The 144,179-nt window shown below is 36.8% G+C and overlaps 1 protein-coding gene across 4 annotated transcripts; it reads right to left on the reverse strand.

The window, feature by feature from the left end:
- Positions 1-25,453: 25,453 nt before the first annotated feature.
- TRAPPC8 (trafficking protein particle complex subunit 8) lies at positions 25,454-113,101 on the reverse strand. Of its 4 annotated transcripts, none has more exons than XM_087439108.1 (29): positions 112,597-113,101; positions 106,919-107,113; positions 98,076-98,165; positions 97,077-97,251; positions 94,833-94,986; positions 92,626-92,719; positions 91,134-91,390; positions 90,667-90,782; positions 89,825-89,975; positions 84,599-84,699; positions 81,234-81,339; positions 74,454-74,585; positions 69,291-69,515; positions 68,232-68,340; positions 65,815-66,009; positions 64,825-64,955; positions 62,551-62,625; positions 61,922-62,048; positions 59,717-59,895; positions 49,309-49,751; positions 47,531-47,678; positions 45,741-45,837; positions 44,183-44,251; positions 44,034-44,092; positions 41,966-42,139; positions 38,812-38,913; positions 35,002-35,147; positions 27,466-27,555; positions 25,454-26,499 (listed from the first exon to the last, which is right to left on the reverse strand). In XM_087439108.1, the coding sequence occupies exons 1-29, from the start codon at positions 112,751-112,753 to the stop codon at positions 26,265-26,267; spliced, it is 4,332 nt and encodes a 1,443-aa protein (XP_087295234.1). In that variant the 5' UTR covers positions 112,754-113,101; the 3' UTR covers positions 25,454-26,264. The 4 variants fall into 4 exon arrangements, with proteins under 4 accessions (XP_087295234.1, XP_014636800.2, XP_087295233.1 ...); XM_014781314.2 differs by having other exon boundaries at positions 59,717-59,871; positions 91,134-91,393; XM_087439107.1 differs by having other exon boundaries at positions 91,134-91,393.
- Between the last annotated feature and the right edge of the window lie 31,078 nt (positions 113,102-144,179).

Genomic DNA, 144,179 nt, shown 5'->3' on the forward strand with positions numbered 1-144,179 from the left:
ATTCCAAACTTGGTTGGCCACCAACAATTGTGTGACCTTGGGCACTCAGCTCTAGGGATCATTTCATAATAATAAGAGAATAATGAACAATAGCTACCAGATATTAAGAGCTTAATATGTGCCAGGGCCTATATTAAATACTTCACATATTTTAATTTAAAAATATATGTAAAATAATAAGGCATATGAAATAAAATTAATTAAATAATTCTCATAACAACCCCAATGAAGTAGGGTTGTTAGTGCTCCATAAATGCCACCTAAAGGTCAAAGCCGTGTGAATTAATATACCAAATGGCTATCATCTAATACATCGATTTTCATTCTGATAGCATTGTGTTTCTTAGAACAAATGAATAGATTTAGCTCTACCTGATCTATAAAATTACTTGGACCAGCTTAAAATCTTGAAGTATTTCATTTTAGGCAATAGAATGCAAAACTTGGTTAATGCCATTATTGGGAAATTCTCAGAATAGCAAAGATTTCCTCACATAAGTCAATGGTTCACTTAATAATACAGATAAACTCTAGTAAATATAACAAGAGAATAGCACCTTGATGAGTTGGAATAGGGTTTGATCTATCATAAAATATAGTTCAGGTTTATTTCATTATTAAAAAGATCAATTTGAAAACTTAGGGGAACAATCAGAAGTGTAGCAAACTTGGATCAAGGGAAAGCAGAACATTGTCTCTGAAACTGTGATTTTTTTCATTTTGTCAGCAAATCGATGTTGTCATCGATCTAGGGTTTTCCGGAACTGGGAAATAAGGTTAACCTTTGAAATAAAACTATTAAAATCCACTACAATGTATGAGTCAACCTGCTGAAAAAAAATAACTAATCGGGCCGGCCCAGTGGCGCAAGGGGTTAAGTGTGTGCACTCCGCTGCGGTGGCCCGGGGTTTGCTGGTTCGGATCCCGGGCATGCACCGACGCACCGCTTGGCAAGCCATGCTGTGGCGGTGTCCCATATAAAGTGGAGGAAGATGGGCACAGATGTTAACCCAGAGCCAGTCTTCCTCAGCAAAAAAAGAGGAGGACTGGCAGATGTTAGCACGGGGCTGATCTTCCTCACAAAAAATAAAAAATAACTAATCTACAGAAAGTTTTAAAACAAATAGTGGTTGAAGACATGTGGCAAATCCTATCTATCCAGAGGATCAAGGCATATTTTCTGGAAAATATAATTTTACCAATATATTTGGAAATTTAACACAAGCATGCTGTAGTATGATTAACTATAAGAAATTAATTCAGCTAAGTTAACAATAAAAATTTAAGTATATTAAAGTAGTGATATAATCAGTTAAATATTGTTTTATATATATATATACGTATATATACGTATATATATATATATATACGTATATATATATATATCTTATACCAGAACATAAGAAGGATGGTATCTGAATAAGTAGACAAATGTCTTCAGCACAAATTGGACCTGGGTTCATGAAGTTACTTTCTTCTGAAGTAGGGGAATTCATTTGACTTAGACCAAAACCTAAGTAAAACTAATCCTTTGTAATAAGGATGGCAGACTGGGTTCGACATGTATATTTAACCCTGATTATTGGTAATGGCTATGTGAAACCCTGCATTATGAAGAATTCTGAAGTTATGTCTGGATTAGCATAACATTCACTATGGGCACAGATGGTGTAGTGGTGGCACATATGTCATGTTTATCTTTTAGATGGAAAATTTTTACTTTATCTGTAAAAGTTATAAAAATGTATTTCATTTGTTAAAGTCATAAAAATTAAGCACTCTTCTGACTAATAATTCAGGTGCCCTTTGTGATGGTTTTTAAATTCTTTCACCACCATATTGTAAGGAAGCCCAAGCCACATGAAGAGGTCACATGTAGATGTTCCAGCCAACAGCCCAGCTAAGGTCTCCAACAAACCTAGGCTCAACCACCAGACATATGAGAGAACGGTCCTTCAGTGAATCCAGCCCCCACCGTCAATCTTCCAGCTGAGGTACCAGCCATCGTGAAACAGAGATGAGCCATCCCCTCTGCATTATCTGAAGTCCTGACCCACAGAAACTGTGAGAGATAACTCATTATTGTTGTTTTAAGCCACAAAAATTTGGGGTAATTTGTAACTGCATGGTGGTCTTGAATATTATTAACACTAGAAAAGAATATCCCTCACTGAAAATTAATAAATTAGTATTCTAATTAACAGATTGGTTTTTGTGAATTTGAATAACATAAGTCATTTCCACTAGAAAACAAATATCTCTGGGACATTCATAATCAAGTTGCTAATCTATAAAGCTGAAAACCAACCCCAGATGGTGGTGATCCTCTGGAGAGCCTGAAAAAACCAGCCTGAGCTGGATTTTAAAGTGTCATCTCTTATCACACTGTAACAACAGTTTCTTTAAAAAACCAAATGGAGAAATTGGGTCTATAATATTAAATTTATAGTTCGATTTAATTTTTTTAAAAGTCCCTTTAAGTGGTTTTGTATGGATTTATAATTCTCTTTATGAAATCTCATCCACAGGTGTGTGCGTGTGTGCTATGCTTCACTAATTACTTGAAAAAGAAACTGAGGCACAGAAATGTTGCAGGCTGCCGATTGCAGATCACTCAGAAATAAAAACTAATCACCTTTGAAATTTTTGCACAATGAATTAACAAATATTATCTCATTTAAATGGAAACATCTCTTAGATAAAGCAAGATGAGTCTATAGCACCAAATCGCATTATATTATTTATGACCATTTAAAAAAATTTTTTTCCAAAATGTTTTTATGTCCTTATCGAAATTGTGGGGAAATTGGGGGGTCAAGAAAGATCTCAGAATTACTCAGAAATATTCCAGACTTTGGACCTCCACTCTGCAGGTCTGGAATCTCAATGTTCTGTTCATCCTGGGGTGACTAGGCCCGGGGAAAATCGGGTCACAACATTCAGGCTCAAATAGGACTAATAGGATACAGAGAGCCAATTTCAACATTAACAGTTAGAAATCTCTCTTCTCACTGGAAAACCTACTTGGAAAATGGAATTGAGATTTTTAAGGATACATGGAATCAGAACTCAAGTGTGTGTGTAAAAGCACATTCTAATCTCAGCTCATCTGGACACCCTCTCCCCACCTCCCACACTCATGCCAGTGTCAGAAAATGTGTCCAATTTCTGTCAGCCTCTTTCAGTATTTAAACTTGCTATTTCTATTTCTCTGATCCTAATTGTTTCACAATACTAGTGCTTCAGGCAGTACTAATTGTCCTCCTGTCTCCAAACAAGAACACGAGGACTGCTGTCCCCACGCTGGGGGCCAGGCAGGTTAATATTAATAAAAACTTCCAGGTTCTAGTTATCATGTTTCTTAAAGCCCAGATCCTGTTGCCAGTGTTTTCTTCTTTCAGTTCCTCTCCAACCATCTTCTCACAAAAGGCACTGAAGTCCCAAAAGTCTTTCCAGGTTAAACGCACTTCTCCCTATAAGGCTTGGGGGAGGGAAGTGATTTGAAAGAGAGACAGTTAATTCCTGATCTGAAGACCCCAGAGAAAAGTGAAGAGGAAGGGAATCCACCACCTGCTATCTCAAGTTTGACATTCAGGGAAAGAGATGAAGGGATGACAGTGGAGGCAACAAAAGTCCCCTCATCCCACCCTCACTGGCCAATTCTCTCTTACTTCTCTCTTTTCCCCACCTGTTCCCCTTGGTCACCCTCATTCCCTTTATTAAATTTCTCTTTGCAGCTCTCTCTCCTTGAGAGGACTTCATTCTACTCTAAGCTAAGCAATTCTTTAAAATCTCTGTTCCTCCCTGAAGAAGTCATCACTGAACACTCAGCACAGTAAGATGGACTAATAGTCGCTTATAACTACCACCACCACCATCACCACCACCAACAACAAGGAAGCACCTCTGCCATGGCCTGTGGAACAGAGACCACCCTATGGGGAGCTTCCACCGCTACCCTCGTCATGTAATAACGTGCTGCTTGGTGCTGACATCAGAGCACCCCAGCTTTCTTCCCCTCCGTGTCACCACATTTCTTTTTTCCTCCCTTCTTTATTTCTAGATGTCCTTTTTAGCCTTCCCTCCACAACCTCCCCCTCACCTCCACCTTCCTTCTTCTGAGAATCATTCCCCACTCCCAGCCCTTGGCCATAGTCCACTGCCCAGGAGTGTAGACCTGAGTCAAGTAAGTGCAATGAGGCCCATTCCTGGGATTTGAGGTTTTGGTACCAAGAGAGAATCAGGTCTGTCTCTTTCTAATGGTTGAAACTAAAAGGCAAGGGATTTGGAGCGTTGGTAGCCATGTTGCCAATAATCCCGGATTAGTCTTGGTTTGTCTTTCTCACTTGCAACCAAAAGGATACAAATAAATACATGCCTCATGCCAGCACCTAAACACAACTTCAATAAATACCAGTCAAGTCATGTTTTCCCTCAAGGCTCCATCAGCCAATAAACATAGAGCAGACAACAACTTCTCACTTCCTGGCACATGGTCATTTTCTATGTAACAGGCCTATGCTAACTAATATGTTTGGTCAGTTAACACATTATTTGCAATCACAATCTTCTACGTGGAGGTAATAGATGTTTCATATTTTCACTCCTTAGTCTAAGTAGATCATACAGCAAAGAAAATGCCACCTTGAGAGTGTACATAATCATTTTATCTTTTAAGAGAATCTCAGCAAGTTGTTGGTAAATATATTATATTCAAATTTTTTAACTAACATGGTTAATTTTGTTAACTTCCATGCCTTAATTTCCCATGAGCATATATTGTAGGTCTTATTTCTGTGAGCATCTAAGGGAGCTTGCTCTGGATTTAAAATTTGTAGACATGTAGGCTACCACCAGATAGAAGACTCAAAGAATAGGAGATGAGTTCCAGAGAATATGGCTCATTTATCAAAGTGTCAGAAGCACATTTTTTTTTTTTTTTTTTTTTTTTTTTTGTGAGGAGATCAGCCCTGTGCTAACATCCGCCAATCCTCCTCTTTTTTCGCTGAGGAAGACGGCCCTGGGCTAACATCTGTGCCCATCTTCCTCGACTTTATATGGGACGCCGCCACAGCATGGCTTGCCAAGCAGTGCGTCGGTGCGCGCCAGGGATCCGAACCAGCGAACCCCGGGCCGCCGCAGCGGAGCGCGCGCACTTAACCGCTTGCGCCACCGGGCTGGCCCCAAGAAGCACAATTAAAGTAAAATTTCACGCTCCATGAAATTCAACTTTAATTGAATTCAGAAATTCATCTCCTACAATGGGCCTTTATCTGCTTCTAATGTACCAGCTATTTCTGACACGGCACTCAGCAAGATAAAGCTTCAAAGAGAATGCCAGTTCCACTGCCCTCTTCTTGGAAGGGCAGCTAAATGAGGTTCCCTCATTCTTTGGGTAAGTTGACCCTGCAATCCTAAACACAACTGATTAGACCAGAAATGTATGCCTAACACAAAGATAGCCATCTAAAGCAGTACTTCAGAATCATCTAGAGAATTTCTAATAAACAAGTCTCGTGAGAACCCAGTCAGATCCAGTGAATCGAATTCCCTGAGGAGAAAGCATGGTTTCTGTATTTTTAAAACACCCACTGGGGATTGCAGTGCTTAACCAAATTTGGAAACCACTGACCCACGATCAGAAGATGAGAGGACCAACACACGAGGTGGCCTGGACTGAGACTTCTTCCCAACAGGGCAACGAGAAATAGACCCAATCAGATCTTCCCCTCGGGACATCTGAAGGTAACACACAGAAAGAAGGGAGTCCTCAGTCCTCCACATCAAAACCTGAGACCTCCAGAGAGACCAATGTAAACTTGTAAGTAGAGGCCATGAGAAGGGCAGAGAGGAGTTTAAGCAAGGGTAGAAGCAGCTGGCGTCATGAGAGGTACTGGAAGCAGAGAACTGAGCAGTAAAACGGAAGCATCGTCAGAGCAGGAGCAGTGGGTGTGGCCACAGTCGTACTCCGAATGCAGTGATGGCCTAGGTCTCCATGGAGCTGGCTGCTCAGAAACTGGGATGGTTTCCTCCACTTCTTGACTTTCCTGTGTTTCCAACAATAAACCCCATCACCTGAGACACCCTGAAAAGACCTAATTCACTCACTGGTTTTATTTCTTTAAAAAGAGAAAGAAAAAAAGTATTTTTAGAGGAAAATGTCCTCGCAACAGCCAGTGCGAAAGCTTCTGAAGATGATTTCAGTCAACACGCTCTCCTAATACCATTGGAGCCTGAACATCTTTTATGCTTCTTCATAATAAACTTCTTACAATTACCTTCAAAACAAATTCAACCTTTACAATACCTCTGTTTAAATGTATTTAAACATGCTATGCCGTCCTGGTCATAATTATTTTAATAGCATAGCTAAATCTCCCAGTCATTTGCTTTTTCTCTAAAAATATGTGTTTTAGTCCATTAGGGCAGCTATAACAAAATTCCATAGACTGGGTGGCTTATAAACAATAGAAATTTATTTGTCACAGTTCTGGAAGCTGGGAAGTCCAAGATCAAGGTGCTGGCAGATTCAGTGTCTGGTGAGAACCCTTTTCCTGATTCATAGATGGTGTCTTTTCACTGTATCCTCATATGGCAGAAGCGGCTAGGGAGCTCTCTGTGGTCTCTCTTATAAGAGCACTAATTCCATTCATGCGAGTCCCAAAGGCCCCACCTTCTAATTCCGTCACACTGGGCATTAGGATTCAACATGTGAATTTGGGGAAGGCACAAACATTCAGACCATAGCACTTAGTGTGAGGCTATTTGCATTTTCTAATGAGGAAAATTCAGAAGGGTCTGAACTTCACATCAAGGTCAATGACTGGCGGGATAGAGGCAGGACACAGGGCACAGAGTCTGGAGGCTCATGTGGCCTAAAGTCTGCACACGGGGCACCCTCTCTCCTAAACGTGCTTGGATGGGTGCTGCCAAGCTCTGGTTCTTTGGGAACAAGTTTTATAGGTTTCAGATTGACCAATCCCCTTGTGTTCACTGTGGCTTTCTCCAGACAAGGTTTCACATAATTTGGTTTTCCCCTTACGAAATTACAATCACTTTCCAGTCCTTTGTTCCAGAGTAATCTAGATTGGAGGATTGGATATTTGTAAACTTTTCAGACACATCATTTATCTACAGTTTCAAATTTTCTGAGATACATCTTCATGGAGATTGATATAAGTCAGAGCCATTAATGATTCAAACCAAAATATTCCCTTGGCTCTGACTCTACACTCATCAGACCTCATTTGGATTATAACTTGGCTTCCTTTGTAGCTTGCCTGCAAGAAGCCAAAGGACGGATCTGACAGTGCTATTGCTTTTCGTAAATTAATAAATGAGTATACATCATACATTCACTTCAGTTTATGTGTGTGTGTGCATGCCTCAATCTATACAGGTAATGAATCTCTTCCTAGGTTTCTGTCAAAGCCAGATTTCTGAGAATTCAAAGCTTTGGACACGTCCATTGAAAGCGGTGAACTGGCTGAGGCAAATACCACCTTGCGAAAGTTGGGAATGGCAGCCAGTCTTGGCCTGGCGACAGACACCCTCCTGCAACACCTGGGTTTAAATCTTCACATTCAAAATGGCAACAGTATGAGCTCATGTTCTTTAAGAAAATTTGACAGGTGAAAATTTAAACTTAATTTAAGTCAACAAATTAAAGAACTCCCTTTGTATAAAACCTCATCATCAGTTCCAACCAAATAGGGACATTGTTTTGATGATTACAAATAATTCTAATTTTCAAAATAGCATTTCTATGAATCACTAAATAAATATACACACACATGTATTTTAATGTTACAAACCAGGAGGTGTATATATCACACACACATAGGGGACGTGACATTTTCTAATTCATAAATTGGAGGACACAGAATTTTAATTCCCAAAGCCACAATCACTTGAAAGTTGACATACAGTTCAGAGTTTAGTTTATTCAGTTAGGGTCAGCTTATCTTTCTTTCTTTTTAAAATTATATCTTTCCTATTGTTACTGCCCAAAAAGGAGGTTCATCTGCCCGCTGCGAGACATGCCAATAGTCAAGAGGCAAGGTGGTAGGAGAAAAAGGACTTATTTTATTACAGCTTGCCAGCAAGAGGGAAGATGGCTGACTAACGTCCAAGAGAACTATCTTAAAAGGGCACAAAATTTTACAACAGTTATATGGGCCGGTGGGTTATAGGGGAGGAGGTTAGGAATGGTGACATTCTAGTGTTACAGACTGAGAGTTGCCACACCAGATCTGTTGGTTTTCATTGATGATGGCTATTAGCATAGATTCTCTGTTGGGGGTCATCACGTTCCTCAGGAACTCAAAAGAACAAAGTTATCATCTTATCGCAGCTGGGAGGTATATGCACAGGCAGGGGTTGTAAAATCCACATAGCAGTTAGATCTCCTGGAGGGTGCATATCCAGCTGGGTTAGTTTGTCAGAGGTCATTCAAAGTTACAATAGGGTTTCTCTTCTACAACATGGCTTCCCTTATGTCAACCTTGTCTTGAGCCGGTATCGCCATCATATTATCCCATCCCAGAAAAAATGAAAGGATCAAAGATACTACAAAACATGAGAGTTGTGATATTTCCGTCATAAGTAAGGAACTAAAGGTAAAGCTACTTCACCTGGCAAGAGTTAAAAATCTCCTATAATATCACACCATTTCCTATGGGGGAAGAGCAACACTAAATATAGAACATTTGACTGCACGCAAAGCCAAAATGGGGAAGAAGAAGGAGGAAGAGCAAGCTGTGGGCCAGCTGTCAGCCTCCCCAAACAGAGAAGTCTGCGTGAACATTGGGAACCCTGGAATTGCGTTACCAGTCATTTGAGGACATACAGACTCCAGAACAATTGTCTTTATCTGCAAAGGATTTCTGATTATCATCAGACAATTAAGTCATAATACCAAGAAATAAATGTCTAGCACAGACTTTCTGCTTATGATCTAACACTAGAGGGCATAGATATGGTTTCTAAGGCTATTCATATTCCTTGGTTCTTGGCTGGCAATCCTAACAATTTCTTGATATATCACTTCCTTTCTCCTTTAAGATCATATGCTATGAATAATTTTCCAGGTGGAGTGCATTCCAAAAGTGTTTAGCTATTCTTAACACTATTCAAGAAAGCTTCTTACATGTTAAGGTACCCTCGAGGGACATAGTGGCTTCCTTCTGTTGGGAGACAATTCTCCACGGTCCTTGCATTTCTGCATGTCTTGTGAACACTAACTGGCCTTTTGTTTCAGACCACCTTCTCCAGAATGTTCGTATAGTGAACAGCCTTGGAAGCTAGTAGTGTCCAGGATAACAAAACTAATGTCCCCCTCTGCAGCAAAGCTCAGTTGGGTTTGCTTTCAACCCATTATAAAAGATATCTTATAAATATTTTATAAAAAGCACTTTGAATCTATGTTGCACAATCAAGCAGTGAAAGTCCCTGAGACAAATGGATCAATGAAGACTGGACTTTAAACTTTTGTTTAAATCAGGAAATTTGGCCATTTGGGCAATTTCACTCTGTTTTGAAAACAGACTCTAGTTTGTGTTCTTGTTAACAGCAAGTCTTCAGTTAATTCTTGTTTCAACGATACAGCTTATCATCGGCTGTGCTTTGGGGCCTTAAGGAAGGGCCTGGGTTGGCCACGCTTGGGGCTAAGCATCACGGAAGAAGCTGAGGCTGAAGGGAAGCCTGTTGCCTGCCCATTGGCCAGAAGTGGCTCCAGAAGCCAGAGCAGCAGCTGTCCAGACAAGCACAGCCAGGATGGACGTACAGTAGGGTAAGTATCCTTGGGGATAGTGAATAGAACCTGGTCAAAGACTAGACTTTAAAAAGATAAGTGTGGGAGATGGAGAATTTGAGGCATAATTGGACTATAACAGCAATGCTAAACTCAACCAAATTAACTGCTGTATTAAAAACTAGGTATAAATAATCAAACATGGTACGCCAAACTCGCCTGCCTCCATAATATGTCAGGTTGATCCACTCATTGAACAAATATTTTTGAGCATATGGCTATGGCCAGCACTGTGCTAAGATCCAGAAATGTAATGGTGACAAGACATTTGCCCTCAAGCATCTTAATACTTAGAGGTAACAACACATCTTACTGGCAATGGCTACACAGTCCTAGGCTACTATGTAGACATTAGAACCATGGGCATCTACTAATTTGTTGCTCCATTATCAACACATGGCTTCCACCTTGTGGCTGAAGATGGCTACTCCAGCTCCAGCCATCTGATTCTGCCCATCTTGGCCTTCAGCAAGAATAAAAAGAGAGAAGGAAGGCACACTCACTCCCTTTAAGGACACTTCCCAGAAGTCACATATAACACTTCCAATTGTATGCCATAGGCTGGAATTTAGAAACATGGCCACAACTACTCACTAGAGAGTTCCTTATTCTGACAAGCCATGTGCAAGCCAAATATGTGGGTTTCTACTATGTGAAAGAAGGGGACGATGGATATTGTGGGATGACCTGCAGTCTCCACCATGGTATATATTATACAACACAGTAGGCAATGCATTGGGAGCTATGGGAGCTACTTCTGGGGATTTAGGGAGACTTCAGGGAAGAGATCTAACTGGAATCCTGAAGGACAACTAGAATTGCCCTAAAGGCGTGTGTGGGAGGGTACATTCCAGGTAGAAGGAAGAGTTCATATAAAGACCCAGAAGTGAGAGAAAGCACGATCCTTTGGAGAAACAGAAAGTCATTTTGAAAAACAGCATAAAGTACAAGGTTGAGGTGTGGTGAAAGATGAGTCTAAAATAAGCCTGCTGGGAGTTTAGATATTCTTGTAAGGAAAAGAAATGTCAAGCAAGAAAATAACTTGATCAGATTTGCACTTTAGAAGGAAACTCTGGCTGTAATTCGGAAACTGGATTGGAGGTGAGGTAGCATGAGGGTTAGACCCATTAGGTAACTTTTGTAATAAACCAGACTAATCATCACAAAAGCCTGGAGTCTGGAAGTAACAATGGATAAGGAGAAAAGTAGACAAATTCACGTGGTAGGAGATAGTATCAACGGGACATGGCAGTTCATTGGATGTAGAGAATGAGGGAGAGGAAGAAGTGAGGGACTAGTCTCCATGCCCTGGCTTTGGTGTGTGGCTAAACAGTAGTGCCACATACAAGATAAGGGAGTTGGTAGGAGCATAAGGGTTGGGGAGGGCAGGGTAGCTCAGAACGTGCTGAGTTCAAATGCCTGTAGGACATATAAGTGGTGATGTCCGGGGCTAAAGCTCAGAGAGAAATTTTGGTTGGAGACATAAATTTATGATTGACCATCATGTTCAAAATGGTGGATCTAAGCTTATATTTAAAAATAATTATAACTGGCAAATGTGTGTTTGTGAAAAGTATCCAGTTCCAAATTCCTACATGGTAGACCTAAAGTTACATTTCAAAATAGTTATAACAGGTAGATGAGTGTTTCTGTAAAGTAGCCACTTCCAAGTTCCTATATATAAGAACATAAGAATTATTACATTAACTGTGTTAATTATTATATTAGCAATCATTTGTTTTATAAATCATACCTGAGTTGCAGTTATCCATTTTCTGATTGATTCAATACATTAATGTGAAATATGCCGCATAAAAAATTTAACTGCCAGGCAGCTTCAATTTTCTAAAATTAAACTTAACAAGGAGTTTTGAATCTCCCCAAACCACAATTCATTTTAGACTAACAGACATTTCGTAGATTTTAACTAACTTTCCTGAAGTCTACAACTCTGTTTTTTATAACAGAGGAATAGCTTTCTAAAGAATAGCATTAGGTGTAGCTGTCATTTATTATAGAAGAATGTTTTAAAAATTCATTTTATCTCATTACTCTGGAATGTTTTTTCTATTATAAAGCTATTTCTTTGTTTTCTTTATTAATTCATCTAGTCCTTGAGCACAGTTAGTTTTTAAATGCTTAATTATGCACCCTAAAAATTCAGGAGAAAAGGCACTTTCCCTCTGACTTTCTGTGGTTATTAACCCAAGATTGCATGGAAGCATGGAAATAAAAATATGAGCAAAATCAAGCCCCCTTTTTAATGGAAACCTCACAGTGTGCCAAAATCAGCCCACCTTTAACAAACAATTAGACCTAACTGAAGGTAGTGGAATACAGAAAAAGGAGTTTAGAAAGAAGACTCAAAAGGAGCATGAGAGGTGTTGGAAGAAAACCAGAAGGGTGTTCTGTCATGAAAAGCCAAGGTGAGAGTCTCTCTTGTTTGAGTTTGAATCTGAAGAAAAACAGAGAAGGCAGAACTGAGCAAGAAATTGTATTAAGGAGCCATTTTTGTAAGAAAAAATCTTGCACTGAGGCAGAGGGGAGGCAAAATATTCAGCAGCAACTTCCACAGCTATTAATCTTGCTTGGCTAAATAACAGCAAAGGCTAATGTTACTCATATAACCCTCAATCATAGGGAAAATTACTGGAACACAACATTATCAAACACACACAACCCTCTCTCCCATGAACCTCTTATAAATAATTTGTCAAGGAACTCGTTTCTTTTAAAGACGTGTTTAGAAACCAGAATTTCTTTTAAAGATGACTTGAGAAGCCAGAAATAAGTAAATTTCTTATTACTACAAGAAAAAAGGAAGAACAAGAAAAATTATTTGAATGATGTAACCATAGAACAGAGTATGTGACCCAAGATATACCCATCAAATTTAAAAGCAAACACTTAATGAAGCAATTCCCTCTATATAACAAAAGCACAGGCAGAGATACAAGATCACAGGGACAGAATGATAAGAGTGACATGAAAAAAGTGGAAAAGAAAAATATAAGCAGGGCACAAATGAAATCTATATGGGAAGGAGCATAAACAAAAGACATTGCTGAAAATACGGGAATACTGACAACAGGGTTGAGAAAATAGAGAAAAATGAAATGGAAATGAAGAGAGTAGCATTCCTCAAGAAGAGAACAACATCAAAAGCTTTGATAGGTCAGTTTGGTTGCATTACCTTTTGGAAAAGGCCAATATGCAATAACAAAGACACAAAGAAATTTTAATTGTTCTATATAATAAATGAAATAAGTTAAAATGGAACTCTTTCTGTTTTCATTTTCACAGATGTCTCAGAATTAAAATTTTAAGAATAAAAGAAAAGGTGGAAGGTATTCTCATATTCCAGGTATTAAACGGGTTCACAGAGTTCACAAAGGAGACAGTCAACACCCAGGTGACTCAACATCCACAAAGGGTTAAGTCCAGAGTTCTAGAGAGGGCTTCAGTGGAACTTCTCAGACAGTTTGACCTGGGTCTCTTGGAGACTGTAAGGTACAGAGGTGAGTGCCATGCCCATGGCTGGAAAAGCCTAAAGTCAAGAACCTGTGTTTGGCTAGTTCCTCTGATAGAAGAGCAAGGCATGGTGGTGACAATGGGAATAGTGTGCCTTTACAGTTTGTTGGGACTAAGTACCAGATATGGGCTGTATACAAGAGAGGGCCATCCTGCTGCTGGATTTAAAAAGGGTTCACCAGAGGGAACTGGGAACCCTAGAGAGACAGCCATAAACAGCCACCCGAGGAGGTATTGCTTACATTTGGGGAACTTTAGATGAGAGATCCCCGATGATGGGAGGTCTCCCGAGAACCCACAAAGCATTCCTTGCTGGAGAGTCAACTTTAACCAACTACCAAGACCAGAGGGCCAAGAGGACATCAATGCCCCATCACCACAGTACCAGTGAGCTAGGATCTTTCTTAACCCTTGCTTCTCCTACTTAGTGCTCTCACGGAATTCTGGAAGATTCGGAGGCAGCCAGGTATACGGAGACGGAAGGGGAAATGCACACAATAGGAAAAGGGAGAAGTTGGCCACCTTCTTCTCTAATTTAAGCTTCCCAGTAGAGAAGCAAAGCTTTAACTTTATATAAATTGAGAATGCTAGTTATTAAAGTGCTTGGGAAATTTAATGATTGAAATTGAGGTTGTTCTTGAGATTTAAAGTGATTGCAGGGCACTGGCCAAAAGAGCTGTGATACTCAACATTATATTCACTGGGCCTGAGTGGTTTGGGAGTGCATATTGGGGACGGGGAGGGAAAAGAATAGAATTGTTTTCTGCTGCATCCTACAGAGTCCTGCTCTTTCCAAGTAACAGCTACATAAGACAAGAATATTGCATTTCAGGAGACAATCCAAAAGGGAGAGAGTGAGGTTTGGGAGCCAGATGATGAGATGGAAACTGGGAAAGTAGGTCAGTGGTAAATGATGCCCAGGGATAAGGGTCATCAAAGAACTTCTATCTGGACGTCCGGCATCCAGTTTCCTGTTGCTGTTGTGCTGTGTGCACTTCAGTATAACAACCATCCTTTGCCACAAATCTTCAAGCTTCTGCTAAACATAGAGTTTGGGTCATTCGTACTTCAGAGAGTGAAACAATTGGGCATTGTATAAGGAAATGGGATGCGTTTTGCCCATGAGTTTTATATGAGTGATGTAAAATAATTCCTGAGACTCTCTGTGAGAATACACGCTTCCTCATTATCAAGGGGAATGGATCCAAAAATGTCACTTAGAGGCAAAAACTAGATTATCGTTAATCTAGTTAATGTGAAAACTACAGTAATTACCAGCAACAAATGGTAAATGTTGATCCTATGCATTCATTCAGGAGACAATTCTAAATTCTATCATTGCATTCATCAAAATGCCAAATTCCTGAGGAAACCTAAAAAGTCAACATTTTTATTGTTAAATATGTAAATTGATGATTCCCTACTCAGATCTGCTTAACTAGAATATCTAGGGTAGGGGTTAGAAATTAGCTTTTAAGTTATTTGTTTTTAATTTAATTTTACAAATAAAGATATTTGCATGGTTTGATATGTAAATGGTGACAGAGTATAGAGTAAAAAGGAAGTTTCCCTCCCACTCCTATCCCACAATCATCAACTTTCCAGTCCAGGGGCAACCACCAATATCAGGTTCTCCTGTAACCTTCTGGAAACATAGTCTAAAAAGCATGCATTTTCCGAAATATGTATTTAAATAGCAGTCACAATCAACTCATGTTGGTGTGAGTTATAATCCATTCAAATTTTAGAAAGCATATCATAACCTAATTTTTTTTTAATTAGTAGTAACATTTGCAATGCTTCGAGGAAACTTTTTTTTTGAACAAGATAAGGTTGTTAGATTGTTTACTGGATTTAAGATAAAATACTATATTTCAATGCAAGAAACTAAGAAATAAGAAAGCAGCATCAAACTGAGGCATGATGGCAGAATTATGTCACATGCTCCTTGACATATTACAGGGCTTAAGCCTTTAATGAAAACAAAATGATTTTCCTTATAAGCAAAAACATGCAAAGAGAGCCCTCAAATGTCGAGAGATATCTGGATTTACACATGTAACAATTACAGGATGAACAGTGGGTACCCGACACATTAACAAAAAAATTTTTAATGGAACTCCTATTAGAGAAATTTTAATTAAAACCACTAAGAATTACCACTACACACCTATTAGAATAGCTAAAATCCAAAAAACTGACAATACTAATTTCTGGCAAGGATGCAGAGCAACAAGAACTTTCACTCATTGCTGGTGAGAATGCAAACTGGCACAACTACTTTAGAAAACAATTTGGGAGTTTCTTATCAAGTTAAACATATGCTACTGATGCAGTAATCCTACTCCTAAGAATTCACCAAAAAGAAATCAACACTATGTTCACATAAAAATGTGAATGTGAATGTTTAAAGCAAGTTTATTTATGATCTCCAAAAAGTGGTAATAACTCAAATGTCCTACAACTGGTAAATGGATAAACAAACTTGGTACATCCATTCAATGGAATACTCCTCAGCAATAAAAAGAAACTACTGATACATGCAGTAATGTGTATGAATCTCAAATACAGTATGCTGAGTGAAAGAAGCCAGTGGCTGCCAGGGGCTGAGGGTTGGGGGAATGGGTGACTACTGTTACGGGTTGAATTGTATCCCTCCAAAATTCGTATGTTGAAGTCCTAACCCCTCAGTACCTCAGAATGTGACTTTATTTGGAAATAGGGTCATTGCAGCTGTAATTAGTTAAGATGAGGTCATACTGGAGTAGGGCGGGCCCCTAATCCAAAGTGACTAGTGTCCTTATAGAAGGGGGAAATTGGGACACAGACATGCACACAGAGAGAACACCACGTGAAGATGAAGGCAGAGATAGGATGATGCTTCCACATGTCAAAGAACATCAAAGATTGCCAGCAAACCATCAGAAGCTAGGGCAGAGGCATAGAACAGATTCTCTCTCACAGCCCTCGGAAGGAACTAACTCTGCCAACACTTTGATCTTGGCCTCCAAAACTGTGACAATAAATTTCTGCTATGAAATCCAGCCAGTCCGTGCTACTTTGTTATGGCAGCCCTAGCAAACTAATTTTGGGGGGAACTTTAGGGGGTGATGGAATTATTCTGTATCTGGATCATGACAGTAGTCACATGACTATATGTGTTTGTCAAAACTCAAAAGTGTATACCAAAAGGAATGAATTTTACAGTATGTAAATACAGTGAACAAAAAATTTTAAAAGTAATAACTAGAAAAATGTAAACAAAAGATTTCATTGCTTGGTCTAGTAAGTTCACACAGCAAAACATTTTCCGGTATCTTACAAATATGAAATTCCTATTCTTCACAAACACAGTGTTCATATAGTTTTCTGAAGGTTGCTACACCTGTTAAACTAAAAATTAATCTTTAATTTAACATTAGACATCAATGCAGCGAAGGCTCAGGATAGTATTTCTAGCACCTAGAACAGTGCCAGAGCAAGACCCTATTAATATTTGTTGAATGAATGACTCATTAGACTTCTATACTTGAAATCACTTTTAATGAAAATGGCAAAAAAGCACAATACCGAAGCAAATCCAGTGTTTTCACCTACCTAAAACTCCTAAAATTTTTTGTCATGGATAAAGGCTCAGTTGTTCTTACTGTTTTTCCCATTCTTTTAACAGGAAAATGAATTCCTATGCATGCAAGTATGTGAATTTAGTTTTAAAACCTCATTTTTACTAAACTTAATGCCAGGATTATGAATATTTGTCATTTATAAAGCATTACACGTTATATTAAAGCCATTGAAGAGCTGTTGTACATTAGCACTGCTAATCACAAAATTGATTTAGCTTGTAATAGACAAAGGTAATTTACTCAATTCAATTCTTCTATTCAACCCAACAGGAGTTTCTAGTGTGTGTCCTGCACTGCTCTAAGTATTAAGGGATGATATGAAGGAAGCAAATCTCATGGTTGATGTGCCTGAGGCCCAAGCCTGCAATCAAAATAAAGCCTATAATCTTGAACAAAATTGGAAACTTAAAATAATGCAATGGTTGCTATAGATAGAGTTGATTATAGGTTTATGGTTCATACAGCTATTTGAAACTGCATTTTTAGAGGGCCTTACAAAGGGCATTCTCAAATGGAATTTATGTAAATCATGTTTAAAAATAATAGATTTTTTGTGTGTGTGTGAGGAAGATCAGCCCTGAACTAACATCCATGCTAATCTTCCTCTTTTTGCTGAGGAAGACCAGCTCTGAGCTAACATCTGTTGCCAATCCTCCTCTTTTTTTCCCCCCAAAGCCCCAGTAGATAGATGTATGTCATAGTTGCACATCCTTCTAGTTGCTGTACGTGGGACGCGGCCTCAGCACGGCCGGACAAGCGGTGCGTCGGTGTGCGCCCGGCATCCGAACCCAAGCCGCCAGTAGCGGAGTGTGCGCACTTAACCGCTAAGCCATGGGGCCAGCCCAAAAATAATAGATTTATTGACTATTTACTACCTGTCAGTCACTGAACTAAGACATTTATGGAATTAAGTCACTTGATCCTCACAAGAACCCCCTGAGATGGGAACTACTGTGACCACACTATACAGATGAGAAAACTGAGGTGTGTAGTTTTGTTACTTTTACTTTCTCAAGGTCTCATATTTGGTAGGGGGTAAAGCCGTGGATTTAAACCCAGGTAGTCTGATTTAGGAGCCACTCATAATAGATCTTCCAGGGTAGTCTTGTTCCCAGAGATGATGGTCTATTATCCACAAGTAGACTCATACACCCCAAATTATAGACCCTTACTTTATTGCTTAGAAAATGTTACAATCTCCTTTTCAATACCTAAGGTATTTAAGTATTACACTTGATATCTAAGTCCTGGGATTGATTTTGAAATCAATGTTTTAGTTTATAATACTATAACTTCTGTTTTAAAGTTTGAAAGATTATTTATGCCAACTTTTTCTAAACAGTCCCAGATTTTGACTTTGGGTAACTGTGAGATACTTTAGAAGCTGCCCAAATGACTGCATCAAATTGGTAAGGTTTCCTGTTCTCCACAAGAGCCTGCAGTCCTCCTGGTTTCAGTTGTCTTGCCCTATAATGTCATATCCCACTAGGAGGGATTCTTGGGTACAACGAAACCCCAACAAGTAGCTCACCAACACATGATTTAGCTAGTATGTATTGGATACCAACTATGTTCCAAGCACTTTAAAACCCATTATCTCACTTAGATAGACCATAAAAGGATTTTGTGTTATAAGGAAACAAAGAGGTTAAGAGGTTTGCCCACAGCCGACAAGTGGGGGTGGAGGCATTCTTACCCACATCTTTTCTTTTTCTTTTTTTTTGGTAAGGAAGGTTAGCCCTGAGCTAACAACCATTGCCAATCCTCCTCTTTTTTCTGAGGAAGATTGGCCCTGAACTAACATCTGTGCCCATCTTCCTCTGTTTTATATGTGGGACGCCTCCCACAGCACGGCTTGATAAGCAGTGTGTAGGTCCGTGCCCAGGGTACTGAACCTGTGAACTCCAGGCCACTGAAGTGGAGCACATGAACTTAACCACTCTGCCACCAGGCCAGCCCCATTACCCACATTTTTTATCAGGAGTTTTATTGATTTAACAATTTTCCATTTTAACCTCCATTTTAGATTGCACTATGACAAATTAAATGACTTCTGGATCAATAAAACTTTACAGTATCTTAAAATATTAAAAGTTTCAAGAAAACCCATCCATCTTGATTCTCTGGATGTGGTAAAGACTCCTAAAAAGTCAGCAAGTTTTAATTATGAAGTATTTCCTGGATTAATACTGTAAATACTTTAGGTTGGTAAATTATCATTAACTTGCCCAATTCTAATTCTCTGTAGCAGAAGAAAAAAATGTTTAATGCAAACCCCAACTCCACTAAGTGCTATCTCCCAAAAGGCTAATTTCAACATTTTAAAAGCAAATGGTAAGAATGGCACTGATGCAAAATTGCACTCCTGGTGCCCTCTAGTGGATATAGTTGGTTTCAGACTCACTTGCTAGGTTTTAGTGAAACCTGCCTTAGAAAGGAAAGAGGCATCCCTTCACCCTATGCTGTCCCCTCTCCTTTCTCCTCCTTTATTCTCTAGTCTTGTCCAGGTTCCCAAGATATACTGACAGTGTCACTCAGTGTTAAAGCTAATAAAATTTTATTTACAGAAACAGGTGTTATGTACAAATATAGCCACACCACTGTTGATTTACATAGCGTGTTAGGCAGCTTTTGTGCTAGAGCGGAAGAACTGAATAGTTGCAACAGAGCCTGTATGACCCGTAAGGCCTAAAGGACTTACTCTCTGCTCCTTTACATAAAAAGTCTGTCCATCTCTAGTCTCTGAGCATATGACTGGCTCTGAAAAATGCTTTGGCTATAGGACGGGCTGGTCCCTGTCACATATAACTGGGAAACTGCCCATGAATGCACATGAGCAATAGAGAAACCTCTTAAATTTTGTTTAATTCCACAGGGAACTCTTTTTTCACCTAATACATATTAACATCCTATTCAGTGGAACACATTTTGGGAAATACTATTTTATAATATTGTACTTAAAGACTTAAGTCTTATCACAGTTCTCATCAATCTAAGAGGAAATATTCTCTTTTGGAACATCTATACTCATCTACTTACTTTGTGATCAAATGTTATATTGAGTATAATTTACTTTAAAATATTTCACCAAATATATATACAATGGAATACTACTCAGCCATAAAAAAAGACAAAATCGTCCCATTTGCAACAACATGGATGGACCTGGAAGGTATTATGTTAAGTGAAATAAGCCAGAAAGAGAAAGACAAACACTGTATGATCTCATTCATATGTGGAATATAAACCAACACATGGACAGAGAAAACTGTATTGTGGTTACCAGGGGCAATGGGGGTGGGGGGTGGGCACAGGGGTGAAGGGAGACATGTATATGGTGATCGACAAACAAAAATGTACAACCCAAAATTTCACAATGTTATAAACTATTAAGACATCAATTAAAAAAAAATATTTCACCAAAGACAGTGTGATATATACGTAAGTTAGTTTTAACCACATAGGAGTAGTTAAACATTTGAAGTACCTAACCCAGGGGTGGTTATTTAGCCTTTGAAAAACTCTGGTCAGTCCATAACCCAGAAGTGGCTACCAAAAGTCTTTCAAATATCAGCCGTCTCAATTAGCACTAGTTTAACTAGTTTGTTACTCAACATAAAGGAGATATAAGTGGTGTTCAAGATATGTGTGTTGGCTAGAAATATTGTACAAGCTCCTCCACGCTTGCATGAAGAGGGTTTAAGAATCTTGTTAGGCCAGTCAGCCTATACCCTTTGCAGCGGCATTCTTAGCCCAAGGCTCAGATCCAGTCCTGGTTCCAGCCACTAAATTAAAATCCTAAGATTTAAAAACAACAAACAAAAACAAGATTCTATACCCAAACCACACCAACTGGAGGCAGACCAAATTGCTGGGGAGGCAGCCTCTGGAATTACATTTGTAGTAGCTGCTCCAAAGACCATGCCCTGACATTTTGAGAACCACTGTCCTACAGAGTCTAAAGGCCTGAAGATTCCATAAAACACCTTAGCTCTTGCCTAACTGCGATGTGGATGTCAGAACACTAACTTTTTCATGGTCTATGTCCACACCCAGAGGTGTGCTGATAAGTGTTTTATCAAATTACTCCCCAGGAAAAAAAGTTTTATATAAAAAGTTTATATAAAGTCTATGTAGCACACAATTTATGAATAATAATAAACTACACAATACTTTTTACTGTAAATTCTATATAGCCCATTGATTCTCACAGAGGGCTTTTGTTGACTTTTGCCAAGTTCTTACATAACCAACCTATGCTGCAATTAACAAACGAGAATAATCCCAGCATGAATGTTGGCTGATACTTTTGTTTACATTAAGGAGGAAGAGGAGAGTGAGAAGACACATGGCAGAGCCTCACTGTTCATCAACGACATGAGCAACTTCTTCGCTGAGCTGGATAACAGTTTCCGGATACTGGAGGAATATTTCCTCAACTATTTGTGCTATTCATAATGTAATAGCTACAGGCATGCTACACTTTTAAGTTTAATCTGAATTATTAACATTTTTCTCCATGACTTTCTTAGGTCTAGAGTAAACAGCAAAAATCAATAACTCTAACCCTGATGTGTAGCATTTGCTGATTTCCCTGGGGCAAATATTTCCACTATGGCCAATTTCAAGCTACCAAAGCAAGACGTCATTGAATGCGGAGCTGGGAAGAGATGAGCAGTAGCGCACCATTATGGTCAACCTTCAGTATTCACAGGGGATTGGTTCCAGGAACCGCTGTGGACACCAAAACTCCATGGATGCTCAAGTCCTTTATCTAAAATGGCGTAGTACAATCAACACAGTCAGCCCTCCCTATCTGCAGTTCCGAATCCATAGATTGAACCAACTCCAGAGGGAAAGGCCTACAACGGTTGTGTCTGTACTAAACATGTACAGACTTTTTTTGTCATTATTCCCTAAACAATACAGTAAAACAACTATTTACATGGCATTCATATTGTATTAGGTATTGTAAGTAATCTAGAGACGACAAAGTATACGAGAGGATGTGCATAGGTTATACCCAAAGACTACAGCCATTTTATATAAGGGGCTTGAACATCCTCGGATTTTGGTATCCACGGGGGTCCTGGAACCAATGCCCAGTGGATGTCAAGGGATGACTGTATAGTCCACCATACACATACAATAGACATAAATAATCTGGGAAATATAGGCAATAGTAAAATATTTAGGAAGTGATGAATTTTGAGTATTACCTTTATTTTTAATATGATGTATTCATTCAGTTGTAGGTTTATATAAGTTTTCATTAATGGCTGTGTTTACCACTGGTTCACAGAAATACTGAAAATTCAATAGTTGGCTCTGGTGAGTGGTGTGAACATGCTCCAGGACACCATTAGGACTACGCCTCCCTCTTACCCTCATATTTTCTCTTCTCAGACTTTTTTCCAAACCCATAGCCCTAAATTCCAAGAAAGAAATGTGTCCCTAGATGTGACCTTCCTTTCCACCTTGCCCCACACACACTAAAACGCAGTGCAGGAGGAAGAAGACCAGAGACCGACATAAGATTCAGAAGCACAGAGTGCATTCCAGCAGCCCAGCTCTCACCAAGCGTTGCTCTGCGTCCAGGTTTTCTGCAGAATCTTTTTGAACCTGGAGAACAGGGTCTTCTGATCTCTCCTCACTTTTGTGCAGATCCACCCTGGAGGGACGCTGGTACTCAGACTGGAAGAAACAGTGGCAGCTGCCAAAGGCACAGGGGTTGGGGCTCCGCCTAGTCCAGACTTGGCTGAGCCTGGCTCCCAAAGAGCCTCCTGCCCACATGACAGCCCGTCCTCTTCCTTCAATTACAGAGGCCTCCTTCCAAATACCCTCCTCCCCTTCCCTCACCTGCATCAGGGCTTTGCGTTGACATTCCAGAGAGTTCCAATGCCCCTTCTCTGGTTAAAAAGTTATTTTGAAACCAGACTTTCTAACCAACAGATACTAACATTCTTCAAAAGATTTCTGATTTTTTTGTGTGTGTGTGACGAAGACCAGCCCTGAGCTAACATCAGATGCCAATCTTCCTCTATTTTTTTTTTGCTGAGGAAGACTGGCCCTGGGCTAACATCCGTGCCCATCTTCCTCTACTTTATATGGGACGCTGCCACAGCATGGCTTAACAAGCGGTGCGTCGGTGCACACCCAGGATCCAAACCGGCAAACCCCGGACCACCACAGTGGAGCGCGTGCGCTCAACTGCTTGTGCCACCGGGCCAGCCCCGCCAATTTTTTAATATACTACATCCTGATGGAATGTTTACTAAACTAAGATATACCATTCAAATACAAAAAAGAAACTCATTTTTGCCTTTCACAAAAACATCCAATTCTCCAATGCGTCCCTTCCTGCCACCAAGTACAGCATAATTAATTCAAGTAGATAAGGAACTGAGAAATGTTGAAGTTAGTAAAGCTGACTACCATCACACCTTAAATGGGGAAGAGGGGCACCATGACATGCAAACTTCTCCTGAGATGAAAAACTATAGCCCAATGATTCTGGGCACAAGCAAGGGAATATCATCAAACAGGGGTGACCCCAAGCAAAACTACGAAATGAGCCAAGATTTTCTTTAGCATTCCTATCACTTCAGACCCCTGTTCCCTCTCCTGCTCCTCCCACCAGCACTTCCCACGTCTCTTCTGGGCACTACTCTGGTGTCCCGTTCCACGTAAAGCCTTGCCCTTACAAGCTACCCGACAAATCTTACATTTTAAAGATCAATTAGGGTACGCTGTTAGGGTACCTACAAGCATTTGCATTTTAACAGAGTTTTCTGGAAATCAATCCTAAGGGTATGAATCTTGAGTGGAAGAATTTCCGTTGACATTGAAAACTATTTGGGCTGCACAAGACTCAAAATACTCAATACCCTTCTAAGCAGCCAATTCATAAGGTAATCCCTGTTAGAAGGTATTTCCTTAGCGGCGTGATGCATGGACCCTCTTCCTTGCAGCTCCTACAAGGCCCCACTACAAAGCCTCAAGTACCTTGCCTATCATCAGACCTATGACCTACCAGATCTCTCGTTGAGGACTTTTATAGTTAGGGTAGACTTTCTCTTTTAGAGTGACTTCAGCTCACCCTCAGCCCTCTGCTCTTTTACCACCTTTCCACACTGTCTTTCTGGATTCCTGTCTTCTTCATCTCCACTCTCTTACAAAGGCTTGCAGTAGATGCTTGAGATAGCTTGTTGGAATTTAGTGCTAAATTTTCCATTTACAGATAATTTGAATTTAGCAGTATTCTCTGTCTGGTTATGCTAAAAGGATGAATGAGGTGTGGTTTCATTAGCTCTTCTTGTTGATTTGTATACTTATTTGGAGAATGAATGGAAAGATTTAGATTTAGGAAGACACCAACTGTCCTAAGGGCCATCAGGAAGTGAACTCTGGTTTTATTTGTCTGAAAATACCTTTGTTTCATTTCCATTCTTGAAAAGTATTCTTGCTGAGTTTAGAATTCTGGCTTAGGAGTTAGTTTCTTCCAGCCCTTTGAAGATACTCCACTATCTTCTGGCTTCCATTCTTTTTGTTGAGAAGTCTGCTATCAGTTGAATTATTGCTACTGTTCCAGTAAGTTTTGTCTTCTGCATTCAAGATCGCTTCCTCCTTCATCTTTAATTTCTAGCAGTCTCACTATGATGCATCTGGATATAGGTTTCTTTTTATTTATGTTGTTTGGGATTTACTGAACTACTTGAATCTGTAACTTGATTTCCATCTTAGAAAATTCTCAGCGATTCTCTTCAAATACTGCTTCTGCCCTATCCTCTCTCTCGGACTCCAAATAATCATATTTTCTCACTGAATCCAGCAGGTCTCAACTTTTTTGCCTCTTTTCCACTCTTTTTCTCCCCTTGTGTTAAGTTTAGATTATTTCTCCTGACCTATACTTCTTGTCTCAAAGCCTGTCAAATGTAAGGCTCTGCCTCTCAGCTGCTTCTTCCTAAGTGGACAAGCCTCCCAAGGCAAAGTAGTCCCAAACGATGGTCTCATCTCCCTGGACTCTCTTCTCCTGGATTTTGGCCCACTAATAACTAATAATATTGGTAAGAGTTTGGTTTTACTAAGATGTTTTCTTCTATTTTGTTCAGACTTTTTACCTTTCTTCAGCAGGAAGGCTCAATTACCTAGTCTGCTATAACCAGCATCAGAGTCTGTAATGTGCTTATTTACAATAGGTTCAACAAGCATTTATCTTCCTTTCTTCCAGGATATAAAAGGATTATCCAAATTTGTAACTGGGCATCAGACATGGCACATTTAAAGGTAAAATTCACTTGCTCATGTATAACAAGGCCACCAACGGCTGCAGGACAAAGACTGTACTTCACTTTGCGAAACAAAGATGATGAAGCTTTCTCAGGAAATTAATCTAGTACCTGCTATAATAATATGATTAGCATTCATTTTAAATAAAGACTATATTAAGTCCTCAAAATTTAAAGAAAGGCATCCAATAAAGCTGTACAGTGAATAGCATGTCTTTATTCTATTTACAGTACATTTGTTATAAATATAATACATTTTTGAAAAGCTTATTTTTAATTAACTTGAGTAGATTTATATTTTAAATGGATCAACTCAATTGTTAAAGTTACATAATAAAGAATATGATAATTTAAATGACAAAAATCTCATATTGTGAAATAGTGCATTCTATGTTGAGATGAATGAAGGGGAAAAAAGGTCAAACTCCTTTCAAAACTATATTCAAAGCATCAGAAAAAAATTTTTTTCTTTTTACAGTTATGTATGAGTCATGGGACATCAGATACTGAAGTACGAAGACTCTATAACCGAAGTTCAAAACTGATTTCAGAGAACTGTGTGAAGCAAGACAGAAAAATTTGTATTTAACACTCCAGAGAACTTCACAGTAAAGCTGGAATTTATAGACTAATGGCTTAACAGGAGTATTGCCTATAAGGCCTTTCCTTCCTCAAATTATCTCCTAACTTTCATATACCATCAATAAGTTGTAACAGCAGACTTAGACATTGGTTTTTAAGATGGGGCTTAATAAGGTGCGTGGATATGCTGAAATTCTGTATTATGACATGTAAATTATTACCAGGGTTTAAAGAAATACAAAAAAAGAATATAAGTATTCTCAGTCCAACATGCTTTGCATCATCAACAAATTGACAAGTCAAAAATATTTTGCAGTGATCCGACACCAACCTCCATAACAAGTTAGGTATTTCAAATACTGCTGTAAAACTCATTCAGTAAAATAAAACTGATTCTTGTGGATTTCAGTACAAATGTGCAAGTTGTCACACATTATTGATGATGATCAGGGCAGGCATGGAGTTCTGCTGACTTGCTTCAAATACTGTAACTTGGTCCGATAACTTGGCAAATACCCTAGGAGTTCCAAGGTTATAAACACCTGCATGGACAAAGCATGCTTTCAGCTGCAAACTGTGAATCTCCTGGCTTTTAAGCTGAAGTTTATATTGTGTTTGTCCAAGCCACGTAAATGATCCATGGACTTCCAATGCTTCCGGACTAAGGGAGAAGGAAAATGGTAAGTTGGAGGGTTTTTTCTTCATAATTTTTTTCCCAAGGTCCCTTAATAACACATCCCTTTAACCTATCAATTCTATTTCTAGAAATTATTTTATCAAACCCACTGTTTATTAATAATAACAATAATGGCAATAGCTTTTATTACTATTGCTATAACAGCTAACATTTATTAACAGTTACTATGTTCTAGGCACAATGCTGTGAGTAAATTATCTCCTTTAATGCTCACAACAGCAGCTAGTAAATGATGGAAACTGATTTCAAATCTGAGCTTTTAACCACTTGGTTACCCATACATAAATATAGTTGGGGATACAAGGATGCTTATAACATTGAAACTGTTTATAATATTGAGAAATGGAAAGCAACCCAGTACCTACCAGTAAGGCATTAGTTAGTTAACTTATGATACATATATCAAACAGAATGTGCATGGATTTCAGAGAGCTGCCCCAGATTCTGTTCGAGGTGTTATACAATAATAATCAGTATATGCTTCACATTACTTTTCTAAAAATCCCCCAAATTTCTGAATTCCAAAAAGCATCTGGCTTTTGCAGTATCAGATATAGGAGTAGGGACCTGCAATATTTTTGTAAAGTATTATTTTATAATCAGGAAAAAAACCTAAAAAAAAATACTTCTATCACAAACTTGCTGATTTTCAATTTTAGAGTTCTTTATCACCCAACAAACTTGCATAAAACTTTTTGTCTCCTAACAAAATAATTTGGAAACTGCTTTCCATTTTGTCACTATTGTAATGCTAAGACAATCCTTCGTAACTCTTCTATAATAGTTCTATAATACCAAACAAAAAATCAGGCATGCCTAAGTAAACTTCCTCTATCCATGTTTGGTAATTATTTGCATAATTTCAAAATATTAATTGCTCTCAAATCAATCTTAAACTATGACATAATCTTGCACTAAATAAATCTTTACCTTGTTGTTTTATGCCGAAGATCAACTATTACATCGACATCAGCCTTAGAACAATTGGAAAGTAAAAGAGTGACTGGTACTAGACAAAGGCTATGGAAGAAAAATAAAAAAGATTAGCTGTGTATTAAAAAAAAAATTCTTGAAAATAACACTTAAGAATACCTAACAGTACATAAGCTCTTTAAAAACAATTAAATTCTAGGGGCCGGCCCGGTGGCACAAGTAGCTAAGTGTGCGCACTCCACTGTGGCGGCCCGGGTTTTGCCGGTTCAGATCCTCAGTGCACACCGACACAGCCCTTGTTAAGCCATGCTGTGGCGGCATCCCATATAAAGTAGAGGAAGATGGGCACGGATGTTAGCCCAGGGCCAGTCTTCCTCAGCAAAAAAGAGGAGGATTGGCATTGGATGTTAGCTCAGGGCTGGTCCTCCTCACACAAAAAAATATAAAATAAAATTAAATTAAAATTAAATTAAAATTAAATAAAATTAAAATACAATAAAATAAAAACAATTAGATTTGAGTAAGGAAAAAACTGAGTTCCAAAATCACTCAAGACAAAATTATTTGTGTAAATAAGAAGTAAAACATATTAATACAATGCCTGAATACTAGAACATATACATCCACAAAGCCATTTTATTTCCATTTATTATAGCTAATCTTAAAAAATAACTGAAGTGTTTCCAGGTGGTTACTTCAAAAAATGAAACAAAAGTAAATAATCTCAACTAAGAAAGATCAATAGAGAAAAATCGTGACATTTTTAACAACTAATCCTGTTCTCTGTATGTCTCTTGAAAACTGTTTAATTTTGAGAACTTGGCCTAGATTGACATTTGCTTTTCTATCAAATCTGCATAAAAGCCATCATGTTTTGGAGAATGTGAGAATTATTTCCATACAACAAGTTATGAGGAAAGCCCTTTCGAGTGGACACATTTGCTCAGGTAACCTAGTTTCTGATATCACTTTATAATTAATAAATTACTAAAGCATAGGAGAAAGGACAGGCAATGACAGAAGAGGACATAGGAACAGACTGGTGCATATTTCAAATCAAGAACATAATAAATGAACATAACCTATGCACAAATGAAGCCTCGTTACACACTATTATTTATATTTTGCTCTATAAACCACAAAGAACAAAGAGAGAGTAAAAAAAAAGAAAAATAATAACCTAATAAGCTCACACAAAATAACTTTAAAATTCTGCTCAGATAATATATTTTATGCTTTCAGAAATTTTATATACTCTTACTGAGAAATACTTTCTAAACAGTACTGCAAATAACAGATTTCCCTACACAAAAACTAAGATAATTTCAAAAACAAAACCTTAGCTTGTGCCGGTGTAAAGCCCTTACCTCCCCACTTAGTTCTCACAAGGAAAGGAGGGCAACAAAGACTACTGAGCAGGTTTCCAGTCTGAAGCACCTCATTAAGTTAAATTCCAACTGCGTAATTTGTAACCCAAAGCAAAACCTCAGGAACTTCTGCTATTCTGTTCCCATTTGATCCTCAAATGTCCAATTCTCCATACCTTATCTAAATGCTTCTAGTAAAAGAAGAAATGTGAACATCTGAATGTTTCCTAGCCCCAAACCAAACTCATGATCTTCATTCCTTCTCTTCTTCCACTCATTGTTTCAGTGAATGGCACCCCCATCTACCCTAGCAAACCTTAGGCATCATACTAAGTGTTTTTTAATTGGGAATGGGGGCTACTGCCTCACTAGCCCCCATTCCCAATTCTGTTATTCTTCACCAACTCCTGTCAATTCTTGCTCCCATACATCGCTGGAACCTGGTTACTTCACTCAATCTTCATTTTCCTTATAAGTTCAAGTCATCATGTCTCTTGGTTTTACTAAAATAGCCTCTGAATTTGCGCCCTGATGCAATCCATTCCTTATACTGGGTGTTTCTCAGATCTGATCTGTGTTTCTCACACTTGAGCATGCACCAGAATCACCCGGAGGGCTTGTTTAAAAAGACTGCTGGGCCCCACTCCCAGAGGTTCTGTTTCAGTACATCTGGGGTGTGGCCCAAGAATGTGTATTTCTAACAAGTTCCCAGATGATGCTGATGCTTCTGGTCTGGGACCACATTTTGAAAACCATTGCTTTATACAATAGTCTTTCCAAAATGCTAATCTGATGAGCCACGAACAATGCCTAGAGACCAAACTGCTGACAACTCTTCCCTCATGACCAAAATTTGGCATTATTAAAGGCATAGGTTCTACAGTCAGATTGCTAGAGTTCAAATATCAGCTTAACAACTCTGTACCAAGTCTTCTCAACGGTAAACAAGGAACAATAACTGTACCCACCTCTCAGGTTTGTTGTAGTGATTAGGTAAAGTCAAATATGCTAAGAGCTGAGAGTAACACCCAGCACATGTTCAAAAGCCCCATAAACATTATCCAATATGACTTCTTACTTTGAAAAGCTATGGCAGGGGGCCGGCCACGTGGCTTAGCGGTTAAGTGTGTGCGCTCCACTACTGGCGGCCCGGGTTCGGATCCCAGGTGTGCACCGACGCACTGCTTGTCCGGCCATGCTGAGGCTGCGTCCCACATACAGCAACTAGAAGGATATGCAGCTATGACATATAACTATCTACTGGGGCTTTGGGGAGAAGAAGGGAAAAAAAGGAGGAAGATTGGCAATAGATGTTAGCTCAGAGACGGTCTTCCTCAGCAAAAAGAGGAGGATTGGCATAGATGTTAGCTCAGGGCTGATCTTCCTCACAAAAAAAAAAAAAACAAAGAAAAGCTATGGCAGCTAAACCCCATCTGTTTCACATGTTTGTCATCTCTGGTCACATATTCTTTCTCATATTCTCATTCTTCTACTGCTCTGTGTTCCACTGCCATGACCAAACCTCCTACTGTCCCATTCATTTCCACATTACATTAAGAACACTCCTCTAGATCCTCAATCTCTTTTTATGTTTCTACATCTTACTTTTTTTTTTTTTTGTGAGGAAGATCAGCCCTGAGCTAACATCGGTGCTAATGCTCCTCTTTTTGCTGAGGAGGACTGGCCCTGAGCTAACATCTATTGCCAATCCTCCTCCTTTTGTTTTTTCCCCAAAGCCCCAGTAGATAGTTGTATGTCATAGTTGCACATCCTTCTAGTTGCTGCATGTGGGATGCGGCCTCAGCATGGCTGGAGAAGCGGTGCGTCGGTGCGCAGCCGGGATCTAAACCTGGGCCACCAGTAGCGGAGCGCGCGCACTTAACCGCTAAGCCACGGGGCCGGCCCTCTACATCTTACTTTAACTGAAATTTGGCTGAGTACACAGCCTCCTCTAGAGCCCTCTCAACAACAGATGCTGTTTTTCTTCCCACATCTTCCACATCTCGGGGCAGAATGTACCATTAATATAGTTCTCAGTGCCACTTCTTGATGATTTGTTCCTCTTATCTCTTCTGTAAAAACACCCATTTTTGTCATAAACTACTTCAAAGTTTTTAATCTTTTTTTCTGTCCCCACACGGACAAACTAAAAACCAGTGACAATAACTCAGTACAGCAGAGATTCTTTGAGGGAGAGGGAAGGGATGGGCATTTTGAAATATCTGAAGTAAAGATTAAGGGAAACATCTGCTTCACCTCTCACCCCCCCATTCATCTAACACATCTGTCAAGCAGAGGCATACCAGCTAGATGAGAAACACTAGGCTTCTCTTCCACATCATCTATCAGCTTCATTTATTAAAAGCTTCAGCATGAGTTTGCTTTCTTCCTTTCTTCCCGAGTCTTCTCATCATTTTGAACAACTTCACTGTCTAGGCAGACGATTCATGAAACACCTCCCTCAAATCCTTGACCTGTCCCCTCCATAACCACCAGTACTATTCAAAACTCAGCCATCTAACTTCTGGGATCATACTGTCAATTGTTTTTAGTTACCTAAAATAACTGCCTCTGTAATAATACTCAAGTCACTCCATTCTCTGACCACTATCTCCCATGTCTCCAGCTCTTTCATTCAATTAAGCTTCTGTTCTTTAGTTTCACAAGGATGCCCAATCACTCGACCCTCTATTTCAGTGATTCTCAATCTTGGTTACTGTGGTCATTGTAATTATTGTTTAGCAGTTATTCACTCCCTTCACCTTCCTATTGCTGGGTTATGGATCATCCTTGTTGACTGTGAGGATGAAGCTATTTGGCCAAGGGAATATTAATATCTTCAATGCAAACAAACCTTTAAATGTACTACTGCAATAAGGCTCACTTTTCGTACTCCAGAGACAGGCCTTGAGAGAACATATCCCAAGTAGCTGTTGCCCATTTGGACTGAGCCCAAACTGTATGTGGTACAGACATGAACCCAACCAACCCACGGCCTGAAGCAGAGCTTTAGCCAAATCGTAGGTGACCTACAGATCCATGAGCGTGGGATTAAATGCCTTGTAAGCTACTGAATTCTGGAGTGGTTTGTCATGAAGCATTATTGTGGCAACAAGGACTGATACAGATGCACTCTAGTCCTCACATGCACATCTGAGGACATTTAAAAAATAGAGATGCTTGGGTCCTACTCCCAGAGATTCTGATTTAATTGGCCTGAGCATCAGCCTGAGCAATTTTCAAAAATTTCCCAGATGATCACAACGTGCAGCCACAGTTGGAAAAAACTGCCACATTTTATCCTTATCTAACCTGCTTGTTTTCACATACTTCCACGCACAGTTTTGATTCTGTGATGCTTTATTTTAACCCACTGCTCAACTTTAGTTTGATCAAACCTGTCCTGCTTCACATACGTCCCTGAACTGCCTAGGTTCTGTGATGCTTTTTAACCCCAAGAGAATCATGTGGAGAACTCCTAAATATCCTAGCCTCTAAAGTAGAGCCAACATTTTAACCCCTAAGGTTAAAAAGAAGCACCATGGAATCTAAGATATTCAAGAAGTACACGAAGCAGGACAGGTCTGATAAACAGAGACAAAGTAGAACTGTGAGTTAAAATGAAGCACCATGGAATCAAAACTGTCCGTAAAGTATGTGAAGTCAAGACAGGTTCAGTAGGGATAAAACAAATTTTTTTCCTCTCAACTTTGGCTGCACATTAGAATCACCTGGAGAACTTTAGGAACTCTGGATGTCCATGGCACCACCTCTCCTGCCGTCCTCCCCCTCCAACCCTGGCCAATCAAATCAAAATCTCTGGGAGTAGGACTAAAGTATTTGCATTTCTTCAATTTCCCCAAGTGATGCCCCTGTGCATCCTGATATCAGTCAAAGGCACACAGAATGAGTACTAAGCAACATTAAGACCTAGGCAAAGAATTAAGAACAAAAGCATTTTAAAATTAACTTAAATGGCTAAAAAAAATCTGAAAACATGAAGTGTTGGTGAAGGTATAGAGCACAGGGAACTCCCATATACTGCTAGTGGGATGCACAAATTGGCAAAACTACTTCGGAAAAATTCCTAGATAAATATGCCAAAAAAAAAAAAAAAAAAAAGGCAAACACATGCACCAGGAGATATATACAAGAATATTCACAGTAGAATTCAGAATAGTTCAAATATGAAAGTAATCAAAAAGTCCAACCACAGTAGAGTAGATAAAATAATTCTGGTGTGTTCAAACATATTCCTATGACAATGGAAATTAATTCTACAGCTTCATGAAATGGTTGATGATTACTAACATAATATTAAATGAAAGAAGTTGGACATAAGAATATACTCCTTATAATTTCACCTATATAAAAAAGTTCAAAAAAACACATGAAAATCAAAATACAGAGATGTATACTTAGTTGGAAAAATTATAAAGAGAGGCACAGAGGTGACCACCAATATTGGGGTTAGACAGGATAGTGACTGGGGGGGAGTAAATAGGGGGCTTCTGAGATGCTAGCAATATTCTATTTCTTGAATAGAGGTGATTATTTGGGTATTAGCTTTGTGAAAAAAATCACTGTGGCCATACATTTTTGTTTTTGGGCATTTTGTGTTATATTTCACAATGGAAGAGTTTAAAAATGGTTAGCTCCATTTTAAGTTATTTTTTAAATATTTCTGATGCTAAGTCTCTGTGAAGGTCTTAATTTTGCCCAGCACTCTTTCTGTGTTCTTAGCCAGCTTCTTCTCACTCCTCTCAGTAGTTACCCTCAAGTTTCACTTTTAAAAAATTCTCTACCCTTTATTCTCTTACCTCCTAGATTACTTGGATGAGCCATAGGTTAGCTCCTATAAAACTCCCGAAAATGGAGGCACTCCACTTTAACATGTAAACTTGTTAAAATTTCTCCCTACTTTCTTCTCTCCCTGTTTCAATAGTAAGGAGGTCCCTTCTTCAGTTCAAAGCTAATCCTGTCATTCTTTGGTGTATGTATCTTTCCATCCATTAAGGATTCTGTTCCTCTCCCTTTATCTCATCATTTCCTTCAAGATCATAAACATATCCATATCTTACCTACTAAGAAAATAATATCAAAAGGATATTCCCTGATCCTCATTCACAGCCCAGCTTGCTGAAACGGTGATCTACCCTAGTATCCTTACTTACTTGCTTCCCTTTCTTCGACCTACTATGTTATGCTTCCACCTCCACTATGTAGTAACATTCTTCTCAAAATCACAGACAGCCTCTTTATTGTCAGATCCAATGAATGACTTTTTGGTCCATTTACTATTTGACCTTTCTGCAGCATTTTAAACTGCTAACCATCTCCCTCTCCTTAAACCGTTCTCACTCAACCTTTGAGATACCATTTTCTCCTCACTGGTCTCTTCTTCCTAATTCTTTGATTGCTACTTCTCAACCAGTCTTCTTTATGGACTCCTTCTTCCACAGCTCATCTCTCAGACACCACTGTATTGCAGGTCATCATTCTCTTTTTGTTCTATCCCACCCTGCCCCCACCTCTATTCAGGATGCCTTAACCAAAATTTATACCTTCAATTATCACTTACAGACTAGCTCTAATAGACTTCTCTCCATCTTTTCTTATATTTGCAACCAGCAACTGTTTGAAGTGTCATCTGATTTAAGACATTTTACTTTCAGAACCATACGTTTATATAATCAAGCTATTTACCAAAATTATAAATACATCATTTCCCAGGAAGTTTAGCACTTAGTAAATCTTAAGTAAATGACGCTGTCTAAATTTGAACTGTTTGATGAGTCTATGTTGCAGTCATGGCTTAGGTTTAATTTCTACATCTAAAACAAAAACAAAATGATACAATATTTTTTCCTTGTTTGTGACAATGATAAACCCGCTCATCATAAGGAAATTTTTAGCAACTGAGGTGGCTGAGGCAATATCCCTCTCTTGGACCACAGCAGCAACACATAGTAATCGTAGTAAAGGGTAAATTACTTAAGAGCAATTTCTATAGACTCAGTATTATTCTAAATTTCTTCTTCAATATATGGGTTAATGCCATTGTCAAAATAAATAAATACATAAGTCTGTATGTGTGTGTGTGTGCCTGTGCCCACACATGTGTGTCTGTTCTGCAGAAAAATTTTAACAAAAATAAACCTCAAACCTTTTTTGATGAAATGGATGATTAAATGATTCTGGATAGTGAAAACTTGTTTTAATGAGATTAGAAAGCTGCTCTACTGATGGTCTTGAGGAAACTGTAGTGTTTTCCGGCCTGAAAAATTTTAATAGTTCCATTTCTGGTGGCTCCTAAGAAAAGAAAAGAAAAAATATATGACAATAAAAACATTGCCTTGCTAAAATAAAGTATAGCATATACAAACAAAAGAAGTTAAAACCAATAGAGATAAAGTAAAGCATGAACAATACGTTTTCTGCTCTTATTTTAAACTAACAGTTGGAATCATATGCAATATAATCTAGGATAAAGAAACTAGGATCTGGAATCATTTATGCATTCCCTATTTATTATGTGCTGAGGTTGGACTTGAATTCCAGCAACTTTACATATTAGCTCTGTGATCTTGCATAAGTTGTTTAACACTTAATTGAAGACTTACTTTCTTCTTTTGTAAAAGGGGTTCTTAACAATAATTCCAAAAGTTGTTGTGGTTCTCACCTGGTAAAACTGCTTAGTACTTAGGCTACAGACATTCAATTGTAGAGCATCTGTTTTAATAGGTGAAGAACTAAAATTGCCTTAAAACTTCATTTTGAAATTAGATTGCTGAGTTTTATAGATTACAGTGCTTCAACTATATTAACTGAAGGTTAACATGCCCATAAAAGTCTTAATATAGCTTAGTGTCAGGCACACTGTAAACAGTTCAATAAGTATCATTATCATCTAAATAAAAATAAAGAATAATGTCCCATTTCTACTATTATTATTTTCTTTCATGGTTATCTTTTCTCCATTTTCCTTCACCTTCCAGGAAAATTTTGGTTTTTAATTTCCTGCTAGCCTCATTGGATTCTGATCTATACCAAGAACTGGCAAACTACAGCCCATGGGCCAAATCCAGCCTGCTTCCTGTTTTTGCAAAGAAAGTTTTACTGAAACACAGCCACATCCACTTGTTTACATACTGTCTATGGGTGCTTTTGGACTCCAACAACAGAGATGAGTAATTATGACATAGACCTTCTGGCCAGCAAAGCCTAAAACATTTACTACCTGGCTTTTCTCAGAAAAAGTTTGTTGACTCTTGATTTATATAGCTGCAAAAGCAAAAACCAAATTTTTAGCTTTTGACTTATAAATCAGAGAAAAGTGACTAGAGGTTTACCCTGGAGGAAGGAAGACTTGTGACTGGAAGAGAACTTCTGGGGTGCTTATTATGTTCTATTTCTTGATCTGGGTCCTGGTTATATTGGAGTGTTTTTCAATTTGTAAAACTCAATGAACTATTCACTATTCTGTATTTATGTTACACTTAATAAAAAGTTCAAAAAATGTGTAATGTTTAATATAGTCATGCGCCACATAACGATGTTTCAGCCAATGACAGACCTCATATATGATGGTGGTCCCATAAGATTAGTACCACGTAGCCGAGGTATGTAGTAGGCTATACCATCTAGGTTTGTGTAAGTATACTCCTGATGTTTGCACAATGACAAAGTCACCTAAAGACGCATTTCTCAGAACGTATCCCTGTCATTAAGCGATGCAAGACTGTATATTCTAATTATAGAATATAGAAAACAAGCTATTGTTTGAGACTTTTAAATTATACTGAACAAATTTCTATATACCATCTATCAGGAGGAAAAAACGTGGACGATGGCCATAAAAGGATATCAAAAATCTGAAGCTAATTTACTGAGAGAATATTTAGAAGAGATTCCCTCTCTCTCTGCTTAAGAGTAGCAACAAGTATTTTCACCATCAGTGCTGGACAACTTGTACAGTAGCTTCACAATAAGGATTTGATTTATCTTATGCCAGTTCTACCACAAGAGAGGTGGAAAAACTGTGAAGTACTATTATCTTGTGAAGTACTATTATCCTTGTTTTATAAGTGAATAGTAAGGTAAGTTCATCCAATTATGCAAGTAATTTGCACTAGGTCATCAATTTGAAAGTCTTTGGGCTCCAAATATATTATTTACAGTATGATTAAACTGCCCTATCTCCCAAGCTCAGTTAATCATATAAAGAGAACATAAAATATTTCAAAGGTGAAGACAGAGAAATAAAAATGATATGCCATACACACTATGTAGAATGGGAATGTAACAAGAGTAAATTTTATAGAAATTACTTTGTTTCATTTCCTAAATGCTAATCTTGCCATTGTTTGATATGTTTCAAATGATTAAAAGTTTATGACATTTACAACTAAAACTTGGAATTTTTGTATTAAAGGGAGAAAAATGATTTTCTTAAAATAAGAAACAGATTTGGGGTTAAGTTTGATATTTTCATTAAACCTAACAAAAAATTACCATTAGTAACCATCAAAGTAAAAATTTATTCAAGTTATAGAATCACCAATGGATGCTAAAACTTTGGACCTAATATTGAGAAATCAGACATTTACATAGTTTCCAATTATCTCTCCACAAATTACTTATTATTATAAAAAGAAAAATAGTAACTCTACTATGGAGAAACATGGCAGACACCACCTTAACCAAATAACCCATCATTGATGATGGGACAAAGTATCATCATGTGCCTTCTGATGTAATACACTGGCAAGGACATAACATCACTTACGTAGTATTTCTGCCAAAAATGTATAATCTTAATTTAATCATGAGGAAACACGAGAAAACTCCAAAGAGGCATTATTTTACATTAAAATAACTGGTCCATTATCTTTAAAATGTCAGTGTCATAATCAACAAATAAAGACTCAGAAACTATTCCAGATTAAAGGAAACTAAAGAAACATGACAAGTAAATGCAATGCATGATCCTGGACTGGATCTTGGATAGGAAAAAACACAGTTGTGAGGATATAATACAGACCTTTGATGATACTTGAATATGGACTGCATGTAAGAGTATTGTATCAATGTTAAAATTCCTGAATTTAATAATGGTTTTTGTGATTATTTAAGAGATTGTCTTTATTCTTAGGAATACTAAATGAAGTATTCAGGGGTAGAGGGCAGGAATGTCTGCAATTTACTTGGGAGTAATTACTTGAGAATGATTAAGAAAAAAATCACTATTGACGTAAATAGAGAAAGAATGATACGGCAAATAAGGTAAAATGTTAATCACTGGTGAACCTGAGTGAGAGGTATAAGAGAGTCCTTTATACTATTCTTGCAGCTTTTCTGTAAGGTTGAAAATTATTTCAAAGTAAAAGTTGTCAAAAATAATGGGGAGAAAAGCTTGAAAATCAGGATCCATTATTTTAAACACAATACAAGATCACTAAATTACTGGACTAAATATGCTTAAATTTTGCTCATATACACTATGAGAACTTTTTGGTAAGATTAAATAGTATTTTAGGAAAAATAAGAAAACATATTAAAACAGTATTACCAGGTGCTGCACAACTCCAGAGGCCATCCTTTACATTTTATGATATGCCCCCTGGAGTTCTGCTATGGTGTGGGTCTATTACAATAAGAAAATATAGAGCGTACGGTTCCCTTCCTCTCAAGCAAATCAATTCTCTTTGTAACTATGAATTTTAGATTCAATATAGAATGTATTCTGGGAAACCCCAAGATCACAAATGTATCTTAATACTCTTTTAAGGTGCTAATGAATTTTAAAATCAATTTATGTTCATTTCTAATTTTAATCAGTCTTCTGCCACCAACCCCCGACTCAAATCCCAATATAAAAGCCTGCACAAACCAGACCCCTTCAAAAACACGAAAACCAACCAAACAAAAAACCCCACAGCTCACAGGGAAGCCCCAAAGCAAACTCTGTCATTACCTGTTTCTGAGGATATGAAAAGGCTTCTTTTCCTACAGTGCGAAGAATAACATGATGCTGACCTTCCAAAATAAGCTGCTTACTGTCTTCCACCACGTATGCCTAAGAAATACAAAGCACAAAAATGTTACCCTGCTTGGCAGTAACCTCAAAAGTAACCAATGCAGTATCTGATGGAAAGTATAAATATTATGGCTAATATCTATAAATCATTAGCACTCATGGGTGTGTCAGCACTTCTACTTTTTATTTGTTCATTCAAAGTATCTGCCAAAATCTGTTTTGCCTCAATATAACACAGTTGGCCTGAATATTTCAGAGACACATCTTGAAATCTTTTCCAGTTTTCTCTAGAGCTCTTAAGAAACTAGTCCAAAAGAACAGTACCATAATACAAGCTTGTTCCTTTATTGGACTGCCAATATACAGGAAAAGGCTTTTTTCTTATATTCTTGCTTCTGAAATGCCCCAGGATTTATCATATAGTAGAGCAAAATCAGTGAGTACAATCATAAATCCTATAAGTGGAAATGTCATGTCCTTGAAGATCTTAAATATAAGTACATATGCTTTTTTTTTCCCTTGCTGAGGAAGATTTGCCAATCCGTTGCCAATCCTCCTTTTTTTTTTCGCTTCAGGAAGATTAGCACTGAGCTAACATCTGTGCCAATCCTCCTCTATTTTTTTGTATGTGGGACAGAACCACAGCATGGCAGGTGAGTGGAGTAGGTCCACGCCCAGGATCCGAACCCGTGAACCCCGGGCCGCCGAAGTGGAGCTCGCAGAACTTGAACCACTCAGCCATGGGGCCGGGCCCATATGCTTTTAAAAAAAAAACTTTTTTCTTCCTATATAGTGAATTGATTTCATCTGTATCAAAACACTTATTCCAGCATATAACTGTTCTCCCTCTTGAACTGCTTCCATCCTGAAGAAAATATAATCTGTAAATGGATCTCATATACTATTATTGTCACATCATGCAAATACAAAGGCTTAAACTTTTTTTTGACAAGCCAAATTATTTTACTATTAGATTCAACAAACACAAAATTACTCAGTCAAAATGTTATCAAAGTTTCTAAATGTTTATTTTCAATTTCTATACGTATCATGACTAGTGACAGTTTGTCATTCACAGATCACACTTGGAGTAGTGCTGCACTAAGACATAGGACAGCCCAGGACCCACTCACCACCCAGAAATGCAGGAGTTAAACACCTGATGGGGTGACCTTTTAATCAAGAGAGGATGATAGTCGACAGATAAGGTCGTGAGACATGTCATAGGTCTTTTCCAATGGTCTCAAGGGATTGAGTAAAAGCCATAGCCATACATAATTTTATAATCATTCTCCTCCCTGCATATATGCTTAACTTTTTACAACAAACCTTTATTTTTGGTTAAGATTGGTTAGGAGTTGTACTATGCTCCTTTTTCAACTATTTTTTCACCAAAATGTTAGTTTTTGTGAATGTTAGCTCTTAGTTTTCTCTGGAATCATATTTTATTAGATTCCTATGCTTCCTGTGCATCCCACTTGACAACATAAATTACTTTTCAAGTTTTCTTTCATTCAATGGGTTCTTTTTGCATTTTCTAGAGCCCTCACTAAAGAAAATCTACCAGTCACTTTCTCAAGTGAGTAAATGATAAACTTATCATAGATATTAGCCACTACCAAGCTTAATATAAGGAGCAATGCTGCTGAGTCTGAAAATAGGATCCTCTTAATTCTAAGCTTCAAGAACATTTGATTTCAAGCCAATAATGTGTAACTGATCTTTTTAATATTAAACACCTTCCAGAACCAACAAAAGTGTCAGCTTAAGTAGTTTTATTGGAACTCAGGCAAAGCCAGCTTGGTTTCAAAAAAATTTATTAAAAAAATATATGGTTTAGTAAAAGAACACTCTAGAACATCTGAATCAATTTCAAATATATGTACTGATCCTCTACTATGGGCATGTCTCTATGTTAGCTCTTACATAAGATAACACAAAATCAAACCTTTTCACATAGTTCAGCTGAACATCCTTGGACAAGATTCTAAATTCCACTGTAGAATCATTTTTTAAAAAAATAAATGATACATGCATAAAATATAAAAGGGTGTACTGTGAAAAATAAGTCTCCTCTGTATTATAGTGCAGTCAACGTTGGGGAAGATTAAACAATCTCATTCTGGTCTGCCATGTGTGGATCTTATTTGGATCTGACTATAAAAAAAAAAATTAAAATATTTTCAAATAGTCTGGAAAAGCTGAACAGAGACCAACAATTAGATAATTATTAAGAATTACTGTTGTGTGGGGGCCGGCCCTGTGGTGTAGTGGCTAAGTTCACATGCTACATTTCGGCAGCCTGGGTTTGCAGGTTCAGATCCTGGGCGTGGACCTACACAATGTTTATCAAGCCATGCTGTGGCAGGCGTCCCACATATAAAGTAGAGGAAGATGGGCATGGCTGTCAGCCCAGGGCCAATCTTCCTCAGTGAAAAAAAAGACGAGGACTGGCAACAGATGTTAGCTCAGGGCTAATCTTCCTCACAAAAAAAAAAAAAAAAAGAACTATTGTTAATTTGATTGGATGAGATAATAATACTGTGGGGTTATGTTAAACAATATAACATAAACTTCTGCTAGAAGTACATACAGAAGCATTTACAGATGAAATATGTCATTATTAAAAATATACTACAGCAAAAAATAAAGAAAGGTAAAAATAAAACAAAGAAGAGGGGCAAATGGAATAAATGAAATATGAATAGAAACAAATTAGTGGCTGTTGGAGCCTAAGTTAATAGGTACCTAGAGGTTCATGGCGCAATTTTTCCTTTTGCAGTGTTTGAAAATGTCCATAAAGAGTTTAATAATACCTGCTTTCATAGAGTTTATCACATCTACAAAATTCTCAGTACCACTTAGAAGTAATAGTAACACAGAAGAAAAGCATCTAATTTGAACAAATTCTTTCATTAAACAAACAAAAAAAAGTCATTATGGAACTGTTAAAAAGGTTATAAAACAATTTTAATATTGAAACTGGAAAATTTAAGCAGAAAAAATGTAAACAGCAGCTTACATTTGTTCTTCAGCTTAAGAATCAAATATCTGTAAGTAGGCTTGCTAAAAATAATTTAATAACACATACCTTCCATAATACAACAATATTCAAATCCACCTCACTGCACTTCTGAATTAATCTCACAGCATCCTCTGCTGACTGTTTTTCTGTATGCCCAGATGGCTGGGCTTGTGGTGTCTTCAATTCAGAGGATAAACTTCGATAAAAGAAGTCTGCACATGGGCTTGCTGAACTTACTATCTGTTAAAAGAAAATCACTTGTCTACATAAATGTTTTCAATTAAATATACCCTGCCAAAATTTATATATATATAACTTATATATACCCAAAAGGTTTATTCAAGAATTTTTTGTCAATTTGGTTGAATATAGGAAGGCCACTCTAAGACTTGAATACCTAAAATATTTGGTACAAATTACCCTGAATCTTTAACCTTAAAGCTCAAAATCATTCATCTACACTGCCATGACATCAGCTTTTGACCTTTCAGGTATCCAGAGAGAATAAATGAGTATCTCTAAGAAAATGAATAAAAAATAAATTGTTGACAAAAAAGTATTATTATTTTTACTATTAAAATAATCTAAGTATTTCTCAACATCCAATGAAAGAGAATGCAAAAGGAGTTTCAGCTTTATCAGCTAATATCAGTTATTAACTTGCCTTTTATACTTAAAGGGAGAAAACATGAGGAAAGAATTTTAAACAGACTCAGAACTGTAAGATTTCCCTTAACTAATGGAATACTGTGTTTCATAGTAAAATCTCTACACTTACGATTTCCTGCATTATAGGCTACATTATGTAGATGTTAAGCTTCACGTTAACTATTAAATATTAATAAATATACACATATTCCCCCTGAGAAGTGAAGTTTTTCTGGTAAACCATTGTCCACATAGTTTTCTCATTAATCTGTAATGCTTGATAAGTTCTATTTACTTAACCAGATTCATCAAAAGGGAAAATGTCTTTGTTTCTGCCTTCTTCAGTGCTCCTATACAAAATTAACAACAAATACAATAAAAATTACAAGCTTAATATAATTTAAGCGTCCTGATGATGTTTATAGGGGTTTTAAATATTAAAAAGACATAAAACAAATAACTGAAGTCTTGAAAGCTAAATTCAACCATTCAGGAAGCACACTATCTCCAAAAGTCAACTTGTTTTGGAATTACTGGGCTTTTGGTGCCCTGAGATATTTCTAATAGCTGCTTCGTCAAATGGCCAAAAGACAGTCACAAACAGTGGGTCTGATGAAGGCAAATGAGAAGAGAAATACAAAAGTATAAAGATGTTTGGAAATTATCAAGAAGAACACAAAGAAGAAATAATACCAGTAACAGCACACAACTACATGGAATTTTACATCCTTGGTCCAGTATTTTTCAAAGCAGGCCCCCAGATCACCTCTTCAATTACGTGCAGGGTTGGATGAAAATGCATATTCCCAAACTCCACTCAAGGCTTAGCAAACCAGAGCTTTAGAGGTGAAGAAGCAAAGCTTCGTTTTTACAAAATTCTCTAGGTCAGAAATAGGGTCTGAAGACTGATAACCTCAACATCACCTAGGAGCTTTAGCAATTTAGAATCTCAGGTCCCACTCAGTCCTACTGATTGAGAATCTGCATTTTAACAAGCTCCCCAGGTGTCTAATATGCATATTTTTGAAAGTTTGAAAACCACTGCTCTAGGTGATTCTTATATATAATTAAGTTGGGAGTATCATTTACATAATACATTTAAAACCACAAAAGAGGTTATTATTTGGGTCTCAGAATCATACGATATACCAAAATCCAGAAGATTATCATCTGTATGTTCCACTGTGATCATTTTCCCTAAGTTCCCTCATATAATCCTGTTTCTTGTTTTAATCCCAAAGATTATACTTATTTCATGGATACTCTCAAAAGAAAGTTAATTTTAAATAACTAATTAAAATGGTATAGTCCATATACCATTTTTGGCTTGCTTTGGAGCATGAAGGCAAGTCGCAAAACCCAACAAAGTTGACATGTACACACGCCAAAGAATCTGGGGATTACCAAAGCAATAGTTTTGCCAAAATAGTCAGATATTCCAGAATTGTGACTTTATAATCACACGCTATTGTGCTTATTTGCATACCTGTTCATTTCCAAAGATGATATCTGCAAAGGTATATTTTTCTGAGGACTGTGTGGCAACTAAAAAACAGGGGAAAACAAACTAATCATATCATTGGCATGAAATATAAAGTGACCATTTAAGAAAGTGTGAAAGTAAAATGAATTTACCTTCTTTTTCTTTACATCGTATTGCCTTGAAGCAAAACTTTCCCTTCTCCCTACTGGCAAGTTTGGCATCTATGAAGAAAAGAGAAAATTTCAAAGATCTTTCTCAGCATATGACATAGTAAAATCTAATTCATTATTCAGATTTCCTCAGTCAAACTGGAAAATAATTCATAATTATAAATAATGTTTTAATGAAAAAACATCTTTGCTTTCATCTCAATGATGCAAATCTCAGTCAGCTCTTAAAAAGGATAAAATTCAATTTTCTTGAAACACACACATATATATATGAAATTACAGATAAAGTCTGAAAGATCAGAACTTGGGGGCCAGGGAGCCCACAAGGCCACTACTCTACCATTTCTTCATTTCCTTTCAGTATTTTTTCATATGTTTGATTACGTCAATATTATACACACACGCTTTGTTTGCTATGATGCATTTTCCCACAATTGCAGACACTTTTTAAATGCTACTATATTTTAATGACCACAAAATAATCTGAGTTGTAGCTTAATTTACATTAAAGCTACACTGAATTTTTCCCTATTAAACATAATCTTGCAATAAATTCCTCTAAATAGATGGATTTTCCCATATTTTGAATTAATTCCTTTGCATAAATTCCAAAAATAAGGATTACTGTGAGGCCAAGGGTTTAAATATTTTTATATCTTTTGAAATATATTGTACAATTCTTTCCAGAAACAGCAAATACCATTTTGCCAGCTTCACTCCACTCTTACAAGCACTAGGCACTCTGATATTACTGGCAGGATGATAAACTGATAGAAATATTCTGAAAAATAATTTGTCAAAATGCATCACAAGTGTGCATTCTTTTGTTTGAATGTTATACAGGTGTGGAAATATACAGAAAAGCCAGTCACGATACAGGTATGGTTATACACAGAAAAACCAAAGGAAACAAAATGGCAAAGGAAACAAAGAGAAACTTCCATATTCTAGTCTGTATGTTTCTGTACTGTTTGGAATTTTGAAAGTGATCAATATTTAGGCATAGATTTTACAAGTGAATAAAAAAAAGAAAAAGAAGAAAATGCAAATAGGAAGGATGTGGAATACGAAGATGGGAAAGAATGGATTAAGATAGGTAATTTGATGTACAGTCACGTAAACTAATGAAAGCACAATTTATTTTATTTTATTCATTTTATTTTTTGTGTGTGTGAGGAAGACTAGCCCTGAGCTAACATCTGATGCCAATCCTTCTCTTTTTTTGCTGAGGAAGATTGGTCCTAGGCTAACATCCTGCCTATCTTCCTCTACTTTATATGGAACGCCACCACAACATGGCTTGACAAGCAGTGCATCGGTCTGCGCCCAGGATCCGAACCTGTGAATCCCAGGCCGCCGAAGCGGAGCACGAGCACTTAACTGCTAAGCCACCAGGCTGGCTCCATGAAAGCACAATTTAATGCTTAAAAGAATAAGAAAGGCACCAATAATCTTACAATATTCTGGTACTAATCTGAAAAAAAAAAATCAAGCAATAAAGATATAAGAATTTATTATGAAGAGCAAAAAAGGCACAAACCTTTGTTTTCAGAGAGATTTACAGATTTCTGTAACTTCCAGTGTTTGCTACTACTTGATACTTGTACTATATGGAATTCCTTAACACCTGCTTCACTCTATCAAAAAGAAATAAAAGAGTCATTCAGGATTTAGGAGCACTAACTTGGAATATTCTAATGCGAACAATATTCAGACATTGTTACTAAACTCAATACTGATTAACATAAGATGAAATTTTTATTTTGAAATAAATCAACAATATACATCTCAGAAAGTTTAAGTTATCTAAATCTCTCTTTAAACATTCTTAAAACAGAGAAGTCAACATATTATCCGGGCCGGCCCCGTGGCTTGGTGGTTAAGTGAGCGCGCTCCACTGCTGGCGACCCGGGTTCGGATCCCGGGCTCGCACCGACGCGCTGCTTCTCCGGCCATGCTGAGGCCGCGTCCCACATACAGCAACTAGAAGGATGTGCAGCTGTGACACACAACTATCTACTGGGGCTTTGGGGGGAAAAATAAATAAATAAAATCTTTAAAAAAAAAAAAAAAAAAAAACATATTATCCAAGAAATATAATGCACTCCGTGGCAAATTTTAAAATACTGACAAGGCATTCAGTTATTATAATCTATCATAATGAGTTACTAGTAGTATTTAATAGATCAAAAATTATTTGATGTCAAGTTTTAATCAAAATTATAGTATTTTCTTTTTATTTCTTCTGATCTCTCTGAGATATTCATTCTCATTAAGGCCAAGAACAACAAAAAACAGAATTCCAACATATAGCCAATGCACATAAAGTTACTTAAATTGTACATAATTTTTTATTCTCCTGAATTAGAGCTAATTTGAAATTATTAAAATTTTCTTACTCTTACAAATATTGGTTTTTTTTAAAGATCACCAAAGTATCAGCACACTGACCCTAAATATCCTAAAAAGAAGTGATTTTACAAATTTAAGAAGCTAAAAGATAAAGACATTACAGAATTAATAAGTAACATTTCAAATAGGTATCTGAACTGAATAAATCTGAAGCTAAGATCCTATTTTAATCATGATATCACTTCTTCAAGAATACTCACTTTGATATTTAAGAGCATACAAACAGGAGAGGCAAAATGTTTGAAATGCTCTATATAAAGGAAATGATAATGTCAGAAATGTATAAGTGAAGGGTTATCAAGTTAATACTGAATGTGAAAGCCTAACTGAACTTCATAAATTTAATTACTTCAATAGATTCTCAATGTTGAGACTGGAAAGACTTTTATGAGATCTTTGAGTTGAATTACTGGCAATATAGAGCTATATATCATATGAATATGTACCATATTTATGCCACTAGATCCTTTTATTTGAAGAGGGACTGAGGGATAAAATTACAAAGCTAATGGAGAATTAAGATGTTTTCAGGGGCCGGCCCCGTGGCATAGCGGTTAAGTCCGCGCGCTCCATGGCTGGCGGCCCGGGTTTGGATCCCGGGTGCACACCAACGCACTGCTTGTCAGACCATGCTGTGGCGGCGTCCCACATAAAGTGGAGGAAGATCAGCACGGATGTTAGCTCAGGGCCAGTCTTCCTCAGCAAAAAGAGGAGGATTGGCATGGATGTTAGCTCAGGGCTGATCTCCCTCACAAAAAAAAAAAAGGAAAAAAAAGATGTTTTCATATTCCATTCTATATGAATATTCCTAAATACCTAGTTTATGCTGTCTTGTGAAGAAAAAAAAATCCACTACTAAAAACAAAGGATACACTTCAAATATAATTAAAAACAAAATTTAGTTATAAACCAACTTACAGTATTGGTATTTTCCACATCCACAAAGACTAGCATATTGCCTCCTCTGCCCTCCTCATCTTCAAGAGAATTACTTCTGCAGACAGTGGCTCGTACATTCAAAGATCGGCTGGTACAAATTACTGCAGTGTGTCTTAATATTCTGTGACTAAAGAAGTAAAAACACGCAAATTTAATCTAAGAACCTCTCCCTGTGTTATGACTCTCTAATTCCAAATAAAGCTTTCAAAATCTGATCATTCTCAGGACCATTTATACTCTAAAAGAACAGATGAATACAATAAAGTAAAATTATCTAGTTAGTCTAACTTTAGTTCAATCCTTTCTTCTCAATTTGAAAGGAAACTATTAGTCTCCCTGACTCTAGGCATTTTCCCTGCTCATCAAACTCATCTGTATAACACATGAAAATAATCTTCATATAGTCATGTCCTGATTATGCCTCTTCTCTGACAGTAGATCCAAAGTTACTGAATACCTACCAAGTAAACACCAAACTTTCACCTGGCATTCAAGGCTCTCCACAGAAGAGCTTTACAATTCAATGTTTATTCCCCTTTACTTCTTTTATGTATGTTTTACACTGTGGCCAAACTAACTACTTTCAGTTTATATTCCCTAACTTGTAAATCTTCATTCATATATAGCTACTCCCTGGAATACCCACTACTCTCTGGCCTATCCCCCTTGACATCCAAATTCTGAAATCTTTACTTTCCTTGGAGGTTCATTTCACCACTACTACATTCCACAAAGCCTTCCCTGATTGCCTTGGCCCGAGTACTCTCCATCATCTTCTTAAGGAAAATTAGCATTTATTGAGGACCAAAAAATATTATAGGTCCTGTGCTTACAAATATTATATCATTTTGTCCTCACAGTAAGTCTGACAAGGTATCTTAAATATTCCAATAAATTTTAAAATGTAGCACAATCATTCCTAGTTAATTTTATAAAAATGATAATGGCATTATCACAAATAAAATACTCGGTCATGTAATACATAGGCTATAGATCCTTGTGTGAGTCAGTTATGACTGATTTCTTCAGTGATCCGCATTTTAACACCACCCTAATCATCTTTTCTACAAACACATAGATTCTAGGGGGCAGGGGAGGGCACCAGGGAAAAGTAAAAGTAAAACAAAATAATTTTCTTTAAGGATGACTGTAGGCAGGTTGTCTTCACATACAAACGACATCCTGTTTTAATACATGGTACCTGTGAATTTCACTATTATGTGATGACTTTGGCCACAATACTTAGTTGCATTAAAGAATCATGAAGTTTATAGATAGAAGCACTAAAAAGATTAACATGGCTTAATTTTTTCCACTTTTGGCTACTTAGAACTTACAGTTAGATTAGGGACAACCTCAGATATAAACATCATACATAATTGGGAGGGGATAATATCTTAATAAGCAATGATATATGTCAACAAATATCAAAATGTTTATTTGAGGGGCCAGGCCGGCGGCACAAGCGGTTAAGTGCGCACGCTCCGATGCAGCAGCCCGGGGTTCGCCAGTTCGGATCCTGGGTGTGCACCAACACATGGCTTGTAGAGCCATGCTGTGGCGGCGTCCCATATAAAGTAGAAGAAGTATGGGCATGGATGTTAGCTCAGGGCCAATCTTCCTCAGCAAAAACAGGAAGATTGGCATCAGATGTTAGCTCAGTGCTGATCTTCCTCACACACACAAAAAGTTTATTTGAATTTGTGCACATATATTAAACACAGAGGTTAAATCAAAAAAAGTTTTATTATACTCACCGTATTTTAGGCTGCTTCTTAACACTTTCATAGTAAAACAAAAAATTAATTTCATGGACGCCTTCTTCATCTGGCCCACGTAACCACATTGGCAGCTGGACTGAAGCTCCAGGGAGAAGAACAGTGTCAGGAAGGGGAACAGGAATCACCTCTGGCTGACTTCCTATGCCAATGCCAAAGTCTACAGAAGAAGCTGATGATATGAGTGCTGTACACACAGAGGTAGAATCTGTCACAACAGTCTTGTAAGCACTACAGTTCTCAGAAGCTGAGGGACTCAGTGGTGTTAGAACAGCTGTGTTACCACCAAAAGTAAAGAACTCTGGACGTTTAGAAACAACCTTCAATCCAGTAAGAGGACATTTGCTGACATTGACAAATTCTACATATGCTTTTCGGATTTCTCCACAGAGGAGCCCTGTAGGAAAATGTATAAAGAACACCTGCATTGGAGGGAAAAAATATTATTATATTGTCTGTTAAAAATTCTGAAGCTCTAATAAACAACAATTTAAGATGCTGTATTTCTTTACTACAGGTTTGTAAGCATTTTATTAATTCTCTTTGCTATCTCCCTGAGGATGTGGGAATTAACAACTCCTTAAAAAAGATAATGAGACAGAAACCCATGTTACTCTAACGGATTTCAGAGTTAAGAATTAAAGGCAAAATGTCAATAACAAGAGGGCTATCAGCACCTTTCACAACTGTGTAGATATCGACAAGAGGTTAGAAGTAATTTAACTTGGCTATACAAATTAAATAATTATCAGTCAAAAAGCCCTTATTACTGTCAACTTAAAAAGCAGGTCAACTATTTATTTACACATCATTAAAATGAAAAGACACACCCATAGGTCTTAAAAGGTAAGAACATACAGATCCATGATTCCATACCCATAATTTTAAAACCCAAAAAGCTCCAAACATCCTCAGGGTTTTAGTAAGCAACATGGGAGCAAAATCTGATTTGACTAACGGAGGCTTTTTATAACTTTTCCCATTTAGTGTGATATTCATATGGTTCACTCAAGCAATATTAATGTGTTTGATTACCAGGTGCTGCAAAACTCAACAGGGGTTACATAAACTTTAGATATAAACACACACATATATACGCACAAACAATTTCTAAAAATTTTTTTTTTAAAAATTGGCTTCCAACACACATCTGGCCTCAGGATTTCAGATAAGGGATTGTGGACCTGTACTAAAGAGGTAGAAATATGGGCTAACAAAATCATCCAGTAAGTTATTTGCATTTCAAAGATATTCAAGTGTAAATATCATAAGTACACTGACAGTATCTACGAAAGGAAGAATATAAAGGTAACAAGTATGAGGAAAAATGTTCAAATAAAGTTACAGCTGGCAATCCCAAAGGAGTTACAAAAATCCAGTGGAAATACCTGTCTTTTAATCTAAGTTTGAATGGGACTTCATTATGGCTATATTCTTAAGGAATCAGATAAAATTTGGGGACATCAGAAGCTTTAAAAATGGATATGAGAAAACAAATGTAGAAATCCAAAAGATAGATTAAGAAGATAGAAAAAAATAAACTAGGCATAGTATTATACTGAAGACACTGATTATGTACTGATTAGCCAGCTGAACAGCCAGCTGCATGAGTAACAAGTGAAATAGAGTACCGTGAGGACACTAAAATACAGACACCTGGATACCATCAAGAAGGCTACAGCGTTGGTAAAATGGGAAGGGTGATGGAATAAGTAAAAGACCAAGGATACACCACGTGTAGGATACTGTGTAATGTATCTTCAGAGTAAAGATTTTACTAAATATACTATGTTGACTCTTCAAGGAGAACCAGTATATCTAGCCTTTAATTCAAATGCATAGTTGCTAAAAGTCCTTTTAAACAGTTGATGTTTGTGACAGCTTCAAATTCAAATGGAAAATAAGACCAAGAACCAAGAATCTCAATTCTATTAATTTTTCCTAAAGATATATGTGATACGTATATGCATCATGCATAAAAATGATATGCTTAAGGTTACTCATTGCGGCTTTAGCTGTAACACAGCAAATGTCTGGACACAAATCAATTGTCTATCACACAAGTCTGGTTGAATAAACTATGATACATATACACAACATAGTGTCTATGCAGTGGAAACCTGAAGGGGACTGCTGTTCTCTCTGCTTTTCTGTTAAAATTTTTCCTAACAAAAAGTAAAAAAATAAATGAAAAAAAAGTTTTGGAGTGATACCGTTTTCTCCAAAAGAACCTAAGAACAAAATATGTCTAATCCACAATTTCTAATAAATAGCTCAGTACACTATACACATGACAGTACACAAATGACACTTTTATTTTTATCTTTTCTCAATGAGCTTCAGTAATTTTCATCCTCACTCTTGTTTTGATAACTATACATTATAAGAGATTATTGTATCAGACATTGTAGATTGGTAACTTCTTTCATTACTCCCTTAACCACTTAAAATTCTATAAAACATGGCTGTCATAAGATATTAGGAATAGGAATATGCTATGAATTTATTTTACCAATATTAATGTCTACCAGTGTTCATCCTAACATAATAGAAGTTCTCTTAAATGACTCCCATCATACCATGTTTGATGGATTAACCAACTTCTCTACTATCTTAACAGAAAATACTAAGTGATGTTTACGGAACTGAACATTAGTGGCTTTCGGCTTTCTACTATGCCCAACTTCTTATCAAGAGTCACTATTTGTTCCCAAACTCGTTTAAATTAACTGTTATGTAAACTATTTCCATCTATATCTGAAAGTATAGCTTTTATCTGTAAATAAAATCTAGACCTATATTGTACTTAGACTACTTGACAATTTTCTTTTTTTTTTAATTTTTTGTTGATTGCAGTAACATTGGTTTATAACATTGTATAAATTTCAGGTGTACATCATTATACTTCTATTTCTGCATATATTACATCATGTTCACCACTCAAATACTAATTGCAACCCATCACCACACACGTGCTGAATGATCCCTTTCGCCCTCCTCCCTCCCCCCTTCCCCTCTGGTAACCACCAATCCAATCTCTGTCTCTATGTGTTTGTTTATTGTTGTTATTATCTACTACTTAACGAAGGAAATCATACGGTATTTGACCTTCTCCCTCTGACTTATTTCACTTTGCATAATACCCTCAATGTCCATCCATGTTGTCACAAATGGCTGGATTTCATCGTTTCTTATGGCTGAGTAGTATTCCATTGTGTATATATACCACATCTTGTTTATCCATTCGTCCCCTGATGGACACTTAGGTTGCTTCCAAGTCTTGGCTATTGTGAATAATGCTGCCATGAACACAGGAGTGCATGTACCTTTACACAATGGTGTTTTCAAGTTCTTTGGATAAATACCCAGCAGTGGAATAGCTGGATCATATGGTAGTTCTATCCTTGATTTTTTGAGGAATCTCCATACTGTTTTCCAGAGTGGCTGCACCAGTTTGCACTCCCACCAGGAGTGTATGAGAGTTCCCTTCTCTCCACAACCTCTCCAACACTTGTTTCCTGTCTTGTTAATTATAGCCATTCTGAGGGCCGGCCCCGTGGCTTAGCGGTTAAGTGCGTGCGCTCCGCTGCCGGCGGCCCGGGTTCGGATCCCGGGTGCGCACCGAGGCACCACTCCTCCAGCCATGCTGAGGCCGCGTCCCACATACAGCAACTAGAAGGATGTGCAGCTATGACAGACAACTATGTACTGGGGCTTTGGGGGAAAAATAAATAAATAAAATCTTTAAAAAAAAAAAAAAAAAAAATTATAGCCATTCTGATGGGCGTGAGGTGATATCTCATTGTAGTTTTGATGTGCATTTCCCTGATAGTTAGTGATTTTGAACATCTTTTCATGTATCTGTTGGCCATCTGTATATCTTCTTTGGAGAAATGTCTGTTCAGGTCTTTTGCCCATTTTTTAATTGGGTTGGTAGTTTTTTTGTTGTTGAGATGCATGAGTTCTTTATATATTTTGGAGATTAAACCCTTATCAGGGGGCCGGCACCGTGGCTTAGCGGTTAAGTGCGCGAGCTCCACTGCTGGCAGTCCGGGTTTGGATCCCGGGTGCGCACCAACGCACCGCTTCTCCGGCCATGCTGAGGCCGCGTCCCACATACAGCAACTAGAAGGATAGAAGGATGTGCAGCTGTGACATACAACTATCTACTGGGGCTTTGGGGGAGATAAAAATAAATAAATAAAATTATAAAAAAAAAAAACAAAACCCTTATCAGATGTATGGTTTGCAAATATCTTCTCCCAATTGTTAGGCTGTCTTTTCGTTTTGTTGATGGTTTCCTTTGCTGTGCAGAAGCTTTTTAGTTTGATGCAGTTCCATTTGTTTATTTTTTCTATTGTTTCTCTTGCCCGGTCAGACACAGTGCTTGAAAATATGTTGCTAAGACCGATGTCGAAGAGTGTACTGCCTGTGTTTTCTTCTAGAAGTCTCATAGTTTCAGGTCTTACATTCAAGTCTTTAATCCATTTGGAGTTAATTTTTGTGTATGGTGTAAGGTAAGGGTCTACTTTCATTTTTTTGCATACGGCTATCCAGTTTTCCCAACACCCTTTGTTGAAGAGACTTTCTTTTCTCCATTGTATGTTCTTGGCTCCTCCGTCAAAGATTAGCTGCCCATAGATGTGTGGGTTTATTTCTGGGCTTTCGATTCTATTCCATTGATCTGTGTGTCTGTTTTTGTGCCAGTACCATGCTGTTTTGGTTACTATAGCTTTGTAGTATATTTTGAAATCAGGGAGTGTGATATCTCCAGCTTTTTTCTTTTTTCTCAGGATCCTTTAGCTATTCGGGGTCTTTTGTTGTTCCATATAAATTTTAGGATTCTTTGTTCTATTTCTGTGAAAAACGTTGTGGGAACTTTGATAGGGATTGCACTGAATCTATAGATTGCTTTAGGAAGTATGGACATCTTAACTATGTTAATTCTTCCAATTCAAGAGCATGGAATATCTTTCCATTTCTGTGTGTCTTCTTCAATTTCTTTCAGCAATGTTTTATAGTTTTCCGTGTACAGATCTTTCACCTCTTTGGTTAAGTTTATTCCTAGGTATTTTATTCTTTTTGTTGCAATTGTAAATGGGATAGTATTCTTAATTTCTCTTTCTGCTACTTTGTTGTTAGTGCATAGAAATGCAACTGATTTTTGTATGTTGATTTTGTATCCTGCAACTTTACCGTATTCCTTTATTACTTCTAAAAGTTTTCTGGTGGATTCTTTAGGGTTTTCTATATATAAAATCATGTCATCTGCAAATAGTGACAGTTTCACTTCTTCCTTTCCAATTTGGATCCCTTTTCTTTCTTTCTCTTGCCTGATTGCTCTGGCTAAGACTTCCAGTACTATGTTAAATAGGAGTGGTGACAGTGGGCATCCTTGTCTGGTTCCTGTTCTTAGAGGGATAGCTTTCAGTTTTTCACCATTGAGGATGATATTAGCTGTAGGTTTGTCATATATGGCCTTTATTATGTTGAGGTACTTTCCTTCTATCCCCATTTTATTCAGAGTTTTTATCATAAATGGATGCTGTATCTTGTCAAATGCTTTCCCTGCATCTGTTGAGATAATCATGTGATTTTTATTCTTCATTTTATTAATGTGGTGTATTACGTTGATTGATTTGCGAATGTTGCACCATCCCTGCATACCTGGAATAAATCCCACTTGATCATGGTGTATAATCTTTTTAACATATTGTTGTATGTGATTTGCTAGTATTTTGTTGAAGATTTTTTCATTGATGTTCATCAGTGATACTGGCCTGTAATTTTCTTTTTTTGTGTTGTCCTTGTCTGGTTTTGGTATCAGGGTAATGTCAGCTTCGTAGAATGAGTTAGGGAGTTTCCCCCGCTCCTCAATTTTTTGGAAGAGTTTGAAAAGGACAAGTATTAATTCTTCTTTGAATGTTTGGTAGAATTCACCAGGGAAGCCGTCTGGTCCTGGACGTTTATTTTTGGGGAGGTTTGTGATTGCTGTTTCGATCTCCTTACTGGTGACTGGTCTATTCAAATTCTCTACTTTTTCTTCATCCAGTTTTGGAAGGTTGTATGATTCTAAGAATTTATCCATTTCTTCCAGATTGTCGAATTGGTTGGCATATAGCTTTTCACAGTATTCTCTTATAATCTTTTGTATTTCTGAGGTGTCTTTATCTGTAAATAAAATCTAGACCTATATTGTACTTAGACTACTTGACAATTTTCTTTAGATTCTCACTCAAAAGTTTCCAAAACTGGAAACTTAAAATGACAACTTATGAATGTGGTTGAGTGCATGAAAAACAAAAACGAGACTCGCATTAGCAAACCCATACCAACACAAAGAACTCATGGAAAAGCCCTCTGACCTAAATTCATCCTCCTAAAACAGGGAATAAATGTACATTTGTATGTTTTAAATTAAAGTAAAATGTTTAGGATATGGATCTATTGTGTTTTTTGTTATTCACTTTTCAAGCTTTTTTGTTTAATCAACCAAACACCAGTTATTATCATTATATAGAATAAGAGGTCTTCTGCTCTACAATACCCTCTTCAAGAACTGCATCTATAACAACACAATTAAAAAAAAAAAACACTATGGTATGCAAGAAGCAAAGTACAGAACTAAGAATATCAAAAACAAGATGAATGTAAATTTAAAGACTGTTCAGTTAAACAAAATTTAAAGTTAAACATCATCGGGTTCAACTTTCCTCATTTTATAAGTGAAGAAATTTGCCAAGGTCAGATAACTAGAGATGCAGCTTAGACAGAAGCCTAAAGTAAAGCTGGATCCCTAACGATATATGACCTGAGAAGCACTGCACTCAAAAACCACTCATAGGGCCGGCCCCGTGGCTTAGCGGTTAAGTGCTCGCGCTCCGCTGCTGGCAGCCGGGGTTCAGATCCCGGGCGTGCACCGATGCACCACTTGTCAGGCCATGCTGAGGCCACGTCCCCCATACAGCAACTAGAAGGATGTGCAGCTATGACATGCAGCTATCTACTGGGGCTTTGGGGGAAAAAATAAATAAATAAAATAATAATAATAAAATTATAAAAAAAGAAACACTTATACATTTAACAATCTTAATAAGTGAAGAACATTTAAATGATATGGTATAATGAAAATTATAAGCTAGTAGAATCCAGGAAAACTGAGTACTTTGGTGTCCTCTACTGATTTATCTCAACAACTTTAACCAGAGGGGTCAGAATCTTCCCTTTTGCAATTAAGCTCTAGCAAATTCTTACATATATAATTCCAAGCAAAATGTCTATTAGGTAGTGACTTCTAAACTACAATGGTGAATAGCCTTAAAATAATGTTGGGATCCCAACTCATTTTAATCCATCTTCGGCCTTAGAACTCCTAGCTACAGCAATGCAATCCTAATAAAAGTCCAATGCATCATTGTGGGAACTTGACACATTTGGACAAAAATGGTATAAATATAAGAAAAAAGAAAAAAAATTAAAAATTATGAGAACTTGGCTTGCCAGATTAAAAAAAGATGATAAAGCAAGAGTATGGTATTGACACACAAAGAGATGAGGAAATATTATCAAGCAGAATAGGTATCACCCAGAAAAAAAAAACAGGTATGGGTGCTTTCAGGATATTAGTATATTAGAAAGATGGCATAATGAGTTGCCAATATTCAATTAATGGTAACTGCGACTAGAAACAATTAAGAGTTGGATCTCTAGGGCCGGCCCTGTGGCTTGGTGGTTAAGTGCGCGCGCTGCAATGCTGGTGGCCCGGGTTCGGATCCCGGGTGCGCATCGAGGCACCACTTCTCCGTCCATCCTGAGGCCGAGTCCCACATACAGCAACTAGAAGGATGTGCAGCTATGACATACAACTATCTACTGGGGCTTTGGAGGGAAAAAATTAAATAAATAAAATCTTTAAAAAAAAAAAAAGAGTTGGATCTCTATCCCTGGACACTCAGAAGAGCACATTCTCTTGGATTTAAAAAAAAACAGAAATTAAAAAATAAAACTATGTAAGTTTTGACTAGGAAAGTCTCTGTAAGTAAACATAAAACTTAGAAGCAACCAAGTAAAGGATTATCAGATAGGACTTCATACAAGTTAAAAACCTTAACATGGTGAAAGACACCAAATTGAAGTTAAAATATGTGCAAAATACTTATCAACCAGAAACTAGCCCTGAAGTCACTCTATGTGTTAAGTCTTATTTGCCCTACATAATCCTTTAAATGCAACATAAGCAAGCAAGTGTAAAACTCGGGCAGAACACAGGCAGCTTAACAATATTTTCCCCTTAACACACACGCGCCACCACTTGCATGAGCATGTCACCTACCCCACCACTATAGGATTAGTACCCATAAAAAGTATTCAACGAGAAAAGGGAAATAACACCCAATTAAGGGTATCAACAGGCAATCATATGGACATATGGAAAAAAAAATCATACGGACAAAAAAAAAAATATGAAGATTGACCAACCTTATTATTTATCAGAAAAATGTCATTTTTCACCAACCTCATTTGCAAAAGTTAAAAAAAAAATCTGATAACATCCAGTATGGCACAGATGTGAGGCAATGGGCCCTCTCATTCTGAAGAAAAGTGCAGTTACTACAGCCTTGTTGAAGGTAATTTTGTAGTATATTGCAAAATTTTAAATTTATATACCAGCAATTCCATTTCTAAAGTCTGGTTTAGGGCCGGCCCCGTGGCTTGGCGGTTAAGTGCGCGCACTGTGCTGCCGGCAGCCCGGGTTCGGATCCCGGGTGCGCACTGACGCACCGCTCCTCTGGCCATGCTGGGGCCGCGTCCCACATACGGCAACTAGAAGGATGTGCAGCTGTGACAGACAACTATCTGCTGGGGCTTTGGGGGAAAAATAAATAAATAAAAAATCTTTAAAAAAAAAAAATAAATAAATAAAGTCTGGTTTAAACCAGAACATGCACAAAATACATACATAATGATGTTTACTGTAGGACTGTCCATAATGATGAAAAACTAGAACCACACTCATCAACACATAAATGGTTAAAATATATTACGATCTATCTAAATAAAGAAATAACACATGTAGCTGTTAAAAAAAAGTTTTACTGAATGAAAACAAAGACCAAGTTATGTTGTTAAAGATAAAAAGCAACTCACAGGATAAAATGTGCAGTATGATTCCATTTATAATTACTAAAACTATATATAAGTGTACAACGAAAGGTCTGAAAACAGAAACATCAATTTGGTATCACTGGAACTTTTTAAAGGTAATTAGTTAAGCTTACATAATTCCCCCACTACAGAAACTTGAGGATGCAGGAGAATGGACTCCCAGTGTTCACGCTTATACTACATGAACCTGCCACGGGACTGCTTCTCAGGTAGACAGCTGATCCAAGGTAGGCCAGATTCCTCTCCCGGAAACTTGAAATTTGTAATCAAGTGGCACAAAGAGTGCAAGTTGTTAGACTAAGGTCATAGCAAAAACAATGCTTTCTAAACGCTTATAAATGTTTGCTGCTAAACTCCCTGGAGTACCAAGTGCTTATTCTTCTTTGAGACTTACTATTCTATAAAACTTTAGTTTCCATAAGACATTCCAGTAACCTTCAACTAAATAATATTTTCTCTTTTTTGACTTACACTACCTAGCATCAGCTTCTATCTTTTTCAACTAAAAGACATTTAACTCGTATGGCATCAAAGTAGGACAGGGCAAGACATAATGAAGGTGAAGGGAATATTGCTTTTTACTCATATACTTATCTATACTGCTTAAATTTTTTACAAGCATTAATTCTCATATTATTTTTATATCTTACCAAAAAAGAGCCACTGATTTTAATAACAACCAAAGTGTTCTTTTAGAAGTGTTTTCCTAATTTCCATTAATATTTTGATGGTTATATACATATATATATATATATTTTTGTGTGTGTGTGTGTGTGTGAGGAGCACCAGCCCTGAGCTAACATCCATGCCAATCCTCCCCTTTTTTTCTGAGGAAGACTGGCCCTGGGCTAACATCAGTGCCCATCTTCCTCTACTTTATATGGGACGCCACCACAGCATGGCCTAACAAGCAGTGCGTCGGTGCGTGCCCAGGATCCGAACCGGCGAACCCCGGGCCACCGCAGCAAGGCGCGAGCACTTAACCACTTGTGCCACCGGGCCGGCCCCGAGGGTTATATTTTATAACCTGGCTGTGACTTAATGCCAATTTGGATGATTACCTTATCTTTGTGAATTAGATCTCTTTAATGCTAGCTTAATAATAATTTAAAAGTGTGGTTCAGTGTAATATCAAAAACCACAAAGTCTAAAATTAATTTACTTAAAATATCATCTGACCTTATAAATTATTACATCCATGATATTTTAAAAAGTGAAATACCTCCAATAGTGGCATTTCCTCAGTGATTATGGGATCTAAACGTCGATCCGGACCATATTTAATAGATGTTTTCTCTTCTTTTGTGTTGTTAAGTCGAGGACCTTGAATTTCTAAATCCTGTCTCCCTCGGACTGACATACTGAAGAAATGTTTTCCTGAAATAAAAAACAATCCATGCCCTAAAATAATTTGATATGTTAACTGACATCAATTTGGCTTGAATATATGAACACTGTACATTTTAGATTATTTCTAGAAAAATTCTAGACAATTATTGATTAGCATGGTTAATCAACGAATTAAGCATATTTTTATTTTCATGTGTAACCACACCTATTGTATGCTGCTTAATTTCTCATTTTATTAGGATTTACTTACTCTGCAGAAAGACTACACGGCACTGAATAGGAAGTTCTTTGAAATCTATATTTAACCATAATGACTATTAACCAAAAAGATCTATCTGAGAGAACATCTAAGCTGGGACCAATAATTTGATTCAGGCTATGAGAAAAGATCTACTTTCAGAGGAAAAAAGTTCCAAAACACCTAACATCAATTGTTTACTTTTACTCATATTCAAATATATATACTAATTTGAATTATTTCTGGATTATAAATAACTACATCTTCAACAGACTGCACAAAGAAAATTAAACATAATATAGGTATCTTTTCAAATTAAACTCATTTAATATTCATGTGAGATTTTTCCTAAAAGCTTCCACGCAGTGCATGTAGGTGTGAAAAAAGCTAGAGTATACAATTCTCTTTCCTGCAGGATTACTTAGACTTTAATGTGCAGGTCACTGTGATACTTCCAGACCAGATATATAACATAGCATTTCCCATACTTCATCTGACTCAGATCCCTACTAGCATTTTACATAATAATCAACTACACTAAAACTTCATGAAAATTCTGTTTACAAGATGCAATTTATTTTAATAGTTAATTCAGAGTCTCTTCCTAATAATGTCATAAAATAACAACGCATATGCTTGGTACCTTAATGCATATGCTTGGTACCTTAAATGAAGCAATTAGCTATATTTTATTGACAACCATAACTTTGTGGTCCTCGATTAAGTTCCTAGGTATGTACAGTTGGAAAAGGAAAGGAGCTTCAGAAAGTTTTTAATACCCAGTTAACTTACTTAAAATATGCAATAAAGTAGCAAGATTATTTATAAATGAACCTTGTTTGGTACTTGTCAACCAAGAATTACAAATATAGTACTAAAATGCAGAATATCATACTCAATTTCAGTGTAAATTTTTTGGTTATAATTTTTGAATTCTCATGGATTCATTCTACTTCTGTTTACTTTTTTAAAAAATTTTGTATTGAATCATCCTAGACATGCAGGTAAGTACAAATATTCAGCTGAACGTTAAAAGGACCAACAAATTTTCCAAGTGTTCCCAAAAGATTTCTCAATATTAATAATCAGCTTTTGTAAATGCTAAATTCAAGTCTGTCAACGACCATTAATTTGTTTAAAAAATAAAACCTATCTACTAAAAATGAAGAGCTATAAGTGAGAGAATAAACTCTCTCCCTAGCATCTTGTCAACTTAAATAACTACATATAACAATTACAAGGTAATATTAGATCTACAAGGATACCATGAACTTAAAAAAAAAAGTAAACTATGTTAAACATACATCTTGTAGTTTAACTCTTCAAAAATTTGTAAAACGTATCAACTGGGGCACCAAGAATATCAGCTTAACACTAAAATCCTACTCCTTACAGAACAGATGACAGAATCTAAGGCGCTTAACATCCAATGATGTGAAAACACTGATCTTTAATTTCCTCCACGTTTCATAAAAAGACAATATTCAAAAATAGAATAGGCTAAGATGGTTTCTGTATTGGCAGCAGACATAATCAACAGTTAGAATATATTTGGTGACAATTTACTAAATTTGAATCAATAATAGTCAAGAAAAATACATAGAGTAGAACCTAAGAATTATCAAAAGAAAATAGGTTAGAAGGGAATAAAGTTGTTTATTTTTGAAGGAATGGCAGAATTTAAAATAATCCAAATTATCCATTCTTCCATCTGACTAAATGCCTTTATTAAAGGCACAGTAAACTTATTTTAAAAATACCACATTTTCATTCATTTTATTCTACAGAGATTTAAGTAAGTATTAGTTTTCTAATTGTTTATCAATGCTATAGCTTTACCTGTGTGACATCCAGGAAGAGCACCAATGCCATCTACTGCCATGGAGCCCTGAACAGTGCCAAGATTATAAACAACTCCCAGAATATGCAGTTCCCCTACATGATGGGGAAAGAGCTTTAGTCTTGCCTGTGGAGATATTTAAGCCACTCTTATTATCTGTTTTCACAGTATCTTAAATAGTGCAATACCTAAATTCTGTAATGTTGCAGACACATAAACTCATGATCTAAATTTTTTAATTATCAATTAATTTCTCTTACTGGAAAGCATTTTCTTCAAAAGAAAATCTCTAAATTCAACAATTACAGGCCAGGGTCCTCATCAATACTTTTAATAAAAATCAATATATTCCAGTCAACCAAATATCATATGAAATTACCACACTGACCCCAAGAAGACAGCAAAAACTTTTCACAGACTTCTTAGGAAATTAACAAACCAAATACCACTGCAAAATCTACTTTTCCCACCAATTTCCTCCTGTGCAATTCCAGTTTCCTAATCTTCCAAATTTTAGTTTTTAAGAAAATTAGAATATAAAACAAACAATAAATTGATTTTTAAATTTGTTTTCATTCTTACTTTTAAAAATATTTTAAGGCTTAAGACAGAAAAATAAAACAATTACCACTTTAGATTCTTCACTATTAAGTAAGAATTCTGAAATAACTTCAGTTCCAATCATTTCAGGTTCACTTGTTACCTGAAAAATAAATTATTTTGTAAAATATACATTCTAATGAATAATGTATCAGATTACTAACATTCTTATATATCAATACTTATGAACAATAACAAAAATTATAGTGAGTATTTATAAGGTTCTTACTATGTGCTAAGCAATATGCAAAGTGTTTTATTTTCACCCCTGGAGTAGAACCAGGCAGTAGTAGGCACTTGATATATTTTGTATTTCGTTTAGTCCAACTCAACTGAGGAGAGTAAGTGATCTACTCAAAGTTGCAGCCACTAAGAGGATAAAACCTCAAGAAATCAAGTTTAGCTGTTCATTGTCAACAATGGCCAAAAAGGCCTTTTAATTTAATCTTGGAATAAGAGCAAATTTCTCCATCTTTTACTCTGACCAGCCTCTTTTCTCAAATTGGCTAATTACACATAGAAAAAGCAATGGCAGCTTAAGCAGGATACATAAAAGACTGTGGAAAATAAAGGCAGTGGGGGAGAGCAAAAAAGGCCTATTTCCTCCAAATCAACGACATGTCTAAGAGACTACAGTCTCCGGTCATCCAAGCTGAACTAACTGACTCACACTGGGGTAAACCTCATCCTCATAAACACTGTGTTACATTTACCATAAAATCAGTTATTTGACACAAGAAATAAAAATCATATCTCCCTAAATTTCAGTTCAGCATCTTAGTCCATCACCAGTAGAAGCTCATGAAGAAATCCAGAGAGTTTGAAATTTTTAGGAAAAAGTGTTACTTCATTACACACAATGACAATTTTCAAACTTTAATAAGCCTTCTTTAAAATCTAATATATTGAACAGACTAATAATATACTTTAAAAACTAGCAAATCTTTTAAAGAATCTTTTCCAAAAATGAATGATTCATACTCTTCTAATTTGTATTCCAGGCATCCAAAAACCATTAGAAAAACTACTGAGGTTGCCAAAATTCAAGTCAGAATAGAGCCTGGGAAATCTCAGTCTTTCAAATTACTCACAACGAGTATAAATAATTACAAAATGTCTTCAATGAATTTAACCAGCCAGACTTTAAATAAGGCAACCTTTAAAAAATCAAAACACTTCAAGAGAAATAGTATAAAAAGTTAGTACAACATACTTCTTCCAAGTTCTCCCTTCATAAATCGGCACCAAAATGTTAGGATATTTCCCAGTTCCAAAATAAGTTTTACCAAATTATTAAAGTACACAGCAAGGTAGTATAAAGAACTAAAAGTTATATAACAGATATTGGTGAATAAACTAATAAATAGCTAAGTAAAAAAATGTATTTGTCCAAGTTATTTGTCACAATCAGCTGGGCAACAAAAATTACTTGTTGAAGTCATTCCTGCTTCAAAAATAACTATCTTAAATATATAAAGAGCTTATTACAGACATGGATAAGAAAAGAAAAAGATAAACATATATGAAGAATATGAACAGACACTTCACAAAAGAAATACAAATACAAGAACTTCACTAGAAATCAGTAAGATGGAAAATAAAATAGTAAAATAGCATTTTTTAACCTATCAAATCAACAAGATTTTTTTTATAAATAAGGCTTAATCTTGCAAAGATGAAATACCCAACACCATATGCTGCCAGGGAAAAGCTCATTGGCATGACTTTTTGGGAAACCAACAGAGAATTAAAATATTTATTCCCTAAAATGTTCTAACTTCATGCCTAGGAATCTTTCCTACAGAAATAATCAGAATAAAAAACCATGCACCCAAATTTTCATCACTGAATTATTATGATAGTAAACAAATGGAAACTTCCAAAACAACTACCAATGGAGAGATAGTAGAACAGCTTATAGATCATCCATATGATGGAATAGTATGCAAAAATGAAATACGAAGATATTTTAATATCAAAATATGCATATAAACACAATGAAAAAAGCAACAAACACAATATGAGAGAATCTCATACATGAGGGAAAAACATACAAATGGAAATGACTGGAAAGACATACAGAAAGTGTTAAAGTGGTTATTGCTAAACAGAGGGAAGACAGTTTTATTTTTATTTCTCAATTTTTCAACAATAAGCAAATATCCTACTTTTTATAATGAGGGAAAATAAGCATAAAAAAGAGTAAGTATACCTCACTGAACAGAATAAGTTTAATGTTATTACAGCATCTGTTAGGCTATTACTGAAACATGCTTATTACAAATACCTTTTAATAACTTACTAGTTCTTTAACTTCTTCATTATCCTTTCCACTGAAATCTTTAGGTTGAAACTTCCAGAGCAATGACAAATCAGTCAACAAAAGTGGAACCTTCAAAGGGTTTCTAAAAGCCACTTCGACTGTTATTGGTTCTATAAAAGAAAGGCCTAAATTAATAATAACTTTAATAAACCTGCACATCACCCTATGTTTCAATTCCTTTAACACACGCTTCTTTCATAGCTCTGCATTTCTACCCAGACTGTCCTTTACCACCTTGTAAAGTCCATTTATTCAGGATTCAGTTTTAAAATTATCTTCTCGGGCCGGCCCCGTGGCTTAGCGGTTAAGTGTGTGCGTTCTGCTGCTGGCAGACCGGGTTCAGATCCCGGGCGTGCAGTGATGCACTGCTTCTCCAGCCATGCTGAGGCTGCGTCCCACATACAGCAACTAGAAGGATGTGCAGCTATGACATACAACTATCTACTGGGGCTTTGGGGGAAAAATAAATAAATAAATAAATAAATAAATAAATAAATAAATAAATAAATAAAAATTATCTTCTCTAAGATAAACTAACACACGGACAGAGAGAACGGTTTGGTGGTTACCAGGGGCAAGGGGGTTGGGGGGTGGGCATAGGAGGGGAAGGGATGCATTTATACAGTGACTCACAAACAACAATGTACGACTAAAATTTCACAATGTTGTAAACTACTATGACATCAATAAAAAAAAAATTTTTTTTTAATTATCTTCTGTAGAGATTTTCCCAATTTTTCTGTACTAAAGAATATCATTCTCTTCCATATTCCAAAAGCACACTGCATATACCTGTATTAGAGCCCCAATTGCTTGGTTTTATAAATGCAGCTCACTAAATTATGAGTTCCTAATTTACTTTTGTATCCCCATCTTCCAGTGATTTTTGGCACACAGAAAATTATCTTGAATCTGCTGTAAGTAAAACAAATAAACAAAAAAATATGAATAAAAAGTCAAGTATTTCACCTTCTACAACCGCAAGGGGAAATCTTGAATTATCTGAATAACTGTTCAAACAGTATTGCGTGGGATGGAAATTGGATGGAATTACTCCTCTGTTAACCACAGCCACAACTTGTTCCTCAAGTTCTCGCCACTGCTGAGAGGATTCTGAGTCATATTCTTGATCAAGACTTATATGAGTAGCTGCTTGTTTTTCACCTTAAAAAAAATTGTCAACATTAAATACACATGTCTATTAATACCTGCCCTCAAATGAAACACATTTTAAATAAAAATCTGAAATATCCAAATAAATATATATACACTCGCTCTTGTCTATTTCTAATTACCTGAGAGAAAAATATCCTATTAACCCTAGTCTAACTGGAACTTGCTTACAATATTAATACTCTTTTCCTCCTGATTCTGGAAGAATATATTTTCCCTAGTCTTCCACAATTTTATATGAAACACTTCAAACATATGGAAAAAGCATGGAGAGTAATATAACAAATATTTGTATATCAAAATTTAACAAATGTCAGGGCCGGCCCTATGGCCGAATGGTTAAAGTTCCGTGGGCTCTGCTTCGGCAGCCTGGATTTAGGGGTTTGCATATTGGGCATGGACCTACTCCACTCATCAGCCATGCTGTGGAGGCAACCCACATACAAAGTAGAGGAAGACTGGCACAGATGTTAGCTCAAGGCTAATCTTCCTCAAAAAAAAAAAAAAAGAGGAAGATTGGCAACAGATGTTAGCTCAGGGTGAGTCTTTCTCAACAAAAAACAAATTAACAAATACTGACTTTTGTTATAAGATCCCAAATATTTTTTATAAAATAAATGTTACAGATAGAGTTGATATCCTCTATGTAACCCTCCCCAATCCTATAACTCTCCTCCATCTCCACTGGCACCACTTCTTCCCAGAGCTATTCCAAAGTTCAAGTATAGCGTTCTCATCCATATATTTTTTTTTTTTTTACTTTACTATATGAGTGTATACATACAATGCATAGAATTAGTTTGCATGTTTGAAATTTATATAAATGGAATTATATTTGACCTATCACTCTGTAACTTTTTTCATTGAACATTACGTTGTGGGTATCATACGTATTGAAACAGGCAGAATCAGTTCACTCATGTCCTGTAGCATGAATCCATTATATGAATACACCAAAAATTTATCAATTCATTCCCTCCTATTGTTTCACTTTTTTTGCTATTAAAAACAATGCTGCAGGGCCGGCCCCGTGGCTTAGCAGTTAAGTGCGCACACTCCGCTGCTGGCGACCCGGGTTCGGATCCCAGGCGCGCACCGACGCACCGCTTCTCCAGCCATGCTGAGGCCACGTTCCACATACAGCAACTAGAAGGATGTGCAGCTATGACATACAACTATCTACCAGGGCTTTGGGGGGAAAAAAATAAATAAATAAATTCTTTAAAAAAATAAAAAATAAATAAAATAAAAACGATGCTGCTATGAACATTCTCATAAATATTTTTTAATAAAAATACTCAATTAGATCTCAAGGAGAAACATATTAAGTTCAAATATAAGAATGCTTAGAATTACAAAGTTTACTTCAACATGCATCAAGAACCTTAAAATAGTTATACTTTTGGCCCAGCACTGCCATTCTAAGGCTCAATCCCAACGAAATAATCCTATATTTTAAAAAATCTTACAATAAGAACAGCAGAATATCAGCAACTGTTCTCTGTTTCTGTGTACATCTGAAATTTTCAGTAAGAAGAAGACAACAAATTTTATCCACAAAGAGGTCCATCCCAACATGATTTTATATAAGCAAAAAGATGGAAAACAGTCTAACTGTATAACAAGTGAATATTAAAGTACTATATATGCACTGAATGGAATATCTTACAGCCATTAAAAACGTTTACCAAGATTATGTAATAACATGAAAATTCTTTATATTATGTGAGTAAAGACATTATAATCACAGCTACTTTGTTGTTATTGTTTTTTGTTTTTAAGGCGGGAAGAAAAAACACTGAAGTAGTGGTTATCTTCAGATGGCAAGATGATAGGTGATATGGTATAAAGTTGTTTATTTTCAAATGTTTTTTAACAACCAAACATTATTTATTTTTTTTTTTTTTGTGAGGAGATCAGCCCTGTGCTAACATCCGCCAATCCTCCTCTTTTTTTGCTGAGGAAGACGGCCCTGGGCTAACATCTGTGCCCATCTTCCTCCACTTTATATGGGACGCCGCCACAGCATGGCTTGCCAAGCAGTACGTCGGTGCGCGCCCGGGATCTGAACCAGCGAACCCTGGGCCGCCGCAGCGGAGCGCGCGCACTTAACCGCTTGCGCCACCGGGCCGGCCCCCAAACATTATTTTTTAAATGGAGAAAGAAAAAAAAAATCTAAAAAAAAAAAGTCACTAGGTAACAACTTTACTAACCATCCGCTGGTCGTCTGTCATGGCCGAAGAAAACCCGTGTTGCTGAACTGTTAATATACGGTAAAGGAAGCTGCGGTAAAGGACCATCTGGTGATAGCTGACTTACATTCTAGGAGAAATACAAAAGAAAAAAAAAGAAGAATTTTTGAGAAAACTCCATTTTCTTCATATTTGCTTTCTCATTTTTTATACACAAGATATTAAAAATATGTTAAGGAAGAATATTAAGATAAAGAATTACTAAGTTTTACTTAATACATAAGAGTTAAATTTACAAATAGGAAGAACTTAAGATCTCCTTTATTCTGGCATAAGAGAATCTCCCTAAGGACACTCCGCTAGTTAGCTTTCTTTTATTGTTAAACTTCCAAACATTATTTTGGCATGCATTTTACTTCCTGTGACTCATTACAGCATCCTATCTGCCAAAATACTAACACATATGATTTCAAATTAATAAAGTTATAAAAGGTACTTATTTTCTGCATGACAGATACAATATTCACTATTCAAAGGCCTTGAGGAAAAAACAACTTCTCATTTTTCCATAAAACAATGCTTCATATTTTCTATCCTCCTGATCAGTGAAATATTTTTCCTTCTCATTAATTTTTCTGGGTTACATCACAATAATTTGTCTACTTCCCACAGATCTGTACCTCCTCATCTTTCATAGGGAAAAGAGAGAATGTACTTTTTCCAAAGGATGGTAAGAGAACTCTATATGTTATAAAACCAGTTATGATTCCAAAAAAACATAATAAAGAAACAGTCCAGAAAGCTTGCGGAATCTTTTCTTTTTTTTTAAGATTCCAAGAAGAACTACAAATCAAATGTTTACTGGAATATTAAAATTCTCTTTTAAAGAACTGTGGAAGGGCAACGCAAATCAGATCAATGACCAAAAAGCCTAGCCTGCCACACTTGATTATGACAGATAATTACATACATTCCAATAAACCATTTCATTAGACTCCTACTAGATAGTACTGACTATGTTTTTTGCTGAAAATGATTTAAATATAATTTTAATAGCTACTCCTGAAAATAAGTATTTACCTTGTAAACATAAAGATATTCTCTGAGAAAGGCCCCTTGTTGAGCAGCAGATTGTTTACTTTCATTGATTAAAATATGTCTAAAAGCAGACACAGCATTGTCCAGTTGCCTAAGAGTATAGGACTGGCGTCCAATAGTGAAGTTAATGTGATCCTCTGCAAGAGACCAGCCTTTTCCTTTGTAAACTTGCATGGCTTGACAATAGCAGCGTAAAGCATGCTTTTTCTGTAAGAAAATAAACAAAACAAAGTATTACTATCCAAACTTCTCTTGGACTGGAAAAAATAAATACACACATACAAGTAACTTGTAACCAGTTTTCCCTCTAACAGAGACTGGAATGATGAGGAAAATGAAACTAACATTTATGAAAACTACTTTGCAATTATTACTAAAAACCAAGAGGTCCTAAAGCAGGCAAGCAGCTGCTTTGTCCAAGGGCAAGAAGTCTAAGAAGTTAGGAATAATAATGACTTCATGCAAAACCACCTGGGATTTTCCAGAGTAATAGTATATGGAGTTATGGACTAATTAGAGGCTTGGCTGTTAGCTTGTAACTGAGAGCTATCTTACGAAGTCTCAAATGTTACGGTCATCTCTTTATATCACTGCACTGGGCTGAATGGAAATACTCTGTGTGTGCCAAAACTGCATGTGTGAGTATATAGTGTACATGTGTATATATATTTATGTACAGATACACATTTTTAAACTACTGTTTTGTTTGTTTGGTAGTGACAGAGTTTGGCATTCCTTTTCTTCTGCCCACTCCTGCATCCTGCCACACTCATGAGCAGGCATTTAGTGTTAATTACATATCACTGTCACCCTCTGAACTCAGAAAACCTCAATCTTAAAAATGGGATTTAGTACCATGGAAGAGGCTTCTCTTCACTAAATCTTTTGCTTCAGAGTATATTTTGTACCGACTCCCCTCCCCAGGGTAGACTACACACTTTGTACCATGTATAGCCAGAACTATTTGTTTTTTGGTTTTTTGGTTTTTTACTGCGGAAGATTTGCCCTGAGCTAACATCTGTTGCCAATCTTCCTCTTTTTTGCTGAGGAAGATTTGCCCTGAATTAACACCCGCTGCCAATCTTCCTCTATTTTCTACGTGAGCCACCACCACAGCACGGCCACTGATAGACGAGTGGTGTAGGTCTGCGCCTGGGAACCGAACCTGGGCCACCGAAGCAGAGCGTGCTGAACTTAACCACTAGGCCACGAGGGCTGGCCCCAGAATTCCTTTTTTTGTTTTTTTTGTGAGGAAGATCAGCCCTGAGCTAACATACGATGCCAATCCTCCTCTTTTTTGCTGAGGAAGATTGGCCCTGGGCTAACATCTGTGCCCATCTTCCTCTACTTTATATGGGACACCGCCACAGCATGGCTTGACAAGTGGTGCGTCAGTGCCTGTGACGCACCTGAGCCTGTGAACCCTCGGGCTGCCGAAGCAGGGTGTGTGCACTTAACTGCTGCGCCACCAGGCCAGCCCCTGAATTCTTTGTTTTTTAAGAAATATTTTCTTAACAAAGAGATGATAAAAGCAAATCAAAATCATGTGCCACTTGGCAGCATGCAATGAGAAGAATACAGGCTCCCTTTTGTGATATTCCTACAAAGATACCTGATTTGAATCTCATCATGAGGAACCATCCTCATGGTTCATGACAAACCTCAATTGAGAGACACTCTACTAAATAAAGGCCGGTAATCTTCAAAAGTGTCAAGGTCACGAAAGTGAAAGAATTCTTCTGAACAGGATCCTTTTGATATAAAGGACATTTATGGGACAACTGTCCAAACTTGAATGGGCTCTGAGGATTGGATAGTAGTATTGTATTAGTACTAAGTTCTTGATTTTCATTGTTGTATTATGGTTATACAGGAGAAACATTCTTGTTTTTAGGAAATAGGAAATATGTCCTAAGATATTTGGGGGTAATGGGGCACCAGGTGACAACTTAACTCTCAAATAACTCAGGTAAACAAAGGTTTCTCAACTGTACTTGTAACTTTTCTGTAAGTTTGAGATTGTTTCAAAATATCTTTTAAGCAACGTTCCTTAAAAAAAAAAACGCTAATCTTCATACTGCATTTAGTAAGGGAACACAGATACTGAATCTTAAAAACTGAGATACAGAGAAACAGCTGAATGTGTCTAAGTGTCAAGTGCAGGTGCATTTTTGAGGATTTCTTAGAAAAGCATCTAAAGAGAGTTAAAAGGTAACAAGGATTTAAAGTCTGCCTTTTAAAGTAAGAATAGAAAGACTGTCCAGGGTATATTGGACACAAACACATACGCCTTCTCCAGCACTTAAGTTTTTTTTCACTGATTTTAATCTTTTATAATGCTAGTTCTCTTTTTTTTTAAATGCCTTTTACTTATTGATTTTTTTGGCTGGGAAAAATTTGCTCTGAGCTAACATCTATTACCAATGTTTCTCTCGCTTATTTTTTTTCTCTCCCCAAAGCCCCAGTATACAGTTGTATATTTTAGTTCTAAGCTCTTCTAGTTCTATGTGAGCCACCACTACAGCATGGCTACTGACACACGAGTGGTATGGTTCCACACCCGGGAACCAAACCCGGGCCACCGAAGTGGAGCCGCTAGGCCACCAGGGCTGGCTCTACTTATCGATATTCTTAATGAAAAAAAAAACTGAACTATAAAAATTTCTGAGGATAAGATAAGCAATTCAGCATGAACTCTCAATCAGTGAGGACTGAGAAATGGCAATAATATATACATAATCTCCTCTATCGTCCACACTCATCCCTGCCAACACATGCACCTGGTTTTTAATGTAAATGTCATGAAAAGTTGGTGCTTCTCAGAAACAACTTGGCCTCAATCTGAATTGTGTGAGCTCTATATGTCCTATTCTTTCACATAAGATACTGTTATTGACCAACTTCAATAGGATATGTATTTGCTTTTCTAATAGATCTGCATTTCTTATCATGTTTTCAGGATTCTACATACTGTTCTAGAAAGAGATTTCCTGAGTTTGGGGTACAAAGAGTGGTCAAGAAAGAGCAAAACCAGCTACAATGGACTCATGAACCCCATGAGATAACCACAGTTCGAGATGATAATTACACTAAATAGCAAATGTACCTCAACCTACCACAAATGTAGCATTTTTAACTTGCTACACATCTCCTAGAAGCAATATACCCTATAATTTCAGAAGGTAAATACAAGCCGCTGTTTCCAGTTCCAATGACATCATCATTCTCACAAATGAAACCATTCACAAAAGTGGACAAAGGTGTGGAAAAAGGATGACATTTTTAATAAGAGACAATGGACTATTCCTAATGGGGCATATAATTTTCCTTCTAAGCAAAGGAAACCACATGCTTATAATACATTTTGTAAATTTTTAATAGAACACTTTTAAGCAAAGATTAAAAAATGGGACAACATGTTTCAGATACATTTGTACTTACTAGGAAGAAGGGCTATGAAAAATGATAGCTATAGTTTTTAATTTTTTTCCCCACACTTTAGAGCCTGAGAAATTTTTATTCATGAGGTACATAAATTATTATAAAAAGACATTTAATTTTATAAATATTTTTACAGTTTTGTATTTAATATAAAGCAAGTTCACATATTTTCTAACTTGCCAGTTTCTAAAAACAGAGGGAGGAACCCAATCTTGAAATGTTGGTTTTTAAAAATTATAGCATTTTTGGGCCTGCCCCATGGCTTAGCAGTTAAGTGCGTGCGCTCCGCTGCTGGCCGCCCGGGTTCGGATCCCGGGCGTGCGCCGACGCACCGCTTCTCTGGCCATGCTGAGGCTGCATCCCACATACAGCAACTAGAAGGATGTGCAGCTATGACATACAACTATCTACTGGGGCTTTGCAGGAAAAAATAAATAAATAAAATTAAAAAAAAATGTTAAAAATTATAGCATTTTTACATGAAATTGAGAGTAATTTTTGAATACCTTTATTTCTTTGTACTTTTGAAATAACATACAGTTTAAAACACTGGCATGTTTTGGTGAGCACAGACTTGGAGAAATTTAAATATGTTCATAAAAATTCATATTAACTAAATTAAAAAAATTCTTATACCCCGCCCCCCACTAGATAAAAAGCTCCTTTAGAGAAAGACCATGCCAGTTTTATGGATGTATGTTCAGCATCTAGTATAGCCCGTGGAATCTAGAGATGATTATTCAATCCACACTTCTATCTATATTTACAGTAAACCACGATCTCACTGCTGCTACCACTTTGCCTCCAGCAAAGCTCCAACTAATGCTCAAAGGGACAACTGGGGCTGGAGAAATCTCTCTAAATTAATAAAGATCTCTCCAACCCAACTGCTTCCCGGAACAAGAGACAGAAGATTTCCACTCATTAAATAATAAGTACATACCATCATAAGGCACTCTGAGAGACAAGAGAAGACCAGAGCTGAAGTAGGGAGAGTTCAACCGCTGTTAAGAATAGTTAAAATTGCATTCAGTATATCTGGCCCTTCATATATATGATTTGGTTTAACCTCACAAAAACTTCGGCAAAATTCCAAATTTTATAAATTTAAAAATAGAGGCTCACAGAAGTAACTTGTCCAAAGTAAAGCTGTGAGCAAAAGATCAAGATTGAAACTCAGATTTGTAAAAATCCAAATCTCATGCCCTTACCAATATAGCACATTACCTCGGAACAATTTATTTCCATTTTTAGGATTAACTTCAAATCATAAAAAACAGAGAAATGACATACATTTATAAAATAAATTATAACACGGGGCAGCCCCGCTGATTAGCGGTTAAGTGCACACACTCTGCTACTGGCAGCCCAGGTTCGGATCCCAGGAGGGCACCGACACACCACTTGTCCAGCCATGCTGAGGTGGCATCCCACAAACAGCAACTAGAAGGATGTGCAACTATGACATACAACTATCTACTGGGGCTTTGGGGGGGAAAAGGGAAAAAAAGAAGGAGGATTGGCAATAGATGTTAGCTCAGGGCCAGTCTTTCTCAGCAAAAAGAGGATTGGCATGGATGTTAGCTCAGGGCTGATCTTCCTCACAAAAAATAAATAAATAAATAAATAAATAAATAAAAACAAATAAAAATTAAAATAATTTGTTATAACAAATTATTTTCTTTTTAAAGAAAATGCACTCACCTGCCCTGCTTTACTAAACCGATGGCCTGCCAATATCATATGAAACGCGTATTTTCTAACCATGGGACTCTTCATGTTTATAAAGCAATGTGCCGCCTGTTCCAAAAGAAGTGCACTTCGAAGATCAGAATCCTATATTGAATGTTTAAAAGAAAAGAAGGTTAGTTTCACAAAATTAAAGTAAAAAGATAATTGGTGAAAAAATATTTACATTCTTAAAATAACATGTCATATTCAATGTTTAACTTAGAGTATCTGAGGGTAGAGATCAAGAGGCAATCCAATCTTGATGACTTTCTTCCAATAAGCACAAATTTTTTTTAAATCCTCCAAAAAATTCTCTACGATGAAATATTTTCTTTTGCTTTTCATAAAGCCAAATGTCTGGTTATGATATGCACCATGCAATAAATCTCTGAAGAAATGCAATCTCTTTTCAAATGGCAAAAAAGGTATATAAACTGGGAATTTAATACAGGTATACTGATGAAAGATAAACCAGAAAACAGAGCACAAAAAAAATATTCACACCAATCTAATTTCTTCTGAAATTGATCTGTGACATCCAATAGCATATTTCCATCTATCCAAGATAAAAGGAAAGATAAAACAGAATGTGTGTAGATTATAAAATAATCTAATCTACTACTTTACCCTCTATAAAGCTTTACTGTACTTAAAAACAATTCTCAATTTTTGCTTTAATTTAAGAGGGCCAAAATGACTGCTTTTCATTAAAAAGTTCAGAAGGCTTCCCTTTCAAGGATTATCACCTGCTATTAGTATATTAGTAAATGGTACAACTCAAATTAGTTTCCACTTCGACTTTTACAACAGTGTCTACAAAAAACACATACTGCATTTACATCCTCACCGATAAGGACAACCTTTCAACTCAAAGAGCCACCATCACTTTACAAATAACTGAGAAAGTACTGAAGGTTGCTGATCAAGTATCAACAACATTTTCAACAAAACTTTCTCTAGGTTTTCAGCTATTCTCAAGCTGAACTTACCATGCCCTTCCATGTGTTCTGCTGCCATTATTTTCCCCAGGGAAAGTTGAAAACAGAAAACATTGACTTTAAATGCAATAATTTCAACAAATTATAGTTACATCAAAAAGTGTTCATAGACCATTGATTATTATAACTGTCTCTGTAGCAATCATAAAATTATATTAGAGCAGAAACAGATCTGAGGAAACAATCTAAAAAGCATTCAGTAAATGGTAGATATTATTACCTATTTCAATCCCTCAGGACAAAAACTAAATGATCAAATGATTTTTCTAGCAAGATCCAAAAGCTAGTAAGTGGAAAAATCAGGAATATATAATTGACAAGTGGTTCTTAACCAAGGATTTGTATCAAAATTACTTGGGGGAGCTAGGGAGCTTACGTTTTATTTTATAGAAAATGTTTCATTTTTTAAAAATTACTAATATAGACTTTTTTTTCCAAGAATAAATGTTTGAAGAAAAAAAGCGAACTTCTTTCCCATCCCATGCTTCATCTGATTTGCCAGCAGTAACTACAGTTACTAGCTTGGTGTTAGTGTGTGGCATTTCTCTTTTTCCATATTTTTATATACATATGTCATATATGTGTTTATATGTTAAATACAGACTTTTTTTTAAATATACACACTTTTTTATACATAAATGGTATTATACAGAGTATTCTTTACCTTGTTTTTTTAACTTAATATCATGGACATCTTTCCAAGACATCTACATCTCATTTCTTTTAAAGCTACACTGTGTTCTTAATATAAATGTATCATAATTTATTAATACAGTCTCCAATTAATATTGCTTCCTACTTTTGTGACTACAAAAAAATGCTTCGATAAACATTTCTGAGTAATTACACAAATATTTTTATTAGACACATTTCTGGAAGTAGAACCACTGTGTTAATGAAAGCTATGCATATACCTCAAATTCTAATTGACATAGCCAAACTGCTACCAAAAAAGCAGTACCAATATATATTCTCATCAACAGGGAATGAAAGTGTATGTTTTCTACTCTACTCAGCCAAAAATCATTTTTAAAAATTTTTATCTCTTTAATAAAAGAAAAATGACATTTTGTTCCTCAATATACATTTCTTTAATAGTAAGGCTGTTAAACTTTCATATGTTTAAGGGTCTTTGTACTTTTTCTGTGAATTGCCTGTTTACACCCTTCTGTGAATGGGTTTTTGTGATTATCTGGTTTGTAAGAGCCCTTTGTACACTTAACCAATATTAGGCCTTTGTCATACATTTGCAAATAGTATTTCCCAGTTTTGACATGAAAGAGTACTCTTTAGTACTCAAGCATACCATCTTTGCCTTTATGGCTTCAAGATACTGCACCAAACTAAAAAAAGATGTTATCATTCCTAGATTTTAAAAAATGCTCTCCTACATTTCTTCTAGGTTTTTCTGATTTCATTTTTTCATATGATAACAATCAGGCTATGATTATATTATCATGTAATAAATAAGATAAGGAATCCAATTCCAAACAGCTAGTTTGATGTCACATACCATTCAGCAAATAACCTAACATTCTCCACTAATTTTATTTTATTTACATTCTCCACTAATTTTATTTTATTTACTTATTTATTTTTTGTGAGGGAGATCAGCCCTGAGCTAACATCCATGCTAATCCTCCTCTTTTTTTGCTGAGGAAGACCTGCTCTGAGCTAACCTCTAATGCCAATCCTCCTTTTTTTTCCCCCAAAGCCTCCCAATAGATAGTTGTACGTCATAGTTGCACATCCTTCTAGTTGCTGTATGTGGGACATGGCCTCAGCATGGCCGGAGAAGCAGTGCGTCAGTGCGCGCCCGGGATCTGAACCCAGGCCACCGGTAGCAGAGCGCGCGCACTTAACCGCTAAGCCACCGGGCCGGCCCTCTCCACTAATTTTAAATGACATCTAATCATATGTAAAATGTATTTAAATTCTCATTCTATTTCATTAGTCTGTCTATTCTTATCACTGTAAACAGTTTTAATTTCTGTAGCTTTATAATACATTTTAATATCTAGAACAAGTAATTCTCTCTAATTCTTCTATTTTGGAATTTTATTTAGGCTTCTCAACCAAGTTTCAGTTTTTTTTTAAGTCTTATAAACTTCTTAAGTTTATTCCTAAGATGCGCGCACATACGCGCACACGCACAGCATAAAAACATATTTATTTCTTTAACTGTCTATGAAACTTGACTGAACTGCAAAACTCAGATGGGCAGCAAACCTGGGCACTCTTATTAAGAGGCCATAAGGAATATGGCCTAGATATCTTTGATGGTGTGTAAATGATTCTAATGCACAATCCAGCTGAGAACCAGCAGAGTAAATCCTCAGCATTCTCAAATTTAACACTCAAGGACTGACCAATTCAAGAGAGATCTGGAAGTCCATGGCATATATTTAGCTGAAGCAAAATTTGACTATTGCGTCCAGTAAAGCTGTTTGAGAAAGAATCGATTTGCAAAGCTGAATACTCTACGTTCATATCTCACTGCAGCTTTGCTCTTCAATAGTCCCTGTCTCTTATAGTGACACCTAAAGTAGAACAAGCACTGCTTCGAAACAAAAAAACGGCCCTGAAGAGACAACTGCTATCAGTGTTGAGAGAAGAAAAAACGAATTTCACAAAGTGATAGTTTTATCCAGAAAGCAGAGGCTTTGAATGAGTTGAAGAATAAAATTTTATTTTAGTGGTAGTTCATATCTATGATATGACAAGTCTATTATATATGCTCTATAAGGAACAAAGGGAAAAAAAACCCATGATACCACTTCAACAAGAACTCCAGCCTATGAACTTTGCCCACAACCAAGATGTAATTTTAACAAAAGCTGAAAAGGCAACATCAACTTAAAATATGAGGGTAAAAACAGGGAAAAAAAATCATCTGAGGTAGAGGCTTCAATAAACACTTCCATAAAAACACAGTTGACAAAGGTACCAGTTGCACAAATTTAAGTGAACCAAATCTCAAGGACGGCTCTAAGAGTTTTTCTTTGCATAATTGTGAAATTAACAGGAAAGGTGCTATCAGCTGATCAATTTACCACAGAAACAGTTCCTCCTGAGCTGGAGAAACTTATAAAAACTGCTGCTATAGTATTTAAATGCAGTAACAGACAAAAAGGGCTATAAGACCACAATAAATGTTCAACACAGAAACAGACACAGGTATGGGAAGAGCATCCTGTCTTAAGCACCAAATTCAAACATACTATCCCATGTCATGGTAAATGTGGCATGTTTTATCATTAAGCTAGGTTTGCTCTGCCATGCTGAGAATCCCAGGGCATACCACAAGAATAAGATCCACTCACCCATAAACTTGCAGTCCAAAAAATAAAGTCAAAGCACAACTCTGGTCACCTAAGCCTCACAGCTGTCTTTTACTATAATGGTATTAGCAAAAATCTAGGAAAAACAATTCATGAATGTCAAGAGTACGTAACTCAGTTCCCTATCCTCAAGACGAGTGCACTTTTCACAGTACTACACAGCTTTTCTAGTTAACAAAATACATACAATAAATATAATAATTAGTCAAAATTTAACATAGTTTTTTTTTTTTTTTTTTGTGAGGGAGATCAGCCCTGAGCTAACATCCGTGCTAATCCTCCTCTTTTTGCTAAGGAAGACCGGCTCTGAGCTAACATCCATTGCCAATCCTCCTCCCTTTTTCTCCCCAAAGCCCCAGTAGATAGTCGTACGTCATAGTTGCACACCCTCTAGTTGCTGTATGTGGGACGCAGCCTCAGCATGGCCGGGGAAGCAGTGCGTCGGTGCGCCCCCGGGATCTGAACCCGGGCCGCCAGTAGTGGAGCGCGCGCACTTAACCGCTAAGCCACCGGGCCAGCTCTTAGCACAGTTTTAGACACATTATGCCTAACAGTCTTAACTTTCAAGTTATCTCAAAGAAATATCTGAAAGGTATAGCAGAAAAGCCCATTGAGAATATACTTTCTGGGGAAATGTACCACCACTTGCCCCCACCCCTTCACCCCAAAGCAATAAATGACAATGATAAATTTCATGACAAAATAAATCATCTAGGTTTGGGGGAAATAAAAAAGGTGAAAACAAAGAGTTGGAAAGGAAGAGAACAATGACAGAAAATAACAAGGTAACAATGCAGACAGAAGAATTTGCTGTAAAGAAATTTTATTCAAGCTCCTAAACCATAAATTCCTTTTACATTCACTGATAATCCCTAGATTGAAAAACAGAGCAACATATTCAAACCCAAGTTAAGATGATTTATTATAATACAGAACATCAACACACTCAAGAGCCTATATTTATCTATACCAAATAGTTTATCTCTGGCAATTGTTCATATTGGTCAGTGTCGACGCCGTATCAATTATTAAACATTTTTAACACCATCCCTTAGCCTAATTAATTATATCCTACAGAAGCTTTTTTAGAATAATTAATAGTTCAGTTCAACAAACATTTGTAAATCATATGCCATGTGCCAAGCCCAGTATTAGGCTTGTTAAGACTTGTCAGGTCTTACAGCATTATGAGAGAGGGCAGGACAGAGACACTTAGAATAACCTAGGTTACTGCAGATGACTATCTGAAGGATATGACTGATGCCAGGATTAGTAAATTAAGTGAAGAAAGAGGGAAAAGGGCCACAGTCCAGGAGAAGAACATTAAAAACATGAAGCAGGACAGTAGAAGGAGGGATGTTAAAAAAAAAAAAAAAAAAAAGAGAGACAGAGATAAGTCAAATATTTGGAGATATAAAAAGAAAACACATTTAAGAAGTTAAAAAAATCACCCCCAATTGTGTTACTGACAGGATAGAAGAATACAGGAGCATCTCAAGCAGCTTCTGCCTTGAGCAAATGAGGAGCTAGTTGATTATAACACAACTGAAGACCTTATTAAGATCTACAATGTAACAAAGTTTTTAAGCTTCGTTATTGATATGTGAACTTACAGGTGCATTGGAAACACTCAAGTAGATAAATCTAAAAGGCAGTTGACCATACAAATCTACAGCTCAGGAGAGGTCAAGGTTGGAGACAACTTGAGAGTGAAAACCATGACTGTGAACAGATCACCCAGAAAATGTGTAGAGGCAAAAAGTACACTGATCCAAGGATTAAAACTTTAGGGTACACTAACACTTAAGGGGCAAACGAAGGAGGTGTTTGATTTTGTTCTTTTGTTCTTGAGCATTCATCTAAAAAATGTGTCTTTAACTATACTTACAAAGAATTACTACCATTCTTTACAAGCCTGAGTCAATGTAACAATGTCTGTTGTAAACCTTCAACAGCAACTATAAATGAATTGCTTTTTCTCTCTTTTGAAATATTTATAATATAGATTTTTTAAATGCTTAAGATGATTTTTTAAATAAGTTCATACTAGTGAAAAAAGATTAAAAATTCCTGAGTGATTACTCTTTAAGTACCATTTTTATATTAGGAATGATGCACACGCACATTGCTTTAAATACTGTTATGCTTAAGTCAAAACCTAATTCATAGAAGAGGCACAACACAGGTTTGCAGTTAATAATAATGTAGACTTAAAATCTGTATATAAATAAATTCAGTTTATAAAATATTGCATTTAAAATTGATTCAACAAATTACTAAAATAGCCATGTTATAAACTCCCGAGAGATTCCCCTCTAATTTTATATTTTGCATACTCTCTCAAGAAAAAAGAAACTTTAAAAAAATTATGAAACAATACTAATTAAGGCAAAAATACTACACAGTTTCAGTACCTCACTGGTCAACCGTATTAAGAGAGCTGCAGCCTCTGAATATTTGCTTTGGCTTTTTAAGATTTCAGCACTAAGCAATACGCATCTTTCAGCCAATACCATATTCCTAAAGAAAAAAAGACAAGAAAGTATAATTAGCACTACAATAATATCTTAGTACATCATAGTAACCATGCGTTAATAAGTTTCCAATTCTAGTTTTCGAGTAAAAAGAATTCCATGTCCTCGTTTTCCACTTATCACAAAGGATAAAAAAAAAACTTTGAATAATTCTCATAACTCATCAAAACTTTTAGTAAGCATCATATAATTTACAGTAAGAATAACAAAGCAAAATCACATTTCCTGTAAAAAGCTGGAATCTAACTGCTATCTCTGAACTAGCAGCTAGTAAACAAACAAAACTTGATTTGAACAGGGATATAAACATTTCACCCATATTTCTTTCTCCTTCCTCAGTGCAAACTCTATGTTTCATTTTACTGGCTACTTTTAGGAATATTTAGGTGTTCTCCCTCTGGTAGTACCATTGAGATGTTTCAATTAGAGACAGCACGGGACCAGTATTGCCTGATTGATTCCTGAGTAAAATCCTCTTTGTAAAAACACACAATCAGTTGATATTTCTTCGTAGACTACTACCATCAATATTCTAGAATTGAATTATTCATGCTTAAAAATAATAAAAATAAATGAAAACATTCTTACTGTGAAATTACAAGATGGAATCCTTCTTGGGAAATAACAACAAAGTTTTTCTCCTTTTACTTTCTATCCTTATATCAAATACTGTTTCATTTTAAAACTACAACAAAAGACTACTAACTTAAAGGTCATTCTAAACAGTGATATTTTTAAAATATAACTTACTACTTCCAAAAATTACTGTAGTGATCTGCCATGAACTTTCTATAAATTATGTTTTTTTCTTAAATGGTTAGTATTTATGAATTTCTAAGAATGTCATCATGAACACAAAATACTAACTCCCAGTTGCCAGCACCTACTCACATATAATATGCTCAAAAACACTCAGTTCTTAGAGTTTAAGTAAACTTTATAAATTCTCTTAAATATTAACACTATTGTTTTACCTATTTATGTTTGATTCCTCACCTATTTCTCCATGTGGTCAGTTATTAAATCACAAGGCTACCAAGCCCAGGACGTTATTAACTTGTTTATTCAAGTAACATTGAAAAAAATCGTTTTTGTCAGGCAGTGGAAGTGCTAAGGATCCAAGTATTTCTATGATAAGATCCCTATCTAAAAGCAGAAACTGACATAAAACTGATAATGAAGAGGGTATGATTGATTTTTATTATGACTTGGGGAGAAAAAGGAGGGAAGGAACAGCTTCATAAAAGAAACGAAATTTAAGAAAATCCTTTAAGGATAAATAGGATCTCACCAGTTAAAAAGTGGAACATGGCATTCTAAGAAGAGGGCATTGCGAAAGTAATGTTTTTTTTTGTTTTTTTTTTTTTTTTTTTTTAAAGATTTTATTTATTCATTTTTTTCCCCCCAAAGCCCCAGTAGATAGTTGTATGTCATAGGTTCACATCCTTCTAGTTGCTGTACGTGGGACTCGGCCTCGCGTTGGACGGAGAAGTGGTGCCTTGGGGCGTGCCTGGGATCCGAACCCGGGCCGCCAGCATCAGAGCACACGCCCTTAACCGCTAAGCCACGGAGCCGGCCCCGAAAGTAATGTTTATTTCCCGTATTTTAAGAAAATTTATTTACATTTTAATATTTCTGAGATCAGGGAGCTTCTTAAAATTAATATGTACAATTAATGTAGTGTTTCTAATTTATCCCAAAATATCTATTAAATTGATGATAAATCTTACCAACTTAGAATGAAGACTAGAAGGTAAATAAATGCATGACAGTAGGGTGTATTTAGAAAAATCATATAGTGTGTTTTGGACAGGAGGACAAACCTGGATTGCCAAGGCTTATCTGGCTACTTGGGTCACTAGGTATTATCCCTTTTCTTTTGCATCATTCCATGTGCATCTCTCCACAAACTGAGCTTCATGAAGACGAGGAAAATCTTCTCAGAGAAAGAATGCTCAAACTTCTTGAAACTTTTTTACTACTCTGACTTCCCTGATCTCTCACTCTCATAATTTTTCTACCTTTTGAATCTCTCCTTTTCAGAATTCTTCAATGGTTCCTCTTTCACAGGAAGCTATATCTCCTGCCAGAATCTCCAAATACATTCTCAAATAAACTACTTGAAGTAGAAGAGGTAGGATTTGATACTGGCTCCCCCATTTATTAGCTGCATGCCCTTGGGCAAGTTAAACTCTTAAGATTCTGTCTCCTCATCTGTAAAATGGGGATAATAATAGAACCCACCATTTCATAGGCCTGTTGTAAAGATTAAATGAGTGTGTGAATTACTCTGGCATAGTGGCAACTGCTGAGCACTCAATAAATGTTAATTATTATCACTTTTTGTGTTGTAAACACATTGCTCAGACTACTACTATTTCTACTTCGACAATATTATAACAGACAAACTGTCTCTATATCTCTGTCTTCTAACTCATCCATTCTACACAGAAAAGTCAGATTAATCTTTCTGAAAAGTAACTTTTATTCTGTCAAGGCTCTAACCAAATATTCAGCAACTCCACATTTACTACTACATAAATCTTAACTACAGCTTAAAAATACAATAATAAATGAGATTGTAGGCTCCCCATGCTGATTTCTCTCAAGACGCCTTTCCAAATACACAAACCTTCTAACCTAGCCAGGGCTCTATTCCGTTTTACCAGTAATGCTACATCCAAAACATTATTCTTGCCAATCACAATTCCTGAAATACCTTCATGGCTATCAAATCCCAACCACCTTTCTTTCAAGGTCTATTCCTCAAACATCCCATGACACCTCCTCTGACCACTTCTGGACCGGTTCATAGTCTCCTGACATGTGGTGAGTTCCAACTCCTATAAAGTTCCAATAGAACTCACTATGTGTACAAAACACTTCTCGTTTTCTTTCCTGGACTACTATTTAACCTTTTGTGTTTTGTCTATTTAACAAGGAAAGTTCAAAATGGCTAACTCCTGGCTTAACAGTAGTTAAGGTTAGAGATGTCCCCACAATAAAAACCACCCTCAATATAACATATAACTCCAACATTACATTATAAATTCCTAACCACAAATCCAAACAAAATAGGAAAGGAAAGAGAATGTAAGATCATCTTGTCTCTGACTATATTAACTTGATTTGGGAGCTTATTTAAGTTTAAAGCATGAAAAACAAAGAACCATTTATATCTAATAACAATATGAACATTAAATTTACCTCTAAATGGATGGGATATAAATATTCTAGTCACCTACTTGCAGATATCCCGGTATGTCTGGATTGCTGTATCCATGTAATGTGCAGGGTATGGCCTAGGTGCTCCTGGCTGAAGAAAAGCTGACACTGCTGCCATTTCCTAAAGGAAAAGACATTATTTATACTATTTCAAGAGAAGAAATATTCTTGTAGTTTAGCATTCAGAAGCCTAAAAGTTGGAATGAAGTTTGCTGGAGTTTTTTATGTATGCACATGTATAAATTTCATAGCCTAATGCAGACTTGAAAAATATATTTATAGGCTTTTAGTTTTAAAACTCTCTAGTCAAATTCCAAAGTCCATCATTCAGTATTTAAATGAGCTTTTCAAGAAGACCTAGTAAACACTTTCAGTTATGGTACATATAATAACTTGCAAACGAACCTAGCTTAAGATTTCTGCTACCATCTCCTCCCTGTTCTTCTCTTTTTTTTTTTATTTCTTTGTGTTTATTTTGCTGTTCTTTTTCTTTTTTTTTTTTTTGTGAGGAAGATCAGCCCTGAGCTAACATCCATGCTAATCCTCCTCTTTTTGCTGAGGAAGACCGGCCCTGAGCTAACATCTATTGCCAATCCTCCTCCTTTTTTTCATTCCCCAAAGCCCCAGTAGATAGTTGTACATCATAGTTGCACAGCCTTCTAGTTGCTGCATGTGGGATGCAGTCTCAGCATGGCCGGAGAAGCGGTACGTCGGTGCACGGCCGGCAGGGATCCGAACCCGGGCCGCCAGTAGCGGAGCACGCACGCTTAACTGCTAAGCCATGGGGCCGGCCCGGTTCTTCTCTATTCTTGAGTAGGGAACAAACCAATGACAAGACCATAGAGAGAGAGAGACAAAATAAAGAACATCTCTTTCCAATTTATTGGCTTCAAAATTTGAAAACAAAGGTCACAACAGCTTGCACTATAAATATTTTCAGCTATTTACATACTCTACAGTTTATATCCTATATCATACAGAAGGCACAAGACCATTTCTCAGACCCAGATTACTGTCAATTTTCTAGGCCTTCTTATTTCATTTTTAAAACCCATTCTAGGGCCGGCCCAGTGGCACAAGCAGTTAAGTGCACATGCACTCCGCTGCGGTGGCCCGGGGTTTGCCGGTTCAGATCCTGAGCGCGCACCGACACACTGCTTGGCAAGCCATGCTGTTGCGGCATCCCATATAAAGTGGAGGAAGATGGGCATGGATGTTAGCCCAGGGCCAGTCTTCCTCAGCAAAAAAAAAAAAAACAGGAGGATTGGCAGATGTTAGCACAGGCCTGATCTTCCTCACACACACACACACAAAAAAACCCATTCTACTGTTAATAATTCAAATAATATACAATGGTGCTAACGGATTTAGAAATAAAGATGAAAATACAGGTTTTGGCTTGTTAGTAAAATATCCTATTTATGTCCATACTTGTGGTCTCACTTAGATCAAGTTTTAATAAAAATTTAACTAGAGGGACCGGCCCCATGGCGTAGCGGTTAAGTATGCGCACTCCACTTCAGTGGCCCGGGGTTCTCGGGTTCGGATCCCGGGCACGCCCCGATGCACTGCTTGTCAAGCCATGCTGTGGCAGCGTCCCATATAAAGTAGAGGAAGATGGGCACAGATGTTAGCCCAGGGCCAATCTTCCTCGGCAAAAAGAGGATTGGCATCAAACGGTAGCTGAGCACTGATCTTCCTCACACACACACAAAAAAATTTAACTAAAATAGATGAAACTTTCATAAATTGGGGAAAAAAGTTGTTAATGTCAATCTACTTTTAAGATGAATAAACATTTTTCTCTGCAACATTTTTTAAAATAGAAAAAAAAATACAGAAATAATTTAATTATCTAAAAACTGGGATATGTCTAAAGCCTTTAACCTGATAGACTATAAGTCCCATGACAATACAAAGCATATCTGTTTCAGAATACCTCTGTATCCTCAGTACCTAGCAGTGTCTGCTCCAAAATTCATTGAATGAACTGAATGAAAATGTCATATCCATGTAACGAAATATTCTATAGCTCTGAAACATCATGTATTCTTAATTAGTTTATATTTTAACTAATATACATAGTGAATATATATAGGGTTCTACATTGTACAAGAAATATCTAATATATATTGAATTATGGTATAATATTGTACAAAAAATACATTAGATTTACTACATGTATATACAGTGTACTAAGAAATAATCCTGTAATAAAAATATGCCCCAAATTCTAAGTTATTTTCCAATTTAATTCTACAAGAAATATTAATATACAAACTGACAATTTCTACAGATACAGTGAGAACATTCAGAATGATCACCCAAGTTACTGCACAATCTTCAGTTATAAACCATTAAATCATTTCTTATAGACTACAATAATGGATTTATACATTTTACAAAGATTTTCATCAAGAACTGGAGTAATCTACTTAATCTTCAGTTAGTTTTATTGTTAGTGCTGTCGATTCTATTCCAACTCCTATCCACCTTGTGTACAGCAGACAGGAACGTTGCCTGGTCTTTTTGTGCCATCCTCTCATCCTCCAGCACTCTATTAGACAACGGAAGCTCCACTGAAACCTGTCCACCATGGGTGACCCTGCTGGTCTTTGAAATACCAGTGGCACAGCTTTCAGCATCATGGCAACACACAGCCGCCACAGTATGACAACCAACAGATGGGTGGTGTGGTTCCCTGACCAGGAAACGAACCCTGGCTGCAACAGTGAAAGCACCAAATCTTAACCACTAGACCACCAGAGCAAATTAAACTATAAAAAAAAACCCATATTTCTCCAAATATTCCTATGATTGCTTTTGCTATGATATATATTTTAACTTTCTAATCATAATAACTAAATATCTTCTATAATTTTCATCTAAAAAGGCAGGCAGTATAGTCTGTTCTACAACAACACATTTTGACCTTATCAATTAGCTAATATGTGAATGTTAAATAGGGAAGTGATATCAGTACAAATAAAGTTTGTATTCACTTATAAATAATTTTTCTTAGGCAAGGGGACCAAAAACAGCAAATACAGAATTATAACCATCAGCAGGAAAGGAAAAAGCCCTGAGCTCAGTCAGCTGTTGTACAGGCAGGAACTTTTTTCATCTGTATTCCAAGAAAATAAAAAATGAATGTCTACACTTTGGTGTGTGTGGACTCTGTCTCCAGAGAAGTATTACCTCCAGCCTTTGCACAGCTCTTGGCTCAAGGCAGGTTGCACTTCCTTCCATGCTCACCTTCATGGTAACTCCACTGGTTAAGAGCTCCTTTTCCCCACCCCTACCCCCAGACAGTATTTACATGTGCTTTTGTGTATTTTTTTTATTCCTTGAGGGAAACTCCAGCCATGCTGAGCTGCCTCACTAGATTATATAGGTCATCTCCCAAGGTACAAAAATGTTTTATGCTCTGGTTACAAAGATACATAGGTTTTAAGAGGATTGTCCCAACTCTATTTTTCTCCAACGCCTATCATTTTTAAGGCACCTTTTATAGACTACAAGTGTTCTCAGGTATGTATATATTAAGTTATAGCAGATATGCCTTATTTTTCAGTGCTAAACTCTTTTCTCTCACATAGCTGCTACTAATGCCTCCACCTAAATAGTTTCAATGTAGTATTTATCAGACCGTAGATAAAAATGAAAAAGCTGAAGTACCATAAAATCAGAAATGTTTTGCTATACGTTTATAAGATTTTACCTATATGAAAACTTTCAATTTGCAGGGACACTATGTATAATTTTATAACTATAAATTTATACCTATGTTATAAGGTATTAATGAAATAACATTAAGTACTCATGATTTCATATTAGCTTACATTAGATGACTATAATAAAAGATCAGAGAATGTGTAGACAAGGACAATTCATATAATTTTTCAAACACTTCTACTCATGAAGGTAACATATTTTCAGTTCCTGAACAAGGTTTTAAAAGTTAGCTGACTTTTTCATTAAAAATATTATAGAAATAAAAAAGAACAGTAATACAATTTTGCTATTTTAGCTTTACATTTTTAACTATTTTAGTTTTACACATACACAGTATTAAAATAAATGCAGAATAGATGACAGTTATTAAAGTGTCTACATGATAACTACCAATGAAGTATCTAAAGTTCTTATATATTTTTATCCTTTACACTTATTTATAAGCTTACATGTTTTTAAAAAGACTAAGAGGGAGCCGGCCCCGTGGCTTAGTGGTTAAGCGGGCACGCTCCACTACTGGTGGCCTGGGTTTGGATCCTGGGCATGCACCCACGCACCACTTGTCCGGCCATGCTGAGGTGGCATCCCACATACAGCAACTAGAGGGATGTGCAACTATGACGTAGAACTATCTGCTGGGCCTTTGGGGGAAAAAGGGAGGAGGATTGGCAATAGATGTTAGCTCAGGGCTGGTCTTCCTCAGCAAAAAGAGGAAGACTGGCATGGATGTTAGCTCAGGGCTGATCTTCCTCACACACAAAAAAAAAGACTAAGAAGAAAAGTAACAGTGCTAGTTTTACTCTCTTCTAAGCACAGAAAGCACATTACAAATATATTTATGACAACTTTTCCAACACATTAAAAGGTTATAAGGCAGCAAAATACAGAAAATTCCTCCTGAAATACCTAGGTTTACATATCAATTACAAAAACTAACATAGCCAATGCTTACTGACAGTGTACATACATATGCAAGGCAGTGTGCCAGGCACTTTACATGCCCATACCTTATCTTACTCTATTGCCATTAGGATTCACATTTTACAGATGAGAAAACTGAGGCTCAGAGATGTTCAATAACTTGCCGAAGATGACAGCCTCTCTCACACCAAAGTACACGTTCTTAACCAACATATAGTCTTACATCAGAAAAAAACATTTCAAGTAATTTAAAATCATTTTTCAAGAGGCCTGAAAACATCTTCTAAAGAAAACTTTATACTGTGAATATAACAAAAAGTGAAATTCAAATTAAATTTTGAAAACAGACACAAAAATTAGAAGGTACTAATCAAAGCTAAGAAATCAACCCTCATACATGACCATGTTTGAATGCACTAGTTTAAGAAAAATCCATCAATTCAACATAAACTAATTTAAAACCCATAAAGCATTGTATGGTTTCTGAGTACAAATTGATCCCTAGGTATTTTGTTTACCATCTCATAAAAAGAAATTTCTATCATTTACGGTAGCAGAAATAAGAAATTATAATACTATAGAATACCAACCAAGGCACCAGCTGCATAAAGCATTGCTTGATCATTAAGAAAATCCTTCTTCGCAGTATGATAGCAACTATAAGCCAAATCATAATGCTGCACCAAAAAACATAAGTCAGCCATTTTCCTGATTTGAAGCTCTGGTGCCTCTGGTGGATACCTGTAAATACAAAATAAGAAAGCAGTTTATAATTTATGGCCCCTAAACCATTAAATATTCTGAAATGTCCAACAAGCAGCTCAGCTGCCCAGAACATGAGGAAAACTTATCCTGCTTTACAAGAATCCTACCTCCAAGGAGACAGTGTCACTCCTCAAATATGTGGAAATGGCTACATCTTATTTACATAATTTATAGCCCTACACTTAGAACGTCTCAAGAGCAGGCAAGCATTTTCTCCATGGTCAAATTATGAAGCAAATGGTTAATTCCTGGTGACTCACCTTTATATACAACCAGAAAACAAAAATCCAAAATGAATTTTCTTTTCCCTTAAAACAGGATTTTATATTAAACAAAATTTTCTAACTATATGCCATGTCTTAGAATCTCACTAGACCACAATATTTTAACATAGAAGAGTTATTACTCTATCTCTTTACAAATAGAGAAACAGACTCAAGGTAAAGTGACTTTCCCAGTTATCTTGCTCATTTTAGATATCCAATTACTTAAAGGGTTTTTTTTAATTTAATGTAATTTACTTACAGTCACTGTTCTTATCTACCTGAGTTTTGACCAATATGAAATTAAAAAACTAAAGAGATAGTCATTTTTTGCAGAACATCATATAAGTCAAACAATAATCAGAGTTAAACACAGGAAAAACAAACGATAATATTTTACTCACAGCAATCCAGATGTATTTTTCAGCTCATTAATGCTCTTTTCTGGAACTTTACTGCCACTAAACCATTTTTTAGTTGCAGAAAATAGAGATCGACTCAAACCTTTTCTTGATATTAGCTAAGAAAAAAGATTAAATATGTTGACAAATATGAGAATTTAATATTTTTCACATATAAAAGAAACAAATTCTAAATAACTAAAAAGCTTTAAGAGTCAGCAAATGTTCATTTTAACAACACTGATTTAAAGAAACTGTCCAATATGCTGACAATATCTCTAGTGAAAATAAATAAGCCTCTTCTAGGATTTAATAGAATTTCATCACTGATGGTAACGTCAGTAAATCCCAATATTGGTCTATTATAAAAAGAAAAACTCCAAATACTTTAAATAACTTATACTACTATATTGTCAAGTTTACTATTTATCGAAATTTTAAAAATACTAATCCAAAAAATTAAATCTTACCTGATCATTTAATTGCCGAATTGTTTTCTCTATATGTGGCAAAAGGCCTCGAAATGTGAACTCTTGTATGAACTGTCGAATTCTGTCATGATCAGTAAGGGTTAAACATGCACCATGAATAATTCCAGTATTTGCTTTCTTTGTTTCATGTAATGATGAAGCAGATTTTACATGATCTGGGCCATCAATGCTGTTAGAAGGGTCACTGGATGTGTCCAATTGAAGTGGGTGAGCTCTAAAGCTATTTGGTAAGCCATCTACTGAAAAACAGATCTTTCTTTTACTCTCAGAATGCAACAGAAAATTGTGATATTACTACCATATTGCTAAAGAAAAAAAAGAATGTCAGAACCCTTTATCTTTCTGTGTATCTTAGAAGTCTAAGATACAATAACATTAGCATTTTCCCCCTAAAATTACAGGGCTTGCGTTAATACTTTTTACACCTAACAAAAATGTATAAATTCATGTAAATAAATGAAGAAAAATACAGTGTTAAAATAATATAAAGAATTACTTTTATTTATTTATTTTTTTTTTTGGTGAGGAAGATTAGCCCTGAGCTAACATCTGTTGCCAATCCTCCTCTTGTTGCTGAGGAAGACTCGCCCTGGGCTAACATCCATGCCCATCTTCCTCTACTTTATATGTGGGACACCTGCCAGAGCATGGCTTGATAAGCAGTGCATACGTCCGCGCCCAGGATCCGCACCTGCGAACCCCGGGCTGCTGAAGCAGAGCATGCAAACTTAACCACTGCGCCACCAGGCCAGCCCCTAAAGAATTACTCTTAAATAGCACAACTAAGCAATAAGAAAAATTACAATAAAAAAATTCTAGAGCTATCATTACCAAAACTGTAATTTAAAATACAGAGGGCCGGCCCCATGGCTTAGCGGTTAAGTGCGCGCACTCCGCTACTGGCGGCCCGGGTTTGGATCCCGGGCGCACACTGACACACCGCTTCTCTGGCCATGCTGAGGGCGAGTCCCACATACAGCAACTAGAAGGATGTGCAATGACATACAACTATCTACTGGGGCTTTGGGGAAGAAAAAAAGGAGGAGGATTGGCAATAGATGTTAGCTCAGAGCCGGTCTCCCTCACCAAAAAGAGGAGGATTAGCACGATGTTAGCTCAGGGCTGATCTCCCTCACCAAAAAAAAAAAAAGATTAAAAAAAATAATAAAATACAGAAACAAAGCTCTCAAAAGCATGTAAATTTAGGCAATAATTAATGTGGCACATCATATCTTCCCTTGCTTTCTACAAAAATGTAAAGAAATCTGATTACTCATAAATTTTTAAATGTCAAAAAAAATCAGACTCAAATGATTCAATAAAATCTTCAGAGGAAAAGCTAACCTGCCCATTATCTTTTTTCATTATGAAAATATCCCCCATCTTTTATCTATAAAGATTAGCATGCTTTGATAACACAATAACTTGCATATTTCAATCAAAAGAGAACTTAGAGAAAGTATATCAAGACCTTTGACTTCGTTATCTAATCCATCCAATGAAAGCAAGTTACTATCAGAATTCTTATTTGAAGTTATAGTACAAGGGCCATCTTCATATGATTCCTATCAAAATAAAATAAAAAAGCATTAACAGTTATATTTAATCACGTTTAAGACACTACCAAATCCATCAACATCTATGGTTGCTCTGCTAACTGTAAGCCTCATTTGCTACAGTGACTCTTTTCTTCCATTCCTCTAAATTCTTAACTTCTTCCATGCATCTTATTCTAACACTCCAGTCCTCACCTACTATATTCTTAAATTCCCTTTCACATTCAATCTACTACCCTAATTCTTCCGAATTCAAATTATCTCTTTTCCAGTTTATCTGTTTACATGTGATCTGTGTATGTCTATATGAATATCTATATATGCGTCTAAGAAAGGAAGAATAATGGCAAGAGAGATGGACTACTAGAGTAGGGGAAAAAATGAGGGATGGTATGGAATCTCCTGTGTCATGAACACAGTGTTAATAGGTTGGAGTGCAGTCTGAAAACACAGAGGTGTTTTGGAAAAATATCCAATGCAATGTTTATTTGTACTAAGGTACTGGTTTCTCAGCCAACAAAAAAAACTTAGACTGAAAATACCCAGACTATTCCACGAGACCAGTAAATAGGAGGTATTATTCTGAGTGCCATGCTTTGAAAGAAATATATAAACTAGAACTTAATAAGAGGAAAGTGATCAGGATAAGAAATCAAGAAACTGTCTGAAACCACCATTTAAAAAAAAAGCTGAAAAACTGGGTATATTTAGCCTGGAAAAATATAAAAAGGGACCTGAAAGCTATCATTCTATATGGAATGGAAAACTGATACGGTCCCCACAAGACTGAGTATAAGCAAAGGGAGAAAATTGGGTTGATCCTCAAGCTGTTCAGACATGGAAAGGGTCACTTGAGACGACAGTGAGGACTGTCACTAGATGAAGTCATTCAGAGGTTTAAAGGAAATTAAACCAGTTGAATAGACGTTGGATTTGATAACCTTTAAACTGTTCTCCAATCAAAAGTTCTAAGACAATCTGACGTATGTTCCCCTTCTCAACCTTAGATGGCTGGACTCTAAATGGAATATGTCAATACTGTTCCTCTTCTGAGTGTGACCCTGAAAGACCATTTTAAAAAATAAAGCTCCTTCTCACATCCAGGTGGTTTTTTTATCCTCACTTTCCCCCAGCATTATCTTTAAAAAGGTCAGCAATCATCTCAGTATTAAAGTGAGTAAAATATCAGTATAGCACTGTATCTGGATCAAAAATCCCATATATACAATAGAAAAGTAAGGCAAATAAACAAATTGTTAAACAATATTTATATTAGAATATCAAAAATTACATAAACTTTATTATAATTGACATTTTTAAAAAATAATCACATAAATAGTACATAATGTAGTTTAATTGTACAAAATATAAATATATTTTCCATTTACTTAAGAAATCCTTTTAAACAGGAAACAGTCACCTCTTGATTATCTGAACTAAGCATAGGAACTTGGCATTTTTGACTACTACCAAGTCGCATACAATTCTATCTTAAAAGTTTACAGAGTATGAAATCTTACATCCACCTACTTCTGGCCAACAGACAACAATTAACAGTAATCTAGAATTTCAGATTAAGAAAAGAGTAGATTAGGAAGAAACACTTCCTAAAAATTCAGAAGGAAAGGAAATCAGAGGAAAGTCAGGGAAAAAAGCCCACCCACCTACAAAGCATGAGCAGCAGAAGGTGGCCATAAGAACAGCATGTTGAAAATGAAGGCAGGCAACCCCAGAGCATGTGGATAATAAAGAATTGACTGTAAGCATTCATAACGAATTAAATGTCCAAGTCAAAAATTCTATTCCCTATATGTCTAGCCAATCTAATTCAAATCTTGTGTAACCTACTTTTCATCTTTTAAGAAAAAGATAATTAACACTGACATTATATACCTGAAAGGAATACACATAAGGGATTACTGACTAAAACAGTTAGTTAAAAACAGCTTTGAACCACAGATTTTAGAGCTCACATGCTGACGGATCAAAACTATCTAGATTCCACAAAATAAATATTAGTAATTAGTTAAACCAAGACAAAAAAATTTCTACAGTGATACCATTATGTCAAAACTGAAATACAGCTTTTGTGGTTTGCTTCATTGTTGTTTTTTACATATACCTGGTTTTGAATACTATTTTTCTGGAGATACTGACTCCAAGGATCTGGTATCTGTTCATCTGATGCTCGATTAGATGTTCGAGAATTAATTTTAAGTAAATAGCAACCCTGAGTTCCATATTTCTGTTTCATTTCTTCATAAATCGATTCAGCTCTAAAATAAAAAAATTGAAAAAAGTTTGTAGTAAATGGGGAGATCTTAGAAAATAATAAATATTAAAATAATGCAAAAATAGTCCCCAACAAAGGCAGAACAGAAAATTAGAGATAGAATAATAAAAAAAATTAAAACAAAGATCATGATCCTAACTGAACTTCAGCTAGCCTAGATATCACTATAAACCAGAGTTACCAAAGTATGCTTCATGAAATAAAATTTTGCAAGATACTCCTATGTTATTCAAAGAGAAAGTTCTGAGGGTCAAACGACTTTGGGGAACTACAGTAAACAAAGCCAAACTGTCTCTTTGCAGCAGACCATCTCACAGCCTTCCATTCACTGATGTACACTGTGAATTTCCAAAGAGTGGCTTCCAACTTATAGATCAGGAACTCATTCAACTCTAAGAACTAGTCTTGGAAATATGACTTTGGGAAATTCTGTCTAAGAGAACAGACATCTATCACACAATGCTAAGCACTAAAACAGAAAAGTATAGCACCCAAAAACTTACAAAACATCTTTCACTGCCATAGTTTATCCTTCCCTTAGCTGTCTCCAAAGGGATACAGTTCAGAGGAAGAAAAGGAGGAAAGCGAAAACAAGAGAAAAGCAGCTAAGGTATTTATTACATAAAAATCCACCCTTTTTTCTTACAAAATTTATAATAGCTAGATCCATGAGCTATATCTCGGATGCAACAAGAAGCATTTTGATTTCCTTACTCTAACTCAACTTCCTAGTTGGTGGAAGATAAGTTAATTCAAGTGATAAGACAGGCTAAGAAGCAAACAGCACATTCTAATGAAAAATGAAATTTTGATACATAAGCTAACCCAGTTTAAAAAATAGGTAGTTTTTTAGTCAATCAGCCATCTGGTGCCAAAAAATACATGGAAAACCTTATGTCATATTCAAATGCAGATACTAATATTATACAACTAACAAGCCTAGCAAACAACTAAATCATATTACACATTATAAAATTAAGGCTGGATAAGTAAAATAGTTATAAATTTGTATAAATACAGATATAAGTATATGTGTATGTGTATACACTCAAGTACAATAAACTTCTGCTCGCTTTACCAATGATTCTGCTAAACATAAGAACCACTGATCTAATACTTGAATTATCACTTAAATATTCTAGTTACAACCATTCCATATGGAAGATACATACCATACTCAACTGATAGAACCTAATTTTAATAGCCAGTTCAAATTACTTCTATTTATATAGTACACTTTATCCAACAGGCTACAGACTGTTCATGATTTCAAAAAATCCTAAAGATTAGTAATCCTCAGAATAATTCTTTGGTTTTATAGAGGAAAATTTATTAAAAGATGATTTGTGCTCAGAACAAGGGCAAGAAATAATTATTTAATTGCATGTCATAAATGGCATTATCAGAATAATAGTTTGAAACAAAAGATTAATTTGATCCACACATTGAACCAAAAGTCAAAATAAACTCCAAAGCCATAAACGTAAAATTGCTTTTAATGTTACCTTATTTTTCAAAAACTTATTTTATTTTTAAAGATAAGTTATTCACTTATCCCAAAGATAAGAGGAATACAGCAAATCACTAATAACGAACATCAAATGGTTGAACATAAAGAAATGTTTGGCTGTTTCTGAGACTGTGAAAAACACCAAGGCTAAAAATATAAAGGGACAAGAGAGTGAAGAATGAAAAAGAAGTGTCCATAAGCAACAGCCAAGAAGTGAAAAGTTAGAGAAAAACTAGGAAGGAGAAAAGACGAAAAATGAGAAATAATTTTATATAAAGTAAGAAATAACAGCTAAGACCTATAGGTATAAAATAGCAAGCACTTTTGTACAAAAACTGTAGTAATAAAGATACATATTGAAATAAAAGTTTGGGTAAGCATATGAAATCTAACAAAATGACAGCTGTTGAATATAACTATGGAATAAAAAATATAGTTTAATATTTATTAATAAATTTTTACTTTCTTGGATGAAAAACATATCTAAAATTTAAACAAGCCATGTCCAAATTAACGTTAATCATTTAATGGGAAAAATTTTAAACTAAAAAAATAAAGCTTACCTCTGTTCATCTCCTGCGCTTACGTCATGTAAGAGTACGTAATATTTAAGGGTATTTGGGATAAACCACTTGGGGTAAGAATAGTCACTGTTGTGCTGAATTCGATGCTGTTCTTGTGACAACTTTGAAAACTGTTCCACAGGTTCAGCTTCACTAGAGGATGCTACCAACATACCTTGTAAACCAAATTATTAAGGTAATTACCACTTATCACTCAATGATAAATACTATCCTACTAAAATAAACTTCAGGAAGATATTTTCTGAGCTAAAAAAAAATCCGATTTCATAGGTTTTCACCACAAGCACAAAATAATTCTCTAACACATCTAAGTAATTCAAGGTTCTAAATCTTAAAGATTTTTTTGTTGACAGTTTTTAGGTCATTTACATATACAATAGGGAAATCCATAAAAATAAAAATGGACAATACCAAAATTGTACAGCTATCAACATAATGAACAATTCTGCTGAGTGTTGCTCCTCGCCATTCTATCTCACTGCAATCTCATACTCAACTTTTCTCTCCAACCTCATTAAGAAAATTAAAAAGCCATAATTGTCAAAGGAGGTTAATAGCTAGCTATAAAACAGGTTACTTAAAAAATGGAAAACTGCTTTTAAATATGAGCTTTTGCATAAGCAATCAATTTTGAGGCAATCAGCAAAAGCAGTTAACGCTAACAGTTTACATATCCTCTTTCTAAAATGACTTGAAAACTTATTAAGCATGTAATATTTGAGTTGGGGAACAAAGAAAAACAATAAGCAAGCCCTCAGTATTTTCATTTTGTAATCAAAATTAATTTATTACATCAGTCCTTTATCTGAGACGCAATTTAACAAAAACAACAATAACCAAAACTTGAAGCATCACCAATAAAAAATAATTTTTCCATTCTCTACATCCTCTCAACAATTTTGCCTTCATAAAACTATTTCTGAAATTAATAACTTCCAAAACACTTGATTTTAAGAGAACATAAATGTCAAAGGATACATGCTAAATAGTGGTTCAGAAATTCATGATCTGATGCTGGCATTGACTGAAGAAAGCTCTCTCTATAAGACTCAAACCATGGAGTAGTAGCTAAAATTAACACAAAAAAACAGTTAAAATTCCTCAATAGAATCAGTTTACAACAGAAAAAATATCAAGTCCATATTCCTAAAAGGTGTGAAAAATAATTTCTAGCAATAAACAAGCATTTTTCACTTGTGCTTAAAGATATATAGCAAGCATTTTTCATCTGTGCTTTAATATACATATGTGATGTGTGTGTACATATATATATATACATAAAGCCATGCACACAAATATATTCATACGTGGGAGTATATACATTTACAAAAATAAAACTGAGTTAATCTCAAAGTTACACAATGATCCCACAAGTTACTTACCCATTAATGCTTTAAGTATTACCTATGTGAGTAAAAAGATTGTAGAACTAAAGTTTTGTGCCCCTGCCACCAGTCATGTTGTCATAAGTAGCTCCTTTTCATAAATGATATCATTTCAAAAGTGGTTCTCAACCGAGAGTGATTCTGACCCCCAGGAAACATCTGGCAATATCTGGAGATACTTTGGGTTGTCACACCCAGAGTGGGGAGGAGGATGCTACAGGCATCTAGGGAAAGAGGTCAGGAATGATGCAAAACAACCCACAATGAACCGAACAAGGCAGCGTCCCACAACAAATTATGTGGCTCAAAATGTCAATCGCAGTGAGGTTGACAAACCTACTTTATAATTTGATTACTTGAGTATGACAGTAACAAAACCTCTTTAAACAGAATTTCAAAGCATACGTACCTTATAATCAAATACAAAGACACATATTTTCACTTTTTGTATACACGTATACAATGTGATTCTTAAAATGTCAAATCTCTCTTGCTCCATGCTAAGCATTTTACATTAGAACTATTCTAACTTTCTTTTATTTAAACTTAGCCATTTCACTACGTTTAAGCAGAGTACCTAAATCAGTTTTACTAAAAGGACATTCCATTTAGCTACCTATGCTGATTACAAAACTGTACGTACTTTTTGTTTTCATCTTAATCACTGGAAACATAGTAAATATATTTTCTGTTTACATTATAATATTACATTAAAGACTCGGGAGGTTGAAGAAAAAAAGCTGTTCATCTTGACCAATAGCGTATCTATGTGGTCCAGCAAAAAGAGGAAGACTGGCAACAGATGTTAGCTCAGGGCCAATCTTCCTTAGCAAAAAAAAAAAAAAAAAAAAAAAAAAGACGTATTACAAAAGAGGAAAAACATTCCCAGAAATATTATAATCTAAATGAAAAGTGGCAAAAATTGAAGAATCAATGACACAGACTAGACTCTGTTACAATACAAAACCAATTTTCTTACCAACCCATAAATATATCCCCCCAAGTCAGTCAAAATTGGTCTCTGTCTAGAAAACTAATGTATATTTTCCTTTAGTACAATGAAAAGAAAAGAAAGAATAGAAAATGAAAATTTTGGTTAAATAGGAAGGAATCTCCATAGATATGGGGAAATGACTTTACCTACCTACTTTGATTATTTTTCTATTTACTTTGTTGCTTCAATGCTGCTTAAATTTAACAAATAACAGATAAGTTGTAGACATATAAAAAGAGGTTTGTTTCATGGTGGGCTGGAGAGTTCTGAATAAACAAATTAGATCTTCCACAATAGCTATTCATTGCAACACTATCTTTAACAGAAGACTAGAAAACCCACATGTCCATCAGGAGGGGACATAGTTAAACAAACCAAGGTACATCCACTAAACAGATGCACTATGTAGCTGTAAGAGAAAGAGGAAAATATATATTACTATGAAGTGCTCTCTGCGATAATGTTGTTAAGTGAAAAAAGGCAACCACAGAAAAGTATGTATTTCTGCGTAAGAAAAGGAAGAAAATAGGAAAAGGCACATGTATTTGCTTATATTGTCAAAGAGAAATAATAGAAGGATAAATCTAACAAATTTCATTCTATACAAGGGAGAGAATAGAGAGAAGAGAAAGGGGAGGGGGCATGGATAGAAGCTAGACCTCTGTGATGTACCTTGTTTTATAGCTTTGACTTTGGAACTATACAAATGTCTTTAATTTTCAAAAGGAAAAAGCAAGTACACACACACGTACGAGTTCTTAAATTGAAATAATACTTTCTAAATACTGGTGCAAGACCCTGGGTACTCAACTAAGGATATGTATGAGAAGCAAAAGAAAAATTTAAAAATATAGTATATGGCAGAAGTGGGTTTTATCAGTCAGGTTGGTTACATTTAGGTTGATAAGGCAAGTTTTCCTTTCAGCCACCTGTTTTCCTTGAGGGGCTAATTAACAAGTCCTCTTTCAGTTTATTTATGCCAATAAATCAAGGGCATCCTTCTATTTTTTTGCTTTTTCAAATGACATTTTTGCAGAAAGCGGAAAAAATGATAGTTTTTAAATTTTTTATGTTAAACAAAAGACTTTCACATTTATTGACAATTCTCTCCCCTTAAAAATTCTCTTCTAGAAAGGAAAGTCTCTTCAATAAATGGTGCTGGGAAAACTGGACAGCCACAAGCAAAAGAAAGAAAGTAGACCATTATCTTTCACCATACACAAAAATTAACTCAAAATGGATCGAAGATTTGAAGGTAAAACGTGAAACCATAAAACTCCTATAAGAAAATATAGGCAGTACACTCCTTGACATTGGTCTTAGAAGGATCTTTTCGAATACCATGTCCACCCAGGCAAGGGAAACAAAAGAAAAAATAAATAAGCAGGACTTCATCAGACTAAAGAGCTTCTGCAAGGCAAAGGAAACCAGGAACAAAATGAAGACAACCCACCAACTGGGAGACAATATTTGCAAATCATATATTCGACAAGGGGTTGATCTCCAAAATATATAAAGAACTCACACAACTCAACAACACAAAAACAAACAAACCAATCAAAAAATGGGCAGAGGATATGGACAGACATTTTTCCTAAGAAGGTATACAGATGGCCAACAGGCACATGAAAAGATGTTCAACATCACTAATATCAGGGAAATGCAAATCAAAACTACATTGAGATATCACCTTATACCTGTCAGAAGGGCTATAATCACCAAGATGAAAAATAACAAATGTTGGAGAGGAGGTGGAGAAAAGGCAACTCTCATACACTGCTGGTGAGAATGCAAACTGGTGCAGCCACTATGGAAAACAGTTATGGAGATTTCCCAAAAAATTAAAAATAGAAATACCATACAATCCAGCTATCCCACTTCCAGGTGTTTATCCAAAGAACTTGAAATCAACAATTCAAAGAGACTTATGCACCCCTGTGTTCACTGCAGTATTATTCACAATAGCCAAGACGTGGAAGCAACCCAAGTGCCCATCAACTGATGATCCGAAAAAGATGTGGTATATACATACAGTGGAATACTACTCAGCCATAAAAAAAGACAAAACCGCCCCACTTGCAACAACATGGATGGACCTTGAAGGTATTATGTTAAGCGAAATAAGCCAGTCAGAGAAAGACAAACACCGTATGATTTCACTCATATGCGGAAGATAAACTAACACATGGACAAAGAGAACAGATTAGTGGCTACTAGAGGGGAAGGGGTTTGGGGGTGGGCATAAGGGTTGTAAAGGGGCACATTTATATGGTGACTGACAAATGATAATGTACAACTGAAATTTCACAATGTTATAAACTATTATGACCTCAATAAAAAAATTCTCTTGTACTTATTTTGGGATGAAATCAATATTTTGCTCATACCCCTTTCCATCTCTACATGTTCTTTGTTTGCAATTGAAACAGCAACCATGTTATGCTACCAATTAAAGTTTCTCTATGTAGAATGTACTTGTCTTGGTAAGGAAGAAGGCAGCTAGGAGCTGAAAAACAACATAATGCTCTATCCTCCATTCACACTCAGAAAATGTAGTGCTCTCTCTCCCCGTACCTTCTTTGTTCCCTTCTTAACGCCAGTAACTTGGGACACAGAGTTATTAGTGTTCCCAATTTATATCTAACAAAGGCTGCCAGCAGTGAGCTAGACCTCAAGCAACTGTGGTCCTCATCCTATGGAAACCAAATATACTTAGTAACTCCAAATCTGCAAGTGAAAAAGACTGGATATCCTAAACATAAACATCACCTGTAAATCACATATTTTCCCCTCCTAATCATTCACAAAAGCTGAAAGCGCCAGAAAATCACTATTCAGACTAAACAAAAAAGCACTAAGAAATATTAACAAATCTACATGACGTTGGCACTTAGGACTACTAACTTTAAAGATTTTATTTATTTTATTTTTTCCCCCCAAAGCCCCAGTGGATAGTTGTATGTCGTAGCTGCACATCCTTCTAGTTGCTGTATGTGGGACTCGGCCTCAGGATGAACGGAGAAGTGGTGCCTCGATGCGCACCCGGGATCCGAACCCGGGCCACCAGCATCGCAGTGCGCGCACTTAACCACCAAGCCACAGGGCCGGCCCAGGACTACTAACTTTAGATAAACAGTAATAGATATACCAAAACTTAATCTATTTTCAAAATGAAAATATTCAAGTGTAAGGGAAAGGAACTAAATAATTAAATGTTGTATAATTATTTAATTCAGTAAATGTATAGCCTCAAGGTAAAAAATATTTGACAGTAAACACTGTGATTATCAGAAAATATGGTTTACGGGCCGGCTCCGTGGCTTAGCGGTTAAGTGAGCGCGCTCTGATGCTGGCGGCCCGGGTTCGGATCCCGGGCAAGCCCCAAGGCGCCACTTCTCCGTCCAACGCGAGGCCGAGTCCCACGTGCAGCAACTAGAAGGATGTGAACCTATGACATACAACTATCTACTGGGGCTTTGGGGGGAAAAAATGAATAAATAAAATCTTAAAAAAAAAAAAAAAAAAAGAAAATATGGTTTAATTTAGAGGATCTTAGAACATGAAAGTTACAACAAATTAAAACTAGAACTCATATAAAATTTGTGAGCCTTTTACAAATTATAAAAGATCTTAAATAATATGAAGAACTAAGAAATACTAACCTTGTATTTTAACAACACCCTTGAGAACTATGCTCGAAGAGACTATTTCTAATCAAGTGTTTTCAGAAAAATCAGCAAAAATCAACGTATTCTAAAGAGATAAGAGTCATGATTACTTACATCCAATTTTTTAATTTCTCAGACACCACAGTGGAATATTTTTTTTAAATAAACTGTCCTCTTCTGAAACTATATTCCTTTTAACCCTCAGTGTATCAGCAAAAAACAGTCATTGTCATTTACCATCTGAATATAATTGACTCAATATTTTATTGTATTTTTAATTCACTTTACAAATTATTTATAGAATTAAGAATAAAGGCATAGTAAAAAACTATGTAGAAATTTTAGTAAGAACTTAAACATAGCAAACTCAAACTGTATTCCACGTTTTCCTGGTTTTAAAGATATATGCCTCAATTAGGCAATGTTCTTCGAATGCAACTGACTGTTCATCAACTGTCATGCATGAATCTGAACACATTCGTCATGTAAATACTGAGTCCAGATTCAAATATCTCTCTAATAAGTTCTAGTTTATCATTGCTTCTGGTTCTTCCTGCACTTGCATACTCAAGGTGCAACATTCCAGAAAAATTTGACAGCTCACAATTTTTCTAAAGAGAAAAAGGTCATCTTATTTGCTCCATCACTGCAGAACACTTTTATTTTTCAGACTTCTAAGTAGCAAATAGAATGACTAATCCAATGAATTTTTCATTTCTACATCATCTAGTTCCTTCCAATCATCTTCATACACATACCTGCTGTTAGCAGTTGCCCACTTGTGAACTACATATGAAGCAAATTTTGTTACACTAACATAATAAAAAATGAGAGCACTGTCACATGTCCTTTAACATGTCCACCGTGGAGTGGAACAGTGTTTTGCAACTTTTATTTCCTTATTTCTGCCCATGAGGCCTCTTAGACATTTCTTTTCTAATTGGTCCTTCCCCCAAAAAAATACTTTTAAATAATACCACAGATACACTGTTTATCTATTTATGTACTATGGTCCTTTGGAGAGCCACAAACCATTGTGATTACTAAGATTTTTTGCCCCCCCAGAACCAAATTTTCACCCCATTGAGGGATGATACCATTCCCCATTGAGAATGCATGGAGTAGAAAGAGAAGAGTGCAGGAAGGAGATCCTGATAAATGGATTATCCCATAAATTCATCTGTCAAGTGGAAAATCGTACTAAGAGGCTATTGGAAGTTTGAGAGACTAGCCAAAGATACAAAGAACTCTCAGCAAGTTGTTTTAAAAAGGCAATGACTAAATCCTGAAAAAACTAAATGCTGTACAAAAAAGAACTGAAAGCCCAATATTTGGCTCAGCAGTGAAGAAGTAAACAATATTTAGTCATAATACTGTAAACAGTGAATATTAACCAAAAATTTCATGAAAACTACATTAGGGAAATGGGGAAAGGAGGAAAGAGAGTAATTAAGCTAAATCTTCATCAATTATAATGAGAAATCAATAAATAAAATTTAAAATTCACTAAGCCACATATAGCCATATAAAAATATTACTTTGAAACACAAAATAAATACCACAACCACTAAAAGAACTGGTGGGGCAGGGGTACAGGGAGCAGATCACTGTTGTTTTTTCCTTGAAGTCTTTTTAGCATTATGTCTCTGTGCATATATCATTTTGATAAATTAAATTTTTTTTTAAGTACAAGGTATTATGGGGCTGGCCTGGTGGCATAGTGGTTAACTTCACGCACTCCACTTCGGCAGCCCGGGGTTTGCAGCTTCAGATCCCAGACACGGACCTACGCGCGGCTTATCAAGCCGTGCTGTGGCGGCATCCCATATAAAGTAGAGGAAGATGGGCACGGATGTTAGCCCAGGGCCAAGCAAAAAAGAGGATTGGCAACAGATGTTAGCTCAGGGCTAATCTTCCTCACCAGAAAAAAAAAAAAAAGTATTATGGGTTTTGGAGGTTAGAAAGATATTTGCAGTATAAAAAAAGGTATTTTGTGTGTGTGTGTGTGAGGAAGATCAGCCCTGAGCTAACATCCATGCTAATCCTCCTCTTTTTGCTGAGGAAGACTGGCCCTGAGCTAACATCCGTGCCCATCTTCCTCCACTTTATATGGGACACTGCCACAGCACGGCCTGACAAGCGGTGCATCCGTGCACACCCAGTATCCAAAGCCGGGCCACCAGCAGCAGAGCACACGCACTTAACTGCTATGCCACGGGGCCGGCTCCTATTTTTTAAATATAATAGTTAATCCCTGTCTGTGTTCCCTTAGCATTCTGCCATATCAGACATACCATATCACTATTACAATGTATTATAATTAAAAGGCACTGTCTCCCCCCTAGATTATGAACTTACATGGCATGTTTTATTCATCTCTACATCTCTATGCAAAGCATATAGTAGGAAATCAGTAAATATTTGTTGCATGAATAACAAAAAATGTTAAAAACCCCATAAAATACAATCACAAAATTAAAGGCAAGAAGAGGGCTTAAGAAAGAATTTAGCCAAATTCTCGTTTTCAGAGAACAAAACCAAGTCTGAATAAGTAATTGATTCAAGTCATTCAATTAACTAATGGCTGTGGTAGTATAAAAACTCGGATGCTTTGGCATTTGATTCATTGTCCTTCACACTTAAACACAAATTTTCCACTGATGACAGACATAGTTCAAATTTCACCACTTTCTCCCAGAAAAATCCAAATTTTGCCTCGTGCTGAAAACATCTTATGCCAGGAACTGCGCAAAATATGTATCCTGAAATTCAGATTCTTTTGATTTGTAAAGGTAACCATAACATTCAGAACTTCAAATTATCAAGTTAACTTATCTTGCTGGAATTAAAATTAATGCCACAAAAAGAAGGAAAATTATAAACATCCAAACAAAATAAATCTACAAATATTTCTAACTATACCAGTGCAACCAACTTACTTCGTGACCGAAAACATACCACTTAAGTTCTCTTTATATGTTTAGGAAAATCTTTAAATATGCAATTAGGAGGTATTATAATAACAGATTATAAATTAGACTGACCTAAAAAGATTATTTTGTTAGGCTGCTAAAATATCCTAATTAAATGATGTATTTTTAATCTTTCCCCTCTAAAAATATATCCCATGTCCCTCCATTAAATAAGTCTTTTTCATACTGGAAAAGAGTCACACCAAATACTGCTAACTCACTTTACATATTAATATATAATTTCACTCACCAATCTTATTATGAAAACATTTACCGTTCAAATCAGATGAAGAAGCACTCAGAAAAGATTAAATATTTATTCATATATTATAAACATTTCCTCCATTTAACATTAAGGCAATTTTAAAAATACAATAAACATAATGCTTTTTATAATATTACTCATGTCACAAAGGAATATGTTTTTTATCTACTGTTAGTTCTTTCATTCAAGAAATATTTATTATGCATATGTTGTAGGCATTACTTTAGGTACTGGAATAAAATAAAGACCCCAAGTTCTGTCCTTACGGAACTTATATAAACTTTATAATCAGAACCACAAAAACATTTTCATTATGAAAAAATAAAATGAAATCATGTAATTCATAGTTATTCGAACAGCTGCCTACTTACTTGATTGTGAAAGTCCTTAAAAGGACTGTTTTTTTCAACATCATAATCCTAGGCTCTAGCACTCTGCAAGCACTTAAGTGTTTATTGAATGTTTTCCAAGTTACAGAATTATTTTCTAACAAAAGAAAACTTCATTTAAAAAATAATAATAAACCTTATTACATACCACTGATGTTGAGGTCATAATCTCCTGCTGTAATCACATTAGCTACTAATCCTTCTGCAGGCTGACTGCCAGAAACAACATCATTCAAAAGCTTCCGAATGGCTCCAGGCTGAGGTGGTTGGGTGATAATGTTGCTTACTGCTATCTTCAAATTTTTAATTACGTGAAGCTGATTATTAGGATCTCTCATATGAACTTTAAAAAAAAAAAAGAAAAAAACTTGAAATTAATTCACAATGCATTACAACTCAACAACAACAATAAAAAGTTGGATTAGTGGTTTACAAACAAAAAGGACACTCAAATCAGAAACCAGAAATTCCAAGTAGAACAGTCTTCTAGAAATACAACTGACTTACAATATTTCCTTATATACCAAAAGGGCTAGCTAGAAAGTCTAACCTCCGTGATGCTACTGCTCGCAACTGCCTTATGTAGCTTCTTTCCTTCCTTCTGTGTTTGGAGTTGCCAGGGATCAACCACCATCCATACCAAATCTCTAATTTTCACATCCCCCTAAGGCTAGTCCAGGGCACACAGGATAGTGTGAGGTCTGTGGTATCAACACTGGTAAAGGGGAAGAAAGGAGAATTAAATGCCGCACGCGGGCTTCCTCTGCTTCCGCTAGTGTGCTGCCTGCATTCTCAGCCCCTATTCCACCACCATAAAAATCAATGCCCACTCTGGTGCAGGATGTTGATACCAGGGGAGCCTGTGTGAGTGCTGGAATAGGAGCTATAGGAGAACTCGCTGTACCTTCTGCTCAATGTTGTTGTGATCCTAAAACTGCTCTAAAAAATAAAGTCAATTAAAAAAAAAAAAAATCAATGCCCAGATCCCTTCTCCCAACCCAATACCTCCTGCCTTCACCCTGCTATTGGCCTTGCCCCAATCTATGGGATTTATAATCAGTGGTTCAGAGCTTCGGGCCAGGGAATTGGTTCTCAGGCAACTGCAGCAAGAAGACAGTGCCTACAGTGCATATTTTTTCATATAAATATAACCATAGGAAATGTGAGCATATTTTATCATACAAATATAATCAGACAAGATGATTAGTCTTCATAGTGGTATTAGAAGCAGTCCATTATATTGATTAAGGACTCAACTTTTGGTGTCAGACTTTATTTTAAATCCTAACCCATAACTTATTAACTGGGTTATCCTAAACAACTTTTTAACTTTTTTGTGCTTCAATTTCCTCATCTATAACATGTCATTAATACCTATTTCACAGGATTATTTTAAGGATTTAGGTGAGATATTGTTAGATGAGACAGCAAGTGTAAAGCACTGAGCACCACGCCTGACACATATACAACTATACAGTTAAGTGCATAAGAAGTGGTGAAGGCAGCAGATACAACATACTCTACTTCAAGTATATCATGGATTACGATATACAAGTAAGAGGCAACTTTGGAAAACTAGCTTTGCGTACCTACCCATAAAAAAATGACACTTTTTCCCAATAGAAAATGCTTTATACCAAATTTTTAAGTTAGGCCTGCCTATATTTTAAATAAAATTACTTCCATAAAAACTGTCTTACTAAATTTCCTGTGTGTTCTCTCTGTTGATTTCTAAATTTTTAATTAAAAAACATAAGACATAAGACAAAAACCTTTTTAAAATACTATCTATGACATGAATATGTGCACTTGCATTACAAATATATGTACAGAAAGTATACATGCAAATTCCATTATAATGGTTGCCTATGATAAAGGAATGAAATAGGACTAAGGAAAGGTAGAAAGGTGACTTCAACTGTATCTATAATATCTGATTTCTTTTTAAAGGAAAGGAAAAGATACAAAGCAAATATGACAAGAAGGTTAATATTTGCTGGTTCTGGGTAGAGAGGAGCTGAATATTTTTTGTATTCTCTGCATTCTTCTGTTAATTGTTTATGTCTTCTAATTTAAATAAACACACACAGGCCTCTCCCTAATTAAACTTCCCAGCTGGTCTAACTATGAAACCAAAAAGCCTGAAAATACTATGGTGCTCTTCTGTTATTTTTAGGAACATACTGTACAAGTATTTTCCTTAAAGTTGGTCCATAATTGTCAAATAACATAAGTAGCCATGTGTATATTAAACCTCTCTCAAAATTTTAAATTAGCTAATTACCTTTTAGTATTCGTAAGTGTTAACAGACAAAAAAATTCTAGTTTTGCCCCATATTCAGAGTGGGTTTATCAGTTATTAGGTAATCCTACTAATAATCCAGAAATAAGTTAATAGGTGTTAACAGGTGTGGCAGCAAGCCTCTGAAATGGCCCCCTGTGATCCCAATATTTCCTGGTATACACACTCTTTGTAGTTCCCTCCCACATCCCAGGGTTGGTATGTGTGACCAACAGAACACAGCAAAAGCAATGATATTTCACTTCTGAGATAAGGTTATAAAAGGCACAGCCTTCATCTTGGGTTCTCAGTCTGATCACTCCCTCCGAGAGAAACTAACTGCCATGCCAAGGGGATACTCAGGGAGCCTATGGAGAAGCCCACATGGCACAGAACTGAGGTCCTAGGCTAACATCCAGTGAGGAAGTGGGACTTTCCAACAACCATATGAGTGAGCCTGGAAGAGGATCCTCCAGCCCCACATGACTGGAGCCCCTGCTGACAGCTCCACTAAAATCTCAAGAGAGACCTAAGCTAGAACCATCCAGCAAAGCCACTTCCAGATTCCTGAGCAACTGAGAGATAAAAGATGCTTTTGTTTGAAAGTGCTAAATTAGGGGGTAATTTGTTAAACAACAATACGTAAGTAATACATTGGAGTATCACAAAACCAACCTAATAAAGAGGAAGGCAAGAGCTAGAAACGATTAAAAGAAATGCTCTGAAATCACACACAAAAAATTCAAAAGCTTCAGAACTAAATAATTATATTAAAGCTTCGTTAAGATTATAGCATCACAAAAGGTGACTTCATATATCACATAACATCTCAATTTCAAAACGCAATTCAGATCTACCATCTTACTTTTATAAATACTTTTCTTAAATACTTATATATATATACACACACACACCATACAAACATAATTTCTTTAATACTGTATTATGAAGTAACATTCCCTGTATGTGCTGCTCCATGGAATTGGTTCCTCAAGACAGTTAAGAGTTGTTTCTGAAAGATCGATTGCATGTTCAAATAAATTTGGGAAATACTGGATTAAGTTTTTAAAAGGTCTCTTGATAGCAAGTCTTCCCCGAGCTCTTAATGTGCTAAATGACACTGTAATTCTCACAAACACATGCTATATTAAGCAACTTATTTGACCACAAATTCTTTTGCAGGGAGCATAGAACACATCTGGTGTTCTATGGTATATATTTTGAAAAATAAAATAACGATATCTTTTATGTTTTTACCTAGCAAACAAAACTTTACTGTATAAAGAAAACCACAATTGCTCTTAAACTGCACAATTCTAATCTCCCAAAATTCCATACCCTTGCTCAAGAATCTATGACTGCCATACATTTACCATTAGATATGAAATCCAGAAATCCCTTTCCTAGAATTCAAGATCCTTCCTGATCTAGGCATCTTCTCTTCCTATCCTGTACTCCGATAGGGATAGTTTCCTCACTGTTCCCCAACCACTCAATCATAATTTATACCTTTTGCCGATACCATTTTAACCTCATCCCCCTCCTCAAACTGGCTCTAGTGTTTTTCCTTTTAAAAGAGAACGCTCACCCTCGTCCTTTCCACCAACTTTTTATCCATTAAAGTCCAACTCAGTATACTCCTTCCCTAAATTTTCTGCAGTCTACAGAAGGAAATCAGAAGAATACTGACTTGAGTCTCTATTCACTGCGCTGTCCAATACAGGAGGCAGTAACGTGTCTATGGAGCACATGAAATATGTCTAGTCCAAAATGAGATGTAATATAAGCGTAAAATGCATACTAAAATTTCAGACTTAGTAATAAAAAAAGAATGTAAGATATCTCATTAAGATTTTTTTATATTGATTACATGTTGAAATGGTAACATTTTGGAAACACCAAGTTAAACAAGATATATTAAAACTAATTTCATCCATTTCTTTTTACTTTTTTTTAATAATGTGACTGCTAAATAATTTAAATTATGTGACTCACATTATATTTCTACCGAACAGCACTGCTCTCTAACGTGAACAACCAATTCTAAACATTGCCAGGACATAAGATGACTTCATTAAGAACATCTTGTCTTGAGTCACAAGGCTCGTTTTTAAATCTTTCCCACATGTAAACTGTGGATAGTTAACATCTCTGTGCCTCAATGTTTTCAAATTTAAAATAGTGTTAACGGTATTTCTACTTTATAAGATTCAATGGGGACTAGAAGAGAAAAGCCACATACAGCAGGTATCAGGTATTAGCATTATTATTATCAGCAAAGCAGGAAAGAACACACAAATCAAAGTCAAACTGGCTCTAGAGTGTTTTTCCTTTTAAAAATTTTAAGAATGTAAGGCATTTTGTTGTTCTTGTTAACATAGTACAATACTGGAGAAGCTGAGATTGATGGCTAAGATACAGGCAGAAGAAAATCCAAGAGTTCCCAAACTTTAGTTTTTTTGGACAGCTCCCTCTGTCCTTTAAATACAGAAGTGTAATGGAGCTATGCTCCCAAAAAATATACACCTGTCGCATATAAATACATAAATTTATGGCACAGCACTGTTTTTTTGTGGAGAAGTCATCATGACCAAATAAACATCACAGTCATTCGCTTGACACAGCTTTATTCTAGAACCTTTCATTTTACACAGACCTTAACAAAGAACTTTACCCATACTTTGCTGTGTTGTTTCCAAAGTAGGTAAAGATACTGGTTAAACTACACCTGGAGTTTTATTACGCTTATTTTTCCGTAATAAAGAACCTAAAGCTGTAAAAAAACAGGTAGCTCCCCAATAAAAGACACATTTCTCCAGTTGATTAAACTTTTATCTGAAAAACCAAATTTTAGGACTTTTCCATGCCTATAAATCTAACTTCAACTATCTAGACTAAATTAACTACAACTTGTCCTTACTTCCTCGTCCATCGGGCAAAAGGCTGTTACAAATTTTATTATTTTATAATACTTTGTATTTACTTGAAAGGGTAAGTAAAATATTGTATACCTAAGAAAATGTTTAAATTTTCACACAAAAAAAGTAAAATAACTAAACAGAAGCTTAGAAGTGGATGAGCCTCACTGGTAGAACAATGTAATACTCAAGACTACTTTCAAAGCCAGTTTAACACCAGGGCAAGATGATTCGTCTTTACTAAGACCTCATCGGTCTAAGAGGCAGCATCTCCTTCTCTTACTTGCCTTACAACTTCCTAATTCCCTCCCTACGGCCGTTGAGAACAGTCTCAACGCCCTTCTCTGGGACTCACGTTTTTCTTTACACTAATTACGGAGCCGTCCGGCTCGCCCGGAGAAGGAAAGTGCCTAGCGAAACTGGAGGTTAGGACCACAGTCTTGACAACCTCACTCAAGGCCCCTCCTCCAGCCGCCACGGTAGACACCGTGGGGCCCTAGACCCAGACGCCACTCTACCGGCGCCGGGATGTAAACATCGCCCTTCTCTTCCCTGCCCGCCCTCCAACTTCCTTCTCCCGCGCCCGGCTTTGCAGCAGCTCAGTGACAAACGGAGGAGACCACATACCCTCGGAAGTGAGGCGAGAGAAGGGCTTAAGCAACTCCGCGAAGCTAAGGTGATTGAGACGGGTGAGCCGCTCGGCTTCGTCGCTGCACAGCGCGGCGACACAGGGGACGAAGGAGTCCGGGATTAGCTCCTGCACTGATTGTACACACTGGGCCATCGCCGCGGCAGAAGCAGCACCTGCCCTCCTGCCCACGCTCAGAGGCCGATCCTGCGGCTGCAGCAGCTACTGCCGCCGCCCGCCGGCCTGGCCCGGCCGGGCGGGGCCCCGCACTGAAGCCTCGAGACCAATAGAAGGAACAGATGCCGCCGCCTCGGCTGCCGGGGCACACACCACCGACCCCTCCCCGTCGCCGCCGCTCCTCAGCGCTCGCCCCGGCGTCCTCGCATGCCACCCTGATAGGTGGAGACGCCGACAACCTCGAGTTAATCCTCTCCACGGCAAACCCCTGGTCACTGCCTGACCGCAACCGCCATATTGAGGCCGAACCCTGACCCACCGGCAGTACCAGTCCCGGCAGCCCCCGCGCTCACCCCTCACGTGACCGTATTTAAGACGGCAACAGGGGCGGGGGAAGAAAGCCGAAGAGAGGGAAGTGAAGAGCGACGGAGGCCGGTTAGGAGGCAGGCGCCGGAAGTGGTGCGATGGGTGGGCCCATACTGGGCGGGGCTGGGGGGGGCAGGGCTACGAGCTCGGTGGGCGGAGGCAAGCGGGGAGGCACGCGACTTTAGGCGTGGTTTTCACGCACGTACTTGGCGAAGCCTCGCGAGGTGCGAGGGGCAAGCGGTAGGGCACGCGCTCGAGATTTTTGTTGTCACAGTGGTGGAGGCGGCCGCTGGCCTTCCACGCGCATGCGGCCTGGTTGGACCCTAGAGGCTCTTTCTGGAAACACTGGGCGAATGATGTGGCTGTTCGTGCTGCTTTCTGCCCGCTGGCCCCGCCCATCCCACGCTCCCGGTGGAGTGGCAAAGGGCACCTGCTCACCAGAGAGAGTGTGCTGCTCGCCCGGTGCTTGGAGATTTCGCTGGAGCTGGCCTAAACAGGCCATGTATCGTTTGAACACAACCATGCTTCTAGAAATGGACTGCCACGAATGTGGATTCAATCAGTGAGCAGAAATGTGTGCTGTTGTGGGTGTTGCAGTTAACGCGAGTGTAAGGGAAAACTCCTGCTACTGCATTTTTTGTTGGTCGCAGGGAAAGCCTGTGTCTGCAAATGTCCAAGTCGTTTGTCGGCGGCCGCTTCCTTTTTACTCTCTGCTAGAGTGTTTACTTCATAGTGATGGAGGTGCGGGAAGCCAGTACTTATGTACCGAATGGAGTCCTCAAATGGCTTCCTTTCTTAGATTTCATTTTTGTAGATTGTTCCTCTAAATAAGTAGAAGTGAATGAAAGGAATTTTGCTATAAACTCGCTCAATTGTTTGAATTCCTTCTGACTTATATGCCAAAAATATAAGACCAGGAAAAATGCAACGCTCCATTGTGGTTTAATGGTGCCTTGATTTAAAGGAGGCTTCCCCAATATCAGTGTCTCCAATTGTCGGATTGTTGGGCATCCTGAGTTTCTATCATGGTAAGAATTTATGACAGGTGAGAGGGTATGCCTTTCTCCTGTAAATTGAGAAATGGTAGGTAGGAAAGAACAATAGGAAAAAATGACATGAGAGGTTAAACACAGATCAATTTAGAAAAGATAACACATGCAAGTTGAGGATCTGGAGATTGATTTCCTTTCTATCTGTGAAACTGTCTGTGCCTGAGCACCTCTCGGAAATTCTTCTTGTATCCCCAGGGGTACATGTATTCCCTTTTGAATTTCTCTGATCTCAATCCCCTACCCTTTGTGATGTGAGAATCTCATACAACTGAGTATGACTCAAGTTATCTTAAGATACGTATTTTGATATCAGGGCTCCTCAATGCAAGCATACTACTTTAGTACTCAACTCAAAATAAAAGTTTAAAAGGCTATTTTTTGCACTGAAGGTAAAACTAGCTGTATTAGACTCTTTGAAAGGACTTTAAAGAGTAATTTAGCCTAAATGGATTTTTTGAGATATAATGCACATACCGTAAAGTCACCTCTTTAAAGTGTACATTTCAGGGCCGGCCCAGTGGCTTAGCGGTTAAGTGCGGACACTCTGCTACTGGTGGCCCGGGTTCTGATCCGGGGCACGCACTGACGCGCCGCTTATCCGGCCATGCTGAGGCCGGGTCCCACATACAGCAACTAGAAGGATGTGCAGCAACTAGAAGGATGTGCAACTATGACATACAACTATCTACTGGGGCTTTGGCTGGCGGGGGGGGGGGGGGAAGGAGGAGGATTGGCAATAGATGTTAGCTCAGAACCAGTCTTCCTCAGCTAAAAAAAAAAAGGAGGATTAGGGCCGGCCCTGTGACTTAGAGGTTAAGTGCACGCGCTCCGCTGCTGGCGGCCCGGGTTCGGGTCCTGGGCGCACACCAACGCACTGCTTCTCCGCCCATGCTGAGGCCGTGTCCGACATGCAGCAACTAGAAGGATGTACAGCTATGACATACAACTATCTGCTGGGGCTTTGGGGGGAAAAAAATAAATAAAAAATCTTAAAGAAAAAAAAAGGATTAGCACGGATGTTAGCTCAGGGCGCATCTTCCTCACAAAAACAAAACAAAACAAAAAAGTGTACGTTTCAGTGATTTTTAGTATATTCAGAAAGTTGCACACCCATTACTACTGTTTAATTCCAGAACATTTTCATCACCCCAAAAAGAAGCCTGGTACCCATTAGCAGTCACTGTCCATTCCTACATCCCCTCTAGCCCCTGGCAATCACTAATCTACTTTCTGTCATTATAGATTTACCTATTCTGGACATTTCATGTAAATGGATTTCGTACACTGTGCAACCCTTTGCGTCTGACTTCTTTAAGTTAGCATAATGTGTTCAAGGTTTATTCATGTAGCGTGAATCAGGACTTCATTCATTTTATGGGTGAACCTAAATGAATTTTTGTCTTATGCATTGAATTTACAATCTAATGCCACATCCACATACAGTATTTCCAGTGAGTGGCTTCACTGTAAAGATCTATTTCTTTCCTAATCTATCCTAGTCTACCTAAGGGGTTTTCTTGGAGAGGTTGTCCTCACCTAAAAGTTAAAGCTGAGTCACTGCCACATTTGCTTTCCAGCCTGCAGGAATGTGAAAAAGAGAATGTAAAAGCTCATGACTAGTGGTTTAAGATCACATTGTGGAAATGGCATTCAGCAATGTTGCTCACATCTCACTGGCCCCAGTGAGTCTCATGGTCACGCCTATCTCCAAAGGAGACTGGAAAATGTAGGCTTGAGAGTTCTGTTGCTAAATGAAGAGGAGGAGAATGAATATGGGATGACAGTCGAGGGTCTTCACCACATTTTATTAGAAGTGAGGTACCCTGCAGAATATATTTGTGTGGGGTCTAAATATCACACTTCTCTCATTTCTCTGACTCCTCTAGACACTGGCCCTTTTGCATCACATGTCCTCTGAACCATTCACTGTCTCCAGGAAAATGAGGTGCTGTGATTGGCCAGGCATTAGCCATGTGCCCACCCTCAAGGCCAAGAGGACAAGGTCTGTCACTAAAAGAGAGGAAGCTTGCTAGACAAAATAATAGCAGCAACACAAGCAACTAAGGACCTCCTTTCCAAGTACTAAAGATGAGACCCAGCTTCCTTCTCCCCCAAATCAAAATAAAACTTATGCTATGCCAATGGACTTATATTTTGATATATTGATATATTTCAATATATCAAACATTTGTGGATTGTTTTGTATGTATGATATTGCTAGTCTCTTCTGATGGCTGGTCTGGTCAAGTTTAAAGAACACGGACACTGAAGTCAGAGAGGCCTGGGTTCAAAGGCAGCTCCACGACTTGTGAATAAAAATAATATCACCATTATTGATCACCATATATTAAGCACAGTACTTTACATACATTGTCTGCTACTTCTGCTTCTCACACAAACCCTGAGAAGCTTGTGTGTCACCAATCTTCAGATGTAGAAACTGAAGCTCGAAGCAGTTAATTAACTTGTCCAAAGATAGTCAGCACTGGAACCAGAAACAGGACCAGCTCAGTTTTTTACCCTAGAGACTTGATCACTAGGATAAAGTGCTTTTCCCTATGTTTTCTTGCTTTGAAAGCATCTACAGAAATTTTAGTTTGCAATAGTATATATCATTTTAGCAAGAAATCTATGACTTTTGACAAGTTACTTATCTTTTCTGAGCCTTGCTTTATCTGTAAGCTTAGAAATTTGGGACTAGAAGGTTTCTTGCATTAAATTCCATGTGAAGATCTAAGAGTCTATTATTCTTTCTGCTGTTATTAAATTTCACTATGTTAACAATAGATGGTGCTATTGAGTACTGGCTTTAAAAATCAATAAAAACAGTTATAATTCCTGAGTACATACATAGTTCTCACGTAGAAGATACCTACCAGTATAGCAAAGCATTGGAGGTCAGGAGATGCTCAGAAAATTTATAGTTAAAAGTTTCTTAAGCTCAAAGTTTTTTGTTTTTTGTTTTTTTTGTGTGAGGAAGATCAGCCCTGAGCTAACATCCATGTCAATCCTCCTCTTTTTGCCAAGGAAGACTGGCCCTGAGCTAACATCCATGCCCATCTTCCTCCACTTTATGTGGGACACTGCCACAGCATGGCCTGACAAGCGGTGCGTTGGTGCACGGCCAGGATCCGAACCCGGGCCGCCAGCAGCGGAGCGCGCACACTTAACCGCTATGCCACGGGGCCGGACCCCAAGCTCAAAGTTTTTATGTTATGCTACTTTAAAACACTAAAAAAAACAAAGGTTTAAATATGTAATCCACATACTGGCCCACACTTTTTATTTTATTTACTGTACTGGATGTTTTAAAACAACTTATTAACGTTAAAATTCTGACTAAAACAGATGACATCCATTTCTCGATTATTTTAAGGATGAATTATAACCACAATTTTGCACTCTAAGGCTCATAATTCTATTTTATATTTATTATAGGTATTTAAGCTCCATATGTATCCTCCTCTAATTTAACCTGCAGTGAGTAAAAACCCATTATAAATATTTTTCCCCTTTATTCTTCTAAGATAGGGGAGTGCTTGGTTTTAAATTACATATAAGTACTTCCAAAAACTGGATTTGGATATGAAAAATGTAGATGGGGTGGGTATTGAACATCTCAACTCAAAACAATTCTATAAAGGTTTTAATCCTAAAGATTTAGCCTAAAAATAAATACACAGTTACCTGCCATATTGTAGATTGATAGCATAGACCCATGATTTTCTATTTGGGAAAAATTACAATATCATTTTATATGTGAGGAAACAGTCCCACAAGGTAAAATAATTTTCCCAAGATTATATGCCTAGTTAGGTACACACCTAGTAAAAGCTGCCTAGTTTCCTGACTTCCAGTCTCTAGCACTTTTCATTATACTTCTTCAGTTTATATATTAACTAAATTGTTTAAATTTATTTGTCCCTCCTTCTTTCAGAAATTAAGGCAACAAATATTCTTTTATTTATTTTTGTGTGTGTGTGTGAGAAAGATCAGCCCTGAGCTAACATCCATGCTAATACTCCTCTTTTTGCTGAGGAAGACCGGCTCTGAGCTAACATCTATTGCCAATCCTCCTCCTTTTTTCCCCCAAAGCCCCAGTAGATAGTTGTATGTCATAGTTGCACATCCTTCTAGTTGCTGTATGTGGGACGCAGCCTCAGCATGGCTGGAGAAGCGGTGTGTCGGTGCGCGACTGGGATCCGAACCCGGGCCACCAATAGCGGAGCACGCACACGTAACCGCTAAGCCACGGGGCTGGCCCAACAAATATTCTTTTAATGAGTACTTTTTTATAAATTTTTTAATTTCTAACACGTTAAAATGATTTATCTACATAAAAGTACAGGGAATAGTTACAGCTGCTAGGCAGTCCCAAAAGCTATGTACATTTTTAGCTAACTTGCTTTGCAAGTTAAAAAAATATATGCAGTTTGAAAGAGGTTAAAGAAGACCTAAACACATGGAATGACATCTCATGTTCATGGATTGGAAGACTTAATATCATTAAGATGGCAATACTCCCCAAATTGATCTACAGATTCATGTCAAAATTCCAGCTGGCTTCCTTGTGGAAATTAACAAGCTGATCCTAAAATATATGTCAAAACTCAAGGGACCCAAAATAGCCAAAATCATCTTTAAAAAGAACAAAATTGGATACCCACACTAATTACAAACTTACTACAGAGCTACATAACCAAGACAGCGTGGTACTGCCATAAGGACAGAAATATAGATCAATGGAATAGAATTGAGAGTCCAAAAATAAACCCTCACATTTAAGGGAATTGATTTTTGAAAGGGTACCAAGATAATTAGAGGAGGAAAAAATTTATCTTTTCAACAAATGGTGCTGGATCAACTGGTTATCTGCATGCAAGAGAGTGAAGCTGGGCTCCTGCTTCACATCACATACAAAAATTAACTCAAAATTAATCAAAGACCTAAATGTAAGAGCAAAAACTATAAAACTCTTAAAAGAAAACATAGGGGTAAATCTTTATGACTTGGAGTCAAGCAATGGTTTCTTACATGTAACAACAAAAGCATAAGCAACAACAACAACAACATGGGATAAACTGGACATCATCAAATTTTAAAAACCATGCTTCAAAAGTCACCATTAAGAAAGTGAAAAGACAACCCACAGAATGGGAGAAAATTTTTGCAAATCATATCTAATATGATCTGATAAAAATCTGATAAATGTAAATACTGCCAAAAGCTGGATTTGGATATTAAAAATGTAGATATATAGGGGGAAAAAATAAAGACAAAAAAAAAAAGACAAATAGCCCAATTAAAAATGGGCAAAGTCTAGTTAACATTCGTCACCATACAATTACAAAATTTTGTGTGTGTAATGAGAACTTTTAAGTACTACTCTCATAGCAACTTTCAAATGTACTAGACATTGTGGTGATCATTTTGCAACATATACAAATATCAAATCATTATCTTGTACACCTGAAACTAACACACTCTTATAGGTCAATTGTACCTCAATTTAAAAGTGAATAAAAAGAAAAAAAACTCTTAACCAGATAAAGATTATGTAGCAAAAATCCATAATATTATACCTAATGGTGTAATGTAAGAATCTTTCCTTTTAAAGTCAGAATGAAACAAGAATGTCCATTAATCACTATTTCTTTTGTGTGTGTGTGTGTGTGTGTGTGTGAGGAAGATCAGCCCTGAGCTAACATCCATGCCAATCCTCCACTTTTTGCTGAGGAAGACTGGCCCTGAGCTAACATCCGTGCCCATCTTCCTCTACTTTATATGGGACACCGCCACAGCATGGCTTGACAAGCGGCGTGTCGGTGCGGTCCCGGGATCCGAACCCAGGCCACCAGCAGTGGAGCGCGTGCACTTAACCGCTATGCCAGGGGGCTGGCGCATAATCACTATTTCTATTCAATACTTTTCTAGCTTCCTGCAAAAGTACATAGAGAAGAAAAAGAAATTAAATTTGTAGGATTTCAAAAGGAAGAAACAAAACTATACTTATTTAGAAATGATATAGTGGGCTAAATATACAGTGACTCTGTCATGTTTATGTGACTCTCCATCTTCTCGTCAATTGCCCTCCCACAAGTAGAAGGCAGAACTCATATTTTCAGCTTCTCTTATAGGTAAGACATCATCATTAGGCTTGAGTTTTGTCAGCTAGACGTATATGTGCAAGAATCCTGTCTGAAAGTGAATTATGTGAGAAAACATACTTTTGGAGAGCTTTAATTTATGCTCTCATTGGTAGTGGCAGAGGCACCATAAAGATGTCAATTCCACCAAGATTAATCCAGAGGTTCAATGCAATTCCAATCAAAATACCCACAAAGATTTTATGGAATTTGACAGACTAATGCTAAAATCCATATTTAACAGCAAAGTTCTAAGAATAGTAAAGATAATTTTGAAGATCAATGAAAAGGTAGAGGAGTTTACCCTACTAGCAAACAAGACATATTAAAGTTATAGTAGAGTTTTTAAAAGACAGGAGTAGACAGATAGGCCAATGGAATAAATAGAGAGCTGCAGGATAGACCAACTTGAAATATGAACAAAGCAAAGCAGAAAGGACAGATTATTCAATTAATGGTGCTTTAATAATTGGTTGTCTCTGTGGGACATAAATCCCATTAGTTTTCTATGTCATAACATACGAAAAATCAGATGAGGTAGAATAAAATGCAAACAATAATAGCAAACACTTACTTGATGCTTATTATGTGCCTGGTACAGTTTTAAGCAATTTACATATGTGAATTCATTCAGGCCTCATAACAACCTATGAAGTAGGTAGTATTTTGTGTTTGTGTGTGTGTGAGGAAGATTAGCCCTGAGCTAAAATCCGTTGCCAATCTTCCTCTTTTTGGTGAGGAAGATTGGCCCTGGGCTAACATCTGTGCCCATCTTCCTCTATTTTATATATGGGACACCTGCCACAGCATGGCTTGATGAGCAGTGCCTAGGTCCACACCCAGGATCCAAACCTGTGAACCACGGAAGTGTGCGAAGCGGAGCGTACAAACTTAACCACTACTCCACCGGGCCAGCCCCTAGTAGGTACTACTAATATCATTCCCATTTTATACATGGGGACACTGAGGCAAAAGAGATTAATTAAATTGCCCCAGGCCACAGAGTCATTAAGTAGAAGAGCTGTGATTTGAACTCAGGTCATCTGGCTCTTTTTCTTGTGAGGAAGATCAGCCCTGAGCTAACATCTGTCACCTATCCTCCTCTTTTTGCTGAAGAAGACTGGCCCCGGGCTAACGTCCCTACCAATCTTCCTCTACTTTATATGGGATGCCACCATAGCATGGCTTGACAAGCGGTGCGTCAGTGCACGCCCAGGATCCGAACCCCGGGCTGCTGCAGCAGAGCGCATGCACTTAACTGCTACGCCACCGGGTCGGACCCAGGTCATCTGCCTCTTGAGTCCCTGTTTTAAACCACTACTCTATACCTCCTCCCTTTCACAAAGAAAGTAGGGACAGATGTCTTAAACAAGATTCAAAACCTGCAAACCATAACAGAAAAGACTGATAATTGGACTACATTAAATTTAAGATCTTCTTTTCATCAAAAGACCACCAAGATAGTGAAAATACAAGCTACAAACATGAAAAGATATATATCTACACTAAAGTACTCCTATAATTGATAAGAAAAAAGGCAAACAGTACAATTGAAAAATAGGCATGTGACAAAAAGTCATCTCATGGGCCGGCCCTGCGGCTTAGCGGTTAAGTGCGCGCACTCCGCTGCTGGCGGCCCGGGTTCGGATCCTGGGCACGCACCGACACACCGCTTCTCCGGCCATGCTGAGGCTGCGTCCCACATACAGCAACTAGAAGGATGTGCAGCTATGACATACAACTATCTACTGGGGCTTTGGGGGGAAAAAATAAAAATAAATAAAATCTTTAAAAAAAAAAAGGAATTCACAACAATCTATAAAAAATAAATAAATCATTTAAAAAAAGTCATCTCACAAAAGAGAAAACTTGAATGGCTAATAAACATTTAAATATTCTCAAAGTTAAAAAAAAATGGGCAAAGGAATGAACAGATGATTCTCCAAAAAAAGATGTACAAATAGTCAATAAACATATGAAAAGATGTTCAAAATCATTAACCATCAGGGAAATGCAAATCAAAACCATAATAAAATACCACTTCGCACCCACTAGGATGGCTATAATCAAAAAGACAAAGAATAACAAGTGTGATGAGGACGTGGAGAAATTTAAATCTTCATGTACTGCTGGTGGGAATGTAAGGTGGTGTAGCTTGTTTTCCAAACTGTTAAACACAGAGTTTCTCAAACTGTTGAACATAGTTACCATATAATCCAGCAATTTTACTCCTAAGAGAAATGAAAACATGTCCACACAAAAACTTGTACATGGATGTTCATAACAGTATTATTCATAATAGCCAAAAAGTGGAAACAACCCAAATGTTCGTCAACTAATGAATGAATACATAAAATGTGGTACATCCATGCAATAAAATATTATTTGCAATAACAAGAAATGAAGTATTGATACAGGCTACAACAGGGATGAACCTTGAAAACATGCTAAGTGAAAGAAGCCAGACACCAAGAACCGCATATGATTCCATTTATATGAAATATCCAGCACAGGTACATCTATAGAGACAGAAAATAGATTAGTGGTTGCCTAAGGCTGTGGAGAGGAGAGGAGTGAGAGGAGTGGCAGAGTTCAGAGGTTATGGCTAAGGAGTCCCAGGTGTCTTTTGGGGTAATGAAAATATTCTAAAATGATTGTAATGATGACACACAGCTTTTGAATGTGCTAAAAGCCCTTGAATTGTATAATTTAAATGGGTGAATTGTGTGGTATGTGAATTATAGCTCAATAAAACTGTTACCAAAAAAATTGCAATTGCAATGTTTTGCAATTTAAAAAAAAATCAGAGATGAGGAAAACCATTACAATTTGTGTTATAAAGTTTGATAACAACAAAACCATCAGTGGAAAGAAGTCCTAGTCATGGTTCCTCCACTGCCTAATTCTAAGACCTTGAATGTAGTCGTTTAACCTTTCTGATCTCAAGAATCATCACCTGTAGAGTAAGGATTGTATGAATGCTAATAACCCTTGATTCTAAATAATGGTTCTGGGCTGGCCCCGTGGCTTAGTGGTTGGGTGCGCGCGCTCCGCTGCTGGCGGCCCGGGTTCGGGTCCCGGGCACGCATCAACGCACCGCTTCTCCGGCCATGCTGAGGCTGTGTCCCACGTGCAGCAACTGGAAGGATGTGCAGCTGTGACATACAACTATCTACTGGGGCTTTGGGGGAAAAAAATAAATAAATAAAAATCTTTAAAAAAATAATAAATAATGGTTCTTAACTTTCAGGATCACAGATCTCTTTGAGAAGTTGATACACATCAGAGGCATTTTGGTGAAGATTAGGAACAAGACACTGTTTATTACTATTAGTATTTAATATTGTTCTGAAAATTTGGGCTAATGAAATAAAAATAAGAAATATAGGGGCCAGCCTGGTGGCATAGTGGTTAAGTTTGTGTGCTCTGCTTCAGCAGCCTGAGGTTCACAGGTTCAGATCCTGGGCATGGACCTACACACTGCTCATCAAGTCATGCTGTGGCAGGGATCCCACATATAAAAGTAGAGGAAGGTGGGCACGGATGTTAGCCCAGGGCCAGTCTTCCTCAGCAAAAAGAGGAGGATTCGCAATGGATGTTAGCTCAGGGCTAATCTTCCTCACAAAAAAAAAAAAAAGAAATTTAATATTAGGGAAAAAACAGTTTATTATGTACTCAGAAAAATTTATTGAAAAAATATAAGAATTAATAAAAGTATTCAATAAAAGATCCTAAATTCATAAAATCAATAGCAATGAACAAGAATAACACAATTAAAATATGTTTAAAAATATCACATTCAGGGCCGGCCCCGTGGCATAGAGGTTAAGTGCGCGCACTCCGCGCTGGTGGCCCGGGTTCGGATCCCAGGAGCACACCGATGCACCGCTTGTCAGGCCATGCTGTGGCGGCGTCCCACATAAAGTGGAGGAAGATGGGCACAGATGTTAGCCCAGGGCCAGTCTTCCTCAGCAAAAAGAGGAGGATTGGCATGGATGTTTAGCTTAGGGCTGATCTTCCTCACAAAAAAAAAAAAATCACATTCAAATCCATTCCCTTGGATTAGATTATCTGAATCAATGAAAATTTCAACAATCGTGTATGACAAAAACAAAACGATACAAACAAAACCCCTCAAACATCCCTGATAAAATGCTATAATAACAGATAAGATCAGTTAATGGTCACTTAAAATTCCAGCTAAGCCTAACTTCTCGCAAAAATGGATATGTTTGGTTTTCATTTTGGTTCAGTTTAAAATACTTTCCAATTTCCCTTTACTATTTCTTTTTGTACCTATGCGTTATTTAGAAGTGTGTTATTTATTTTTCAAATATTTGAGATTTTTCGGATATGTTTCTATTATTGATTTGTAATTTAATTTGGTGTGGTCAGAACGTACTTCGTATGATTGAATAATTTAAATTTGTTGAGAGTTGGTTTAAGGCTCAGTATATGGTCTATCTTGGTAAATGTTCTCTGTGCACTTGAAAAAAATGATGTATTCTGCTATTATTGGAAGGATGTTCTCTAACCATTAGTTAGGTGATATCAGTTGATAGTGTTCTTCAACTCTTCTGTATCTTTATCATGTATCCTTATATCTATCTGTATTTGTTTCTTAGGTAACAATTGCTGTAACAAATTGTCACAAACTGAGTGGCTTAAAACAACAGAAATTTGTTCTCTCACAGTCTGGAGTCTAGAAGTCCAAAATCAAGGTGTCAGCAGGGCCATGCTCCTTCAGAAGGCTCTAAGGAAGAATCTTCTTCCCTCTTCTAGCTTGTGGTGGATACTGACAATCCTTGGCATTCCTTGATTTGTGGCAGCTCCACTCTCTGCCTCTGTTGTCACATGGCCTTCTTCCCTTTGTCTCTGTGTCTTCAAATCTCTCTTTCCTTATAAGGACATCAGTAAGTGGATTTCGGGCCCAACCTAATTTATTTTGACCTTATCTTAACTTGATTACATCTGCAAAGAACCTATTTCCAAATAAGGTCACATTCACAGGTATAGGGGCTGGGATTCAATATATATATATATATCTTTGATGGACACAATTCAAGCCACAACACTATCTTTGTATATTTTTTTATATCCTTCTATCTATCTTCTTAGAATGATATATCCTTCTATATTCTTAGACTTAAAGTGGATTTTTGGTGTACTTGTTCTATTAATTATTGAAAGAGAAGTATAGAAACCTCTGACTATCATTGTGGATTCATCTTTTTCTCATTTCAGTTCTATCCATTTTTGCTTCATGTAATTTGAATCTCTTTATCAGGTGTATTAACATTTATTATTGCTAAGTCCTCTTGATAAATTGAGTCCTTTAGTTAAAAATGCCCACTATAACTGCTCCTATTCAGCGTAATACTGGAGGCCCTACCTAGTTTAATAAGGCAAGAAAAAGAAATATACGGTTTATGGATCAGAAAGAAAAATAAATAAATCTCTCGTTATTGGCAGATGATATTATCTCCTACATAGAACATTTGTTTTACTTTATTATCATAGAAAAACTATTTACAACAACTGAAAAAGAGTTCTACAAGTTTGCTACATAAAAGATCAATATACAAAAAATCAATTGTGCTATTACATATCAGCAACAGATAATTAGAAAATAGACATTTTAAAAGATACATTTTTCAATAGAAATGAAATATTTGAGATTACTGGAATATATCTATATACATATATATGTATATAAATACAAATAATTTTTAAAACTTGGAAGCACTTTGTGGAGAAAACTACAAAACTTTATTGAGAAATTAAGGAATTTAAAAGAATACTTAAATATAGAGAGAAATATACTTTGTTCATAGACTCAACACTGTAGATTGAACTGTAGAGATGACAGTTCTTCCCAAATTAATCTATAAATTTATTTGTAAGACTAAGAATACGAGGAATCACAAAAGAGGAAATGGGTAAATTTTAGTGCTTCGAAACTTAAAACTGTGATTTTGCCAAAAAACGTAATAAAATTCAGAAAACAGAATGAAAGATTTATCATAAATATAACAAGAAACAAATATTTCTCTCATAGAAAGTCTTTATAGGAACTCTTTATGTGAGAAACATATTTGCTTTTTATGTTTATGATAAATCTTTCCCCTTGTCTTTTTGTTTTTAGTCTCACTTCAGTGCTTCATTATACCTCAGTTCAGTTTTTCAACGGCCAGTTAATTGTTCTTTCAACCTCCGGTCTTGTCCAGCTACAGTTCCATTCTCCAGAATGAACTCTCTGAAATGCATATCTAAACATGTTACTCATAAAAATTCCATATTCCATAAAAATTTTCAATGACTCCCCATAGCCCAAATTCCTGGCATGACGTATTAGGATATATCTTGACTTGGCCCTTGTCCTCCTCCCAATCTCTTGCCCCTCAAATGCAAAAATTTAGCCATATTTCTTAAATCTCTCTTTCTCTCTCTTTCTCTCTCTCAACTCCCTTTTATTAGAATACATTTTCCTTAAGGCTTTAGTTACAGAAAAATTGAAACTCACTCAAAATAACTCAAGCACAATGCAGGAAAAAGTAAATTGTTACAGTATAGACTTTTCATAGAATCCAGGAGGAGGAACTGAAATATCACTGGGCTTGTTGCAACAGAAATAGAAATGCTAGAGCCAAAGCTCCTTCCTCAATCAGGGTTCTTATTGTCCTTTTCATCTCAGCCTCTTTTCTCTTATGAAGTCCATGATTTTTCCTAAGCCTCTCTTTTTCTCCTTCTCCTTCCTCCTTCCTCCTTCTCCTCCTCTTCATCCTCCTCTACCTCCCTCTACCTCTCCTCTTCCTCTTCCTCCTCTTCCTCTTCCTTTTCTTCCTCTTCCTCCTTTCTCTTCTCCTTCTCCTCCTCCTCCTGCTGCTGCTGCTACTGCTTCTTTTTCTTACCCTCCTCCTCCTTCTCTTTCTTACACACACCTTGCTCTCTTTACTCATTTTGCACTATACTTAATATGTTTGTCCAAACCCCAATTCTACATGATGTAATAAACTATTCCCTTTGTTTCCCTGGTTCAACTTATTAAGACTGATAAAAGTATTAGTTGTTTTTAGGTGTCCATCCTTGCTTTAATTATTTACTATAAACAGTATTATGGGAAGGGCAAGCAATGAAACCTATGTAAAACTTCCCTTTAATCCCACCACCACTTTTGCATCTTCCTCTTTTCACCTGACTAATTCTTATTCTTTCAACCGTCAGCTCAAATTCTACCTTCTCATGAGGTAGAGTTCTCTGACCCTCAAGTCTAACAATGAGATGTCCCTTTATGTGTCTCATAGCATACCTTCATATAGAATCTACCTTATTGTAATATAATCATTTGTTTCCTCATCTGTTCCTCCATTTAAATTTTCAGTTTTTTGAGAGCAGATACACAGTAGGCACTCATTTCTTCACCCACAAAAGATAAATGAATGAAGGATATAAAAAGAGAAATCATAGAAGTTTTGCTTGGTAGCTCTGTGAATTAATGTCCCACTTTTGAAAAGCAATTTGCTGGCACGTATCAAGAGCTAGAAAAGTGTTCATAGTCTTTCATGAATTGGTTCCACTGTGGAGAATTCATTTCATTCAACAAATATTTATTGACCACTTTTTATACAGTGGGCACTGCTCTAAAATCTAAGGTTTAGAACAAGGGCAACAAAGACCTGCCATAGTCATATCATGACTGTTAGAAGTTTGAACTGTGTGGGCTGCTCTCCATGGTTCTGAACCATACTTGCCCATCAAGACACAAGTCTAGTTCACTAATATCTCCTGTGTAATCTTTCCCCAGAGTTGTGAAGCATAGTAGGGAAGAAAGTGTCTTAAGAGAGAAATGTGGAAGACAGAGGAAGAGAGATCATTACAAAGGCATAGCCACTTAGAGATTCAGGCAGAAAAAAGGAGATTTATTTTGAGATTATTTTCAAATAGTTTCAGCTACAAAGTTCCACAGCAAAGGAAACAATCAATAGAGTGAAAAGGCAACATATGGAATGAGAGAAAATATTTGCAAACCATGTATCTGATAAAGGGTTAATGTCCAAAAAATATACAGAACTTCTACCACTCAATAGCAAAGAAACTAATAACTGATAAAATGGGCTAAGGACTTGAATAGACATTTCTCCAAAAAAATTAAAATGATCAACAAGCATGTGAAGAAATGCTCAATGTCACAAATCGTCAGGGAAATGCAAATAAAAACCACAATGAGATAACACCTTGCACCTGTCAGGATGGCTATTATCAGAAAAACAAAAGACAAGTGTTGGCAAGGACATGGAGAAATTGAAACCCTTGTACACTGTTGGTGGGAATGCAAAATAGTGCAGCTACTATGGAAAACAGTATGGAAGTTCCTCAAAAAAATTAAAAATAGAATACCATATGACCAGCAATCCCACCTCTGAGAATTTATTTAAAAGAATTAAAATTAGGATCTCGAAGAAATATTAGCACTCTAGTGTTCACCACAGCATTATTCACAATAGCCAAGGTGTGGACACAACCTAAATGTCCATCGACAGATGAATGGATAAAGAAAATGTGGCATATACATACAATGGAATACGATTCAGCCTTAAAAAGAAGGTAATTATGCAATATGCAGCAACATGGATGAACCTTGAGGACATTATGCTAAATGAAATAAGTCAATCACAGAAAGACAAGCACTGCATGATTCCACTTACATGAGTATCTAAAATTCATAGAATCAAAGGCGGTTGACAGGGGCTGAGGGCAGGAGGAAATGGGGAGGTACTTGTCAATGGGCATGAAGTTTCAGTCAAGCAAACTGAGTATGCTTTACAGATCTGGTGTACAACATTGTACATATAGTCATCAATAATATATTGTACACTTAAAAATTTGTTAAGAGGTTAGATCTCATGTTAAGTGTCCTTTAAAATAAAATTTAATTAAAAAAAACAAATAAAGTTGTTTGCCTAATAATATAACCTCAAAATATATAAAGCTAGAACTAGAAATATTAAAAGAAAAAAATGGACAAGCCTTTTTAATAATTGATAAAACAAGCAGAAAAAGATGGAGTCAATAAGGATATTTAATATTTGAATAACACAATTAATGAAATTTACCTAATTGTTATAGAAAATATAGTACATCCAACAACTGTAGAATACATGTTATTTTCAAATGCACATGGAACAATTATTAAAATAAATCATATGCTAGGCCATAATAAAGACTAACCGAATGTCAAAGATTACAATCATAGAGAATATGTTCTCTGAATACAAAAAAAAGTAACTAGAGAATCCATAAATGCATGGAAATTAAGCAACATACTTCTAAACAACTGTTGGCCAAATAAGAAATCAGAATGAATTTAGAAAAATTCTGAACTGGATACTAATGAAAATATATGATTTCAAAGTTATGAGACTCAGCTAAAGTAATGCTTAGAGGGAAATTTATAGATTTAAATAAATATTTATGATTAAAAATAAAGCTGAAAGTCAACTATTTATGCATCCACCTAAAGAAGCTAAAAGAAATTAGCAAATTAAATATAAAAAAGTAGGAAGGGGCCGGCCCCATGGCTTAGTGGTTAAGTGCGTGTGCTCCGCTACTAGCAGCCCGGGTTCAGATCCCGGGCCCACACTGATACACCGCTTGTCCAGCCATGCTGAGGCAGCGTCCCACATACAGCAACTAGAAGGATGTGCAGCTATGACATGCAACTATCTACTGGTGCTTTGGGGAGAAAAAGGGAAAAAAAAAAAAAAAAAAGGAGGAGGATTGGCAATAGATGTTAGCTTAGCGCTGGTCTTCCTCAGCCAAAAGAGGAGGATTGGCATGGATGTTAGCTCAGGGCTGATCTTCCTCACACACAAAAAAAAGAAAGTAGGAAGAAGAAAATAATACAGACAAAATCAGAAATCAAGGAAATAGAAAACAAATGTACAATAAATAGAGATAATTTAACAAAGCAAAATGTTTATTCTTTGAAATTTTTAATATAATTAACCTTTAGCAAGATTTAACAAGAAAAAAGGTAGAAAGTACAAATACAGGCATGAAAAACAGGTCAAAAAGATGCTAGAGACTTTAAAAGAATAATAGGAGAATGAACTTGTTTATGTCAATACATTTGAATATTTAGATAAAACTAACAAACCCCATACAGAATGGAAACCAAAATATGTGAATAATACTATACTATTAAAGAAAGTGCATCTGTAATTAAAAAAAAAATCTCTCACAAAGCAAACTCCAGTCTCCATTGACATCATCAATAAATTCTATCAAACATGTAAAAAAGAGATGTATCTTAAACTCTTTCAGACAAGTGAGAAGGAGGGAACATTTCCCAACTCATTTTACCTAGCCACCATAACATTAATACCAAAACCTGACAAGTACGTTACAAAAACAGGAAAATTATAGTTCACTGATAAACATAGATGCGAAAATTATAAATAAAATATTAGCCAATTAAATTCATATAGATATAGGTGTTACATAATGACCAAGTTGGGTTTATCCCAGGGAATCTAAAGTTCATTTAACATTTAAAAAATCAGTAATTGTAATTTACCACAGTAACAAAATAAAGAAGAAAAGTCATCCAATAATTTCAATAGATGCCAAAAAGCATTTGGTAAAATTCAATATACATTCATATGAAAATACTTATTGAGGCTAAAAACTTTCAGCAAATAGGGAACAAAGGATACACTCCTTCTGATAAAAGGTGTCTACAAAACACCTACAGAAAACGTATTTAGTGATGAAATATCAAAAGTCTTCTCTGGGAAAAAGAAAGGGATGTCCAGTCACCACTTTTATTCAACATTTTACTTTTTGTGTGTGTGTGTGTGAGGAAGATCAGTCCTGAGCTAACATCTGCCAATCCTCCTCTTTTTGCTGAGGAAGACTGGCCCTGAGCTAACATCCATGCTGATCTTCCTCCACTTTATGTGGGACGCCGCCACAGCATGGCCTGACAAGCATATGCCGGTGTGTTCTGGGGATCCGAACCTGGGCCGCCAGCATCAGAGAGCACGCACTTAACTGCTACGCCACAGGGCTGGCCCCTCAACATTTTACTTGATGTCCTAGCTGTGCAAGCAAGCAAGCAAAAGAAATAGGGGGCCAGCCTGGTGGTGTAGTGGTTAAGTTCGTGCACTCCACTTCAGCGACCTGGGGTTCCCGGATTCGGATCCTGGGCACAGACCTACACACTGCTCATCAAACCATGCTGTGGTGGCATCCCATATAAAGTAGAGGAAGGTGGGCACGGATGTTAGCCCCGGGCCAGTCTTCCTCAGCAAAAAGAGGAGGATTGGCAACAGATGTTAGCTCAGGGCTAATCTTCCTCACACACACACAAAAAAAAGAAATCAATATGCTAGCCTTGCTTTCTGCTGACAGGTAGTAGTGACACTGCAAATATAGGTTTTGGCTGATAGCAGCTTAAAGTAAACATCTGAATAATGGCAATACTTTTTTTAAATTGAAGTATAATTGACATACAATATCCTATTAGTTTCAGGTATACATCATAGTGATTTGATATTTGTATACATTATGAAATGATCACCACAATAAGTCTAGTTACCCTCTGTCAACGCACAAAGTTATTAGAATATTATTGACTATATTCCCGATGCTGTACATTACATCCCCATGACTTATTTATTTTATAACTGTAAGTTTGTACCTCTTAATCCCCAATAACGGCAATACTTTTAAAACATAAAATTTAAATAGAAGTATGCTATAACAGTGAAATGACAGGAGCTAGGGTTCTTATTTTTGGGCAAAACACTTTCACAGCACTTGCTATTTTCTATGTTAAGGGCCAACACTGACTGTCACTGGATAGAAAACTGAGACAATTATTTGGATAATTTAGTTCTTTTCATCCACTTTTCCTGCTGATCCCCCAGTTTCCAAAACAAAGCAAACAAAATAAAACAAAGAACAACCAATTTAGTCATAGTTATTTGAATAGTTTAGACCAAAAGCGGACATTTGGTTTGAATTATATGGTTTGCTTTCCACAGTTAATCATTCTACCTCGCCTATGTATAGACACTGTCTTAAGGTTGCTGGCATGGAAAAGCAAAAAAGTAGATTTTCCAGAAGGTGAGATGACTCAACTCACTCATTTAAACTCACCTTGGACTTTAACTCACGTTGCATCTAAAGCTGTGTTTATAAAAACACCAAAGGGTACCAAAATATTAATAGTATCTGTGATCCAAAATTGGCTCTGCGATTTATTTAGTTTTGTTTAAGGGTTAGGGTTTACATGTTTAAGCAATTCTCTAGGATTATCAGAAGACAAAATCCCTGATATAGTCTTTCTTTTTCACATCTTAGGCAAGTCCCTTAATCTACATATACCTGAATTCTCTCATTTTTACATGTACCTAAATTCTCTTTTTTTAAAATGAAATTCTTTCATTTTAAACATCTAAACATTATTTTATTTACATTTGTCCGTTGATACAAAATTCTGAAACAGTAAGAAGTATAATTTCTTAAAAGGTCTAGGATCTAAAATTCTTTCCCCATACTGCCAAATACATGATAAGGTTAAGAAAACTTTTCCTTCAATTCTTAGAACTCCAAGTAGAAATCCTTGAATAATGATAGCTACCCCTCACAGAGAATTTACCAAAGGCTCGGTGCTAGTCAGAATGTTCTGAATGTATTAATTCATTGAAAATATGCAACAATTCTAAGAAGTGGGTCTTATTATTATCCTCACTTCACAAAGGAGGAAACCAAGGCACGGGGAAATTGATTGACTCACCCAAGAAATCCCATGTAGTAAGCGGTAGAGCTAGAATTTAAATTCTGACAGTCAGGCTCTGACGCTATACTCTCATCTACTACATACTATACCCCTTCTGTTGCCATGACTCTTTATAGTGTCGTGACTTGTTTTGACTTTCCCTTCAATAAATACTTGCTAAATGGATCTGAGTGGAATTCTTAATATTGTATATCAGAAATAATAGTATTGGTGCATTCTGAGAAAGACCACAAAGTATGAAGAATATTAATTTGAGAAAATAATACTCAACATTTCTGCTTTAGTTTCAAGAATCACTGGAACAAGTCCTAAAACCGTATGAACATAAGGTTTATTAGAATAAACAGGAATAAACTTATAAAATGCAGCCTGGACCTGCCGTTCATGCTTTTAAGCAATCGAGTCAATGTTCTGGCCAAATTTCCCTCTGGTCAATATTCTGCACCACAAAACTAACCCTAACTTTCCAAACTACACAGTGGCTCAGAATGTGAAGTTGGGGACATGATTTCTATATTAGTTGCTGCAAAAATAAAATGCAGAGATCATCACTGATACCCACTAAATTCACCAGCCTTACAAAGACATTTGATACCCTGAATTTGCCAGTCATTAAGCAGCTTTGGGACTCCAAAAATTTCAAGAATATTTTAAAGTTTCTACAATGTTATATTTGGCCCCATAAAACATGAACGAACTTTGAAAAATATAAGTTAGTATTCAAATATAAAGCAGTATTTTTACCATCATCAGAATCTGTAGGCTTCTCTATTCTTCAACACCAATGGATTGAAATCTGAGAGTATACAATTCTCCTTTCATCCACCCACATGCCCTTCTGGAAAGGAAAGGAGACTCCTACTGTTTCCACAGTCTCCTTGCATTTATCTGTGCATAGTCTCAACTGCTCTGCTGAACGCTGTAACCACTGCTTGCTGTGGCACTGCCAGTCCTTCCTCTCCCCTTCTGCAGAGCTCTGCCCTCCTCTCATGTATTTCCCTCCTCCCCTCCTAACCCCCCAGGCATTCAGTGACTTTGCCCTGTAACCCACGCCACCATCCCTCACTCAGAGCAGTGCATCCATGAGTGATACTTTATAGAGTCGCTCTACCCACACACAGGATGTGATACACAATGGGATATGATTTTCATCCTACTTCTGAAAGTCAGAGAGCACTTCCCAGGATAACTCTCTGCAAATTGATAATAGGTTTTCTTCCAGAAAATTGCAGGGCAAGTTGGGCTCAATATATTTTAGGAAAATACTCTTGAAGTTTCAATTTTTAAAAAGTTGAAAGGCTACATTTCTGGCTCTGCAAGTTACACATATCTTCAAATTATGTCCTTGAGGTCATAATATGTTTTATACTACTTGTGCTTGGAAATATACATCAGAAATATGAAAGAGATCAGGCACAACTTTTCAGTCAGTTTAGAACTGTGAGTGACATGGTTCCAAAGAAGACCTAGGTTCTGTATCAAATTGTATCAGTTAAAGCTTTTCAAATGTATTGTAGAATTGTACGATGTGGCCTAATTCCTTCATCAGATTCTGGGTTTCACATTGTCAAAAGTGCAAGAAGGGACATAAAATCTAATATTCAAAATAGAGTTAAAAGCTACAATATTGTAGCCAAGTAATAATCTAGCCTTTACTTGGTTACTTCTCATGATCAAGTACCAAAGCAAAGATCTGATCTACACCTTAGGTTCTGCTAATACATATCTCCTCATGACTTCTACCCTTTGTCTGGGTTTTGCTTTCCAGAGCAATATATAACAAGAATGCCACCTCCTTTTACATATTTGAAGAGAGCTGGCTGGCTACTGTGTGTGCTTATAATCTGCTCTTCTCTAGTCTAAAAATACATGCCCTCTTTAGCAGTTCGTTTATGTATGGTTTTAAGTTCCCTCTCCATTTTTCCCTCACTTCTCTGAGACTACTTTCGTTTGTCTATGTCCCTTTAAATATGCAGTGCTTAGAATTGAACACAGTGTTCCACGTGTGATCTGACCAGTACAAAGTACAATGCAACTATTATCTTCCATCCTGTGGAGAGTATACTCTTTTTTAAGGTCATTTAACAAATAGGAATTAAAAAAAAAAAAGTTTTACAGTGACTGCCACGTATGGAGCACGCACTCCAAAAGTACATCTGAATGTTGTTAAATGAAAAGTCAACAGGTTTCTCTGGTTTGTTTTTGTTCGTGTGTATGTGTATTTTTAAGAAAACTTGCAGAATATATGTTTAAAGGTTTATGGGACATTTAATTTTGTATCTGTCTTCTCAGTGTATTTGATATTTAGGCTTAACATGGATATTCCACCCTTTTTAAGGAATAGTTGCATTAGCATCAGTAACTGCTTTCATTTGACTCAATTTTAAATCAGTCTATCAGCTGCTCAGAAGTGATTCTTGCCTGAACAGAATAGCACCAGATAGGACTTGTTCAGAGCGTGAGTATAATATGGACCTTGGCCAGCTGTTTTGTATGGTAGCAGCACTTATTGTATCATGGTTCTTCTCCAAGGGAACAAAGCAGGGTGTTATTTAGCGAAGCATCTCAAACAGGAAACGGGCATGATCTATTTTCTAATGTAAAGATGAGTCATATATTTATGTTTTTGAGCAGAGTAGATGATTCTGTGAAACGAAGAAGTGTTTTCTGTAGTAATGATAACGATCAGGTAAAAGAATGCCCTTATCAAAATGCACTTGGGCCAAGATCAGAGAGAGTTAGGAATCCCCATTTTGTCTGAGCAGGTGATTGCTGGGAACAGGATGTAAAAATTATTTGTTCACCATCATAGTTCCAGTAGTTGATACAGTGGTTGGCAAGCAGCAGACCCTCAAAAAAAAAAACTTGGAAATTAAGTCAAGAAAGGAGGAAAGGAAGCTGGAGGGAAGAAGTTTCAAGATTACTGTCAAGATCAAGAACATCAGATTAAAGACCCAGATATTGGTGTAGGATGGGATCTCTGAAATCAGTGTCCAACCTCCTTATTTTAGATATGGTAACTGGAGACAAGGAAGAGTTAAGTAACTTGTCCAAGGTTACAATACATATTTCAGTCTAGTTAATTCCTAGATATTGAGACTCTTAGCTCTTATTTCAGAGCTCCTTATGTAATACTAGTGGAACTGCAGAAGAAATTATTAAGGAAAGACCCTGGGATCTTGCACGCTGGCCCCAGATTACTTACCTTAGCATGCACGGATTGGAGGAAGCTCAAGAAGAGGTCTTAGCTACAGACCTGGAAGAAACCCTGGGATTTAAATGAATGATCAAAAGCAAGACATGGTGGAGCACTTTGATCCTGAGTAGTAGACTGAGACTGACCAAAGCGACATATGCTGTTACTTCCTTCCTGTCAGTGGCCTGCACTTCTTTCCATGCACACACCATAGTCCCCTCTTTGTAATAATCTGAAGTAGGTCACACTAGGGGAACAGGAGTTAGCACTCTCAGAGACAACAGTTTGCCAGTAGAAATCAGAGGCCAGGACAGCACAGGTGAAAGTGTGCTTTTCCCAACCCCAATGCTGGAGGATGTTAGTAGATGTTATCCCTGGAATACAGAAAAAAGTTCTGCAGCCAATCTTTGGAAAATGTTTAGTTAAACAGCTTTCTTCACTGCAAGACTTTACAGGGATTTTAATATACTAATATGAGTTTTGAATCTCCAAAAGGCAAATTGGTTCTCAGACTTTGTCAAACTTATCCGACCATTGTTAAATTAGTTAAACAAGGAGGCCATTGGACTGGTGGCTCTAATGCCATGTTGGCCTACCAAGCAAACCAAAATCTAAGCCTGTAAATGCCTCTAAGTTAGGAAATTGAAACCTAAGGACAACCTGTCACAAACAGCCACCTAGGCTTTAAGCTATAAGCAATCAAATAATTTCTTTTCTCTGCTTCCACTCTTTCTCTATATAAGTCTTTCCCCCGGCTCCTGTCCACTGACTGCTGTTAACCACTTCCAGTTTGGCACTGGTCCATCCAATCGATTTTTGCTCAAACTCTTCAAACTTTTAATATGCCTCAGTTTATCTTTATTTATTTATTTATTTTTTGTTGTTGAGGAAGATTAGCCCTGAGCTAACATCCGATGCCAATCTTCTCTTTTTGCTGAGAAAGATTGGCCCCGGGCTAACATCTGTGCCCATCTTCCTCTATTTTATATGTGAGACGCCTGCCACAGCACAGCTTGATATGAGGTGCGTAGGTCCACACCCGGGATCCGAACCTGCAAACCCCGGGCCGCCAAAGCAGAGCCTGAGAACCTAACTACTATGCCACAGGGCCGGTTCTCTCAGTTTATCTTTTAACACCATAAACCTCTTACATTTTCCTAAGATTGAAAGGACTTATTTTCCCAAGGAGTACACTTGAGGACAATGGTTTTCAAATTTATTTTTACTCTGACTTCAGTTAGGGATATATTTTGTATCAGAAACCAGTACACATATACTAGTAAATATAAAACTGAAACAAATATTTCATAAAACAATACTTACCTTTTCTATATGTGCTGCACGTATTTTCTATTCTACTTTTCTTTCTAACATATGCTGGATTTTTATACCCACTAAATTGATTTCACAATCTACCCATGAGTCACAACTTGCAGTTGAAAAACACTGCTTTAGCAAATACTGGTGTGCGATTTAGCAATTTCTGCTCCTCTGTATCCCCTTTTTTCTTTTCCTTTTTTTTTTTGAGGAAGATTGGCCCTGAGCTAACATCTGTTGCTACTCTTCTTTTTATTTTTTTCTCCCCAAAGTCCCAGCACATAGTTGTATATCCTAGTTGTAGGTCCTTCCAGTTCCTCTATGTGGGATGCCTGCCTCAGCATGGCTTGATGAGTAGTGAGTAGGTTCCAGCGAACCCCAGGCCATCAAAGCAGAACATGCAAACTTAACTGCTATGCCACCGGGCTGGCCCCTGTGTATCCCTTTAATCTTCCTTTTACCAGTGAGCTGTGCAATATTATTGACTGAACCTAAGATCTACCTAGGATGAACCCAAATAATAGAGTGGGGCTAAATAGTCCTCAGTTATTTCATTGCCATTATATTGGAGCACACCTTGAAGAAAGCATAGTTGAGAAAGCCTGGAAACAGAGTGATCAAAATAATCAAAGAGATCTTAGTATCTTTGCAAGACACCTTTTGACCCATGAAGTGAAAGAAGGGAAACCACAACTACATTATATTCTAACGTAGCGGATATGCTGTTAACAAGAATGAGATACTGATTTGCAACAATCTGTAGGATCAATTGTTTAATGAATAAAGCAAAATGTACAATGTTGTTTGTGTACAATATGCTCCCATTTGTGTACAAAAGGGAGTGTATATATACATTTCTATGCTTGGTATGCATGGAATGTCTCTGGAGTATAAACTGGCCACAGTGTTGTGTCATTGGTTGTGGTTACCGTGGGAGGGACATTTATTTTTCACTGTGTATCCTTTTATACTGTTTTAATAAATATATATTACTTTTTAAAAAATAACAATTCACTACTAGATGAATATATAAGCATATTTTATGAGAGGTGGGAAAATCTGAAAAACTAAGAGACGTCCAGGGTTCGGTTTTGTAAGTCACTGCTAGTGATGATATCATCAGAAATAAAAGGAAAGCTCTACGTTCAAATCTAGAAGATACCTGTATGTGCTGGAGTGATTGTTAGACATTCTGTTTCTTTCATTGGCCTCTTGGCCTTATTAACAAGAACTATCTCTGCCCAGGATGTGTGTTCTATATTCCACTTCTTCTCTAATATATGGCTTTTTTTTTTTTTTTTTTAAATACAGGAAGAGGACTCCAAATCTGTTTTCTCAGGTTGATGCAGGTTTTCCATTTTACCTGCAATGGAGTAAAAGTGCCAGTGGCAGAGAAAAAAGGAGAAACTGAACAAGAGGTATGCCCTGAGAGGGGCAGGCCTCCAAAAGAAGAAAGCACAAAGGAAGCTACTGGTACTTTGGGTAATTCAAGAGGGATAGCAGCAGTGATTTTCAAACTTTAACATCCATAAGAATCACCAGGGGTGTTTATTAAAAATTTAGCCTCCTGGGCCCTGCCAGCGATTCTGTTACAGTGGGTCTTAGGAGTCTTAGAATAGAGAACCTCTCTTTTCTGAAGCTTCTGTGAGAAGGCTCAAGTAAAGTGAAGTGTGACAATCCCCTTGAGAAACAAACACACACACACAAAAAACAAGACAAAACAAAAATAAAAAAAACAGGATCATTTCTGCTGTACCTATCTCTGACACAAGGCATGCTTATACAATGAAAAAGTCTGCTCTTCTTAAGTTTTTAACCTCTAAAGCAGATTTTTTTAAGTGAATTAATATGTGTAAAGAACAATACCTGGCACAGAATATTGATTTAGTAAGAGTAACCTATTATTATGATTTTTTTTAGAATACACAAAAGAATAGTTGTTATGTAGATGAACTAACTGTATAAATGATGCAGGGATGGGTTGCGAGATCTCATATAATGAGAAGTATTTCTTTATAACTTAGAGTTTTGGGTCTGAGAGTGCTAGTTCTCCAGACAGTAAGCCAAGTAAATACTTGAGAGGCTATACAGTATTCAAACAGTTTTTGAAATTAATGATACTGTCCTATTTAAAACAGTTGTGAAGAAAATGTCCAATTGGTTTAAAACTTGTATCTAAATTGTCATCAGTGGCACATTACAAGCAACATTATTAAAAGTACACCTTCACAAACATGTAAATGTACGGATGACTCTTTTCCTTACTTCATCTCCCACAGATTGTTTTCAATTTTATTTTGTTTTCGCTTGCAAAGTTGATGAATACCCAGGCACTCATCCCAGTTTGGGTTTAAACTTTGTTCTAAATGCTTGAATAATGTCCCAGATTCTGTCTCTTCTTTTAAAGCAACAGCCTTTCAGCCTAAAGTGAGTCACTCCTCAAACAGATGTATTTCTAGGTTGGCAAAGCCTGGAGACTCAATCAGCAATCCTTGTGTTAATACCTCCTTGAGAGTTTCCAAACCTGGGTGATCACATAGGTAACATCATGTTTTATCATGTTCCCTCTACTCGCAAGAGAAAGGGGTTCATTCAGTAAATATTCCATACTTGGTACTTTAGAAGACAGCCAAAAAAGGAGGCCTTCAAAATGTTTAGTGCCCTTCAAACTGGCCCAGCATCTTTCAGGGTCTCTCCCTTCCTTGAGTGCAGGTCATAGATGCCTTGTAAAAAAATGCAGGCATCTTCATCATTATAGCACCGCTTTCAAAAGGTTGTCTAGTTTCAGCTTTGTTTAAAGCTAGTGAAGAAGAACTCACTACCTGTCAAGGCAGCCCATTCTATTTTTAGGAAACTTAGTATTTAGAAGGCTTTTCCTTGTGTTCCTTCTAAATGTGCCCGTTGATGCTTACCCAGACTCATGTCCCCTTTGAAGAAAAGCAGCATGAGTGCATCTCTCACACAGGTGGAAGATTTCAGCTTTATGGAGACAGCGCTGACACTCCTTTCTACTCTGTCTGTCTTTTCTCTGGCTCCTGAAAGAGGTGGGAGGGAATTATGCATTGGGATTTACTATAAATGTGAATCTAGTTGTATTTAAGCTCCTTTATATATAGAGACTCAACAACCAAAAAATCTCTAGAAGCCACAGAGAATTAGAATGCACTTTCAATCTACTGGGAAATTTTCCCTGAAAGAGGCGTGTATAATTTATTCCTTTTCAGTAGGTATACCTGGGTGGTGGATCATTTTTAATGTGATTCTTTTGCTTTTGTAATAACATGTGTGTATAAATATATATAATTTTTAAATGAAATAAAAACAACTTTTGGGTCTGAAATTTTGACTGAGTGGGGGCAGATAAGTTCTGTGGAATATGTAATTCTTTCTTGAGTGGCTCACCAGGTTTTGAGTTTCTTGAAGGCCAGGACTATGTCTTATTCTTCTTGGTACCACCAGTGCCTAGTATAATACCATGCACAAAGTTGGCCTTAATAAATGCTTGTCAAGTTCAGTTTACCTGAATTTCCGAGAGTGGAGAGATCACCAAAGAGAGATACAGACCAGGAAAAGGGGACTGACCTTACTTCAAGGAAGATTTTTTTAACTGGACTCTTCTAATCATGTCCTCCTACTTACCAGAAATACCCTCAGGGAGGGTAAATTATACTGATAGCCCTTGGCAAATGATGTCTAGGGACCCCCCACCACCTTAAAAGCTCTGCCTTTTGAAGTATCAGGATTCTGATAACCCAAAAGCAATGACATCCTATGTGTCATCATTGGCCTTCTTTCCCTTCGAGTCAATGTGCATTTTTAACATGGCCTTCTAAGGAAAATGCTTGTAACTAAAGGAGAAATTATAATGATAGGCAGAGATATCTTGGGAGTATTTTGTTGTCAAGTGGTGCCTAGAATGAAGAGTCAGAGAAACCCAAGTCCGTGACTCAGCAGAGAGATTGAGAGACCCCCAGGAGAAAAGCTGGAGTGGGAGGGAATCTGCTTGAGAGTCACAGCCAGGGCGACGCTGTGGCTTGCTGGAACTCCCAAAAGCATTCTGACCCAATGACCTACTTCGTGCAGGTCTGGGAGTGCTGTAGATTACAGCACTAGTGGAATTGACAGAGTCCTGTACACACAAAGCACCCTGTGTCTATGGACCCTTATTTGAGGACTACTTGTACTTTAACCAGATAATTCGATTAACAGCAGCACTTGCCCTATGGCAGGAAGCATGGCTATTTTCTCAGAGGAAAACAAGCACTAATCTTGGGACTTGGCCAAAGTCGCTCCCCTAGGAAGGGGGTGGGAGAGTCTGACTCAGCTGACAACAGAAGTCCAGCCAGGAGAGCAAAGGACAGTGTCCTCATGTAAGGCAATCAGCATCTGGGAGATCTGTTGCTTGGTGGCGACCTCCACTCACCATCCAGCCTGGGTTTCAGGGACAGTCTCTTGTTCCTCAAGGAGAGGGCAGGCAAATGCGAGGCAGAGATCTGGTACCAGAAGAAATATGGATGGTTGGCCTGGAACAGCACTGTGTGATGCCCGTTGTCTTCATATAAGTATAAATAGCATCCCCTTTCATTCTCAATAGGGTCCTGCTTAGGACAATAAATTATGTCATTCTTGGTATGGAATGCTTGGAAGGATACCAATTTTTGCAACAGGAACCAAGGCAGAAATCATCTTTATAAATTGTGGCAAGAGGGTCTTGAAATGGGAACTGTGGCCCAGGACTACCTGGGGATGCTAAGCAGGCTGCTCTTGCAGGTACTGGGACTCTAAGAGTCAGTATCAGCCACATCCACATCATAATAGCAATAAAGGTCTATGTCCTTATCCACAATGACCCTTGCCCTCCTTCAAAATGTGGAGGAGATATAATCTTCCTGTCCTGTTTCATTGTCAGCCTCATAGTTGAGAATGACTGCTGTTTACTTAGCATATTAAAGTAGTGTTAACTATGCCTGAAGAAGAGAAAGTTCTGCACTGGATATTCTTTCCAAATATACAGGCAAGACACTGTGCTACATAATGCAAAATTGCAAGTTGCTTATAATCTAATTGGAAAGTTGAATAGTTATGAGTTTTAAACAGAAGTCTAAGACAGCAACAGAAGAGTTATCACTAGTGCCTGGTTAAGAGTCAAACCAATTGTGTTAGCTATGATTTTTATGACAGTTAGGAAAAAGAGTAATCCCTTCAAGTTGGGAAGATGGAAGAAAATTTATGAAGGAAGTGGGACTTCTGGTCTTGAAGGACTTCCCATTTATTAAGTACTTATACTTGTCAGACATTTCCATGTATGGGCTCTGATTTCTCAGAACAACCCCATGAAATGGGAATTAGTATCTATAGTCTACGAAGGAGGAAACTGAGATTCAGAGGTTTAAGCAACTTGTCCTCAGTCACTTAGCCAGGAAACAGCAGAAGGGGCTTAAACCCATGTGTATCTGTAATGGAAAAACACTCCTCCTGTGTGTCTCCCCTACTCTCAATACTCTATGACGATACTACCTCACTTCTGACACCAGATGTGTGGGTTTTCCACATACAAAGCAATTCTGGGACACCAGCTGGGTGTCGTATGATTTTACTCAATTCTGACACTACTACCTGGAGATAGCATCAGATCCTGCAGGTTAAGAGCTGTCTAAAGACAAAATAAAACAATTTAGCAATGTGTTTGATGTCCTTTATTCAAGGAAAAACAATCCATGGGTGGGAGAGTACAGTGCCCACAAGCAGTGCAGCAATCTTCCTGGGGGATGTTTGGGCAAGAGTGAGTTTTGTAGAACATTAGAAGAAGCAAGCAACATGGAAACAGGGCATGATTAGCTAGGAGGTTGGGGATTTCCTTGTAAGCCTAGCAGGTCAGTCAGGGAATAAGGAAAAAGCATTTGGCTTAAGTTGATTGGCTGAGGCTGCATATCTGACCTTATTTAGAACAAGGAAGTAATCACAGATTCTTGGCAGTTGGGGATTGGCTGGCAGGATGTACTGCGATTCCAGTCCAGCAGAGCATTTACAGGGACACGAATGTTATCTAAGTTTTGGTTTGCTGATGTGGCACCCTGGGCAGGAGTGGCTCCATCTTGGGCCTAGAAATTTATTTCAACAGGGCTCAGTCCCACAAGACTGCTCCCTACCCACTTCATATGCCAATTGCAAGTCCAGGTTATCACCTGTGCTTCTGACTGACCAACTATAAATCAGAGGTTCCCACCACCCTCTCCTCAGGTTCAATTAATTTGCCCAGAGCAGCTCACAGAACTCAGGAAAACAGTTTACTTACCAGATTACCGGTTTGTTACAAGAAGATTTAACTCAGGAACAGCCGGATGGAAGAGATGCATAAGGCAAGGTATGTAGCAGAAGAAAGGCAAAGCTTCCATACCCTCTCCAGGCACACCACTCTCCCAGCACCTCCACATGTTGACCAACCCAGAAGCTTTCCAAACCCCGTCCTTTTGGGTGTTTATGAAGGCTTCATTACATAGGCATGATTGATTACATCATTGGC

The sequence above is a fragment of the Ceratotherium simum genome, chromosome 14 (genome assembly GCF_057802395.1).
Source record: "Ceratotherium simum simum isolate JZ-2026a chromosome 14, ASM5780239v1, whole genome shotgun sequence".
Classification (NCBI taxonomy): Eukaryota; Metazoa; Chordata; class Mammalia; order Perissodactyla; family Rhinocerotidae; genus Ceratotherium; species Ceratotherium simum.

Coding starts and splice junctions, on each gene's coding strand:
- TRAPPC8 (XM_087439107.1), bottom strand. CDS start 112,753: ATGGCCCAGTGTGTACAATCAGTGCAGGAGCTAATCCCGGACTCCTTC. Junction 62,626..64,824: donor ATGAAGAAGTTAAAGAACTA/GTAAGTTATTAA, acceptor TTTATTTTTCAG/GTAACAAGTGAACCTGAAAT. Junction 59,896..61,921: donor TCTTCCTGGATGTCACACAG/GTAAAGCTATAG, acceptor AAATTATTTTAG/GGCATGGATTGTTTTTTATT.